This window comes from Gadus morhua, chromosome 16, assembly GCF_902167405.1.
Source record: "Gadus morhua chromosome 16, gadMor3.0, whole genome shotgun sequence".
Lineage (NCBI taxonomy): Eukaryota > Metazoa > Chordata > Actinopteri > Gadiformes > Gadidae > Gadus > Gadus morhua.
The window spans coordinates 28,089,480-28,233,658 of record NC_044063.1 but is presented as its reverse complement, the minus strand read 5'-3'; the positions used below and the strand labels follow the sequence as shown (position 1 = coordinate 28,233,658).

General features: G+C 42.6%; 3 protein-coding genes and 1 long non-coding RNA gene across 4 annotated transcripts; 2 read left to right on the top strand and 2 right to left on the bottom strand.

Annotated features, from left to right (window-relative positions):
• Window positions 1-5,375: 5,375 nt before the first annotated feature.
• Window positions 5,376-6,716, bottom strand: LOC115528917 (dihydrolipoyllysine-residue acetyltransferase component of pyruvate dehydrogenase complex, mitochondrial). The gene is made up of 5 exons (XM_030337330.1): window positions 6,484-6,716; window positions 6,253-6,315; window positions 5,933-6,106; window positions 5,757-5,831; window positions 5,376-5,534 (listed from the first exon to the last, which is right to left on the bottom strand). Exons 1-5 carry the CDS (start codon window positions 6,535-6,537, stop codon window positions 5,376-5,378), a joined length of 525 nt encoding a protein of 174 aa, XP_030193190.1. The 5' UTR covers window positions 6,538-6,716.
• Window positions 5,409-7,685, top strand: LOC115528918 (uncharacterized). Its single transcript, XR_003973401.1, has 5 exons — window positions 5,409-5,544; window positions 5,778-5,844; window positions 5,952-6,075; window positions 6,729-6,811; window positions 7,474-7,685. It is a non-coding gene; the product is annotated as an uncharacterized LOC115528918 (long non-coding RNA).
• Window positions 7,686-55,776: 48,091 nt separating this feature from the next.
• LOC115561598 (uncharacterized) lies at window positions 55,777-59,412 on the top strand. Its single transcript, XM_030381746.1, has 8 exons — window positions 55,777-55,785; window positions 55,898-56,053; window positions 56,610-56,711; window positions 56,889-56,981; window positions 57,492-57,541; window positions 57,965-58,073; window positions 58,358-58,383; window positions 58,556-59,412. The coding sequence occupies exons 1-8, from the start codon at window positions 55,777-55,779 to the stop codon at window positions 58,731-58,733; spliced, it is 723 nt and encodes a 240-aa protein (XP_030237606.1). The 3' UTR covers window positions 58,734-59,412.
• A 16,742-nt stretch (window positions 59,413-76,154) lies between these two features.
• Window positions 76,155-143,379, bottom strand: cwc22 (CWC22 spliceosome associated protein homolog). The gene is made up of 20 exons (XM_030380775.1): window positions 143,250-143,379; window positions 142,825-142,879; window positions 141,882-142,237; window positions 141,635-141,798; window positions 113,815-114,111; window positions 111,029-111,157; window positions 109,859-110,027; window positions 108,532-108,585; window positions 108,038-108,173; window positions 101,689-101,895; window positions 101,017-101,079; window positions 99,484-99,567; window positions 99,315-99,399; window positions 99,176-99,236; window positions 92,791-92,868; window positions 78,755-78,907; window positions 78,444-78,571; window positions 78,060-78,161; window positions 77,795-77,964; window positions 76,155-76,860 (listed from the first exon to the last, which is right to left on the bottom strand). Exons 2-20 carry the CDS (start codon window positions 142,877-142,879, stop codon window positions 76,238-76,240), a joined length of 3,114 nt encoding a protein of 1,037 aa, XP_030236635.1. The 5' UTR covers window positions 143,250-143,379; the 3' UTR covers window positions 76,155-76,237.
• Window positions 143,380-144,179: the final 800 nt, after the last annotated feature.

Genomic DNA, 144,179 nt, shown 5'->3' with positions numbered 1-144,179 from the left:
CAAAACTCTGTATTTTGAAACAAATGTGGCTATACAAATATCATTGAAAATTGCGCCCTGGGGGCGGTTTTTGTAGCGGTCCGTTATGCTCGTCATCCATATCGATTCTGTTGACGTGTCACCCTGTTCTGCTTTGCTTTGAATGACACTGAGAGGATAACTCATTCTGACGGTATTTTCACCAGTAGGGATAAATGTGACCAGTCTTGAGCATTCGTTGAGATGCATGTTTGTAACTCGATAAACACTTTCTTGAGCTGAGACCTCGCGATTGTGGAGAAAGACACTTCCCAACTTATTGAGTGTTTGTTTTGCATCTAAATTTCCATGTTTTTTCATTTCATTTTGAGTATGTTGTAACAATAAGCCCATGTCTTGTTCTGCTTTTGAGATGTAGGATATTATGTATACTACACAAGCAAAAGCATCGCAGACATATTGTATGTCCATGTTGGCATCCCAGCAACGCAAAAGGTCTTTGTTGTATTGATTAACGTAAACATCTGATGGGTTGCGTTTGTGTACAACCGCGTTTTTATTGGTTGTCAATCGGTAGGCATTTTCAAACATTTCCTGGGTGATGTTAACGGAAGCAAATAGCTGATCCACAGTGTCGAAGGTTAGGTCTGGACTTGAAAGAGCATGTTTGACCCTTGTCATGACACTTTTAGCCACCTCTTTTTCTTTTCGCATTTCTAATATAGAGACGTCTATCGGATCAGCGTCTGTTACCTCCTGGTTCTCGTCTGTTTTACTTCTACAAAGAAAGGTGTGGTTGCTTGGAGGACGTGGAAAGTTAAATCTGCATGTTGTGCCTTTTTTCCTACAACTCTTTGAGTGCTTGGAGCTGTGTTTTTGAACGCTGGAAACAACTTCATGCAATGCGTCGGTTGCTGGCGGGAGTTCACAACTGATGTATTTATCAATAAATTGTGTGACTTCTTGGTCTGTGTTTTTGCCTATTTTCGGTGCATTTTCTACCCAGAACAGACAATGAGTATGGGGTGAGCCGCGTTGTTGGAATTCAACTCTAAAAAATGTGTCGATAACTTTACCAATGGGGTTAGCTGGTGACTTGATGACGTCATTTAGGAAAGTCTGAAACCTGTGTTGGAACATTCTTGCCGCGGTAACCGGATTAGTTTTGAGTAAATTGCACCTCTGTGACCAGTCCAGGTCGTTGACATTTCCCTGTATTTTCTGTAGTCTCATGAAAACATCAATGAGTTCAGTCCAGCGTAAATCAGCACATGAAAATGAACAGAACCAAGTAGGGACACCAAGCTGACGAACCATAGCAAATAGATTTTTCTGTACACCTTGCCAAAAAACTGGAGTCCCTCGGATCGGTTGAAGGAACTTGTAACCGAGATCGGTTTTTAAGACATTTTGTACATAGTCTTTGTTTGAAAGCATGGCAGAAGTTATAGCCAATGATTCCCCTGCATGGTAACCTTTTCTCAGTGCTATGGACACCTTGGAAACAACCTGATTGACCTCAGATAAATATTGAGCATAGAAAATGTAGTCCAAGTTGCTGCTAAACCTCCCATCAGCATTTAGGATTCGTGTGTTGATGTATCTACTGAGAGTGAGCCTGTGGGGCCGTGCATCATGGAATGTACCTGTCCCTTTGGGGAAAAGAGTTGGAAAACATTTTGCTTCATTGCCCTTATCTGTCAGCAGCCTAACAGGACTGTTGCCCTCAGCTGGAGCTATTGATAAAACACTTTCGAAATGCTGATCAAATATTTCTTGTGCGATATCTATTGGTTGCAAACATGTGTCCAAGAGTAACCCGTGTGTTTGAGTTTCATATATGTGGTCAGCTTCTTCATCATCCGACACCTGGTCTGATTGAGTTGTAATGTCAATGCTTACAGGTGCAGATGGAGTGTCATTAACTGGGTTGCATTCTTTCAAAACAGAACATGCATCTTCTGGCAAGGGATTTTCCCATTCTGCGTTAAAGTCTATGTCCTTATACCATTTATTCATGTCCTTTAAACATGCAATCGCATTTTGGATTTTTTGAGTGTGCACATATTGATACTGATAATGCCCCTTATAAGTAAGTTTTCTTTTCAGTTTTATTCGGATCATTAAATCTTGATTTTCTAGCCTTGGGAGAACTGAAGTGACTACATCGCTGTTTGATGGAACGCAAGTCACCGGCCCATGGACAGAATTCTGAGAACCTCGTGGCAATGCCACAAGTCGCATAAAGGGAATATTCAATGCGCACAGGTGTTGTTCTAATGAGTTCAGTGTGCCTAATTCGTCCGGAATTGGATCTAATGCCATATTGTTCATAGCACTCTCCTGGGGAATCTTACCACTGAGTAACTTGGAGTTGCAACTGAAACATATCCACAATTTCCCAGCAACTGTCTGTTTTAGTGTGCATGGCGTTAAACATGCAATATCACATTGATGGAGATATGTTGTAGTAATGCATTGTATTGCAATTGCTGACACAGATGAAGCCTTGGATTCATATGAAGTTATGTCACATAATTTCACTTGCTTTCGGAACAATAATCTGTGACATACACAACAAACATGTTCTGGTCCATGTTTGACCTCTTCTTGGAAGAGCTCAATTACAAAGTCGATATTGTGTTTTAAGAGGGTTAGATTAAGTCTCTTTTGAGTGATTTTTTCAATTAAAGAGGGTTTATAAGCCGGATCTTCTCTGTATTTGATTACAATTCTTTGTTTCACCTGGTTACGATGGGCAGGATTATTAGCATATCTTTCGATACTACTGTTTTTTAATTTTGCTTGATACTGTTCATCACATTTATATCTTTGTTGAGTTTGTAGCTTTTTAACTTGCCTAAATTCTGTGTCCTCAGCATACGCTTTACTTTTTCTTTGATTTTTTACTTTATCAGTAAATTTTTTACTTGGTGAAACAAGGTCTGCATTGGACATTTTGTGCGACATTTCACAGAAGCTAGTTAAACTAAAGCATGTATGAGAGGTTTTACCTTTGACACATGCAATTGGTTCATAATGGCATTCGTTGCAGTGTTTCAGATATATAGCTTTTCTTAAAATCGGCTCAATGTTCGCCGTAAAAGTAATCCATTTCTGTTGACTGTATGTGTAAATATCAATACAGAGCAAATCTGCAGAAGCTTGTATTTCCAACTCTGTTGCCCAAGATCCAACATATTTCATTTTTGAGTCCCTGAGATATTGCTCCACAGAAGCAAATTGCCGTCTTAGACAAGTAATGTAATGAAGTGGATTATTTGAGACGTGATTCACTACAGCCTTTCGAAAGGCCTTGTGATGTGACTCGCAACCACTCAATACAGACGAAAGAGAACGAAAGAAACAATTACCGTCACCTTCAATGGATGTTGTTTGGCATGGCTCAGGCTGTGCCATATCGAAGGTTTGTACAACAATATTTTGATCTAAACTTGGTACGATATTCAGTTTGTTGCAGATCCTGTTTTTTTCCCTTAATGTCAATCCAGTAAATATTATATTGGGGCTATCTGTTACAGAAATTATACAGACATCTGATGCACCCTCTGTGTGAATTGGAGGATCACTGTCAATGTTTACAGTTGTGTCACATGTAGAAGTGTTTGCTACAGGCTGCACAGTTTCAAGGGAAAAAGACGCGTTTACTGCAAGGGAATTTCTATCTGTTACCGAAAGGACACAGAGATCAGAGTCACTGTCAGTGTCCAAAGTACCGTCATGTGCCGAAGTGCTGGCTTCAGGCTGTGCAGTTAAATCAGTAAATGGTGAGTTTACCTCAACAGCTTTCACACCAGTGACTTCAAACACCTTGTTTGGGATATCAAAATCATGTGGATGATTTTGGTATAAGGAATTGACAAGGTTCTTAATATGGTCATACAACTCATACACAGTAGCATAGTGCGCTACTATGCTGGTTCCATCCGGTGCAACCGAACCCCAAGTACTACGAGAATGAGGATCGAAAACTGCAAAAGCAGTTTCGACCTTGAAAACGGCACAGACACTTCCTTGGATGTTGAGCAAGCATGTGTCTGTCTGCAGCAGTGTCTTCTGAATAGCCTCTTCAAAAGACATGGCTATGTTTTGCATAGAAGCGTCATAATCATGCTTTTGATCAAGACTTCCAGTGAGTGTATCAAAATATTCCAAACTAAATAATTTATTGTTTAATTTGCAGTGTCTGGGTAACTCGGAAATGAAAATATGCCCACTGGTTTTGGCTGCACTGATTTCCTTATTTTCTAGCATAGATGTGTACAAGCCATTACCTTGTTTTAGAATATGATGAATGTTCTTTTTTTTCCATTTGAGAACGCTATGGGTGGTGTGGGTCATAATCGCCGCTATGCCATTTGTAGCACACTGCTTACCTGCATTTTCCCCGAATATGTGGCTGCTCTGGTCAAATGATCCTTGAATACACCCAGGGTTGTCATAAGTCACATGACTTGATGTAGCAGCTCTGGCAGTTGCAAAATCACAGGGTGCCTAAAAACACAAGAGTAGTTCAATCAAAAAGGAGTGTAACCAATAGTTTATATCGAAATTAACAAGGAATTCATAAAAAAAGGCTAGGAATCAATCAGCTGTAGTTCATGGCTGTGTATAATGGGAAAACGGAATTGTACATGATATTAACATTACTTTAACTAATTTCCAAGATCTAATAAATGGCAGGAAAACTCACAAGGAACAGGGAATAACATGTTAAAAATAAGTACCTTCTGATTGCCAAGTGTTACATGAGGATCTTCAAGCTGGCCATTGTCCTCAGGCGGGCTCTGCTGAAATGACGATTCAGTGTTTTTAAAAGCATGGTGGTTCCCAGTAAGTAATTTGAAAATGTACATAGTATAGGCAAATTAGTCAGAACTGTACACTTACACCATATCAATGTTTTAAAAGAATAAACACATCAAAACAAAATGGGTCTCTTACGCTGTGGCTTTTCCCGTTGGTATACAATTTTTCCACTAGTAATTACATACCTGCTGACTGCTCGCAGTGACCTCAGGTGCTGGTTCAAATGGCTCATGGTCCTCAATGTCTGTCATCTGCAATCACAAACATTACGAATGTTAAAAAAATTTAGGTTTACCCCTACATGCCATAGAAAAGGGGACATTTGGTGTATTGTGGTGAACAGAATTAAGGACAAAGAAAACTTTTCTTTCAGTTTAAATAATTAAAATGAGCACAACAAGTTCATCAGCCAACCTTCTTGACATTTCCAATTCATAGTGTGTAGATATTACCAAGAACATGTTAAAAACAGTTAAACTATGTTGATTGTAATTATGAAGTAAAAATGTAAATGTTTCTAGATACTGATCCTGGAACAGATTGATTGCTTATTTGCAAATCATTTTTTATATTGTTGTCATTACCTTGGTTGAACATCCCAAGAAGCTGGTCTCATTGGCTGTTGGTTTATCAGCCTGGGCCATCACAACTTTTGGCCCCCAAGGTGTTGGCTCCTCTTGTTTTCTCTGTCCAGAGACAACCCGAGCAGTTGGCTGGTTCACCTTCTACAATGAGGTAAGGGAGCAAAATTATCATGAGAGATACAATTGTATGAAAATAGAAAAGTGGGCAGTTCAAAGAACTTACTGCTAATGTAGTTTATTTAAAACAGTAACAAACATAGTGTTGTGCACGCCTGTATTTTGTGGCGCAACATACAAATTTAACAACAAAACCCAAATATTAAATTATTACAAGATGCTCTCTTTTTCCCCCCATTCCTTTACCTCACAAAACTCTGTTTGAAGAAACGGCCACTCATCAACACACAGAGTCTTGTCATCCCCCTCCGGTTGAGCAAACTGCAAAGACATAGTAAGAATTATATGTACATTACAATTGAGAAACGGAAACCCAAAATTACACTTTCTTAAAGGGAACTTAGAGAAAATATGCAAATTACCTTGCTCGAATGCACAAAGACGCTGCCCTCCAGAGTGGCTGGCACAGCAGCTTCTGGAACAGGTCGAGGAGGAGGTACGCCCTCCAGAGTAGCTGGTACAGCAGCTTCTGGAACAGGTCGAGGGGGAGGTACCAGCTTCGAAGGTTTGGCAATCCTTGCTGGAGTTTGAAGTGCCTGGAAAATAATTGTAAATCATTGGCAAAACAATACCTACACAGAGAATGTTGGACTATCTCTTGTGTTAAAGGCGAAATCAGAAAATAGTTGTTCCTGTGTTTCAACCAAAAAACAAGTACATATTTCACTGAGAAATTACCAACCTCAAGGCGGGCCTTCTTTCCTTTGGAGACCACAGCCGTGGTTCCATGTGCCACCTTCCGTTTCTATCATAATGGAAGAGAACGGAAATGATAACAGTTAATGAAATATAACACTTTTATTATCAATGCAACTATCTGTACCATACAATGTAAAGCTTGTCATATAGGATTACAGGCGCTATTAATATGTATGCACTCACAAACAGTTAATATTAAAATCACACAAATTACCTTTGAGCGATTCCCCATGGGGACGTCAAGGTTGGATGGAACAATGCGATCCATCGCAGCCAACTTGTCAGTGCTAAACCGGATAGGGTTTAGCACGACAAAGCACTCCCTCAGGACCAGAGGAGGCACACAAACCTAGAAATAAAAAACAGAATTGAGCCATTGACCATTTGCCTTGTCTTATAGGAATAGCATTTAAATGAAACAACAAATGTACGCATCATGACGGTTTAATTTACTTTCAGCTATCATACCAATGTACAAACCTCATGAGGAAGGATCCGCACGGAAGACTGATCCCAGTCCTCAGGCGCATCCCAGGACTCAGGTTGGCTGCGCTATAAACACATAGGGAGGATTATGCCGCTTTTCCACCGCACATGTAGCTCGACTCGACACGACACGACTCGACACGACTCGACACGGTAGCAGCGCGGGTCCTTTTCCACCGCAAATAGTACCTCCGGGACGTGGGCGGGGTCGGCTGCGCGAAAGGGCCGTGACGTATTTTTGTATGCGACGCAAACAACACCTACGTAACCCACACATGGACAGAACCCACATAACAACAATGGAGAACATCGATGCGATGGTATTCGTGTTCGTATTATTAGCTGGCATGTTGAAGAAGTGGAATATGTTGGCTGCGGCGCTGCTATGGCTGTTACCAGCATGGTTGCCATGTCGCTCTCGTGACTTCGTCACACTCTCTGGCCAATCAGTGGCCGGCCGTCTGCCGACGTCACCTTTTAGCATCGGCTCAGCCGCTTGGAACCTAGAGCGAGGCGGTACTAGAAAAAGCAGCCACTTCAGGTACCAGATACCATGTTTTCGCGGTGGAAACGCAAAAAAGGCGAGCTGAGTCGAGTCGTGTCGAGCTGGTACCATGCAGTGGAAAAGCGGCATAAGTATTCAATAAATGTGGCCTAACTAAAACTAAAGCTCTTCAAAATTGTATAACTTTTACCTTTCCGCGACGTCCGACGACAGTTTCCTTGAAGGGGTCAAGGGGACGTGGACGTGAAACTTCTCCCTTCACAACCACGGTGGTAGCAAAGGGTCTCACAGTCGGGGGTGACTTGGGAGGAGAGACAGGCGGTGGTGTAACAGGCAGAGGTGACTGTAGCTGCCGAAAGGAGAAGTGCCACAGAAGCTTGGCGAGAAGCGGCATCCCCAGATCGTCACTCAGGTGGATCTATTATAATGAGAAGCACGGGTTATTATTGAAATAAACTGCTTTCGCCATATAAAAATGACATTACATGAATTTCTCACGGGCCAAGTTATAACACGACTTACCCCATCACGACTCCACAAGGCACGCGAGTCCAGCGGAAAGCGGTCAGCTGTGACGCAGTACTTTACATCTGCAGAAGAAAACAAATATTAAACCATACACTACATACATATTTTACACGTGGTACCAAGAGGTGGTGTTGATACACTAAAAGCTTTCCTACAAAGATATTCTATACTGACATTATCTCTTAATCATTTTTACATACCGTTCTTTGCTGCAACGCGACGAAACTCCTCTCGAAGGAATTGTTGCGGTGCCAATTCACTCGCCAGCCGGGGAGGGAAATCGAGCACAAACACCTGATCCGCACAAAAGTTTTGGATTACACACTATACAATTCTGTTAAATAGTCTGCCTTAAATACACTTTATTTTGTAACACAAAAACTACCTTAGGCCATCGACTGCGGGCAGCTCTCAGAAGTCCATCGAAGGCAACTCCAGCCGCTTCGATGCCGGGCGTCGCCGTGAGGTTGTTGCTTGGAGCCAGCAAGCAAACGATGTCGGGGGTTCTGGGGATGTCTGCGTTCAGCAACTCAGTGCGGAGCTCAGCGGCAGACGCACCAGGCGTAGACAGGAACCCAAACGAAAGGCAACCGTCTGGCATCCTCACGTAACGGTCAACCAACGCACGCAGATGCGAGTCGCCCACAAACAGCACAAACTATAAATAAGGACAAATAAAAAGTTGTCATTCCACTCCAAACATATTCCACAGCTAAATTATATATTATTTTCTGAAAGGTCTTTGACAAGTTTACCTGCTTAACTGGAGACTCAGGAGGGAGATCCAATCGATGGAACTTCCCAGTGAGGGCAGAGACAGGCCAAGGCTTGACACGGTGACGAGCTCCCGTGCCACGCACTAATAAAGAGACAAATTCAACGCAAAACTAAAATGAATAACTTATCTCGAGCTGTTGATCTAAAAGTCAAACATCACACATTCATGCAATAGAATTCTGAGGAATATAAATGAGTTGAAAACATGCATCATTGTATCTTTACGACTACATACCAGGCACGAAGCCTCTGGCCGGAGTCGTCGCCATGGGAAGAATCCTCTTCCACTTCATCTTGGCTAGAGACGAAGCGCGCGAGGCACGAGGCATCTAAAGGTGCGGCCACACCAGACGCGTATCTCGCGTACTTCGCGTATGAAATCGCCATTTTCTCCATAGGGAACCATTGGTTTAGGCGCGTATTACGCGTATTACGCGTATTTCGCGTATTAAGCAACATTTTACGCGCGTATAGCGCGTATATTTACGCGCAATACGCGCTATACGCGCGTATATCGCGTACATTTCAAAAGAGTTCAAAAAATTGAACTTTTTACGCGAAGTACGCGAGATACGCGTCTGACGAGACACGCATTGCCCAATCAGCGTTGAGCTTGACCCGACGTCACTGGCAGAGAGTAGTGAGCTTGGACAGAAGCATACGGCCGACATCTTCCTTTTTTCTGTGTGGAAATAGTAACATAGTTACGCCATTAAATGCTTTTATGGAAACATTTCTAGCGAGAAATGTGCATTTTACTTTCATAATGTTCACTCGGTGAATGTGAAGGATGTTTGGTTTGATAGTTATGACGAAGAGGGAACGCTCCGTTCACTTGCATGGACAGAGTCTCTGGTTACTAAGCAACCTCAACGTCTTGGCGGACTATTTCTCTGCTGGGAAACACACCAGACACACCATGTGAAGTTATTTAACCCGATTATTGTTATTTATATCCGAGATTATTTAATCTAACCCGATCTAAACTCTATCACCCAAACACGGCGGCGTTGGGGTTTCCTACCTCGGACTCCAGCGCAGCCACGGCCGACAACTTTCTTTATTCTGGGTGGAAATAGTAACATAGTTACGCCATTAAATGCGTTTATGGAAACATTTTTAGCGAGAAATGTGCATTTTACTTTCGTAATGTTCGCTCGGTGAATGTGAAGGATGTTTGGTTTGATAGTTATGAGGAAGAGGGAACGCTCCGTTCACTTGCATGGACATGGACTCATCTAGGCGAGTGACGTAGGCGCGTATAGCGCGTATAGCGCGTATGCGACCATTTTTGACACAAAATGGTCAAGCAACATTTTACGCGCGTATCTCGCGTAAAAAGTACGCGAGATACGCGTCTGGTGTGGCCGCACCATAATGATTTCACAATAAGAAAAATAGAATGTTTCAAAATAGGTACAAGATTTCCCTTTACAAATATACATCAAGAAAGGCTGCATGTTGAAAACCCCACCCTGTACAGAGATGTATTTATGCAAGTCAAAACCCAGCATTAGCAATATAACCAGCACCTCACCTTGAGTTGAACGGCGGACGATCTTTCAACACATGACCAACAGCACAGCATTTAAAACACATTGCATATGGTGGAGTTTAGACTGTTGGGCGGATGTGTGCGTGTAAAAAGTGAATGTAACACGACTTTTCAGCATTTAAAAACACATTGCACAGATACAATCCAAATTTAAAGCCAAATATTTGCATAGACGTGATCCCTGTAGTATCGCGACATGCTAATTTAGCCGCTACCAAAACAACTACAACGAGGCAGAACTAAGAAACCAAACCGTTTGCAAATCCGTCAAGATTTCAGCGAGATACGAGTATTAGCGTTCCAGAAAGCTACCAAAACAACGAGGCAGAACTAAGAAACCAAACCGTTTGTAAATCCGTCAAGATTTCAGCGAGATAAGAGTATTAGCGTTCCAGAAAGCTTTTCTGTGGTAAGATGGCTGGCGGCCTAGACGCCGCCGTAGTCCACAAAGCGCCCCACACAAACTATTACAGGGGGCTTTAATATTTTCTCGTAAATCCTTTGCTTGCAATTACTGCATCAAAAGCAAACCTAATACTTTAAACATAATTATCCATTTCATAAGGATATATATCTATGGTCGTGGGTCCCATGCGCGACTTACAAGATGCATACAAAATGGCGGACAAGCATAATTATCCATTTCATCAGGACTTACCTTGACAACGAACTTCTTTGGTTGAACCGCAAAGTTGAAAGACAGAACGTACTCAAATGAATCCGCTCACAATATTAATCCGTGGAAGGGAGAGGAAAAGGGTCTATCTGAACAAAGATGTCTCAAGAAGAGAAAATCCGGTCAGAGTGAGCCGTGCGCCGTTGCTGACGCGCTAGTCATTCCCTGAGTGTATCGCGAAGCACCATGGGAGTACACCACGCCCACACCTGAACCACGCCTGAACAGATAACAAAATGGCGTTTTATCAACACGGGTTTAATATTTTGTCCCAGTCCCGGGGACGCATCTCATTTTCCCCATGAAAAACGATACATTGTGAACATTAAACAACTCGTGTCGCTGTTTCAACCCTCTGCGCATCTACTCGGCGCAGACGTGATCCCCTGTAGTATCGCGACATGCTAATCTAGCCGCTACCAAAACAACTACAACGAGGCAGAACTAAGAAACCAAACCGTTTGTAAATCCGTCAAGATTTCAGCGAGATAAGAGTATTAGCGTTCCAGAAAGCTACCAAAACAACTACTCCTACACAGGAGTTTGTGACAAGGACGTTGGCAAATGATACTTTAAATCATAAAAACAAATTCAAAGAAAAAACCAAACTAACGAAACAAAATAAACAAAATAAAACAAACTAACAAAAGAAATGAATAAATAAAAATACAAAATAAAAAAAATATATAATTAAGGTTAAATTCTCCTAATTAGGTTAGTATCTTTTAGCTAATTTATCAGCAATTTCATGGCCATATATTCCATGGTGGGCTGGAATCCAACAGAACTGAATAACTAAACCAAGGCTTATAATATTTAAAAGAAGATGCTTTACCTCTGTCACCAAATCTTCACGTATTGAATTATCTGTTATAAAACTGTATTGATCTGGAAACGTCATAAATATGTAAGATTGCTCCATATAATACCATAGTAACATAGTAAACGTATGTAGGCCTAAAAAATTCAGTTCAATGTTATTGCTTAAGAAACAGATTCCTTCCAACTAACTATTTACGAAAAATGCAATCAATAATTGCATTTCGAATTCCTGTTTTCAGCTATAAAATAGGCTATATAGGGACATTTTAAAAGTATAACAAAGATGGAGGCCTATTATGTACATACTATTTTAAAATGGAAGAGGGGTTTTGCTTTATATAATTAATAAAATAACACAGACCCTAACGCTACACTGAGCAAAAAATGCAGATTACCAACCAAAACAACTTAATTATATGAAGGCCTTCAGCCAACTCCCAACTACAGAACACTCAGACTAACAGACATATTTACATTATGCCTATGTGTATTAATTTGGTTGGAGATTTCAAGTCTTACAGACATATTTATATTATGCCTATGTGTTTTAATTTGGTTGGAGATTTCAAGTCTTACAGACATATTTATATTATGCCTATGTGTTTTAATTTGGTTGGAGATTTCAAGTCTTATGATTTTACCCATTAGACTAAGTCTTACAGACATATTTATATTATGCCTATGTGTTTTAATTTGGTTGGAGATTTCAAGTCTTATGATTTTACCCATTAGACTATACTCCTACTCATTTATTAACCTAGCTTACAAAATGTGCATCCCAATCCAAATGACTATTACAAACGGATTATTAACATTTCTTTCATGGATTATTAACATTTCTTTCATTCCTATCTAGCACTGAATGACCTCCAAATCCCTGAAATCTCAGGAAACAGAGGACAATGTAAATAGTGTGTAAATAGTGTGTGTTTTAAGCGTGAATAAAAATTGAAAAACATCTCATATTGTTTATTTATTACACTTAATTTACACAAATTGCCCATGCAAAAAGGAATTATACTTATATACTTATAAGGAATTATACTTATATACTTATATCTGTGGATAAAACGGTGTTAAAACGGTGTTATAGCCTAAAACGCCTTTTCAGAACATTCCATTGGCCAAATAGGAGATATACAAAGAAAAATTGAAAAACCTCTCATATTGTTTATTTATTACACTTCATTTACACAAATTGCCCATGCAAAAAGGAAGTGTACTTATATACTTATATCTGTGGATAAAAAGGTTTTGATTGTGGGAGCTTCGGTGTGGGAGTTATAGCCTAAAACGCGTTTTCAGAACATTCCATTGGCCAAATAGGAGTATAAAATGTTGTTGTTTTTTGGCGCCGCCCTGTTGGCGAAATTTTCCAAAGACAATTTTCCTTTGCCAAATAACTCCCTCCCACATTAATAATTCTCGGCCATATTTTCTATATAGACTCGGGTTTGCCCCTTGATGGTTTCCCTTGAGTTTGAAGAACATTCCTTTGGCCAATTAAAAGATATACAATTTCCTCGTTTATTGCGCCCCCTGAGGGTGTAATTTTCCGATTTTTTTATCGAACGCCGGTAAGGTTAACACCAACATGCGTGTAAAACTTGGACTCGATCCGATGTCTAATTTTGGATTTCTTTGGATTTTTGATATTCCACGTCTAATTTAGCTAATAAACCAATATTCAAAACGCTACCGTTTCGTCGTAAAAGGTCGCATCAAAAAAGTGTTTCATGCATTCTTTGCGTGTGCGTCTGAAGATGGCGTGTGCAAAGTTTGGTGTCGATTGGTCAAGAAATGTGGGAGGAGTAGGGAAAAAACAGTTTTGCGGTTTTTGCGATTTTGCGAAAAAAAATTGCAGACGCAAATGGGCGTGGCCTATGTCAAAAGATGCAGCAGACTCCAGTGAATATGTGGGTACAAGGGTTTGACTGTGGGAGGTTCGGTGTGGGAGTTATAGCCCCAAACGCGTTTTCCCTTGGTATAGCGCCACCTAGTGGCCGGCGTGTCTGGATTTGGTCGTCTGCTTAGAACTCAGGGACCTGGATCTAGTCATGCAATTGGCGTGTCGGCACCATTTACGGTTTGGGCTGTGGACCCACATCTAGGGGGGAATAATAATAAACACTACAAAAACAATAGGGATCCAACCTGTTGGCTTGGACCCCTAACTAGAACTGCAAGCAGTTATGCAGGGGTCCAAGAAGTGTGCATTTCGCCGGCACAACGCGACAAGAAATGTGCGTTTCGCCGGCACAACGCGAAGCAAGTATTCAAAACGCTACCGTGAACAACATGTGGATATAAAGGTTTTGACTGTGGGAGCTTCGGTGTGGGAGTTATAGCCTAAAACGCGTTTTCAGAACATTGGCCAAATAGGAGATAGACAATGTGGTGGTTTTTTGGCGCCGCCCTGTGGCGAAATTTTCCAAGGACAATTTTCCTTTGCCAAATAACTCCCGCCCACATTAATAATTCTTGGCCATATTTTCTATATAGACTCGGGTTTGCCCCTTGACGGTTTCCCTTGAGTTTTAAGAACATTCCTTTGGCCAATTAGAAGATATACAATTTCCTCGTTTATTGCGCCCCCTGAGGGCGTAATTTTCCGATTTTTTTATCGAACGCCGATAAGGTTAGCACCAACATGTGTGTAAAGTTTGGACTCAATCCGATGTCTAATTTTGGATTTCTTTGGATTTTTGATTTTCCACGTCTAATTTAGCTCATAAACCAATATTCAAAACGCTACCGTTTCGTCGTCGAAGGTCCGATCAAAAAACTGTCTCACGATTCCTCTGCGTGTGCGTCTGAAGATGTCGTGTGCAAAGTTTGGTGTCGATTGGTCAAGAAATGTGGGAGGAGTAGGGAAAAAAGAGTTTTGCGGTTTTCGCGATTTTGCGAAAAAAAATTCTAGACGCAAATGGGCGTGGCCTATGCCAAAAGATGCAGCAGACTCCAGTGAATATGTGCGTACAAGTTTTTGACTGTGGGAGGTTCGGTATGGGAGTTATAGCCCCAAACGCGTTTTCCCTTGGTATAGCGCCACCTAGTGGCCGGCGTGTCTGGATTTTGTCGTCTGCGTAGTCCGAAGAGATCTGGATCTAGTCATGCAATTGGCGTGTCGTCACTATTTACGGTTTGGGCTGTGGGCACACTTTTAGGGAGGTAAGAATAATAATAATAAATATAGCTGCGAGCAGCAATGTGGGTGTCAAGCATAATGGGACTCGGTAGGCTAATTCTGCCGGGTGGACGCAATTGGCCTGGGGGCTACATGACGACCGCCTCGGAAATCGGCAATACCGACAGCCGGTGGGATGAGTAAATGGGAAAAGGACCCCACCTAGAGGTAAGGGGGCAATGCAGTCTGCCTGACAGAACAAATGTCACAAATACATAGGGGTATTCGGAACAATATCAACAAAATAATTTACAAGATATATGGGGAGGTCTGACAGTATCATTAAACATTGATAATAAGTTTGAAATGTACTCATGTGAAGAGAGAGGAGTTAAAACACGTCTTCATTAATTATAGCGCCCCCTCGAGGTCAATGGTCACCAAATTCATTGAGTGTCCCCATAATGATGTTATGGGTCTAGGTATCAAGTTTGGTTATGATTTGTCCAAGGGATACTGAGATATTGGCGTTTTTCCAGTTTGGCGGCTTCGCGGTTGAATATCATTGGCTGTCGCGGATATTTGTGCAAGTTATAATATACTAGCTATACGGGGAGGTCTGATAGTATCACCAGACATTGAAAATAAGTTGTAAATGTACTCATGTGAAGGGAAAGAGGTCAAAACACATGGACATTAATAACAGCGCCCCCTACAGGTCAAAGGTCACCAAATTAAATCAGTGTCACCTTTATGAGGCCATGGGTCTATATACCAAGTCTGGTTATGATATGTCAAAGGGATGCTGAGAAATCGGCTCACTTCCTGTTTGGCGGCTTCGCCGCCAAATTTGATTGGCTTTAGCGGGCAAACGGTTTTGAATTTGACAAATCTATTCGATGTTTTTCATCAAGGATGGCCAGAAGATCATGTGTGCCAAGTTTCAAGATGATTGGACAAGATTTGTGATAGGAGTAGCATTTTGAAGGTTTTTGACATAAACCAAGATGGCGGACATATACGTCATGGCGCAATGACGTCATAGGGTTTGTTGAACTGGGCTTGGTTCAAGGAATCCAATGATACCTGGTTTGTGAAAATTGGTCGAATAGGTCAAAAGTTATGAACATGAATGCATGCCCAACTTTGACCTGTTGGTGGCGCTAGAGCTGTTGGGCTAGCGACCTTAGATTGGCTTAATGGGCTAATGGGGCAGTCCTGAACAAGTGTGCCAAATTTCACAACTTTTCGCCAAGCGGTTCTATGGGCTGCCATTGACTCCAATGGCAGCATAATAATAATAATAAATATAGCTGCGAGCAGCAATGTGGGTGTCAAGCATAATCGGACTCGGTAGGCTTATTCTGCCGGATGGACGCAATCGGCCAGGGGGCTACATGACGACCGCCTCGGAAATCGGCAATACCGACAGCCGGTGGGATGAGTAAATGGGAAAAGGACCCCACCTAGAGGTAAGGGGGCAATGCAGTCTGCCTGACAGAACAAATGTCACAAATACATAGGGGTATTCGGAACAATATCCCTAAAAGAGACACCATGTAAACAAGCATCCCTTCTGGAGGTGGTTCGTGAAGCATCTGATCCAGTGGGAATTGCAGTTTATATTTTAAGTGGGCGGAATGGTAAATATAGTCATTGTTGCATTATACATTAAGTACCGCTTATCGCCACACGAGTGCAGTGTCTACCCATTAATGAGCGCCGTCAAGTTTGATTGCCTGTCACGGCCAAACGGTTTTGAATTTGAGAAAGCTGTTTAACACATTAGTTCAGCTTGGTCTGAAGATCATATATGCAGAGTTTCATGAAGATTGGACATAATTTGTGGCCTGTGGGAATTTACAACTGATTTTGACAACTTTCAACATGGCGGCCAAGTTCTGATGTTGCAATGAGAAATAATTTATATGCTATATGAGTAGGTCTGACAGTATCATCAGTCATTGAAAATAAGTTTGAAATGTACTCATGTGAAGAGAGAGGAGTTAAAACACGTCTTCATTAATTATAGCGCCCCCTAGCGGTAAATGGTCACCAAATTCTTTGAGTGTCCCCATGATTATGGTATGGGTCAATGTATCTAGTTTGGTTATGATATGTCAAAGGGCTGCAGAGATATTGGCATGTTTCCGGTTTTCCGGCTTCGCGCTCGAATATCATTGGCTGTCGCGGATATTTCTGCAAGACGTAATATATGAGCTATATGGGGAGGTCTGATAGTATCACCAGACATTGAAAATAAGTTTTAAATGTACTCATGTGAAGAGAGAGGAGTCAAAACACATCGACATTAATAACAGCGCCACCTAGAGGTCAAGGGTCACCAAATTCATTCAGTGTCACCGTGATGCGGTCATGGGTCTCTCTACCAAGGTTGGTTATGATAGGTCAAAGGGCTTCTGAGATATGGGCTTACTTCCGGTTTGGCAACTTGGCGGTTAAATTTGATTGGCTTTAGCGGACAAACGGTTTTGAATTTGACAAATCTATTCGATGTTTTTTATCAAGCATGGCCAGAAGATCATGTGTGTCAAGATTCGAGATGATTGGACAAGATTTGTGATAGAAGTAGCATTTTGAAGGTTTTTGACATAAACCAAGATGGCGGAAATATACGTCATGGCACAATGACGTCATAGGGTGTGTTGAACTGGGCTTGGTTCAAGGAATCCAATGATACCTGGTTTGTGAAAATTGGTCGAATAGGTCAAAAGTTATGAACATGAATGCATGCCCAAATTTGACCTGTTGGTGGCGCTAGAGCTGTTGGGCTAGCGACCTTAGATTGGCTTAATGGGCTAATGGGGCAGTCCTGAACAAGTGTGCCAAATTTCACAACTTTTCGCCAAGCGGTTCTATGGGCTGCCATTGACTCCAATGGCAGCATAATAATAATAATAATAATAAGAATTCGTACAATAACAATAGGTTGTCTCGCAACATAGTTGCTTGACACCCAATAAGAATTCGTACAATAACAATAGGTTGTCTCGCAACATAGTTGCTTGACACCCAAATATAGCTGCGAGCAGCAATGTGGGTGTCAAGCATAATCGGACTCGGTAGGCTAATTCTGCCGGATGGACGCAATCGGCCAGGGGGCTACATGACGACCGCCTCGGAAATCGGCAATACCGACAGCCGGTGGGATGAGTAAATGGGAAAAGGACCCCACCTAGAGGTAAGGGCGCAATACAGTCTGCCTGACAGAACAAATGTCACAAATACATAGGGGTATTCGGAACAATATCTCTAAAAGAGACACAATGTAAACAAGCATCCGTTCTGGAGGTGGTTCGTGAAGCATCTAATCCAGAGGGAATTGCAGTTTATATAGTAGGTGGGCGGAATGGTAAATTTAGTCATTGTTGCATTATACATTAAGTACCGCTTGACGCCACACGAGTGCAGTGTCTGCCCATTAATGAGCGCCACACGAGTGCAGTGTCTACCCATTAATGAGCAACGTCAAGTTTGATTGGCTGTCACGGCCAAACGGTTTTGAATTTGAGAAAGCTGTTTAATACATTTGTTCAGCTTGGTCGGAAGATCATATATGCAAAGTTTCATGAAGATTGGACATAATTTGTGGCCTGTGGGAATTTACAACTAATTTTGACAACTTTCAACATGGCGGCCAAGTTCTGATGTTACAATGAGAAATAATTTATAAGCTATATAAGGAGGTCTGGCAGTATCCTCAGACATTAGAAATAAGTTTGAAATGTACTCATGTGAAGAGAGAGGAGTTAAAACACGTCTTCATTAATTATAGCGCCCCCTAGAGGTCAATGGTCACCAAATTCATTAAGCGTCCCCATGATGATGTTATGGGTCTATGTTTCAAGTTTGGTTATGATTTGTCAAAGGGATGCTGAGAAATTGCCGTGTTTCCGGTTTGGCGGCTTCGCGGTCGAATATCATTGGCTCTCGCGGATATTTCTGCGAGAAATAATATACTAGCTATACGGGGAGGTCTGATAGTATCACTAGACATTGAAAATAAGTTTTAAATGTACTCATGTGAAGAGAGAGGAGTCAAAACACATCGACATTAATAACAGCGCCCCCTAGAGGTCAAATCTCACCAAATTTATTCAGTGTCACCTTTCTGGGGTCATGGGTCTATGTACCAAGGTTGGTTATGATATGTCAAAGGGCTGCTGAGATATGGGCTTACATCCGGTTTGGCGGCTACGCCGCCAAATTTGATTTGCTGTAGCGGGCAAACGGTTTTGAATCAATCGATCAATTCGATGTTTTGTATCAAGCATGGCCAGAAGATCATGTGTGCCAAGTTTCGAGATGATTGGACAAGATTTGTGATAGAAGTAGTATTTTGAGGGTTTTTGACATAAACCAAGATGGCGGACATATACGTCATGGCGCAATGACGTCATAGGGTGTGTTGAACTGGGCTTGGTTCAAGGAATCCAATGATACCTGGTTTGTGAATATTGGTCGAATAAGTCGAAAGTTATGAACATGAATGCATGTCCAACTTTGACCTGTTGGTGGCGCTAGAGCTGTTGGGCTAGCGACCTGAGATTGGCTTAATGGGCTAATGGGGCTGTCCTGAACCATTGTGCCAAATTTCACAACTTTTCGCCAAGCGGTTCTATGGGCTGCCATTGACTCCAATGGCAGCATAATAATAATAATAAATATAGCTGCGAGCAGCAATGTGGGTGTCAAGCATAATGGGACTCGGTAAGCTAATTTTGCCGGGCGGACGTAATCGGCCAGGGGGCTACATGACGACCGTCTCGGAAATCGGCAATACCGACAGCCGGTGGGATGAGGAAATGGGAAAAGGACCCCACCTAGAGGTAAGGGCGCAATACAGTCTGCCTGACAGAACAAATGTCACAAATACATAGGGGTATTCGGAACAATATTCCTAAAAGAGACACAATGTAAACAAGCACCCGTTCTGGAGGTGGTTCGTGAAGCATCTAATCCATCGGGAATTGAAGTTTATATTGTAAATCGGCGTAATGGTAAATATAGTCATTGTTGTAGTATACATTAAGTACCGCTTGTCGCCACACGAGTGCAGTGTCTACCCATTAATGAGCGTCGTCAAGTTTGATTGGCTGTCACGGCCAAACGGTTTTGAATTTGAGAAAGCGGTTTGATACATTTGTTCAGCTTGGTCGGAAGATCATTTTTGCCAAGTTCTATGAAGATTGGACATTGTAGTGTTCTCGTGCAGTGTGTTGTAACCCTGACTTAACACAGAGTTAAACCGTAGCCAATGAAGACAGAGTCGTAGTAAGGTTGACCATTTACTGTCACAATTCCTCATGAACAGACGGTGAAAACTGCAAATAAAAGAATACAAAAATACTGAATGTACATTTGACTAAACAGCATGTTGTACATAGTTGTAAATAATAATATGAACTGTCTAACACTGCATGAAGACATTCTGATGCCAATTGCATTGATTTTAGTTTGTACACAATTGCTAACCAAAACGTTTTTAACAACACATCAAACATTATTTTTAAATAAATCCACTCTAATATATTATCTTAAACATGTCTTGCATTGATTAAACAAACTTACGGCATTGCCTCTTAGATGCTTTCATGTGGATGCTAGCGGATTACAATCAGAAGATGCACATGTCTGCCATTCCTTCTACAGAGGTAAGATTTTTAACAGGAAATTACGTCACAGGAAGTGACTAAACCGGAAGTGAAATAATAACAAACCTAAAACGGCAAAATAATATGAATTTATACATTGGCTTATTTTAACTGTAAAGTAATTATTCACATCCGTTTTTACATATACATATTTAAGAAATCAATGTAAGAATATTAAATGAGTGCCAGGAGAGACAACACAGACATAATTTGTGGCCTGTGGAAATTTTCAACTGATTTTGACAACTTGCAACATGGCGGCCAAGTTCTGATGCAATGAGAAATAATTCATAAGCTACATAAGGAGGTCTGGCAGTATCCTCAGACATTAAAAATAAGTTTGAAATGTACTCATGTGAAGAGAGAGGAGTTAAAACACGTCTTCATTAATTATAGCTTCCCCTATAGGTCAATGGTCACCAAATTCATTGAGTGTCCCCCTGATGATGTTATGGGTCTATGTATCAAGTTTGGTTATGATATGTCAAAGGGATGCTGAGATATTGGCGTGTTTCCGGTTTGGCGGGTTCGCGGTCGAATATCATTGGCTGTCGCGGATATTTCTGCAAGAAATAATATACTAGCTATACGGGGAGGTCTAATAGTATCACTAGACATTGAAAATAAGTTTTAAATGGACTCATGTGAAGAGAAAGGAGTCAAAACACATCGACATTAATAACAGCGCCACCTAGAGGTCAAAGGTCACCAAATTCATCCAGTGTAACCTTTATGGGGTCATGGGTCTATGTACCAAGGTTGGTTATGATATGTCAAAGAACTGCTGAGATATGGGCTTACTTCCGGTTTGGCCGCTGCGCTGCAAAATTTGATTGGCTTTAGCGGGCAAACGGTTTTGAATTTGACAAATCTATTCGATGTTTTTCATCAAGGATGGCCAGAAGATCATGTGTGCCAAGTTTCGAGATGATTGGACAAGATTTGTGATAGGAGTAGCATTTTGAAGGTTTTTGACATAAACCAAGATGGCGGACATATACGTCATGGCGCAATGACGTCATAGGATGTGTTGAACTGGGCTTGGTTCAAGGAATCCAATGATACCTGGTTTGTGAAAATTGGTCGAATAGGTCAAAAGTTATGAACATGAATGCATGCCCAACTTTGACCTGTTGGTGGCGCTAGAGCTGTTGGGCTAGCGACCTTAGATTGGCTTAATGGGCTAATGGGGCAGTCCTGAACAAGTGTGCCAAATTTCACAACTTTTCGCCAAGCGGTTCTATGGGCTGCCATTGACTCCAATGGCAGCATAATAATAATAAATATAGCTGCGAGCAGCAATGTGGGTGTCAAGCATAATGGGACTCGGTAAGCTAATTTTGCCGGGCGGACGTAATCGGCCAGGGGGCTACATGACGACCGTCTCGGAAATCGGCAATACCGACAGCCGGTGGGATGAGGAAATGGGAAAAGGACCCCACCTAGAGGTAAGGGCGCAATACAGTCTGCCTGACAGAACAAATGTCACAAATACATAGGGGTATTCGGAACAATATTCCTAAAAGAGACACAATGTAAACAAGCACCCGTTCTGGAGGTGGTTCGTGAAGCATCTAATCCATCGGGAATTGAAGTTTATATTGTAAATCGGCGTAATGGTAAATATAGTCATTGTTGTAGTATACATTAAGTACCGCTTGTCGCCACACGAGTGCAGTGTCTACCCATTAATGAGCGTCGTCAAGTTTGATTGGCTGTCACGGCCAAACGGTTTTGAATTTGAGAAAGCGGTTTGATACATTTGTTCAGCTTGGTCGGAAGATCATTTTTGCCAAGTTCTATGAAGATTGGACATTGTAGTGTTCTCGTGCAGTGTGTTGTAACCCTGACTTAACACAGAGTTAAACCGTAGCCAATGAAGACAGAGTCGTAGTAAGGTTGACCATTTACTGTCACAATTCCTCATGAACAGACGGTGAAAACTGCAAATAAAAGAATACAAAAATACTGAATGTACATTTGACTAAACAGCATGTTGTACATAGTTGTAAATAATAATATGAACTGTCTAACACTGCATGAAGACATTCTGATGCCAATTGCATTGATTTTAGTTTGTACACAATTGCTAACCAAAACGTTTTTAACAACACATCAAACATTATTTTTAAATAAATCCACTCTAATATATTATCTTAAACATGTCTTGCATTGATTAAACAAACTTACGGCATTGCCTCTTAGATGCTTTCATGTGGATGCTAGCGGATTACAATCAGAAGATGCACATGTCTGCCATTCCTTCTACAGAGGTAAGATTTTTAACAGGAAATTACGTCACAGGAAGTGACTAAACCGGAAGTGAAATAATAACAAACCTAAAACGGCAAAATAATATGAATTTATACATTGGCTTATTTTAACTGTAAAGTAATTATTCACATCCGTTTTTACATATACATATTTAAGAAATCAATGTAAGAATATTAAATGAGTGCCAGGAGAGACAACACAGACATAATTTGTGGCCTGTGGAAATTTTCAACTGATTTTGACAACTTGCAACATGGCGGCCAAGTTCTGATGCAATGAGAAATAATTCATAAGCTACATAAGGAGGTCTGGCAGTATCCTCAGACATTAAAAATAAGTTTGAAATGTACTCATGTGAAGAGAGAGGAGTTAAAACACGTCTTCATTAATTATAGCTTCCCCTATAGGTCAATGGTCACCAAATTCATTGAGTGTCCCCCTGATGATGTTATGGGTCTATGTATCAAGTTTGGTTATGATATGTCAAAGGGATGCTGAGATATTGGCGTGTTTCCGGTTTGGCGGGTTCGCGGTCGAATATCATTGGCTGTCGCGGATATTTCTGCAAGAAATAATATACTAGCTATACGGGGAGGTCTAATAGTATCACTAGACATTGAAAATAAGTTTTAAATGGACTCATGTGAAGAGAAAGGAGTCAAAACACATCGACATTAATAACAGCGCCACCTAGAGGTCAAAGGTCACCAAATTCATCCAGTGTAACCTTTATGGGGTCATGGGTCTATGTACCAAGGTTGGTTATGATATGTCAAAGAACTGCTGAGATATGGGCTTACTTCCGGTTTGGCCGCTGCGCTGCAAAATTTGATTGGCTGTCACGGCCAAACGGTTTTGAATTTGACAAAGCGGTTTGATACATTTGTTCAGCTTGGTCGGAAGATCATTTTTGCCAAGTTCTATGAAGATTGGACATTGTAGTGTTCTCGTGCAGTGTGTTGTAACCCTGACTTAACACAGAGTTAAACCGTAGCCAATGAAGACAGAGTCGTAGTAAGGTTGACCATTTACTGTCACAATTCCTCATGAACAGACGGTGAAAACTGCAAATAAAAGAATACAAAAATACTGAATGTACATTTGACTAAACAGCATGTTGTACATAGTTGTAAATAATAATATGAACTGTCTAACACTGCATGAAGACATTCTGATGCCAATTGCATTGATTTTAGTTTGTACACAATTGCTAACCAAAACGTTTTTAACAACACATCAAACATTATTTTTAAATAAATCCACTCTAATATATTATCTTAAACATGTCTTGCATTGATTAAACAAACTTACGGCATTGCCTCTTAGATGCTTTCATGTGGATGCTAGCGGATTACAATCAGAAGATGCACATGTCTGCCATTCCTTCTACAGAGGTAAGATTTTTAACAGGAAATTACGTCACAGGAAGTGACTAAACCGGAAGTGAAATAATAACAAACCTAAAACGGCAAAATAATATGAATTTATACATTGGCTTATTTTAACTGTAAAGTAATTATTCACATCCGTTTTTACATATACATATTTAAGAAATCAATGTAAGAATATTAAATGAGTGCCAGGAGAGACAACACAGACATAATTTGTGGCCTGTGGAAATTTTCAACTGATTTTGACAACTTGCAACATGGCGGCCAAGTTCTGATGCAATGAGAAATAATTCATAAGCTACATAAGGAGGTCTGGCAGTATCCTCAGACATTAAAAATAAGTTTGAAATGTACTCATGTGAAGAGAGAGGAGTTAAAACACGTCTTCATTAATTATAGCTTCCCCTATAGGTCAATGGTCACCAAATTCATTGAGTGTCCCCCTGATGATGTTATGGGTCTATGTATCAAGTTTGGTTATGATATGTCAAAGGGATGCTGAGATATTGGCGTGTTTCCGGTTTGGCGGGTTCGCGGTCGAATATCATTGGCTGTCGCGGATATTTCTGCAAGAAATAATATACTAGCTATACGGGGAGGTCTAATAGTATCACTAGACATTGAAAATAAGTTTTAAATGGACTCATGTGAAGAGAAAGGAGTCAAAACACATCGACATTAATAACAGCGCCACCTAGAGGTCAAAGGTCACCAAATTCATCCAGTGTAACCTTTATGGGGTCATGGGTCTATGTACCAAGGTTGGTTATGATATGTCAAAGAACTGCTGAGATATGGGCTTACTTCCGGTTTGGCCGCTGCGCTGCAAAATTTGATTGGCTTTAGCGGGCAAACGGTTTTGAATTTGACAAATCTATTCGATGTTTTTCATCAAGGATGGCCAGAAGATCATGTGTGCCAAGTTTCGAGATGATTGGACAAGATTTGTGATAGGAGTAGCATTTTGAAGGTTTTTGACATAAACCAAGATGGCGGACATATACGTCATGGCGCAATGACGTCATAGGATGTGTTGAACTGGGCTTGGTTCAAGGAATCCAATGATACCTGGTTTGTGAAAATTGGTCGAATAGGTCAAAAGTTATGAACATGAATGCATGCCCAACTTTGACCTGTTGGTGGCGCTAGAGCTGTTGGGCTAGCGACCTTAGATTGGCTTAATGGGCTAATGGGGCAGTCCTGAACAAGTGTGCCAAATTTCACAACTTTTCGCCAAGCGGTTCTATGGGCTGCCATTGACTCCAATGGCAGCATAATAATAATAATAAATATAGCTGCGAGCAGCAATGTGGGTGTCAAGCATAATGGGACTCGGTAAGCTAATTTTGCCGGGCGGACGTAATCGGCCAGGGGGCTACATGACGACCGTCTCGGAAATCGGCAATACCGACAGCCGGTGGGATGAGGAAATGGGAAAAGGACCCCACCTAGAGGTAAGGGCGCAATACAGTCTGCCTGACAGAACAAATGTCACAAATACATAGGGGTATTCGGAACAATATTCCTAAAAGAGACACAATGTAAACAAGCACCCGTTCTGGAGGTGGTTCGTGAAGCATCTAATCCATCGGGAATTGAAGTTTATATTGTAAATCGGCGTAATGGTAAATATAGTCATTGTTGTAGTATACATTAAGTACCGCTTGTCGCCACACGAGTGCAGTGTCTACCCATTAATGAGCGTCGTCAAGTTTGATTGGCTGTCACGGCCAAACGGTTTTGAATTTGAGAAAGCGGTTTGATACATTTGTTCAGCTTGGTCGGAAGATCATTTTTGCCAAGTTCTATGAAGATTGGACATTGTAGTGTTCTCGTGCAGTGTGTTGTAACCCTGACTTAACACAGAGTTAAACCGTAGCCAATGAAGACAGAGTCGTAGTAAGGTTGACCATTTACTGTCACAATTCCTCATGAACAGACGGTGAAAACTGCAAATAAAAGAATACAAAAATACTGAATGTACATTTGACTAAACAGCATGTTGTACATAGTTGTAAATAATAATATGAACTGTCTAACACTGCATGAAGACATTCTGATGCCAATTGCATTGATTTTAGTTTGTACACAATTGCTAACCAAAACGTTTTTAACAACACATCAAACATTATTTTTAAATAAATCCACTCTAATATATTATCTTAAACATGTCTTGCATTGATTAAACAAACTTACGGCATTGCCTCTTAGATGCTTTCATGTGGATGCTAGCGGATTACAATCAGAAGATGCACATGTCTGCCATTCCTTCTACAGAGGTAAGATTTTTAACAGGAAATTACGTCACAGGAAGTGACTAAACCGGAAGTGAAATAATAACAAACCTAAAACGGCAAAATAATATGAATTTATACATTGGCTTATTTTAACTGTAAAGTAATTATTCACATCCGTTTTTACATATACATATTTAAGAAATCAATGTAAGAATATTAAATGAGTGCCAGGAGAGACAACACAGACATAATTTGTGGCCTGTGGAAATTTTCAACTGATTTTGACAACTTGCAACATGGCGGCCAAGTTCTGATGCAATGAGAAATAATTCATAAGCTACATAAGGAGGTCTGGCAGTATCCTCAGACATTAAAAATAAGTTTGAAATGTACTCATGTGAAGAGAGAGGAGTTAAAACACGTCTTCATTAATTATAGCTTCCCCTATAGGTCAATGGTCACCAAATTCATTGAGTGTCCCCCTGATGATGTTATGGGTCTATGTATCAAGTTTGGTTATGATATGTCAAAGGGATGCTGAGATATTGGCGTGTTTCCGGTTTGGCGGGTTCGCGGTCGAATATCATTGGCTGTCGCGGATATTTCTGCAAGAAATAATATACTAGCTATACGGGGAGGTCTAATAGTATCACTAGACATTGAAAATAAGTTTTAAATGGACTCATGTGAAGAGAAAGGAGTCAAAACACATCGACATTAATAACAGCGCCACCTAGAGGTCAAAGGTCACCAAATTCATCCAGTGTAACCTTTATGGGGTCATGGGTCTATGTACCAAGGTTGGTTATGATATGTCAAAGAACTGCTGAGATATGGGCTTACTTCCGGTTTGGCCGCTGCGCTGCAAAATTTGATTGGCTTTAGCGGGCAAACGGTTTTGAATTTGACAAATCTATTCGATGTTTTTCATCAAGGATGGCCAGAAGATCATGTGTGCCAAGTTTCGAGATGATTGGACAAGATTTGTGATAGGAGTAGCATTTTGAAGGTTTTTGACATAAACCAAGATGGCGGACATATACGTCATGGCGCAATGACGTCATAGGATGTGTTGAACTGGGCTTGGTTCAAGGAATCCAATGATACCTGGTTTGTGAAAATTGGTCGAATAGGTCAAAAGTTATGAACATGAATGCATGCCCAACTTTGACCTGTTGGTGGCGCTAGAGCTGTTGGGCTAGCGACCTTAGATTGGCTTAATGGGCTAATGGGGCAGTCCTGAACAAGTGTGCCAAATTTCACAACTTTTCGCCAAGCGGTTCTATGGGCTGCCATTGACTCCAATGGCAGCATAATAATAATAATAATAATAAGAATTCGTACAATAACAATAGGTTGTCTCGCAACATAGTTGCTTGACACCCAAATATAGCTGCGAGCAGCAATGTGGGTGTCAAGCATAATCGGACTCGGTAGGCTAATTCTGCCGGATGGACGCAATCGGCCAGGGGGCTACATGACGACCGCCTCGGAAATCGGCAATACCGACAGCCGGTGGGATGAGCATTATGTGGGAAAATGACCCCACCTAGAGGTAAGGGCGCAATACAGTCTGCCTGACAGAACAAATGTCACAAATACATAGGGGTATTCGGAACAATATCCCTAAAAGAGACACAATGTAAACAAGCATCCGTTCTGGAGGCTGTTCGTGAAGCATCTAATCCAGTGGGAATTGCAGTTTATATAGTAGGTGGGCGGAAAGGTAAATATAGTCATTGTTGCATTATACATGAAGTACCGCTTGTCGCCACACGAGCGCAGTGTCTACCCATTAATGAGCGCCGTCAAGTTTGATATGCTGTCACGGCCAAACGGTTTTGAATTTGAGAAAGCGGTTTGATACATTTGTTCAGCTTGGTCGGAAGATCATATATGCCAAGTTCTATGAAGATTGGACATTGTAGTGTTCTCGTGCAGTGTGTTGTAACTCTGACTTAACACCGAGTTAAACCGTAGCCAATGAAGACAGAATCTAGTAAGGTTGATCATTTACTGTCACAATTCCTCATTAACAGACGGTGAAAACTGCAAATAAAAGAATACAAAAATACTGAATGTACATTTGACTAAACAGCATGTTGTACATAGTTGTAAATAATAATATAAACTGTCTAACACTGTATGAAGACATTCTGATGCCAATTGCATTGATTTTAGTTTGTACACAATTGCTAACCAAAACGTTTTTAACAACACATCAAACATTATTTTTAACTAAATCCACTCTAATATATTATCTTAAACATGTCTTGCATTGATTAAACAAACTTACGGCATTGCCTCTTAGATGCTTTCATGTGGATGCTAGTGGATTACAATCAGAAGATGCACATGTCTGCCATTCCTTCTACAGAGGTAAGATTTTTAACAGTAAATGACGTCACAGGAAGTGACTAAACCGGAAGTGACATAATCGCAAACCTAAAACGGCAAAATAATATGAATTTATACATTGGCTTATTTTAACTTTAAAGTAATTATTCACATCCTTTTTTACATATACATATTTAAGAAATCAATGTAAGAATATTAAATGAGTGCCAGGAGAGACAACACAGACATAATTTGTGGCCTGTGGGAATTTACAACTAATTTTGACAACTTTGAACATGGCGGCCAAGTTCTGATGTTACAATGAGGAATAATTTATAAGCTATATAAGGAGGTCTGGCAGTATCCTCAGACATTAGAAATAAGTTTGAAATGTACTCATGTGAAGAGAGAGGAGTTAAAACACGTCTTCATTAATTATAGCGCCCCCTAGAGGTCAATGGTCACCAAATTCATTAAGCGTCCCCATGATGATGTTATGGGTCTATGTTTCAAGTTTGGTTATGATTTGTCAAAGGGATGCTGAGAAATTGCCGTGTTTCCGGTTTGGCGGCTTCGCGGTCGAATATCATTGGCTGTCGCGGATATTTCTGCGAGAAATAATATACTAGCTATACGGGGAGGTCTGATAGTATCACTAGACATTGAAAATAAAACACAAAACACATCGACATTAATAACAGCGCCCCCTAGAGGTCAAATCTCACCAGATTCATTTAGTGTCACCTTTATGGGGGCATGGGTCTATGTACCAAGGTTGGTTATAATCTGTCAAAGGGCTGCTGTGATATGGGCTTACATCCGGTTTGGCGGCTTTGCCGCCAAATTTGATTGGCTCTAGCGGGCAAACGGTTTTGAATTTGAAAGGTCTATCAGATGTTTTGCATCAAGCAGGGCCAGAAGATCATGTGTGCCAAGTTTCGAGATGATTGGACAAGATTTGTGATAGAAGTAGCACTTTGAAGGTTTTTGACATAAACCAAGATGGCGGATATATACGTCATGGCGCAATGACGTCATAGGGTGTGTTGAACTGGGCTTGGTTCAAGGAATCCAATGATACCTGGTTTGTGAATATTGGTCGAATAGGTCGAAAGTTATGAACATGAATGCATGCCCAACTTTGACCTGTTGGTGGCGCTAGAGCTGTTGGGCTAGCGACCTGACATTGGCTAAATGGGCTAATGGGGCTGTCCTGAACCAGTGTGCCAAATTTCACAACTTTTCACCAAGCGGTTCTATGGGCTGCCATTGACTTCCACGTAGGTAAAATAATAATAATAAATATAGCTGCGAGCAGCAATGTGGGTGTCAGGCATAATGGGACTCGGTAAGCTAATTACGCCGGGCGGACGTAATCGGCTAGGTGGCTACATGACGAACGTCTCGGTAATCGGCAATACTGACAGCCGGTGGGATGAGCATTATGTGGGAAAATGACCCCACCTAGAGGTAAGGGCGCAATACAGTCTGCCTGACAGAACAAATGTCACAAATACATAGGGGTATTCGGAACAATATCCCTAAAAGAGACACAATGTAAACAAGCATCCGTTCTGGAGGCTGTCCGTGAAGCATCTAATCCAGTGGGAATTGCAGTTTATATAGTAGGTGGGCGGAAAGGTAAATATAGTCATTGTTGCATTATACATGAAGTACCGCTTGTCGCCACACGAGTGCAGTGTCTACCCATTAATGAGCGCCACACGAGTGCAGTGTCTACCCATTAATGAGCAACGTCAAGTTTGATTGGCTGTCACGGCCAAACGGTTTAGAATTTGAGAAAGCTGTTTAATACATTTGTTCATCTTGGTCTGAAGATCATATATGCCAAGTTCCATGAAGATTGGACATAATTTGTGGCCTGTGGAAATTTACAACTGATTTTGACAACTTTCAACATGGCGGCCAAGTTCTGATGTTGCAATGAGAAATAATTTTAAAGCTATATAAGGAGGTCTGGCAGTATCCTCAGACATTAAAAATAAGTTTGAAATGTACTCATGTGAAGAGAGAGGAGTTAAAACACGTCTTCATTAATTATAGCGCCCCCTAGAGGTCAATGGTCACCAAATTCAGTGAGTGTCCCCATGATGATGTTATGGGTCTATATATCAAGTTTGGTTATGATATGTCAAAGGGCTGCTGAGATATTGGCGTGTTTCCGGTTTGGCGGCTTCACGGTTGAATATCATTGGTTGTCGCGGATATTTCTGCAAGAAATAATATACTAGCTATACGAGGAGGTCGAATAGTATCACTAGACATTGAAAATAAGTTTTAAATGTACTCATGTGAAGAGAAAGGAGTCAAAACACATTGACATTAATAACAGCGCCACCTAGCGGTCAATGGTCACCAATTTCATCCAGTGTAACCTTTATGGGGTCATGGGTCTATGTACCAAGGTTGGTTATGATATGTCCAAGGGCTGCTGAGATATGGGCTTACATCCGGTTTGGCGGCTTGGCCGCCAAATTTGATTGGCTCTAGCGGGCAAACGGTTCTGAATTTGAAAGGTCCATCAAATGTTTTGCATCAAGCATTGCCAGATGATCATGTGTGCCAAGTTTCGAGATGATTGGACAAGATTTGTGATAGAAGTAGCACTTTGAAGGTTTTTGACATAAACCAAGATGGCGGAAATATACGTCATGGCACAATGACGTCATAGGGTGTGTTGAACTGGGCTTGGTTCAAGAAATCCAATGATACCTGGTTTGTGAATATTGGTCAAATAGGTCGAAAGTTATGAACATGAATGCATGTCCAACTTTGACCTGTTGGTGGCGCTAGAGCTGTTGGGCTAGCGACCTGAGATTGGCCTAATGGGGCTGTCCTGAACAAGTGTGCCAAATTTCACAACTTTTCGCCAAGCGGTTCTATGGGCTGCCATTGACTCCAATGGCAGCATAATAATAATAATAAGAAGAAGAAGAATTCGTAAGAAAACAATAGGTTGTCTCGCAACATAGTTGCTTGACACCCAATAATAGGAATTCATACAAAAACAATAGGTTGTCTCGCAACATAGTTGCTTGACACCCAATAATAATAGGAATTCGTACAATAACAATAGGTTGTCTCGCAACATAGTTGCTTGACACCCAATAATAAATATAGCTGCGAGCAGCAATGTGGGTGTCAAGCATAATCGGACTCGGTAGGCTAATGCTGCCGGGCGGACGTAATCGGCCAGGGGGCTACATGACGACTGCCTCGGAAATCGGCAATACCGACAGCCGGTGGGATGAGTAAATGGGAAAAGGACCCCACCTAGAGGTAAGGGCGCAATGCAGTCTGCCTGACAGAACAAATGTCACAAATACGTAGGGGTATTCGGAACAATATCCCTAAAAGAGACACAATGTAAAGAAGCATCCGTTCTGGAGGTTGTTCGTGAAGCATCTAATCCAGTGGGAATTGCAGTTTATATTGTAGGTGGGCGGAATGGTGAATATAGTCATTGTTGCATTATACATTAAGTACCGCTTGTCACCACACGAGTGCAGTGTCTACCCATTAATGAGCGCCGTCAAGTTTGATTGGCTGTCACGGCCAAACGGTTTTGAATTTGAGAAAGCTGTTTAATACACTTGTTCAGCTTGGTCGGAAGATCATATATGCCAAGTTTAATGAAGATTGGACATAATATGTGGCCTGTGGAAATTTACAACTGATTTTGACAACTTTCAACATGGCGGCCAAGTTCTGATGTTGCAATGAGAAATAATTTTAAAGCTATATAAGGAGGTCTGGCAGTATCCTCAGACATTAAAAATAAGTTTGAAATGTACTCATGTGAAGAGAGAGGAGTTAAAACACGTCTTCATTAATTATAGCGCCCCCTAGAGGTCAATGGTCACCAAATTCATTAAGTGTCCCCAAGATGATGTTATGGGTCTATGTAACAAGTTTGGTTATGATATGTCAAAGGGATGCTGAGATATTGGCGTGTTTCCGGTTTGGCGGATTCGCGGTTGAATATCATTGGCTGTCGCGGATATTTCTGCAAGAAATAATATACTAGCTATGCGGGGAGGTCTAATAGTATCACTAGACATTGAAAATAAGTTTTAAATGTACTAATGTGAAGAGAAAGGAGTCAAAACACATCGACATTAATAACAGCGCCACCTAGCGGTCAAAAGTCACCAAATTCATCCAGTGTAACCTTTATGGGGTCATGGGTCTATGTACCAAGGTTGGTTATGATATGTCTAAGGGCTGCTGAGATATGGGCTTACATCCGGTTTAGCGGCTTGGCCGCCAAATTTGATTGGCTCTAGCGGGCAAACGGTTTTGAAGTTGAAAGGTCTATCATATGTTTTGCATCAAGCATGGCCAGAAGATCATGTGTGCCAAGTTTCGAGATGATTGGACAAGATTTGTGATAGAAGTAGCACTTTGAAGGTTTTTGACATAAACCAAGATGGCGGACATATACGTCATGGCGCAATGACGTCATGGGGTGTGTTGAACTGGGCTTGGTTCAAGGAATCCAATGATACCTGGTATGTGAAAATTGGTCGAATAGGTCGAAAGTTATGAACATGAATGCATGCCAAACTTTGACTTGTTGGTGGCACTAGAGCTGTTGGGCTAGCGACCTGAGATTGGCTTAATGGGCTAATGGGGCTGTCCTGAACAAGTTTGCCAAATTTCACAACTTTTCGCCAAGCGGTTCTATGGGCTGCCATTGACTCCAATGGCAGCATAATAATAATAATAAATATAGCTGCGAGCAGCAATGTGGGTGTCAATCATAATCGGACTCGGTAGGCTAATTCTGCCGGATGGACGCAATCGGCCAGGGGGCTACATGACGACCGCCTCGGAAATCGGCAATACCGACAGCCGGTGGGATGAGTAAATGGGAAAAGGACCCCACCTAGAGGTAAGGGCGCAATACAGTCTGCCTGACAGAACAAATGTCACAAATACATAGGGGTATTCGGAACAATATCTCTAAAAGAGACACAATGTAAACAAGCATCCGTTCTGGAGGTGGTTCGTGAAGCATCTAATCCAGAGGGAATTGCAGTTTATATAGTAGGTGGGCGGAATGGTAAATTTAGTCATTGTTGCATTATACATTAAGTACCGCTTGACGCCACACGAGTGCAGTGTCTGCCCATTAATGAGCGCCACACGAGTGCAGTGTCTACCCATTAATGAGCAACGTCAAGTTTGATTGGCTGTCACGGCCAAACGGTTTTGAATTTGAGAAAGCTGTTTAATACATTTGTTCAGCTTGGTCGGAAGATCATATATGCAAAGTTTCATGAAGATTGGACATAATTTGTGGCCTGTGGGAATTTACAACTAATTTTGACAACTTTCAACATGGCGGCCAAGTTCTGATGTTACAATGAGAAATAATTTATAAGCTATATAAGGAGGTCTGGCAGTATCCTCAGACATTAGAAATAAGTTTGAAATGTACTCATGTGAAGAGAGAGGAGTTAAAACACGTCTTCATTAATTATAGCGCCCCCTAGAGGTCAATGGTCACCAAATTCATTAAAGGTCCCATGACATGCTATTTTATGTATTCTTTAATATAGGTATTAGTGGGCAACTAACACAGTATTCAAAGACGTTCCTGAAATTCAGCCGTGGTGCAGAGTTACAGCCACTCCGAGCCAGTCGCACATTGAGCTTCCCCCAAATGCGCTGTTTCGGTGGGCGTGTCAAGGAGGAGGGTGGGGGTGTGGCCCTGAGCAGCTTGCAGCCAGGGACGGTACCATGCGCTCTGTTTACAGTGGATGTATCGCAATGGCGAGGCGCACACAGCCTTTAGCCGTGTTCTGTAAATATTCTAGAACACACGGGAGTCCTGGAGCTCTATATCTAAATATTATCATATAGCCTACACAGATATCTATATCATATAATACATATTATCACGGCCAAAAGCTGTGTGAGCCGATATTCCGACGTTCCTGGTTCTTCAACGTCCACATCAACGTGAATACACACACTGTAACGCAAGTGTTTCTTGTCGGTTCTTTGACGTGTCTTGTATTTCCACAACGAGACTGTCGTGGGGGTTATCTGAGCCATGGTTGAGAAGGAATTGGGGGAAAGGAACTTTGGTTTGACTCGCTGAAGTAGGCTACATGAACTGCGACATGCCGCGAGGCACCATCGCCCGGCAGCGGGCAGCAGGCAGCGCGCAGTTCAGTCGACTTCAGGTTGATGTGAAAGTGGAAGAACCAGAGACGTCGCAGAACCCGTCAAAGTCGTTTGTGATACATAATATCGTCTGGAGGCGCACACAATATGTTATATGATATAGATATCTATGTATTATATGATATTATTTAGATATAGAGCTCCAGGACTGTAACGCAAGTGTTGTACACTTCCTTGTTATTTGGATAACCGTTTTGCTGTTGGTGTGATGGCGCATAACGCGTCGGACTCTCGTCTCTGGTATTTCTACAACGAGACTCGTATTGGGGGTTATCTCAGCCAAAGTTGAGAATGAATTGGGGGGAAGGAACGTTGGCTTTGACTCCCTCAAGAACATGAACCACGACATGGAGGAGAAAGGGATTGTTGGCGGCGAATGTCTCCCGCTTGAGCCCCGCTGAGGGACCACCGCCGGAGGCGGAGGTGCCTAAGCGCTGCCCGGCAAAGATCCCTTTCTCCTCCTTGTCGTGGTTCATGTTCTTGACTTGAGGGAGTCGAAGCCAAAGTTCTTTCCCCCCCAATTCCTTCTCAACCTTGGCTGAGATAACCCCCAATACGAGTCTCGTTGTAGAAATACCAGAGACGAGAGTCCGACGCGTTATGCGCCAAATAACAAGGAAGTGTACAACACTTGCGTTACAGTCCTGGAGCTCTATATCTAAATAATATCATATAATACATAGATATCTATATCATATAATATATTGTGTGCGCCTCCAGACGATATTATGAATCACAAACGACTTTGTCGGGTTCTGCGACGTCTCTGGTTCTTCCACTTTCACATCAACCTGAAGTCGACTGAACCGCGCGCTGCCTGCTGCCAGCTGCCCGCTGCCGGGCGATGGTGCCTCGCGGCAACCGGCGGCATGTCGCAGTTCATGTACTTCAGCGAGTCAAACCAAAGTTCCTTTCCCCCAATTCCTTCTCAAACATGGCTCAGATAACCCCCACGACAGTCTCGTTGTGGAAATACAAGACACGTCAAAGAACCGACAAGAAACACTTGCGTTACAGTGTGTATTCACACACACACATGTGGCGCTCGCACGGTCGAGTCTCATTGGCGGGCCAACGTCTCTGGGCGGGCCAGGCAGAGTAAGGGGAGGAGCCGAGATTCCTCATGACGTCATGAGCACAGACATTCCAAATCAGCGCGCTTGAGCCTCCGTTTTTTCAAAGGCGAGCAGAACAGCTAGTGCTCGTTTTACACCAAACGCAAGTTTTAGCCACTGGGGGACCATAGGCAGGCTAGGGGAACTCATATTTATGTTAGAAAACCTCACAAAGTGAGATTTTCATGTCATGGGACCTTTAAGCGTCCCCATGATGATGTTATGAGTCTATGTTTCAAGTTTGGTTATGATTTGTCAAAGGGATGCTGAGAAATTGCCGTGTTTCCGGTTTGGCGGCTTCGCGGTCGAATATCATTGGCTGTCGCGGATATTTCTGCGAGAAATAATATACTAGCTATACGGGGAGGTCTGATAGTATCACTAGACATGGAAAATAAGTTTTAAATGTACTCATGTGAAGAGAGAGGAGTCAAAACCCATCGACATTAATAACAGCGCCCCCTAGAGGTCAAATCTCACCAAATTTATTCAGTGTCACCTTTATGGGGTCATGGGTCTATGTACCAAGGTTGGTTATGATATGTCAAAGGGCTGCTGAGATATGGGCTTACATCCGGTTTGGCGGCTTCGCCGCCAAATTTGATTTGCTGTAGCGGGCAAACGGTTTTGAATTTGACAAATCTTTTCTATGTTTTGTATCAAGCATGGCCAGAAGATCATGTGTGCCAAGTTTCGAGATGATTGGACAAGATTTGTGATAGAAGTAGCATTTTGAGGGTTTTTGACATAAACCAAGATGGCGGACATAGACGTCATGGCGCAATGACGTCATAGGGTGTGTTGAACTGGGCTTGGTTCAAGGAATCCAATGATACCTGGTTTGTGAATATTGGTCGAATAAGTCGAAAGTTATGAACATGAATGCATGTCCAACTTTGACCTGTTGGTGGCGCTAGAGCTGTTGGGCTAGCGACCTGAGATTGGCTTAATGGGCTAATGGGGCTGTTCTGAACCATTGTGCCAAATTTTACAACTTTTCGCCAAGCGGTTCTATGGGCTGCCATTGACTCCAATGGCAGTATAATAATAATAAATATAGCTGCGAGCAGCAATGTGGGTGTCAAGCATAATCGGACTCGGTAGGCTAATTCTGCCGGATGGACGCAATCGGCCAGGGGGCTACATGACGACCGCCTCGGAAATCGGCAATACCAACAGCCGGTGGGATGAGTAAATGGGAAAAGGACCCCACCTAGAGGTAAGGGCGCAATACAGTCTGCCTGACAGTACAAATGTCACAAATACATAGGGGTATTCGGAACAATATCTCTAAAAGAGACACAATGTAAACAAGCATCCGTTCTGGAGGTGGTTCGTGAAGCATCTAATCCAGAGGGAATTGCAGTTTATATAGTAGGTGGGCGGAATGGTAAATTTAGTCATTGTTGCATTATACATTAAGTACCGCTTGACGCCACACGAGTGCAGTGTCTGCCCATTAATGAGCGCCACACGAGTGCAGTGTCTACCCATTAATGAGCAACGTCAAATTTGATTGGCTGTCACGGCCAAACGGTTTTGAATTTGAGAAAGCTGTTTAATACATTTGTTCAGCTTGGTCGGAAGATCATATATGCAAAGTTTCATGAAGATTGGACATAATTTGTGGCCTGTGGAAATTTACAACTAATTTTGACAACTTTCAACATGGCGGCCAAGTTCTGATGTTACAATGAGAAATAATTTATAAGCTATATAAGGAGGTCTGGCAGTATCCTCAGACATTAGCAATAAGTTTGAAATGTACTCATGTGAAGAGAGAGGAGTCAAAACACATCAACATTAATAACAGCGCCCCCTAGAGGTCAAAACTCACCAAATTTATTCAGTGTCACCTTTATGGGGTCATGGGTCTATGTACCAAGGTTGGTTATGATATGTCAAAGGGCTGCTGAGATATGGGCTTACATCCGGTTTGGCGGCTTTGCCGCCAAATTTGATTTGCTGTAGCGGGCAAACGGTTTTGAAGTTGAAAGGTCTATCAGATGTTTTGCATCAAGCATGGCCAGAAGATCATGTGTGCCAAGTTTCGAGATGATTGGACAAGATTTGTGATAGAAGTAGCATTTTGAGGGTTTTTGACATAAACCAAGATGGCGAACATAGACGTCATGGCGCAATGACGTCATAGGGTGTGTTGAACTGGGCTTGGTTCAAGGAATCCAATGATACCTGGTTTGTGAATATTGGTCGAATAAGTCGAAAGTTATGAACATGAATGCATGTCCAACTTTGACCTGTTGGTGGCGCTAGAGCTGTTGGGCTAGCGACCTGAGATTGGCTTAATGGGCTAATGGGGCTGTCCTGAACCATTGTGCCAAATTTTACAACTTTTCGCCAAGCGGTTCTATGGGCTGCCATTGACTCCAATGGCAGCATAATAATAATAAGAAATATAGCTGCGAGCAGCAATGTGGGTGTCAAGCATAATCGGACTCGGTAGGCTAATTCTGCCGGATGGACGCAATCGGCCAGGGGGCTACATGACGACCGCCTCGGAAATCGGCAATACCGACAGCCGGTGGGATGAGTAAATGGGAAAAGGACCCCACCTAGAGGTAAGGGCGCAATGCAGTCTGCCTGACAGAACAAATGTCACAAATACGTAGGGGTATTCGGAACAATACCCCTAAAAGAGACACAATGTAAAGAAGCATCCGTTCTGGAGGTTGTTCGTGAAGCATCTAATCCAGTGGGAATTGCAGTTTATATTGTAGGTGGGCGGAATGGTGAATATAGTCATTGTTGCATCATACATTAAGTACCGCTTGTCGCCACACGAGTGCAGTGTCTACCCATTAATGAGCGCCGTCAAGTTTGATTGGCTGTCACGGCCAAACGGTTTTGAATTTGAGAAAGCTGTTTAATAAACTTGTTCAGCTTGGTCGGAAGATCATATATGCCAAGTTTCATGAAGATTGGACATAATATGTGGCCTGTGGAAATTTTCAACTGATTTTGACAACTTTCAACATGGCGGCCAAGTTCTGATGTTGCAATGAGAAATAATTCATAAGCTACATAAGGAGGTCTGGCAGTATCCTCAGACATTAAAAATAAGTTTGAAATGTACTCATGTGAAGAGAGAGAAGTTAAAACACTTCTTCATTAATTATAGCGCCCCCTAGAGATCAATGGTCACCAAATTCATTGAGTGTCCCCCTGATGATGTTATGGGTCTATGTATCAAGTTTGGTTATGATATGTCAAAGGGCTGCCGAGATATTGGCGTGTTTCCGGTTTGCCGGCTTCGCGGTCGAATATCATTGGCTGTCAAGGATATTTCTGCAAGAAATAATGTGCTAACCATACGGGAAGGTCTGATAGTATCACCAGACGTTAATAATAAATTTGAAATGTACTCATGTGAAGAGAGAGGAGTCAAAACACATTGACCATAATAACAGCGCCCCCTAGAGGTCAAATGTCACCAAATTCATTCAGTGTAACCTTTATGGGGTCATGGGTCTAGGTACCAAGGTTGGTTATTATATGTCAAAGGGCTGCTGAGATATGGGCTTACATCCGGTTTGGCGGCTTGGCTGCCAAATTTGATTGGCTCTAGCGGGCAAACGGTTTTGAAGTTGAAAGGTCTATCAGATGTTTTGCATCAAGCATGGCCAGAAGATCATTTATGCCAAGTTTCGAGATGATTGGACAAGATTTGTGATAGAAGTAGCACTTTGAAGGTTTTTGACGTAAACCAAGATGGCGGAAATATACGTCATGGCGCAATGACGTCATAGGGTTCGTTGAACTGGGCTTGGTTCAAGGAATCCAATGATACCTGGTTTGTGAATATTGGTCGAATAGGTCGAAAGTTATGAACATGAATGCATGTCCAACTTTGACCTGTTGGTGGCGCTAGAGCTGTTGGGCTAGCGCCCTGAGATTGGCTTAATGGGCTAATGGGGCTGTCCTGAACCAGTGTGCCAAATTTCACAACTTTTCGCCAAGCGGTTCTATGGGCTGCCATTGACTCCCATGTCAGGTAAATAATAATAATAATAAGAATTCGTACGAAAACAATAGGTTGTCTCGCAACATAGTTGCTTGACACCCAAATATAGCTGCGAGCAGCAATGTGGGTGTCAAGCATAATCGGACTCGGTAGGCTAATTCTGCCGGATGGACGCAATCGGCCAGGGGGCTACATGACGACCGCCTCGGAAATCGGCAATACCGACAGCCGGTGGGATGAGTAAATGGGAAAAGGACCCCACCTAGAGGTAAGGGCGCAATGCAGTCTGCCTGACAGAACAAATGTCACAAATACATAGGGGTATTCGGAACAATATCAACAAAATAATTTACAAGGTATATGGGGAGGTCTGACAGTATCATTAAACATTGAAAATAAGTTTGAAATGTACTCATGTGAAGAGAGAGGAGTTAAAACACTTCTTCATTAATTATAGCGCCCCCTAGAGGTCAGAGGTCACCAAATTCATTGAGTGTCACCGGGATGGGGTCATGGGTCTATGTATCAAGTTTGGTTATGATATGTCAAAGGGCTGCCGAGATATTGGCGTGTTTCCGGTCTGGCGGCTTCGCGGTCGAATATCATTGGTTGTCGCGGATATTTCTGCAAGAAGTAATATACTAGCTATACGGGGAGGTCTGATAGTATCACCAGACATTGAAAATTTGTATGAAATATACTCATGTGAAGAGAGAGGAGTCAAAACACATCGACATTAATAACAGCGCCCCCTAGAGGTCAAAGGTCACCAAATTCATTAAGTGTCACCTTTATGGGGTCATGGGTCTATCTACCAAGGTTGGTTATGATATGTCAAAGGGCTGCTGAGATATGGGCTTACATCCGGTTTGGCGGCTTTGCCGCCAAATTTGATTGGCTTTAGCGGGCAAACGGTTTTGAATTTGACAAATCTATTCTATGTTTTTTATCAAGCATGGCCAGAAGATCATGTGTGCCAGGTTTCGAGATGATTGGACAAGATTTGTGATAGAAGTAGCATTTTGAAGGTTTTTGACAAAAACCAAGATGGCGGAAATATACGTCATGGCGCAATGACGTCATAGGGTGTGTTCAACTGGGCTTGGTTCAAGGAATCCAATGATACCTGGTTTGTGAATATTGGTCGAATGGGTCGAAAGTAATGAACATAAATGCATGCCCAACTTTGACCTGTTGGTGGCGCTAGAGCTGTTGGGCTATTTACCTGAGATTGGCTTAATGGGCTAATGGGGCTGTCCTGAACCAGTGTGCCAAATTTCACAACTTTTCACCAAGCGGTTCTATGGGCTGCCATTGACTTCCACGTAGGTAAAATAATAATAATAATAGGAATTCATACAAAAACAATAGGTTGTCTCGCAACATAGTTGCTTGACACCCAATAATAATAGGAATTCGTACAAAAACAATAGGTTGTCTCGCAACATAGTTGCTTGACACCCAAATATAGCTGCGAGCAGCAATGTTGGTGTCAAGCGTAATCGGACTCGGTAGGCTAATTCTGCCGGATGGACGCAATCGGCCAGGGGGCTACATGACGACCGGAAATCGGCAATACCGACAGCCGGTGGGATGAGTAAATGGGAAAAGGACCCCACCTAGAGGTAAGGGCGCAATGCAGTCTGCCTGACAGAACAAATGTCACAAATACATAGGGGTATTCGGAACAATATCCCTAAAAGAGACACAATGTAAAGAAGCATCCGTTCTGGAGGTTGTTCGTGAAGCATCTAATCCAGTGGGAATTGCAGTTTATAATGTAGGTGGGCGGAATGATGAATATAGTCATTGTTGCATTATACATAAGTACCGCTTGTCGTCACACGAGTGCAGTGTCTACCCATTAATGAGCGCCGTCAAGTTTGATTGGCTGTCACGGCCAAACGGTTTTGAATTTGAGAAAGCGGTTTGTTACATTTGTTCAGCTTGGTCGGAAGATCATATATGCCTAGTTCTATGAAGATTGGACATTGTAGTGTTCTCGTGCAGTGTGTTGTAACTGACTTAACACCGAGTTAAACCGTAGCCAATGAAGACAGAGTCGTAGTAAGGTTGACCATTTACTGTCACAATTCCTCATTAACAGACGGTGAAAACTGCAAATAAAAGAATACAAAAATACTGAATGTACATTTGACTAAACAGCATGTTGTACATAGTTGTAAATAATAATATAAACTGTCTAACACTGTATGAAGACATTCTGATGCCAATTGCATTGATTTTAGTTTGTACACAATTGCTAACCAAAACGTTTTTAACAACACATCAAACATTATTTTTAACTAAATCCACTCTAATATATTATCTTAAACATGTGTTGCATTGATTAAACAAACTTACGGCATTGCCTCTTAGATGCTTTCATGTGGATGCTAGCGGATTACAATCAGAAGATGCACATGTCAGCCATTCCTTCTACAGAGGTAAGATTTGTAACAGGAACTGACGTCACAGGAAGTGACTAAACCGGAAGTGACATAATCGCAAACCTAAAACGGCAAAATAATCTGAATTTATACATTGGCTTATTTTAACCGTAAAGTAATTATTCACATCCGTTTTTACATATACATATTTAAGAAATCAATGTAAGAATATTAAATGAGTGCCAGGAGAGACAACACAGACATAATTTGTGGCCTGTGGAAATTTTCAACTGATTTTGACAACTTTCAACATAGCGGCCAAGTTCTGATGTTGCAATGAGAAATAATTCATAAGCTACATAAGGAGGTCTGGCAGTATCCTCAGACATTAAAAATAAGTTTGAAATGTACTCATGTGAAGAGAGAGAAGTTAAAACACGTCTTCATTAATTATAGCGCCCCCTATAGGTCAATGGTCACCAAATTCATTGAGTGTCCCCCTGATGATGTTATGGGTCTATGTATCAAGTTTGGTTATGATATGTCAAAGGGCTGCTGAGATATTGGCGTGTTTCCGGTTTGGCGGCTTCGCGGTCGAATATCATTGGCTGTCGCGGATATTTCTGCAAGAAATAATATACTAGCTATACGGGGAGGTCTGATAGTATCACTAGACATTGAAAATAAGTTTTATATGTACTCATGTGAAGAGAGAGGAGTCAAAACACATCGACATTAATAACAGCGCCCCCTAGAGGTCAAATCTCACCAGATTCATTCAGTGTCACCTTTATGGGGTCATGGGTCTATGTACCAAGGTTGGTTATGATATGTCAAAGGGCTGCTGAGATATGGGCTTGCATCCGGTTTGGCGGCTATGCCGCCAAATTTGATTGGCTTTAGCGGGCAAACGGTTTGCGATAGAAGTAGCACTTTGAAGGTTTTTGACATAAACCAAGATGGCGGACATATACGTCATGGCGCAATGACGTCATAGGGTGTGTTGAACTGGGCTTGGTTCAAGGAATCCAATGATACCTGGTTTGTGAAAATTGGTCGAATGGGTCGAAAGTTATGAACATGAATGCATGTCCAACTTTGACCTGTTGGTGGCGCTAGAGCTTTTGGGCTAGCGACCTGAGATTGGCTTAATGGGCTAATGAGGCTGTCCTGAACAAGTGTGCCAAATTTCACAACTTTTCGCCAAGCGGTTCTATGGGCTGCCATTGACTCCAATGGCAGCATAATAATAATAAGAAATATAGCTGCGAGCAGCAATGTGGGTGTCAAGCATAATCGGACTCGTTAGGCTAATTCTGCCGGATGGACGCAATCGGCCAGGGGGCTACATGACGACCGCCTCGGAAATCGGCAATACCGACAGCCGGTGGGATGAGTAAATGGGAAAAGGACCCCACCTAGAGGTAAGGGCGCAATACAGTCTGCCTGACAGAACAAATGTCACAAATACATAGGGGTATTCGGAACAACAATCTCTAAAAGAGACACAATGTAAATGTTTTGAATTTGACAAATCTATTCCATGTTTTTTATCAAGCATGGCCAGAAGATCATGTGTGCCAAGTTTCGAGATGATTGGACAAGATTTGCGATAGAAGTAGCACTTTGAAGGTTTTTGACATAAACCAAGATGGCGGACATATACGTCATGGCGCAATGACGTCATAGGGTGTGTTGAAATGGGCTTGGTTCAAGGAATATAATGATACCTGGTTTGTGAAAATTGGTCAAATAGGTCGAAAGTTATGAACATGAATGCATGTGCAAATTTGACCTGTTGGTGGCGCTAGAGCTGTTGGGCTAGCAACCTGAGATTGGCTTAATGGGCTAATGGGGCTGTCTTGAACCAGTGTGCCAAATTTCACAACTTTTCGCCAAGCGGTTCTATGGGCTGCCATTGACTCCCATGGCAGCGTAATAATAATAAGAACTCATACAAAAACAATAGGTTGTCTCGCAACGTAGTTGCTTGACACCCAATTCGTACAATAACAATAGGTTGTCTCGCAACATAGTTGCTTGACACCCAATAATCCTTACAAAAACAATAGGGATCCAACCTGTTGGCTTGGACCCCTAATAATAAAAATCCTTACAAAAACAATAGGGATCCAACCTGTTGGCTTGGACCCCTAAAAATAATCCTTACAAAAACAATAGGGATCCAACCTGTTGGCTTGGACCCCTAACTACAAAAACAATAGGGATCCAACCTGTTGGCTTGGACCCCTAAAAATAATCCTTACAAAAACAATAGGGATCCAACCTGTTGGCTTGGACCCCTAAATATTCCCTAAAATATTATTACTTTCAAAACATTGGCCAAAGTGGAATATCTTTTTTATTTGGGGACATTTTGGGTGGATTTTGAATGGTATGTGGGCAAGACGTTTTTTGCTGGACCTGGCAACCCTGCGCTGTTTGCCCGAGGTGCTGAAATGCTCCGGAACAGGGGCCGTATTCACAAAGGATCTTAGGGCTAAAAGTAGGTCCTAACTGGCGAATTTAGGAGTAACTCCTAAAAATAATGGGCGTGTCACTCTTAAATTCAGGACTCCTAACTTTTTTCACTAAGAGCAATTCACAAGGTATTTTAGGCCTAAAAGTAGCACCTAAGTCTAGGAGAGTTTAAAAGTCCTCAAGAGGACTCCTAACTCAGTAAGACCTATTCACAAAGAATCGTAAAATGCCTGCGAGACGAAATGTTAGGGAATTAAACTTGTTGTGGAGTAGTGCGCGATGCATTAACCTCCCCGACTAACAGGAATAATCCGATTAGTCCCGAAATAAAATGTTTGGACACACTACGTTATTTAGCAACAGGGGAAATGCAACTTTGCAATGCCGACGATTTAAAAATATCGCAACCATCAGTCAGCCGTGCCATAAACTTTGGACATTCAACAATTACACAGGATCAAAGCCAACTTCATGGCACTTGCAGGTATGCCCGGTGTGGTCGCTGCTATTGACGGGACGCACATACAAATAATTGCGCCATCAAAAGACGTGGGGCACGTGCCCCAGTAAAAGTCTCCAGTGCCCCAGTAAAATTCCATTGATAAAATTCATCAAGTGCATCTCCTGCTGCCTCGGGAGTCTTCAGTCGAGCCTGCCAATCAAAAAACGAAAGGGGCTACATAAAAGCCAATCAGAAAATAGCCCTACTGTATCTGGGTAAGATTTAACGCAACAACCAATGAAAAAAATCAGTTATTTCCGGATTCGTCCACGTGACTCTTCTGAATGTTTCGTTGGAAACCACGGGAGCTGGAAACAGCACAGAGTAAGTCATCTCCTGTTTTAACGTTACAACAAATTCACAACTTATTTGACACAAACAATGACAACTTGATTGCTGTTAGAGAATGTTGCCCACATAATTAGCACCAGTTTTTCAATACTGAGCGTCTGTAGCCTGTAGTTTTATAGCACACACACACACACACACACACACACACACACACACACACACACACACACACACACACACACACACACACACACGCGGAAAATGAATAATGAATGAAAAATTGTCAAAACTTGAGGAAGTTTTAGTGGACAAAAACTTCCTTGACACAAAAAAGGAAATTATGGATATACAGGGTGTTTTTAACATACTGGATCCAACAATGTTCCCAACACTGACACAGATAATTCAGATTGCACTGACAATTCCTGTAAACAGTTGTAGTTGTGAGCGATCTTTCAGTGTGTCGAGAAGGCTCCACACCTGGCTTAGGTCAACCATGGGGCAAGGAAGGCTTCACCAACTTTCTCTTTTGTCCATTGAAAAGGAGAAACTATGCAAAGTGAGTCAAAGCCAAGTTATTGACCACTTTGCCACCATGAAGGCGCGGCGATACAGCTTAATAGTGAAAAAATAATCATTTAAAAAGGCTCTATGCAGTAGTGTATGGCTTTATTTACTGAGGGCCAATTTAGGAACCCAAAATTTGACTGAGGGCCGCCAAAGGAAAAATAAATTGGCGGGAAACGCCGCCAGCATCCCAGTGGTAAAAAAAAACATTGCACCGTGGACCTCTGGGAGTGAGGTCAAGTGAGGTCTAAATCACGAAACTGAGGTTCAGCCTTTCAAAGTAATGTACAGTCGGATTAAAACTAACAAATGTAAAAGGATTGAATTGAAAGCTAGAGAGTCGACTTTTCTCTTTATAATCATTTATTTTTGTTTAAATTAATATTGATATAATAATTTAAAAAATATATATTTTTATTATTATTTTATATAACTTACATAATTACGGACCGCTATGTCATTGCGGTCCGCCAGGAATGATTCCGCGGGCCGCCATTGGCCCGCGGGCCGCACTTTGAGAACCAATGTTCTATAACATTTTCCAGGTTGATTGGTGGCAATGAGCCACCTCACCTTAAATCAGAAATTATTTTACATGGTACACCTATGGTCTAGGACATCATCTCGGTGTGGCAAGAGGGCGAGCTTGATCTCATTGGACTCAGCTTAACGTGTAGATGCTAAATAACATGTAATTTGTCAAAAATCTCCATCGGGAAGCAAATCTATCGCTCACTCAAATGAATCGTGGTAGAGTTTATATTTATGCATATACATCTATTAGATTTTATTTAAGTTAAATATTTTTTAAATGTATGCATTGAAATTAATTATAATCTGTGTACTTCTGTCAATTCTAAAATATATTAAATGTAATTACTTAATACATATTAACATGGTTTAAATAATGAAAGCTGTGAAACAAACACGATTCTTTTACTTAAAATGTATGGGATTGGTGCGCATACAATTAAGGCTACCGGTAAGTGAACCGGAACAGGAAATGACATCCTCGTTTTCCACTGGACGCCATCTTCCCAGCTCAGGTGTAATGGTGAGTAATCCGAATCATCCTTTGTATTCTTACATCAATCTGTGTATTATTCGTGCAGTTTTTATCGTATTATATTAATATCAATTCACTGATGATCAAATCTGCGGAATTCGTGATGACTGTAAGCAGTTTTATCTTGAGGCCTACTAATTTACCTCATGTGCTGGCACTCGCTAGCTAACGTTAGCTAGCAATTCACTAAACTTCGTGCTGTATGCGGAGCATGGATGTATTATTCATCCACGATGTGGAGTAGGAAAAATGATCAATGATCGGCGAATTGAAATATATTTCATTCAAAACTTTTCGGGTATCTCAAATGGCAGGGACACACCGGACGTGGAAGCGAATAGCCGCGAAGCGCCGCCATTTTCCTTTCGGGGCACATATTAACCGATTATGTCGTTCACACCAGAAGCAATCCGGTCTGGTCTAGATCCTCTAAACCCCCGCCGCTACCGCCTCCCTCGCTCCCCCCCTTCACACAAAATTGTTTAAGATATCAAAGCTAAAGAAATTTGAGTCAAAAGGATAAATTCATTGATAACAGAAAATACAAATGGCCTAAAATTTCTGATCTTGTAGAAGGTTGGGTGTGTGGGTTTTTCAGTAGTGCTGTAGATTATACATGCACTTTGAAAACTGATGTTTTTGTAGCCATGTGGAACTTGTTTTTTGGTTGTTAATAACATGCTGTTACTGACTTATTGTTCTTTGTATTCATTCACAGGTGCTGTGTTATGTGGCCATGCAGATTGTGTGACAGTATATTATCTTCAAGGTATGAGTTAATAAAACACTTCAGACTAAGACATTTCCACCATGCCCGCACATGCAAATATCCCTGTATTTATGTAGAGTGTCCTTGCACATTCACAACCTGGAAGAAACTTTTGACTCACATATATCGAGAACACAGAAAGCTAGAAACAGCAGTTGCTCAGTCAACTACATTCAAATGTCAGACGTGTGGGTGTGAAGAACTTTCAACTGAGAAAGATTACTTTAGTCATACTTATCAACATCTTAGACAGTATGAAAATGTAACTTGTATGTTTGAGGGATGTGCATTTCAGACACATGTATATGGTACTTTTAAGTCACATAAAAATCGTAAACATAATCCCCACAGTCTATCAGATTTTAAGGCAGGTGTAGTTAAGGTCACTGTTCAGTCTGCTAGTCCTGAAAATAGGCCCAAATCTTCTGCAAACATAGATGATAGTCAGTCAGATGCAGATAGTGATATTGATTATTCAGAGGACCTTCCTGAAGTAGTAGAAAAAAAACTTGCCTCTGTTCTATTGAAATTAGAGAACATTTTTCATGTTCCATCTATAGCAGTAGATGACTTGGTTGAAGAGCTACACTACCTGCTGAGTACAGTGTCTGTGCCGATAACTAGTAGCAGGCTCTCAGATTTTTTCAAAAACAAAGACATTGAGGTTGATGGTGTTGTTGTTAATGAATTAGCTGATTTACTATGTAAATCTAATCCTTTGGTTAATGCACTGGGGAAAGGTGGTGCACTTTCTACAGCGTATAAGGGAAAAGAATACTTAAAAAAAGTGTTTAATGTTGTTGAGCCTGTAGAGTTTGTTCTAGATCAAAAAAATTGCAGGTCCTTTCAATATATCCCATTACTGCGATCGTTGCAGCAGATAGATACTTGATTCTACTGAAGTGTTGAATAGAGTTATTGATACCCACAGAACACAGAGCAGTAACACTGACCAGCCTGAAAACCAGCAGTATCGCTCCATAAGAGATGGTGTGTACTTCAAGGAAAACCTGTTCCTCTCGAGTGATGATTTAAAACTTTGTTTAACCTTATACATTCATGACTTTTGAACTGTGTAATCCTTTGGGCACGTCACGGAAGAAGCACAAGTTGTGTAGTGTATATTGGATTCTGAATAACTTGGCACCAGGCTCTCACTCAGCACTCACCTCAATTTATTTGGCAGTTTTGTGTAAGAGTGACGATGTAAAGGCATATGGATATGGAACATTTTTGGAGCCACTTTTACATGATCTTGTTACACTAAAAGAGCATGGTGTGTTCATTCCAAAGCTTGGAGCTTTTGTCAAAGGAACAGCGCATAGTGTAATTGCTGATAATTTGGGCGCCCACGGTTTGGCTGGTTTCATAGAGAGCTTTTCTGGGCAATATATTTGCAGATTTTGTACTGCTCAGAAAGTAGAAATACAGTCAAAGGATGTTCATTCAGGTGCTTTTTGTCTACAAACCAAAGAAATACATGAAGCACATCTGAAGATTGCACAGGATACTCAAACGAATTGCTTTGGAGTGAAGAGAGCTTGCCCTTTAACTAAACATCTTCAACATTTTCACGTCAGCACAGGCTACCCCCCAGATATAGTACACGATTTGTTTGAGGGCATTGTCCCATTTGAACTAGCACTGTGTTTGAGCATTCTGATCTCGAAGAAGTTCTTCAGTTTGGATTCTCTTAACACGCGTATACTCAAATTTCCTTATAAGTGGAGTGACAAAAAAAATCGGCCTCACATCATACCACTTGCCTATTCCAGTAGGAAAACGATAGGTGGCAACTCCCATGAAAATTGGTGCCTAATACGTTTCCTTCCATTTCTCATAGGGGACCTTATACCAGAGGGTGAGCTGGCTTGGCAAGTGATACTAGACCTGAAGGAAATCGTAGAGTTGGTTGTGGCACCTGTTCACACGCACGAGACCATTGCGTACCTTGATGTCAAAGTGTCTGAGCACAGACACAGGTTGCTTGAGCTTATCCCAGGTGTGACGCTGAAATCTAAACACCATTATATCGAGCATTACTCACACTTGATCAGGTGCTTTGGGCCTCTTGTGGGTGCATGGACTATAAGGTTTGAGGCCAAACGCAGTTTTTTTAAACAAGTAGCTCGACACACAAATAATTTCAGGAATATTGCACTTACTCTGGCAAGCAAACACCAGCAATTGATCAGTTATCACTTGCATTCATCCAGTCTCAGTGCATCAAATGTGGAAGTTACAAATGTCTCCATAGTCCCAGTTGATGTTTTGAATGAGGAGGTTGTATTGGCTCTCAGACTGAAGTATCCAGACATCAGTCAAGTGAATCTCACAAAGAATGTCACCACTAAAGGGATCAACTACAGAAATGGGATGTTTTTGGCATGGGGGTCAACGGCTGGAATGCCTGAATTTGCAGAGATCATACAAATATGTATAGTGAGAGATGAGTTGAGCTTCATAGTTCGTTTATACTTTGCTTGGTATCAGCACCATTTTGGGGCGTTCCAGTTGACATTGTCACCAGGAAGAGAGGTTGCCCTTGTTCAGCTTGAGGAGCTGACGGATTACTGTCCACTTGTGGCCTACACAGTCGGATCCAGACGTATGGTGACCCTGAAGAGACACATCGTCATTACAGGTTTGATTTTGATAAATTACAGTGCTGTGTAAAAATCTTCAGTAACAAATTTGGTTTTAGTCCACCACATAAACTTTGTGGGTACCTCTCTGTACTCATGTCTGCTCTCTACTGACCTTCTCACTCTCCTAGTCTCCACTCTCTACTGACCTTCTCACTCTCCTAGTCTCCACTCTCTACTGACCTTCTCACTCTCCTAGTCTCTCCTAGTCTCCTCTTTACTAACTTCCTTTGTTACCCTCCTCACTGTCCTAGCCTCATCACATCTAGGCAATGACTGTGTCCTGACCATGTATGTCTTCACCCTTGTTTACATTCATCCGCGGGCGAACGTCGCGTCAGCCAATCAGCTGATCGCGGAGGTGACCAACAGACTGGACGCTTTTTCCCCCCGACGCTCCAAAATTCATTTTAGGAGATTTTAATCATTGCCAGGTTCAGAAGACATTGAAAACATATGAACAGTATGTTACCTGTGCAACTACTAAGAAGAACTCCACTATTGACTTGTGCTATGGCTCAGTACCTGGCGCTTTCAGATCACTGCCTATGCCTCCTTTTGGAGCCTCCTATCACAATAGTATACTCCTTGTGCCGATTTACAAGCCCATCTGTAAGCGACAAGAGCAAACAGTTATATCAGTTAAATGCTGGACGGAAACCAGCATTGCCAGTCTACAAGCTTGCTTTGATTTTACAGATTGGGATGTATTCTATAGCTCATGCTCTGACTTAAATGATCTGGCTCAAACAGTTTCTTCTTACATATCCTTCTGTGTGGACACCAATATTCCCTGTAAAAATATTAGTCTTCCCTAATAACAAACCATGGGTTACTAAAGAACTAAAAAATGTCATAAACAAGAAGAAAAGCATTTTTTATACAGGGAATAGCCAGGAAAAGAAAGAAATTACCAGGGAAGTAAGGAATGAGATAAGAAAAACTAAAAGACTGTATAAGGATAAGGTGGAACATAAGTACAGTGGTGGTGATCTTCGGGCAGCTTGGAAGGGAATTAAATCCATGTCCTCAATCAATCAGGGAAACAGTGACAGTGATAGGAAACTTTCATTATTTTTCAAATACTTTTAACGACTTTTAACGATTTTTATTCCCGTCTTAACATCGAGGGAATAAATGATGCAGATCTCCCAAATACTTTTAACGATTTTTATTCCCGTTTTGAAAAACATGATTTTTCTAGCAATATCTATCTCCTTAGACAGTCCCTCTCTTCTGATTGTGATATTGTCATCAGTCAGGAATGTGTTAGAGATCTTCTAAAACGTGTAAACATCAGGAAGGCCCCTGGTCCAGATCACATCTGTGGGCGCACGCTGCATTACTGTGCTGACCAGCTTAGTAGTGTCCTTCACCATATCTTTCAGAGATCACTTGATTCTAATCAAATCCCCGCTATCTGGAAAACATCCACTGTGATACCTGTCCCAAAGATCACTAATCCAAGGCATCTTAATGATTTTAGACCAGTTGCGCTAACATCATTAATAATGAAAATCTTAGAGAAAATTTTAAAAAACCTTGTTTTATCTATTGTGGATGAAAAACTTGATCCACTTCAATTTGCTTACCAGTCAGGGAGAGGTGTTGAGGACGCAAAGCTTTTAATACTCAATAACTTGTACAAACATTTAGAAAAGCCTCAAGCCCATGTCAGGCTCTTGTTCGCAGACTTTTCATCGGCATTCAACACGATGCAGCCGCATCTTTTAATAGAAAGGTTGCTATATGATTTTAAATTACCTCATCAGATTGTGTTATGGATTTTGGACTTCTTGACTGACAGAGTGCAGAGAGTGTCTGTAAATGGCCGTTTCTCCGATTCTCTAATTATGTCCACAGGCTCGCCACAAGGGTGTGTCCTTTCGCCCTTACTTTTTATTATGTATACTGACGGATGCAGGAGCAGTCAGGAGGGCAGCAGCTATTTGGTCAAATTTTCTGACGATACCGCGTTATTGTCCCTTCTCCAAGGCTCAGAATCAGACCACGGGAATGCTCTCACTGATTTTATTTCTTGGTGTGATGATAACTTCTTGGACTTAAATGTTTCTAAAACCAAGGAACTGATCATTGATTTTAGACGGAACAGGAATACAGCCAAAGAGTGTATCATACATAAGCAAAGTGTGGAAATAGTAACATCTTATAAATATCTGGGAACTATTTTCGATGATCACCTTAAGTTTGATGTAAACACTGAGGCTATTGTGAAGCGAGGGCAACAGAGAATTCACCTTCTCCGCAAACTAAATTCCTTTTCTGTAAGTCCTGTCATCCTCTGTCGTTTTTATCAATCTTTTATTGAGAGTCTCCTGAGCTTTTCTTTTATTTGCTGGTTTCACAGCCTCACAGTAAAAGACAGAAACAGCCTGAACAGTATAGTTAACATCTGTTCTAAGATCACCGGAGTAAAACAAAGGGACTTGAATTCTTTTTGCAATCGGCAAATCATTAAGAAAGCAGCAGGTATTTTGGCTTCTTCTGGTCATACTCTTAAAAGTGAATTCTCTCTATTGCCATCAGGGCGTCGCTACGCTTTACCTGCTTGCAGAACAAACCGCCATTCCAAGTCGTTCATCCCCTCTGCAATTCGACTACTAAATGCTCCGTAGTTGTGTATGTGTATTTGTTGTTTGTATGTTACTGTGTCTGTATGCAAGCTGCTCAAACAAATTGCCCCTAGTGGGATAAATAAAGTTGTATTGTATTCTGCCTGAGTGATTGAATATTTGAATAACAAGACTAATACCTGTCTACTCTGTATTTCTGTATCCACCTTAGATTAGCAAAGCAGGATGGCAGCACGAGTAACCTTCAGAGTCCTCTTTGGAGGTGAAGAGGTTGCAAGAAAACTCTCCATTGAATCCGGAATACCAAGAACTGTGGAGGACTTGGCTCTTAAAATCAAGACTTTCTTTGAAGTGACTGAGAAGTTCAGACTTCAGTACAAAGACAAAGACATGGATAATCAGTTCATGAATCTCTTGTCAACATCAGAACTTGAAGATAAAGGGACTTTGAAAGTGGTGTACATGCTTTGTGAGACAACCAGGTCCGCTTCACTCACGGGAGATGCCTGCTGCACAATCCCAGGTACTCCTTCCAAAGCCAGCTCTTCATCACAAGAACCAAGTGATTCAGACTCCCACTCCAGCAATGATACCATCGTCTTGTCATCGCCTGAGACCCGGTCCTGCCCCTGGCCTAGACCCTTTGTCGTGCCCCGCTTCTCATCCTGTGCTGAGATTATGCTCCAGAAAGGAAATGATGAGTTCAAGGCACAGGGAACTGTTCTGTGTCCTACGGCAAAAGTACGCTCAGATATCCTTGAAGGCCTAGCTGAGGAAATAATAAAGTACACAGCTTACCCAAGGGATGAGCAATTAGAGGAAGTGGCAAAGGCTCTGATACAGTCACATCCATGTTTACTGGAAAAAGTAACACGAACTGGATACTGTGGCTGGAAGCATTACCTGAAGATAAAAATGATGAACTTCCGCACCAAGCTGAGGTTTGTGTTTTATTTAATGGGTCCTTTTTTTGTTGCTGTCCTAAGTACCAAGGCTTATGCTTTATATTTGTGCCAGCAGAGGGTGGAGCAAGATAGTAAATGCCAGTCCGACAGATTAGAAGTCTTGCATTTAAGGTCTTGTGCCACTTTGCACCAGCATAAATGTATGAAAGACATGGCGCTAAGGACAAAACTAAAATGGAGCCCATTGTGTTTAAATTGTGAAGCAATTTTTGATCGTCAGTGAAAGGTGCTGAAAAAATATCATTGTTCTTCTCCTCAGCCGAGCTGGACACCCCGAGGTTGCCATCAACTCTCTGAAAAACAAGCGAAGTGGCCAGCAGTCTCCAGCAGCCAACATCAAGAAGCCCAGGAAGGGAGATGTAAATTTCTGTCCGAACATCCCTAGTGGTGAAACAAAACACAGTTTGGAGATGGAAAGGGTGGCTCTACTGATGGAGGTATAATGTGCAATACATATCTTACCTATCCATGATTACACCATGTTCACGGCATGGCCAGTATAAGAGCTTTTCACCCGTCATGTTATTTGCACTATACTTCCTGTCCAGCTCAGCTCAAGCAGCCCAACAGTTCATTTTGCACAGCACTGGACACTTAAGCTGTTTTGTGGTTACTTTGCACAGTTCATTTTTCTTTATCTATTACGCTCAGTTTGGAAAATATTCTTACTCCCTAATCATATTGTTAATATTTCTGTTTCCAATTGTATTGTGTACCATTGCTGAGAGTTTCTCATCATATCTCGTTATACAAGTATCTTTACTGTATAATGACAATGACGTTTCATTCCATTTCAGGTAAAAAAGAAGAAAAGGGATGAGGCCCTCATCAAGGAAAAGATGCAGCATACATTCTCCCTCAGGAGACAGGAGGTTCTCCAGGAGCCAAAGATTCCAGAGTTTTTCAATAAATGGCCAGCACTCTTTGACGTCATTGAGGCAAGTGTGAATCTGAAGTTTAGTAACTTGTGTATTCAATGTCACACATTGTCACACATGTGGTAATTGGTCTGTACTTCAATAGCGCTTTTGTGCACCCAAACAGGGCTCGACAGTGCGACTGTTTTGCTCGCATTTGCGAGTTGATAATTTCCAGTGCGAATAGCAAATTACATTCAGTCGCATCGGTGCGACTCCAACAGAAACTGTAGTACATGCAGTCCTTCCGTGACATAAATATTCTATTTTCTCACACACATTTGCATTGTTTGTCTTTCCTGATTTTTGTTAAGGCAAAGAGCCAGTTATAACATTAAAAATTAGCAGGGTTAGGATTAGGCTAAAGTACTCTATTTGTTTCAAAATGACATCTTTACCAAAATTGCTGAATTTTCATTGTGCTGCTAAAAAATGTTGTGTGCTACTACATTTTTCAGCATGGTAGCACAAAGTGCTACTTGGAAAAAAGCTTAGCGTCGAGCCCAACCCAAACCTAAGTGCTTTACAATGGCTTTCTCTCATTCACCCAGTTAACAATTCAATGGCGGCAGCCAGCTGCTGTGCAGTGCTCTAGCCTTGCTCAAGGACACTTTGACATGTGGACAGTCAGAGCCGGGATTTGAACCACTGACCTTCGGTCTATGATTGACCCCTTTACCAACTGAGCAACAGCTGCCCCTGTTTAAGTCTTTGTCCTGTCTCTGTTGTCTTTTACAGATCAACTTGGAGTTTATGCGGCTGACAACTGTACCACTGACCTCAACATTTTTGAGGGAACTGGACCGCCTGACCGGCGACCTGATCAGGGTTTTCAACACTAAAGGGGGAGCTGCAGGGGAAAAAAACGGAGCCATGATGGCAAAGATGGAGAATGTAAGTATTTTTTTGGTCTAACCCAGGGGTGTCAACCTCATACGCCATGGGCCAAAATTAAAAAATGTGTACAAGTCAAGGGCCGGACTGGTTGTTTATTGAGAACTTATTGAAATTACATTTTGCTTTAATGGAGTGTAGTGAAACCAGTTGAGTTCAGGATGGTCAAGGAGGGAAATGTTAGTGGCTTGACATGCGTGTTAGTGTGTATCTGACACTGACCAGCATGGAATCATGCAATGTTTGTTTCAGAATCAAGACATCAACGTGAGGCGTGATTGCGTTTTGAGATGTCTCAGCATCTACCTCTGTGAAGACCTGGACACATTGGTCAAAGAATACGTGGTAGGTAAGTATGTCATCTTTCTGTCCTTTGTGCCAGATGTAATTAATTTCCCTCTAGGTGCGCCTGATAACATGTGGTGTTCATGAGAATGGGATGGGCATTAGGTCACATTGACCTTGACCACCAGTAGTTCGTCATTGGGTCCAATGGGTTGTTTGTTTTGAGTAAGAAATTCCCTCAAGGCAATGGTGGTAGTGCTGTCACTTGTAGGAAGTAAATCCAAATGGTCCGGAGGGGCCTGAGGTGAAGGGACGGGTCCTGGCACCTAAGCGTCTCCAATCTGCCAGCAACAATTCTGCCCCAAACAAGAAGGTGAGTACACAGAAACTTGATAGTTCTCATAAAGCAGCAGTTATGTAATTGACACTCGTTTTGGAAATGTTATTTTGTAAGAAATGCCTTTCAGATTATGTTAGTTCGGTTTTAATTCTTGATTCTGATCAGCTTGATTCTCGTGTGTGTGTGTGTGTGGGGGGGGGGGGTCAACAGGATGCATGTTGTGGACTCTCAGCTTATGAGCTCCAATGCCTGAAGAACATCGGGGAGAGGGAAGCCTTCTTGTCGTCCTTGATGTTATTGCAAGTAAGTGGACATGTTGACTGGAACTCTAACCAACACAAGATTGATCGACTTGTCTCTCTCCCCCCCCCCCCCCCCCCTCTCTTTATCCTACCACACTTTGTCTGTCTCCCCCTACTCTCTCTTTTCTGTCTCCCTCTCCCTTTCTGTGTCTGACTATCTCCCTCTGTCTCCCTCTTCTCTCTGTCTCTCCGTCCTTCCTTTTCTCTCTTCCCCTAGGTCTTCTCCCTCTCGGTCTGTCTGTCTCTCTCTCTGTCTCCCACACACTTCACACATATAGCTTTATTGTGTGTTACCTCCTATCACAGTGTAACTTCACACATACATAAAGCATGGGATTTTAAAAAGGTGTAAAAGTAGGGCGAAATTGTTACTTCTCAATTTTTTCTACAATGAGGTTTACAAAGATAATGCAATTCCTGTCTTCATCCTTTACCATACCTTGTATTGTATTTAGGGCTGATATCTGTGGAGAGAAATAATGGGATAATTATTGTTTTTTTCTGTCAAAAGGCAGCTGAGGATCTGAGGCAGACTATAAAGCCAAAGCCGGATGTGAAGAGGTAAGTCATAAAACAGTGTAGTAGTAAGGATACTTTGTTTTGTTTTGGCTGTTGGGGCTGATTCTATTTAGTAGAATGGGGCATTTGCAAGGGTTGATGGGTTAGGGAAGAGAAGGTCAGGATAGGAAGAGATTAGTTCCTTCTATTTGCTAACAGGAAACAGAAGGAGGTTAGGAGAGAGGGAGGACGGCATGAGAGAGGGTTGGATAGGAGGGAGGAGTAAACCTTACCCTATGAGAGGAGATTAGGAGAGATGGTGGAGGGTAGGAGTGAGGGAGCAGTAGGTTTGCCTCTTTCCTACTGTCCTTTCACCCTACTTTGGCTCTTTTAGGTATGGGTTACTTATGAGAATATTTTCATAAACCTCACAGATTTTTTACATTTTTAAGGGATGTTTTGTTGACTCCATTTTTATTGTGGCAGGTCAAAGGCTTCGTTGGATAAAGTGCAGTCTCTTCTGTCTTCCCGGAAATCCTTGCGTCTTAAGGAAGCACAAAACCTTAGCCTCAGAGTAGGACGAACCTATGAACATGTAAGTTAGTCTCTTATGTTTCATGTGCACCATTAAATATTCACTAAATTAAAGGATTACCGTAAGAGTATTAATTTTAAGCAATGAGACACGACATGCCATTCTTTACGGCACAGAGTTACCACAAACACGGTAAGGAATGGCATCTAGATTCTTTGAAACAACCCTCTTTGTGATCAACAATGCTCAAACACCACTTTTTTTTTTTTATATTTAAATAGTTGATGATCATTGAATGTACAACTCCATTTATACATAACGTGACTTTTTGTTTTGTTTTTCAGGCTTTTAGGGAGTCAAAGATCTTGAGGTCATTGTAACCTTGAACTCCATCACATTCTCATGAACGCTATATCTACAGTGCCTTAAGGGATTTTTTTCAAATTAACACGCACTTGGCCTCAATGATGAGCTGCTTAGAATTTGGTGGTCAAAGGTGAGGGTGACACAGCTCATTGTTCTCTGTTCCCTCCATCTTTCAGGACATCGAATGCAGTGAGGCCGAGGCAGATGTCGCAGGGACAACCATGGCAATCTACACCGTTCAAGCTGAGGGTGATGATCATGATGGTCCTGGTGGACTCTTTGCAGATGTCGGTATGGTCCTGGAAGGGGTCAAAGTTCTCAACAACCTCAAAAGTATCAACCATGCATGCGTAATGCTTTATGGGTTGATCTATGCTCTTAATTTAAGCTATCCAAAAAACTTGAAGTATACATTCGAAGCTTACCAGAAGATCCTGATGGACCTGGAATCGTCCAAGCCTTCCCCCAAAGTACGAGCACTGAAACTCAAATTGCTCAGGTGACTCTTTTTTTTGGGGTGGGGTGGTGATGGGAGGAGGAAGTACACGAAGAGACCGCCCATACATGCTGATAACCATGTGTTTTATAGTGTTCCAGTACGTTCACAACCTTGAAGATTCACACATCGAACACACAGAAAGATAGAAACGGAAGGTGCTCAGTTAACTATGTTCTACTACTATATGTTTAATGTTGTTGAGCCTGTAGAGTTTGTTCTGTCCTTTCAATATATCCCATTACTGCGATCGTTCCAGCAGATACAGATGTAAGGAATGTTGTTGAGCCTGTAGTTTGTTTGTTTGTTCTAGATCTAGAAAAAAGAGCAGGTCCTTTACTGCCATTGTTGGAGCAGATACTAACTTGCCTCTGTTCTATTGAAATTACAAAACATGTTTCATGAATCATAAAAATAATGCATTATGATTAAATTTAAGCTTAATTGTTATGTATTTCAAAAACATACACATTAATCATCTTGAATAGGTAACCTAATAGAAAAATATTAATGGATATTAATCATAAAAATACATAAATCTAATGCATTTTGATTGAATTTAAGCTTAATTGTTATGTATCTTAAACACATACACTTTATTCATCTTGAATAGGTAACCTAATTACTATGTAATTCAAACAAATATACTTAATGTATTCTAAATGTATAACCTGAATAATATGCATTTAAATTCAATAAATTATATTAATACTGAATACATAAACCTGAGGAATATGCATTTCAAATGAATAGGCTTTATTACACTGATGCATATGGATCATGTAAAGTTTATTAGGTAGGTTTATGTTCAAAATATTAAAAAAATCAAATGGAACTTTGTTATTAATTAAATTACATAAATCTTAAAAGTTAGGGTTAAATATTTCTGTGAGTGTAGCTGGTCATTTTTGATAAAGGCCTCCAAAATCGACAGCTAATTACTACCCCGAAACATATTCAAATATGATCATGTGTTGGCACTGTTGCAATCGCCTCGAAACGTAGATGTCAAAGGACACCTTGTTTGCCCCGTTACGCCACCGGTAAGATATTTTCATACTTCTAATGGATTGATTCATGTTTTAAGGTTCTCGGAGTGAGACTTTAAGCGGCTGCAGCAGAAGTGTTGAGACGAAAGATGATATCAAGACATCTATAGAATATTCCCATTCACATTATGATTCTTCGTCATAACTATCCGACCAAACATCCTTCACATTCACCGAGCGAAGATTATGAAAGTCCAGGCCCCCCCTTCCTGCACTCGGGGTCCGACTGGGCCAAGTTTCGGGCAGGAAGGGGCCCCCCTTCCTGCCCCCGGGGTCCGACCGGGCCAATTTCCAGGTTCCCAGATAGGCCCTATAATAAGGTATTCAAATTTCAGGGCGGTAGGACCTTCCCATCTCAAAAACTGTTTTTCCACCACATTCTGAACCATTAGGTCTTGCAGGCAACACTTCTTTGTCCAAATGACAGTCCATTTGGGAAAACTTTTTTTCTCCAAGGACTAGAACTCCAAATCTCGGATATGTCGTTCTCGGGGGCCCGGGAAATGCGTGTAAACATTTTAGTATCCCTAGCTATCTCGAAAAGGCCGGAAAAGGGGCGTGACCTCCAACAGTACAGTAAATGTACATAAGACAGAGGTTAGTTTCTAGTCCCCATTTTTTGTGGGATGGATGTGTACATTTGTGGCTTAAGGTGTGCAGACACAGCTGGCCTGTGGCCACGTTTTTGAAGTCTGGGGTCAAAAGGTCATAAGGAGCCGGCACCACGCCGCTTATGAGATAACAAAAAGTTAATGTGTATTTCTCTCATAACTTTTTGTCATTATTAAAGAGAGGCCTGATTCTCAGATATGCATGTTGGATGGCTAGGGTGTAGGTCTGGGAAGAACTTCAGTCCAAAATCTTGCAAGCGAGCCGCTGGGTGCAGGTGCAACGAGATGGAGCACTTGCTGAGTCATTTCCTGTAGGGCTGGAGGCACAGGTTGAAGCGTATGCGTCCTTTGAGACCCCCTTTGATATATAAGAGACCCCAAGGTACAGCTTACTTAAATATTGTCGACCCAGTCACCTATTGCATCATTTCCTTTAGGGCTTCGGCCTCCAAATTTATCATTATAGTATAATTGAATACCCTCTTTCATATATATGATACCCCCACCACTGGGCCGTGGCAACAATTCTCCAAATCCATATGGGGAGGGGGGGGGGATGCTTGTGGACAGTAGGGGTGTACACTCGACATAAATAGGAAGCAAACTCAGGAGAAGTAATGACATCTCACAAATATTTATTTAATAAATTGTTTCAAATAACCCTGCCTCGTTAAATCAATGAGCTTGGTGTTTTGCTTTCAAAAATAGGTTATAGAAGAAGTCTAAACTGCAGAAAATAAAAACATCCAAGCTGCCTTTTAAGGATACCTTGGAATATCTGTCTATTTTTTAACCATCGGACCCTAGTTTACGACAAAAACAACACAATTGACGGCAGCTCCTTTGCCGCGTGGTTTTTAGAGCCATGTAAGGATTAGAGGGGGCGTTCGATAGGAACCACCATAGGAACCATGACGGTCAAGTGACTGGATGCAGCCCCGTTGAAAATAATTGAATACCACCCTACACACTCAGGAGATTAATTATATTTAAATTATTATGACCATGAAGTCTTTATTTGCATGGGTTTACATTTGGTTCTGTGTAGCATGGAAAAATCAGAGAAACACTCCCATTCTGAATGCATTGGTTTACATTACGTTCTTTGGAGCACGGTTATTTTTATTTATGCATTTATTTTCAGTTTTTGAGGAGGTGCTTCAAAGATGCTAATTTTTCTGCAATAATCCAGAATCCAATGGAAAAACCCATTGGCTTTTTGTCAAGGGAACCCAGGGCGACGCTCACTTCCGGGTTGGCCAACATACGTCATCCCTCCACCACGCTATACTGTAAAAACACATGTTCAAGTTGAATAATAATGCATGAATTTATTCTTTATTCTGCCATTGTATTTATTTAAGGGGGGAGGGGGGGGCATACAAGTCTTTTGGCCATAGTGGATCCAGATCTGAGGGGTGTTCCACGAACGGAGGTTTGACAAACACTGAGTTAACGCTGAACTCTAGGTTGATTGACCCTGTGCCGACCAACCCAGAGTTTTCGGTTCCACAGCAGCGGTTATGCATTAGTTCAATCAACTCGGGGTTGGTTAACACAGGGTTGTGCGCGTCCACGCCAAACTTAAAAAGACGTGATGCATGGATCATGGAAACCCTGATCGATATGGCGAAACGGGCCGATTATTTCAATGAAATGGAACTCCAGGTTCTCCTGGAGAGCTATGACGAGGAGAAGGACATTATCACAAGAAAAGGGAACGCTAAAGCCTCTGGAACCCGGAGAACCAAAGCCTGGCAGCGGATCGCTGACCGCGTAAATGCGTTAGTTACACGTCAAAAGCATGATCCTTAATATTTGAGCCATATACATATCCCAGTTAAGCATTCTTAAAGATCCTACCACATAACCCCTTTCTTCTAAAACAGTATGTACTCCGATTGCTTCCAAGAGGATCAAGTATAAAAAATGAAGTATAAAAAAGTAAAAAAAACATACAAACTGGTAAGCTTTTCCCACCATCGTATTGGTATACATTTAAATAAGCCATTTTTTAAGCCAATCGTGAAAAGGCCGACAGTCGGCAGACTGGATCTGGCCCTCAAATTGTCTTGACCCCGGTGGAGGAGCTGTTAATAAACATAAATTCAGGGCGCCCTGGCATGGAGGGGGTACCTGGAGGTAGGACACCTACTACCTCAGAGAGTCATGGGCCATACCCCACACTGGTTGAATGTAGGTTTTTGTGTTTTCTTGTATTTTAGATTTTTTTTGCCTTTGAAGTAACACATGCAAACCGTGTGCTTGCCACAGCGCATACTATTCCAAATGTTTCTTTTTTTGGTAACTGGGTAGAAAACCTAAAAGTGACAATTCATCAACTTCACAGATCAAGATGGATCAGTGCTTGTAATGAAGCCGCCGGCTACGATCGAACATTCTCCAGTGGATGCAAGTCCGTTAGGACTATTTTATACTTTATGTTGTAAATGCCTCTCAGCATAGTACTCAGACAATATTGCTCTTTGTATGATAGGAGGCCGATACAAATCTTGGATGGGTCATCTGAAACGACTGTGATGTGCTCAGCATCTCCAGCATTATAGCCTAGATAAAACTAACATTTGAAAAAAATGGAGGGCTACGCAAATAGTCTGGAGTGAACTGAGGCCAGGTCCTCGATTGGTAGTGTTGGCTATGTAAGACTATTTAAATATATTAAAGATTTGCGCGAGAATCTATCTCTCCACTCCAGCAAAAAGTCATCCAATATGCCAAGATGTCGAGCCGTTGTCTTATCGATCGCTCCCGGTGGATTGCACGTATAATTTGCGCTCTGATATCAGCAGTTCTCTCATCAAAAGGGCATGCCATTGTGAACATATGAAATCTGCGGTGAACGCCGGTTGAAATACCCAAAACCGGGTTATGTTTCAAACTTAACCTGCGCAAAACCTGGTCCGACCAGGTTTGATTCAGAGCATATGTTGCTATAGCAACTAACATACCGTGATCCTTTTGGAACTGAAAACCTAGGGTTACAGCAAACCCTGGGTTAACTTACCCGGTTATGTGATAAAACCGGCTTTGTGGAACACCCCACTGTTCCGGAGCATTTCAGCACCTCGGGCAACAGCGCAGGGTTGCCAGGTCCAGCAAAAAACGTCCTGCCCACATACCGTTCAAAATCCACCCAAAATGTCCTAGAAGCAAGCAGCCCAAATAAAGAAGATATTCCACTTTGGCCAATGTTTTGAAAGCAATAATATTTGAGGGAATATTTTTTGTTGTTGTTTTAGCCGCGAAATGCATTGTGTGTGTGTGTGTGTGTGTGTGTGTGTGTCAGAGATGGAAATTAACTTTTTTGCCCACCAGCCACTGTGGCAGGTAGATTTAAAAATCTACCAGCCATTCATCTTTTTTACCAGCCACTTTTTATACGCTATATATTTTTTTAATATATGCGTACATTTTAAACAATATAATGGTAACAATAGATAAGATAAGTGTTTTTCATACACATCAGTTGGTGTTACAATGACAAGTTTGGGGATAATTCATCTATACAAAGTATTTTCATTAAAAAACAAATTGACATATTAACAATAAAACAACATGCATGGCTACACCATCATAAGTCGGAAGGATCATTTGTTTATTTATAATGTGACTGCATACAAATGTGTCCACAGACATGGTAACTAACGTATGATAGTAAGCATAATTGGCCCTTAACACTAATATTCAGAAAAAAACACTGCCTCAAAAGGTTATTGGCTTAAGCAATACAAGTAGAGGCATATACTTGAACTTTATACTCTGAACTTTTAAACGTTGCAAACGTGCAAACTATATTTATGTGGCATTCAGTCCAATGCTGAAAATATATCTGTGGAATTCAGTAGGCCAATGCTGTGGTAAAGTGTGTAAAGAATGACCAAGTGTTTCTTTCTGTTCAATAGATAGAACTTTATCAATCCCCTCAAGGAGAAATTTGTTAATGTTTGTCCCTATAAAACAATAATGGTAAAATAATAAATACAAAACACGACGGTAACTGTGTAAGTCAAACCCTCCAATCCGAAGGCTCTACCTAACCACTCCCCCTACTCACTTCCACCAATGCAAAGCGAACAGAACTGAGTAGGGGAGGGCGTAGCCTAACTAGTTTGTGAACGACCCAGAGAAACGCAACGCAAATTCAATTCAACATGTATGAGGCTTTAATAAAATCCCGGACGATTTTGAAATTCCGCAACACATTTTTTAAAAGTGTCTCAAAAAGAGGGCATGTCCGGGCAAAAGAGGACGTCTGGTTACCCTACGTATGGGAAACCGATTTGATCCCTACCTGTAACACTGTTAAATAGCGGCCCAAATTGGTAATTTCTCTGCTTGAGAAATGCGAAGTGTGGCGTGTGCATGGGTTGAATTTTGTGTGTCTCACGCCGAATGCGTGAGACTTGAGAGCCCTGTTACCGATACATTATCCCGGATTCTGACAGTCGCAATTCAGCAAAAGAGGCGTAGAAGAAGAAGGGGGCCGGGTGTTGACGGTAATGGTTGTGGAACTGTGCAGCGCCGTATAACGAATGTATTAAATATGCAAATTTGATCGGACCTGATTGGAAAGTCTACCCGACACAGTGGCGGGTGAAGTGACACAATTCACCCGCCACCATACAAATCCACCCGCAAATGGCGTGTGGCGGGTGTTAATTTCCATCCCTGGTGTGTGTGTGTGTGTGTGTGTATAACACGCTATTTTATGTTGAAATGCGACGTAATCCAGTGTTCACGAAAACGTACACTGTCAACGTATGCTTTTGGCGACAGGGTTGGCTCTCAGATATACGTGTTTCTAACAAGATGATATCATTAAAAGTTACATAAAGTAACGGTTTAAGAACACAAACGCAGGAAACACGTGAGCTGCTAGTTTAGCGAAAGCAGCGTCCCTAGCAACCAGACGTCGTTGAAACATGCGAGCGAGCCGATAAAATCTTCCTAATAACTATAAAACTAAAGATCAGATGTAATCACTGACTAAAGATTACGTAAAAAGTATATTTCTCGCTAGAAATGTTATTAGAAACACGTTTAACAGTGATTCGGTCCTAAAATAGGCCTATTGCATTTCCCATTCGATTAATTAAGAAAATCAAGCCCGAGCCCGTGCACGTTCTGTCCGAGCCCGGCCCGCCCCGACACATTAACTGTAATTATGAGCCTGATTTCAACCCAACATTTTTTTTTAATACATATGCAACTTTGTACACATTTGTTACTAGGTCTACTCTGCTAAATATATATGTAAGGGATAATGCATAGAACGCCGGTCATTATCGGGAAAATAAGCCCCACCAGGGCGACCAGTACACCGACGCGCAGCGAAGGTGTCTTGCTTCGCCCTGAAGGGTCTTATTTTCGTTAATGACCGGCAACGTTCTATACATTAGCCCGCTTATTACACGGCTACTTGCCAAAATGAAAAAATAACTTCACATGCTGTGTCTTTTTTACAATTTATTCGTTACCAGCATTCGTAGTGTTGATCAGCAGAGAAATAATTTGTCCGCAAAGACGGTTACGTCGCTTAGCAACGGAAGACGCTGGGGTTGACAAGTCACGGAGCGTTCCACGGCATAGAGAAGACCCGTGTAATAAAGACCTATAATATTTCTGTTTATGGCATAGATTTCTCCTCAGATTAGGCCAATAAACCAATGATAAAATAAAAATAAAAACGCTCGATCAAAGGCCCGGCCCGAGGATAGTGGTGGGAAATATCGGCCCGACCCGGCCCGTGGGTCGGGTCGGGTCGGGCTCGGGCTCGGGCAGAGAATCTAAACACTGACTGGAACTACTTAGCAGGTGTCTGTAGGCCTATATCAGGAGTTAATACACACCCTGCAGCCAATCAGAATACAAGTATTCCCCCAGACTGTGGTATAAACAATATTATTCACGAGTTATAATCAACCCCTACACATCAATATTAATGATAACCCATTAAATACGGTATGATTTCTAGATGTCATGGCAACGTCCGCTCGCGACACTGGACTTGCGAGGCATCGACGCGGACTTCCATTCACATAGCCAAAAACAAGACAATAGATCTATGGCTAGATCAAAACATCAATTCTAAAAAGAACAGATGAAGCAGCTACCCTTTTTCCCTTCGCGGTTTGCCTACAGAGCAGCGCACCTGCATTTAATATATCCGTGAATTGTCACAATTTCTCAGAATCAAAGGTGAAAGTAGAAACGGGTGGCCTAAAGCAGTCATATTGTTAGTTATTACAGACAAGTTTAAGTAGAAACGGGTGGCCAAAAGCTGTCAATTTTTAACAATAAATGTTCTGTACGGAGCTCCTTAAGGGACATTAGGGAGAACGCTCCCGGACAGAACCTTAGTTTGGAAGTCGTGCTTAGTGACACGACAAATACTTCCAGTTGAAATACATGAGTTGAAATTTGTGATTTTTAACATGAAAATTTAGAAAATACGTGTCCCCGATCACGTTTCAATAGATTAAATAACGTGACAGTGTCACGTATTTTCGTGAGGCCGGGTTGGTCTTATTTATTGCACCCACACATAATAGGTCCATGATACCATGTGGGGTCATTTCAGACTCCTTTGCTTCCTAACACCTTGTGAGTTCCCTGGGTACACCAGCTGATGGGTCTGTATATATATTGGCCATTTGATTCTCGTTTCAGAAACAGAAATATATAAAAAAACGAGTGGTAATTATTATTTCAGTTTTAACATTCAAAAAGGTATATACAAGGTGCTTTTCTTATAAATTCAAAAAGGGGCAAACTAATCTAAAATAATAATTGTTAAACCTTGTTAATTGTTAAAGGATCATCAGGGGATTACTTCTATGGTCGGTAAACAATGCGACTGCTATCGCTCAGACCTCTCGCTTATGAAGCTACAATGCTAAAAAACAAGAATATTTCTGCATCCGGTACGTCATGAAGTAGGGCGTGGCCATAGACCCACGATGCGGAAGCATATCTCTCCTTGATGTTGCCCTGCGCCATTGAGCAGTTTACATAGGAATGAATAGGCGCCATTTTTGAATCCGTTGTCCATTTTATAATATGTCCATGCTTCGAACACAGCTCAGATAAACAGTGGAATCGAAGAAGAGGACCGGTTTTCGTGTTTTTTGGCCCACAATAGATTAGCGCCGCCTGTTGTTTTGGAGTCATTACATCTCGCGCAAGCGCGGAATGTATGGCGTCGGCTGTAATCCTGTAGGTGTGTACAGCTCATGTCGGCCAGATTAAAATAGCCCGACTTCATTTACCGACACAATTCGGGCAGTTGGTCCAATAGTATCTGTCTGCGTCCTGCAAGACGGAGGCGTAACTTGTAGTAGGAGGCGTAACTTGTACTAGGAGGCGTAACTTGTTCTTTTCTAAATCGCGGTAAACAAAAAGCGTTGTAAATCACGGTTCACACGAGATCTTCATTGAAGTCGGGTCTTCCGATATTCATGACGGTAAGTAAATTTAAGGCCTAATATTTTAGGTCCGAGTTGCGGTCATTTATGTACCCGCGCACCACTGCTACATACAGATCACTTCCGCGATTTAGAAAAGTACTAGACACGCCTCCGACTACAAGTTACGCCTCCGACTACATGTTACGCCTCCTAGTGCAAGTTACGCCTCCTCCGACTACATGTTACGCCTCCTACTACAAGTTACGCCTCCGTCTTGCAGGACGCAGACAGACCCACCTCAGTTGGTCCGGTGTGTGGTTGCCTTAATATTGATGGTTTCTATAGCCGTGGAGTCATAATGATGGCATAAAGAGGTGGATTAGTTCATGTAGGACACCACTGAGGTGTGAAATGCACGGCCCGCCACTGCTCGTGATCAATACTAAATTGTACTAATAATATTGTTGGTATAATATTCAATGATCATAATGCCCAACATAGTCAATATACTTCAACATATTGACCTTATTGATATTTTATCAGCATTTCATTATCCTTATTTTTTAATCTGAGCATTGTTGTTCCTCATGAAATTTTAACATAGGACATAAAAAATAATTTAATAAGATTTGCTTACTGACGAGTAATTAGACATAATTTACAGGTAAATCATTTACGTTGAAGTCTTTTTCATCTGATGTCTATTTTCAGCACCTTCTTGTGTACTGTTCCATCCTGAGCATGGAAGTAATGTCCTTATCTCAGTGGTGTACACAAGAGGACAGGCTCACTTTCTTTATCCCAACCATCTTCATTATAGATATAAGTAGCAAGACACCAGGGGCCTCATGTACTAAGGTTGCGTACGCACAAAAACGTGGCGTATGTCCTTTTCCACGCTCACGTTCAGATGTACAAAACGTGAAATGACCGTAAAAATGTGCGGTCCCCACGCCAGCTCCAGAGCTGTCGTACGCACGTTTCTACAGCTATTGTTCCTTTGGCGACACTTAGAGGTGACGCTGGGAAACTGGGAAAAAAGGTGAAAACAATGACTCAGAGTGATTTGCACATCAGAGACACACTAATGAACAATTAACACACCCTGCAATTATATGGGTGGCTATAAAAGCATGCGCAATGGATGAAGAAAATTGTTTTAAAAATGGCTGCGTTAGCGTTGTTAGAGGACATCGCAAATGGTCAAATCCGAAGGGCGCTGGAGACGCCGGGGCCGACGGAGGAGACGCCGGGGCCGACGGAGGAGACGCCGGGGCCGACGGAGCAATCCGTGCCCTCTCCTTGCTTGTCTATTCAAAAATAAAAAAATGAAGTTAATAAACATGAGTCAAAGTCTTTAATATCCTGGCATCTTTACGCACGACTTATGTGTATTGCAAGCAGCCAATTGTATGACCAGTATAATTACAGCATTTATGACTTCAGCATATTTACCTTGGGGATGATCGGTGTCCCCTTCATGGGCTCCCACCACTCCGGTGAGAGCTGTGTCACCGATCAAAGCGGCCACTCTCAAATCGAAGGGGGAGAGTTCCCCCACTCCCGTCCCCCCTCCTGTTTCGGTCACGCTTCGGCGGTGGGCAGAAACCCTCTGCTTCACCTCCACCTTGAGGTCTGACCACTTTTTTTTAATTTCAGAGTTTGTGCGCTGCTGAAACCCCACTGCATTGACGGCCTCGCAAACACGCTCCCACTCATTTCTCTTTTGTTTAGCATTTATCCCTGTTGACAGGGTACCAAATAACATATGCTTGCGCATTTCTACCTCGTGGAGCAAAATCGCGAGCTCGGACTCCGTGAAGTTGCGTTTTTTAACTCTGTTCATGGTGCCAGGTGATCGGATTAAGAGGTGAATCTCAGGTCGAGGCCTATTTAAATGAAATTGCATATTTAAATGAGGGCGTGGACAGGGAGGAGTTTGGCACCTCGGCATATGCGCTCAATTCCACGTTGATTGAGATGTACAAAAGAAACGTGCTTGGATCCATGCGTTCGCACACTTTGATACATCTGAATTTATTTGTGCGTAAGACAGTTTCTGGGTTTTGGCGTACGCCAAGTTTCAGTATGAGATCCACGCAAGTCTTAGTACATGAGGCCCCAGGGGCCTCATGTACTAAGGTTGCGTACGCACAAAAACGTGGCGTACGTCCTTTTCCACGCTCACGTTCAGATGTACAAAACGTGAAATGACCGTAAAAATGTGCGGTCCCCACGCCAGCTCCAGGGGTCTCATTTATAAAACTGTGCGTGGGATCGTTACTAAAAATGTGCGTACGCCCAGAAGCCAAGTTTTGCGTGCGCCAAAAAATATTCGGATTTATAAAACACTGCGTACGCACACCTGTACGCAATCTTTGCTTTATAAATCACATACTGACTATAATTGTGCGCAGCTGAATCAGCTTCACGTTCCGCCCTCTACACGCCCCTTTTTAACCATAAATGGTCAATGCAAATGACCTCATGAATGCGATCTGCATATAAAACAGACTCAGATGCCGGTATTATGTCTTGTTGGAAACAATGGCAGATGTACTGAGAAAATCAAAAAAGCGAAATTTCACGGAGGTTGAAGTGGAGACACTTGTGGGTGAGATGGAGGCCCGAAAGGTAGTTTTGTTCGGCGGTCACGGGATTGGAATCGCCAACAACAAAAAGCAGAGTGAGTGGCAACATGTTGCTGCAGCAGTGAACTCTGTCAGTAGCACGGAGCGCACAGTCCCAGAATTAAAAAAGAAGTGGTCTGACATAGAGTTACATATTTTTATGTAGCCTACCAATAAATCGTTATGGTCCCTAAATACCCTCTCCCTCCGAATTCTGCATGGTCCGCCAGAAGTGCCATATGGTGCAGCATTACCACGGCGCTCACCTCTGTATTTATAGGGTTACGGTAATAAGACTGACGAGAACGCCTTGGATAATCAGTTTGTAATTACCCACGTAAAATGTTCTTGAACATAACCCCTTTTTAATGCCTGATTTGTCATGAAAAGCATCAAGAGTAACGGACAACGATTGTGATGAGGAGTGTGGCTTGGTTTTTCACACTTGGGATTTAATTGACATTTGATCATGTGTTTAGTGTCACATAAAAATATTATGTTATTGACACATGTTGGACAGATGCTTTATTCCATGCAGTCGCGCCGTCAGTGGACAGTATGGAGTGACGGGATTATTAAATATAGAGAATTTCTTTTTATTTCTATTCTAAGGAGATATTTCTGGAGTTATAACTGAGAAATAACGCAGTGGACTTAAATTATTCTGATTAGGATTTAACGCATGATACGGGTTGAAATTAAATTGATGAAGGGCGATGATAAAACATAATCGTTCTTCTCACTCTGCAATTCTTCCGTCTGACTTCAGTTCACCACCACACCGTCTGTGTCGCCAATTCTCCTTTTCCTCCAAACCATGCGTACGCATGGGTCAGAGTTTGCTTAGGGCTGCGCACATTTTCCCGTCAAGTTGTTTTTTTATAGATCACAACCTTGGCGTGAAAAGTCACGTACGCAACTTTCAGCCCCGTTTTGTGCGTACGCAACGGTTATAAATGAGACCCCAGGGGCCTCATGTACTAAGACCTGCGTGGATTTCATACTGAAACTTGGCGTACGCCAAAACCCAGAAACTGTCTTACGCACAAATAAATTCAGATGTATCAAAGTGTGCGAACGCATGGATCCAAGCACGTTTCTTTCGTACATCTCGATCAACGTGGAATTGAGCGCACATGCCGAGGTGCCTAACTCCTCCCTGTCCACGCCCTCATTTAAATATGCAATTTCATTTAAATAGGCCTCTGGACCTGAGATTCACCTCTTAATCCGATCACCTGGCACCATGAACAGAGGCAAAAAACGAAACTTCACGGAGTCTGAGCTCGAGATTTTGCTCCACGAGGTAGAAATGCGCAAGCATATGCTATTGGAACCCTGTCAACAGGGATAAGTGCAAAACAAAAGAAGTGAGTGGGAGTGTGTTTGCGAGGCCGTCAATGCAGTGGGGTCTCAGCAGCGCACACACTCTGAAATTAAAAAAAAGTGGTCAGACCTCAAGGTGGAGGTGAAGCGGAGGGTTTCTGCCCACCGCCGAAGCGTGACCGCAACAGGTGGGGGGACGGGAGTGGGGGAACTCTCCCCCTTCGATTTGAGAGTGGCTGCTTTGATCGGTGACACAGCTCTCACCGGAGTGGTGGGAGCCCATGACGGGGACGCCGATCATCCCCAAGGTAAATATGCTGAAGTCATAAATGCTGTAATCATACTGGTCATACAATTGGCTGCTTGCAATACACATAAGTCGCGCGTAAAGATGCCAGGATATTAAAGACTTTGACTCATGTTTATTAACTTAAATTTTTTATTTTTGAATAGACAAGCAAGGAGGGGGCACGGATTCGGATTTGACCATTTGCGATGTCCTCTAACAACGCTAACGCAGCCATTTTTAAAAAAAATTTCTTCATCCATTGCGCATGCTTTTATAGCCACCCATATAATTGCAAGGTGTGTTAATTGTTCATTAGTGTGTCTCTGATGTGCAAATCACTCTGAGTCATTGTTTTCACCTTTTTTCCCAGTTTCCCAGCGTCACCTCTAAGTGTCGCCAAAGGAACAATAGCTGTAGAAACGTGCGTACGACAGCTCTGGAGCTGGCGTGGGGACCGCACATTTTTACGGTCATTTCACTTTTTGTACATCTGAACGTGAGCGTGGAAAAGGACGTACGCCACGTTTTTGTGCGTACGCAACCTTAGTACATGAGGCCCCAGAGCTGTCGTACGCACGTTTCCTACAGCTATTGTTCCTTTGGCGACACTTGGAGGTGACGCTGGGAAACTGGGAAAAAAGGTGAAAACAATGACTCATCAGAGTGATTTGCACATCAGAGACACACTAATGAACAATTAACACACCTTGCAATTATATGGGTGGCTATAAAAGCATGCGCAATGGATGAAGAAAATTGTTTTAAAAATGGCTGTGTTAGCGTTGTTAGAGGACATCGCAAATGGTCAAATCTGAAGGGCGCTGGAGACGCCGGGGCCGACGGAGGAGACGCCGGGGCCGACGGAGGAGACGCCGGGGCCGACGGAGGAGACGCCGGGGCCGACGGAGGAAACGCCGGGGCCGACGGAGCAATCCGTGCCCTCTCCTTGCTTGTCTATTCAAAAATAAAAAATTTAAGTTAATAAACACGAGTCAAAGTCTTTGATATCCTGGCATCTTTACGCACGACTTATGTGCAAGCAGCCAATTGTATGACCAGTATAATTACAGCATTTATGACCAGCATATTTACCTTGGGGATGATCGGTGTCCCCTCATGGGCTCCCACCACTCCGGTGAGTGCTGTGTCACCGATCAAAGCGGCCACTCTCAAATCGAAGGGGGAGAGTTCCCCCACTCCCATCCCCCCACCTGTTGCGGTCACGCTTCGGCGGTCGGCAGAAACCCTCCGCTTCACCTCCACCTTGAGGTCTGACCACTTTTTTTAATTTCAGAGTGTGTGCGCTGCTGAGACCCCACTGCATTGACGGCCTCGCAAACACGCTCCCACTCTTTTGTTTTGCATTTATCCCTGTTGACAGGGTTCCAAATAGCAAGCGCATTTCTACCTCGTGGAGCAAAATCTCGAGCTCAGACTCCGTGAAGTTTCGTTTTTTGCCTCTGTTCATGGTGCCAGGTGATCGGATTAAGAGGTGAATCTCAGATCCAGAGGCCTATTTAAATGAAATTACATATTTAAATGAGGGCGTGGACAGGGAGGAGTTTGGCACCTCGGCATGTGCGCTCAATTCCACGTTGATCGAGATGTACAAAAGAAACGTGCTTGGATCCATGCGTTCGCACACTTTGATACATCTGAATTTATTTGTGCGTAAGACAGTTTCTGGGTTTTGGCGTACGCCAAGTTTCAGTATGAAATCCACGCAAGTCTTAGTACATGAGGCCCCTGGGGTCTCATTTATAACCGTTGCGTACGCACAAAACGGGGCTGAAATTGGCGTACGTGACTTTCCACGCCAAGGTTGTGATCTATAAAAAAAACAACTTGACGGGAGGATGTGCGCAGCCCTAAGCAAACTGACCCATGCGTACGCATGGTTTGGAGGAAAAGGAGAATTGGCGACACAGATGGTGTGGTGAACTGAAGTCAGACAGAAGAATTGTAGAGTGAGAAGAACAATTATGTTTTATCATCGCCCTTCATAAATTTAATTTCAACCCGTATCATGCGTCAAATCTATGTAATCAGAATAATTTAATTCAACTGCGTTATTTCTCAGTTATAACTCCAGAAACATCTCCTTAGAATAGAAATGAAAATAAATTCTCTATAAATAATCCCGTCACTCCATACTGTCCACTGACGGCGCGACTGCATGGAATAAAGCATCTGTCCAACAAGCCTCAATAACATATTTTTATGTGACACTGTAAACACATAATCAAATGTCAATTAAATCCCAAGTGTGGAAAACCAAGCCACACTCATCACAATCGTTGTCCTTTACTCTTGATGCTTTTCATGACAAATCGGGCATTAAAAAGGGGTTATGTTCAAGAACATTTTACGTGGGTGATTACAAACTGATTATCCAAGGTGTTCTCGGTCAGTCTTATTACCGTAACCCTATAAATACAGAGGTGAGCGCCGTGGTAATGCTGCACCATATGGCACTTCTGGCGGACCATGCAAATGGCAGGATTCGGAGGGAGAGGGTCTTTAGGGACCATAACGATTTATTGGTTCATAAAAATATGTACCTTTATGTCAGACACCTTATTTTTTAATTCTGGGACTGTGCGCTCCGTGCTACTGACAGAGTTCACTGCTGCAGCAACATGCTGCCACTCACTCTGCTTATTGCTGTTGGCGATCCCAATCCCGTGACCGCCGAACAAAACTACTTTTCAGGCCTCCACCTCACCCACAAGTGTCTCCACTTCAACCTCCGTGAAATTTCGCTTTTCTCAGTCCTTCTGCCATCGTTTCCGACAAGACATAACACACACCGTAATACGCATGTTTTATATGCAGATCGCATTCATGAGGTCATTTGCATTGACCATTTATGGTTAAAAAGCGGCGTGTACAGGGCGGAACGTGAAGCTGATTCAGCTGCGCACACTTGTAGGCACTCTGATTTATAAAGCAAAGATTGCGTACGGTGTGCGTACGCAGGGTTTTATAAGTCTGAATATTTTTTGGCGCACGCAAAACTTGGCTTTTGGGCGTACGTACACTTTTAGTAACGATCTAGATGGCAATATTTTCTATAAATCCTCCCGCTTGTCATCACTTTTTATCAAAATCACAATGGAAGTTGCACTAACTATTGAACACAAAACAGAAAACACAGCTGTCATTATCACTGTCACTGACAGCGATATATCGTTTAACTTCTTATGACAAATGTACTTATTGCATGTCGCTTTGGATAAAACTCATTTGTCAGCTGTCTATCCTCTTAAACTGCATTGAAGTGACACGTTTGTTCCGTGCATTATTCATTTGCATTATATTGCATTATTATGCGTGCATTATTCCTTTGCACAACGTATATATTTTCGATATTTCAAAAAGATATCGTCCCATTCAGAGCAAGGAAGATTAGTATGATAGGATCTCGGTTAGCAGGTATGTATCGCGCCTATTTTACAATAATCTCAAAAGTTTCATTAACTCACATACAGACCGCCCAGGCCAGCGCCTTTTTGTTGCGATCTCTGAAATAAAAAAGGCTCGGATCGTACAACACCTGGAGCCCATTTACAGCCGCGATTAATTTTTCCGTCGACATTTTGTACGGTCAGTAGGAACCAAAACAGTAGGTAGGAACCAAAGTGCCGGTGTTCGGTGTTCCCTGGGATCCACGCAAGCGAAGAGCGTCTACATTACGATTGGTTGTCAGTGTCTGGCCGCTGAAACGCGTCATAGTAATTTGCATAAAGTTGTCAACTTTTTTTGGTCGCTCTGGTCGCTCACCTTTTGCCGCTGGTAGCGTTGGACGCTTGTGTCGCTTTGGTCGCTCTTGCCCATAGAAAGTGAATGACTTCCGGTGATTTGCTAGCTCAATTCGCTTTTGGTGTCAACGCACAGTAAAAACGCCCCTGGTTGTGTAGCGTGTGTGTAAACAGGGCCGCAGTACAGACAGTGAGTTATCTTTAATAATAATACATGTGATCATAACGAATACAAAGGGATGGCAGTCTGGGGTCAAAGGTTAGGGTATTTACCTCCTGTCCTCTCTGTGGCGGTTTCTGTCTCTGTTCTCTTTATTCTTCTCCTGCTCGTCTCTCCCTCTCCTCTCCCCCTCCGCACTTCTCTCTCTCTCCTTCCTCCCTCTCCTCTCCCCCTCCACGCTCCTCTCTCTCTCCTTCCTCCTCTCACTGCCTCCCTCCATACTCCTCTCTCCCTCCTTCCTCCTCTCCCTCGCTCCCTCCACACTCCTCTCCCTCTCCTTCCTCCCTCTCCTCTCCCCCTCCACACCCCTCTCTCCCCCCTTGCTCCCCTCGGCTGCCCTCTCTCCATCATTCTCTCTCTGCCTCCATCTTTCTCCCTCTCCCGGTCCCTGTCGGCCTCGCCCAACCACTGGCATCGCCTCCCCTCTGTCACGTGCACGCTCCCGCTCCTCCAGCTCACGTGCACGCTGCTTCATGTGTGCGGGTGGTGAGACCCTGCGACGGCTCATCCCCCAAGCTGCCTCCTCCTCCTCCTCCTCGTCACTGCTGCTGGCGGCACTCGCTTTCTTATTGACCGCTTTCTTCTGTTTTGGTTCCTTATTGGACGCTTTTTTGGAGGCTTTTTTGCGGGAGGAGCTTGTCTTGTCTTTCTTCTTCTTCTTGGAGTCCGAGTCTAGAAACACAACGTCACCATAGTTACACCAGCAACTTGTCTAGAGTCACTTCAGTGAAACAGCAACCAGTCTGTCTAGAGACAGTGCATTACCATAGAAACGGGTCTAGAGACATATCCATAGTTACCATAACAACCATTCTAGAGACAAAATCAACATCGTAACCAAAAAAATCTGTATAGACAAACAGAGCAACATGTCTAGAGTCTAGCATAAACAGTAAAAAGTAGCTGAGACGATAAAGGGGTTAGAAACCAATAAATGAAAATAGGCTATTTATTTAATGTAGCCTATTTTTTCAAAAAACAATGAAAGTTTAAATCCCCCCCAAAAATTTGAATCACGTTCCCAGCGCCCCCCTAGGTTGTGCGAATGCCCCCCAGGGGGTGGTACCGCCCCCCCGTTGAGAAACCATGGTCTAGCAAAAGGACTTCACCATAGCAACCATTTTAGAGAGACTTCCATGCTTACAGTAGTTAATAATAATAATAATTCATTATATTTATATAGCGCTTTTCAATGACTCAAAGACGCTTAAAGTGAAGGGGGGGACCTAACTCACCACCACCAGTGTGTGGCACCCACTTGGGTGAAGCACGGCAGCCAACATGCTCCAGAACGCTCACCACACACCAGCTTGAGGTGGAGAGTGAGGGAATTAATGAGTCAACCATTGTACAGGAGGATTATTAGGGGGGCCAGATTGAATTAGCTTGGTTGGGCCAGGACACCGGGGTAACCCCTTCTCTTTGCGATTGTCCTGGGATCTTTTATGACCACAGCGAGTCAGGACTTTGGGTTTACGTCGCCTCCGAAGGACGGAGTCTCTAGTTACTGTTCTAGAGACAATATCACCATGGTTACCATAGCTATCGGTCCAGAGACAAATCCCCATAGTGTCCATTACAACCAGTCATTTATATAGATATTTACCTGAGCTAGAGCTGCTAGTGCTGCTGGATGAGTCGCTGGAGGAGTCTGATTGGCTGGAGTCGGAATCCGATTGGCTGGACGAGTCGTCCGAGGAGTCAGAAGATTCTACTTCCTGCTTCTGAGTCATGATAATCTTAGGAGCGTTCTTCAGATGGTCCCGCAACTCATCCCTATACACACACACATACAGACACACAATGAGTGTCCCATGCTAACGAGCTATTGCTAAAGGTGCTAGGTGTGTATGTAGAGTAGGGTGTATTACGTTAGGCCTCCCAGGCCTATGGAGGTGAAGAAGTTGATGGCAAAGCGTGTGTTGCGGGGGTTATCACGAGGAAACAGACCCTCAAAGAACACCTGCAGAGAACTATGCACACAAACATACACTTTAGACAATGCACATCCTGCACACATCTGAAGTACTTTAGATGCGGATGTGGTATTTAGCTCCTAAAAATCCCTCTATCTCTGGTAAATAACATACCCCAGGTTAATACGTATGGGCTGATTGTATTGATTTGCAGCGCATACATGATTCCAGCCTTATAAATTCAAATTTCAAACAAACTTTAATAACATTGATGCCGATACGTTTATCTGTTTGATTCTGGTTTTGTGTATTGATAACATAGGAGTATTGAGGTCGTACATGTCTTTGAGGCGCTGGTTTAGGCGGGGCAGGCCCATGTAGGCACACAGCTCCTGGAAGAGGATCTTCACGAAGATACGACTGGACGAGGTGGTGGTGTCCTCACTCACCTTGATACACTCCATCACCTGGGAAAGAGAGCATGTACCTATTATACTACAGACACAGATACACTCCAACCCCTGAGAGAGAGAGCATGTTCCTATTATACTAGAGACAATATATTATACTAGAGACACTATATTATACTAGAGAAACATACAATATTATAGCAGACAAATATGACTGACTCAGTGCGTTTGTGTACATACGCTCCAGGGAACAGAGTCTGTATAGAGCAGGTGAGCGAAGAGCCGTGCTACGTTGCGTAGCTTATTGGTTTCCAGACGGTGGATGGTCTCGTACTGCTCATTGAAGATCCCCTCAAATGCCTCCATGTAGTCCTTCTTCAACACACAGAACCTCTACACACACACACAAACGTTTAAGATTACGTAAACACGTTTAAAAGAGAAACAGATTTACTGCTCCCTCTAAAAGGGTCTTGACCCAGCCTGCAGAATCACCTTTTTGTCAACACTTGGTAATCATATTTAAACATAGAAAAGGCAGTACTACAATAGCAAATACTGGAATACGAGTACTATTGCTTGGAGTCCACTCATCGGTCCAAGTTTGACTGGTTTACGGCAGATCTTCACTGCAACCTGAAAGCTTCCATAGTATAGAGCAGGCCTATTTCCAGTTATCACAAAGTAAAAAAGGGGGTTGGAAATTTTGAATAAACCCGAGGAAGAAAAACACTGTTGAGTGTCCTATTGGTGTAAAAGAACCAACAAATAATTATTAGTAATAACTAGTGCTGTCAAGTGATTCAAATATTTAACCGCGATTAATGTCATAGTTAACTCACGATTAATCGCGAGCAATCGCGATGAATCGCAATTCTTTTTTCTATGCTAAATATCCCTTGATTTCTTTGTCCCATTAGTTTTTCTCATTTTAATGCTCTTATCAACATGGAGAAGTGCATCGGCTTGCCTTGTGCAAATGTTTTTTTTTTGATAACAACATTGGCACATACTGATCAAAACAGGACGATACAAAAAAAAAAGCCTATAGTGCAATTAAACGATGAACATACAAACATATTGCCTTGAACATAGCAGTCAGGCTACTGCTTTTTTGTTTTGAGCCAAAGAAAAAACATTTTTTTTTATTATTTTAAATAAAAGATTTGCGTTAATCGCGCGATAAATTTTTTTAACGCCGTTAAAATCGGTTTGCGTTAACGCCGTTAATAACGCGTTTAAAGGCCCACTATGCAACTTCGGGAATTTCTTCGCTGTTTTCTTGGTTTTGGCACGCACATTTCTCTACACAGCGCCCCCTACAGCTTCGTAGTAGATATTTTACAACACTGTCGTAACAACTCGTTGACGACCCTTCCCCATGCACTTCTACGCGAGCCATGTGCATTTGTTTTCAAAGAAGCCGGCGAATGCGTGGAGCCATGTCCGAAGTAAATGTTCATAAAGTGTAGGCAAGGTTATACATTTTTAAAATGGTGTATTTGTACTGCAATAAACATAAAGCCATCCTTTTTATAGTTGACGGGGAGAATTTATATCCTAGATTATAATTGTTTTATCTTAGGTTGAACAGAACAATCAGTGTGAGAGTGTTGGCCAACATAATAATCTAAATATTCAAGAACCTGGATTCGGGGATTCAGTCTGTATCTGGGGGACGAGACAGACGAACAGCAAAACACCAATGGAAACAAAGGTGTTTATATGGTTGCAACCAAGCAAGCTAGAAACATACAGGGCTCACAACAAAACGGTCGAGAAAACAATTTTTACAGGGCTCACAACAAAATGGTTGAGCAAACACATTTGTACAGAGACTATCAACATCAAGAATGCCACGAGGACAAAGTTCACCCAAGGGTACTTTCAATTTCAAAAGCAACACGGCCAAGTCGGAGTCTGATTTGAAGTCGTCTTTTTCTTTCAGTTCACGCTATTCCTGAAAAGCTTGCCCAACGTTTACTCGTGTCTGGCCTCTGTCGGTCAGTCTCCCTTTTCTCTTCTTCTGTTCCTCCGACATTGGGTTTCTCTGTCTCTTTTTAGTCGGCTGATCTATGATGAATGTGACAATCCCTTAGTTACTTGTGTTTATATCGAGCCGGTTCCGTGTTTGGGGGTCTGTGCCGCAAAGCAATTCGTTACTTCGCGAGACCCGAGACTCCCGCGAGAGTGGGCGGCGGGTCGCCGGCAGAAACATATTCATTTTCTCCGCCAAGATGCGCAAGGGGGAGTTGAAACAACGAACAATCGAACAAAAACGTATAATGGAACCCTCGCAATGACTCCTAGCCTGTTATATTAAGGTAAATCAAGCCAAAAAAGTTGCATAGTTCCCCTTTCACTCGTGTCTGATCTCTTTTCTGGTCCATTCTTCTTTTGTTCCACCGACAGTCGCCTCTTGGGTCCCTTATCAGTCGATTGATCCATGATGAATGCAACAATTGCCTCGCAACTGGCTGTTTATATCTAGCCGGTGCCATGTTTGGGTGTGTGTCTGTGCCGTAAAGCATTTTCGAAACTACAATCTGACTACATTTTCGAGGATACTTCCGCTGCGTCACATCCGGATTGGCTTGGTCCGAACAGATCAAGTTGCATATGCGCTTTTTCACTGGAGAGGCGACATGGGTAAATTACACACCCACCAATCGACCCAGAAATGGATGCAGAACCATCAGCATAACTCTCAACCTGCATACTTAATGTAATTTTGGCTAAAAAAGTTGCATAGTGGGCCTTTAACTGACAGCACTAGTAATAACCCTATCCCTTAAACAGTGGTTCCCAACCTTTATTTATTCCAAGGACCAGCATATTCATGAGAAAATGTGGCGGACCGGTAGTCAATTTGAATGCCTTAATTTTCTAATTTCTATTTTTTTTATAATTTTTAAACAACAGATGTGGCTGTATTTCATAATGGTCTATTAATCTTATTCACAACAATTAAAACAGTCTCAGGCTCCCTTAAACAATGCAATGATTTAAATTATACAACAGTTAGTTCCGACCCAAGTCATTTGATTGTTAAAAGTCCCAGCAGCAGTGGGACTTTTAACTGTACATGTATCACTCCGCTAGGCTTGTCGCGATATGCAATAAATTAATTAATTGCCTTGTAACAAGCGGGATAATGTATAGAACGTCGCCGGTCATTATCCCCTTCAGGGCGAAGCAAGACACCGCCGCTGCGCGTCGGTCGCCTGTTCGCCCTGTATGGGCTTATTTTCCCGATAATGACCGGCGTACTATGCATTATATATATATTATATATATTCAGCAGGGTAGGCCTAAGTGACAAATGTCGGGTTGAAATCGGGCTCAGGCTCATAATCAGAATCAGAAATACTTTATTGATCCCCGGGGGGGAATTGTTGGGGCATAATTACAGGGCACAACGAGTAAACCCCCTCGCCAAGTGTCAGTCACTTGTTGCATGGTCTGTGTGGGAGGCGGAGCCCTGGCGTTACACGTGTTCATTATTTTTTTGAAGCGCAATCGTGCTAACATCCTTTTTATTTAGTGTTTCAAGTTTATTTATTGTTTTTGGTGGTGTTTGGTTTTTATTCGAGAATTTTTTGTTAATAATAGATTGTTTTTGGTTGTTTTGTTAATTTATTCTGGATATTTTAAATGTCTTCCAGACGTCCAGTTCCAGTGTTCTTTAAAAATAAAAGTTTATTGATCTTCGAAAGGGTGTACTTTATCATTATATCAGTTGAAAAACGGCAACATTATCGCAATAATTTCTGGGGCAATTAATTGCCCAGAAAAATGTGTTATCGTGACAGGCCTACACTCCGCTTTACTGGTGTTCTCATAACCGTTAATGTTGTTTACTAGCTAGTGTGTTTGTGTTGCTTGGCAACAGTTCAGTCCAAGTCCAGTTGCGGATCTATTTGTGTTTGGGGAGCCAAATAAATCATTAAATAAACAAACAAATCATAATCTGTTGATAAATGGTGCTTGTAGAACTGTTGTATAAAAGCAATATCACACTCGAGGTCGTGCTGTTCTACTGTAGCTGCGTCTGTAACAGCCCAGAAAAAAGAATGCAGGAAGGTTGAAAAACAAAAATTCATATTCATCACGACATCTATAAAGAGAGCCTTCGTGCCAACAATTTAGACAAATAGTGCTAGAGAAACATTTTCTCCACTATCATTAAAACCAATACTAATAATTAGTGCTGTCAGTTAAACGCGTTATTAACGGCGTTAACGCAAACCAATTTTAACGGCATTCATTTTTTAATCGCGCTATTAACGCAATTTTCTTTTCTTTTTTTCTTTGGCTCAAAACAAAGAAGCAGTAGCCTGACTGCTATGTTCAAGGCAGTATATTCATCGTTTAATTGCACTATAGGCATTTTTTTTGTATCGTCCTGTTTTGATCAGTATATGCCAATGTTGTTATCAATAAAAAACCATTTGCACAAGGCAAGCCGATGCACTTCTCAGTGTTGATAAGAGCATTAAAATGAGAAAAATTAATGGGACAAAGAAATCAAGGGATATTTAGCATAGAAAAAACATTTGCGATTAATCGTGAGTTAACTACGGCATTAATGCGATTAAATATTTGATTCGCTTGACAGCATGACTAATAATGCAAAAACCCTATTTGCAACTGTTGACAGACTGACCAACCCTCCAACACAAATTCCACCTGATCTCCATTCTACGCAGAAATGCAATGAGTTTGCGTGGCAATGATGAATTGCTTTAATGTCATAGACCAGGAGTGCCCAACCAGTCGATCGCGGTCTACCAGTAGACCGCCGACAGATCCCAGGTCGAGGGGTGAAAAAAAAAGTATTTGAAAACAAAAGTATTTGCGCGGGACATATACGGGCGGTTAGGGCATGCGCTGAGGGGAAACAAGCTAAGAACTACCATTTTCACACTGAGTGGGAGGAAGATTATTTTTTGGTCTATTCTCATTCAAAGCCTGTTTGTTTGATCTGCAATGCAACGGTGGCGTTCGCAAAGAAAGGGAATCTGGAGCGGCATTTTAAAACAGTACACGGGAGGTACGAGAGGGATTTTCCTGCAGAAACGCCTTTACACGCCACAAAAGTGCGGGATTTGAAAGCACAGCTTGCAGCACGGCAGTCAATCTTCACCTAACCAAAGACCCAGGCTAATAAGGCCGCAACTGTTTCCTATCGCATCAGTCACGTCCTTGCTAAACACAAGAAGCCATTCATGGACGGCAATATTGTGAAGGAAGCCTTTCTTGAGGCAGCAGATAGCCTTTTTGACGACTTTAAAGATAAAGCAGAGATCGTGAAGTCCATTAAAGAAGTGCAACTCTCCCGCAATACTACCACAAGGCGATGTGAGGGAATGGCTGTGGATGTTGAGGAGCAGCTAAGGAAGGACATTAACTTGTGTGAGTGCTTTTTCCCTCCAATTTGACGAGTCGACTGATATGGTAGATGTGGCACAATTGTGTGTTTTCATCAGGATGGTTTTTGAAGACATGAGCACCAAGGAAGAGCTACTCACCATGTTGCCATTAAAAGGACACACCAGAGGTGAGGACATCTTTAATGCTTTCATGGGATTCGTTAACGAGAAAAAACTGACGCTCTTCAAGCTGATCTCCATCACAACTGATGGGGCGCCTGCTATGATGGGCCGCACCAGTGGGTTCATTGCACTATGCAACGAAAGTGAATATTTCCCAGATATCCTGAATTATCACTGTATAATTCACCAGCAAGCGTTGTGTGGAAAGATTTTAAATATGAAAGAAGTGATGGATATTGCAATGAAAATTGTGTGTTCAGTTCGGGCCAGGAGTCTGCAGAGAATGCTTTTCCGTGCTCACTTGGAGGAGAATGGTGCTGAGCACACAGACCTGCTGCTTCACACGGATGTTAGGTGGTTAAGTAGAGGTAAATTTTTGGCCAGATTCACGGAGCTGTTGCCTGAAATCAAGGACTTCCTGAAGCTTTCAACACATGTGGATTACCATACAAAGCTAGAGGACCACCATTGGCTTTTAGATTTATCTTTCCGCACTGAACTCACTTGCGAGCTCAATGAATTGAATTTAGAGCTGCAGGGTAAGGGTAAAGATGTAATCAACATGATGAGTTCAGTGAACACGTTTAAAAGCAAGCTACAGCTGATGTCAAGCAGGCTGCAGCATGGTAACCTGGTGCAACTTCCCTCACATGCAAGCAGAACTACAACGTCAGGGTAAAGGTGTGACACAGCTTGACAGTGCACGTTATAAGGAGAGTGTTCAGAGCATCTCATCAGAGTTTGAGAGGCGTTTTACTGACTTTGCATCCATCGAGCCTGTAGCCAGCTATTTGTGTTATCCATTCTCTGAAAGCATTGATGTGGGTGACATTGCCGCCAAAGTCAAATCACTTTTCGACTTTGAAAGCTCCGCTCTTGAGGATGAGATTCTGAGATTGCAAAATGACATTGAGATCAAAGCCAGATCAACATCCGCTCAACCTGGAGAGCATGCAGTGTTCTGGAAACTACTGGTGGAGGAGAAGTATCCCAATCTCAGAAGATGTGCCTTGAACCTGACAGCTCTTTTTGGATCAACTTATTTGTGCGAGTCTGCTTTCTCGCACATAAAAATCATCAAGTCCAAGAACAGATCAACAATGACAGATGACCATCTTGCAGCCTGCCTACGCCTTGCAACCAGCTCCTACACTCCTGACTACGAGAAGCTAGCCCCCTCCCAATGCCAGGTCTCCCATTAAGGTAGGAAGTGATTTCCTTTTTTCAAACTCAGATCTACCTGTTTTGTATCTGGTTATTTTTCCGTTTTGTTCATATTAAGGTCAGTTATGGCTATTGCTCATCATGCAGATTGGCGTGTGTGTGTGTGTGTCAGAGCGAGAGCGAGAGAGGGTTTGTGCCACAGCACACTATCCAAACTGGCAACTGTGTGTGAGGAATTTGTCTGTGTTTGAGAGAGGGAGGGTTTGTGATGTGATGTCTAGTGGTTGCGTGTCAACAAGAAAAAGTGTTATGAGGTTAGTTACTGCAAGCTGGGAACGATGTGTGTGGGTTTGCAATGTTGACACTAGACTAGTAGATCTCGGGAGGTTGGCTACTTGAAAAGTAGATCTTGAGTCAAAAAAGGTTGGGCACCCCTAGAACTCTTGTGGAAACAATGACACAACTAAAGCCATCAACCTGTTGCCTTGATACTTTACCTACCAACCTCTTTAAGAATGTTTTTGACTGCCTAGCAATAGACCTATGGCAAATAGTTAACAACTCTCAACAATCAGGCAATATCCCAAAAGCCTTGAAAACTCATCATCTCATCTTCGTCCGTTTATCCGGGGTCGGGACGCGGGGGGAGCAGCTCAAGCAGGGGGCCCCAGACTTCCCTTTCCCGGGCCACATTGACCAGCTCTGACGGGGGGATCCCGAGGCGTTCCCAGGCCAGTGTTGATATAATCTCTCCACCTAGTCCTGGGTCTACCCCGAGGTCTCCTCCCCACTAGACGTGCCTGAAAAACCTCCCAAGGGAGGCGCCCAGTGGGCATCCTTACCAGATGCCCGAACCACCTCAGCTGACTCCTTTCTAAGTAAAGGAGCAGCGGCTCTAATCCGAATACCTCACGGATGGCTGAGCTTCTCACCCTATCCCTAATGGAGACGCCCTTCTGAGAAAACTCATCTCGGCCGCTTGTACCCGTGATCTCGTCCTTTCGGTCATCACCCAACCCTCATGACCATAGGTGAGGATAGGAACGAAGATCGACCGGTAGATCGAGAGCTTTGCCTTGCGGCTCAGCTCTTTTTTTGTAACAACGGTGCGGTAAAGCGAACGCAATACCGCCCCCGTTGCTCCGATTCTCTGGCCAATCTCACGCTCCATAGTACCCTCACTCGCGAACAAGACCCAGAGGTACTTGAACTCCTTCACTTGGGCTAAGGACTCATTTTCTACGCGGAGTAAGCAATCCACCGGTTTCCTGCTAAGAGTCATGGCCTCAGATTTAGCGGTGCTGATCCTCATCCCAGCCGCTTCACACTCGACCGCCAGCCGATCCAGCGAGTGCTGAAGGTCACAGGCCGATGATCCAATGAGGACCACATCATCTGCAAAAAGCAGTGATGAGATCCTCAGACCACCGAACTGCAACCCCTCCCCACCACGACTACGCCTTGATATCCTGTCCATGTATATCACAAACGGGATTGGTGACAAGGCGCAGCCCTGGCGGAGACCAGCACCCACTGAGAACGAAACTGACTGGCTGCCGAGGATGGAAACACAGCTCTCGCTTTGGGAGTACAGAGATTGGATGGACCTGAGGAGAGACCCCCTTACCCAATACTCCCGCAGCACCTCCCACAGTTTCTCCTGGGGGACCCGGTCATACGCCTTCTCCAGATCCACAAAACACATGTAGACCGGATGGGCATACTCCCAGTCCCCCTCCAGGATCCTTGCGAGAGTGACGAGTTGGTCCGTAGTTCCACGTCCGGGGCGAAACCGCATTGTTCCTCTTCAATCTGAGGTTCGACGATCGGCCAAACCCTCCTTTCCAGCACCTTGGAGTAGACTTTACCAGGGAGGCTGAGAAGTGTGATACCCCGGTGATTGGCACACACTCTTTGGTCCCCCTTTTTGAACAGGGGAACCACCACCCCGGTTTGCCACTCCTTTGGCACTGTACCCGACTCCCACGCAAAGTTGAATAGGCGTGTCAACCATGACAGCCCCTCAAAACCCAGAGCCTTTAGCATTTCTGGCTGGATCTCATCAATCCCTGGGGCTTTGTCACTGCGGAGATGTTTGACTACCTCAGTGACCTCCACCAGGGAAATTGACGACGAAACACCATCAACCTCGAGCTCTGCCTCCAACATAGAGGGCGTGTTATTCGGATTCAGGAGTTCCTCAAAGTGTTCCTTCCAACGTCCGACGACCTCCTCAGTTGAGGTCAACTGAGTCCCATCCTTACTGTACACAGCTTGGATGGTTCCCTGTTTCCCCCTCCTGAGGTGCCGGATAGTCTTCCAGAAACACTTTGGTGCCGACCGAAATTCCTTCTCCATGGCCTCTCCGAACTTCTCCCACACCCGCTGCTTAGCCACCGACACGGCAGCAGCTGCAGCCCTTCGAGCCTGTCGGTACCCTGCAACCGAGTCAGGAGTCCTCCAGGATATCATATCCCGGAAGGCCTCCTTCAATCGGACGGCTTCCCTGACCACCGGTGTCCACCACGGTGTCCGAGGGTTACCGCCCCTTGAGGAGCCTAAGACCCTGAGGCCACAGCTAGCCACCGCAGCTTCAGCAATGGAGGCTTTGAACACCGCCCACTCCGGCTCAATGCCCCCAACCTCCACAGGAATGCCAGAAAAACTCCGCCGGAGGTGTGAGTTGAAGATACCTAGGACGGGGGCCTCCTCCAGACGTTCCCAATTCACCCGCACTACTCGTTTGGGCTTACCAGGTCTATCCGGAAATTTCCCCCATTCCCTGATCCAACTCACCACCAGATGGTGGTCGGTTGACAGTTCCGCCCTACTCTTAACCCGAGTGTCCAAAACATAAGGCCTCAGATCAGATGACACGATCACGAAATCGATCATCGATCTTCGTTCGAACATGGTGTTCGTTATGGATAATCCATGACTAGCACAGAAGTCCAATAACAAACGACCGCTCGGGTTTAGATCAGGGAGGCCGTTCCTCCCCACCACGCCTCTCCGGGTGTCTCCATCGTTGCCCACATGGGCGTTGAAGTCCCCCAGCAGAACTACGGAGTCCCCTACTGGAGCCCCATACAGGACTCCATTCAGGGCCTCCAAGAAGGCTGAGTACTCTGAACTGCTGTTTGGTGCATACGCACAAACAACAGTCAGAGTTTTCCCCCCTACAACCCTTAGTCGCAGGGAGGCGACCCTCTCGTCTACCGGGGTAAACTCCAACACCGCGGCGCTCAGCCAGGGAATTATGAGTATCCCCACACCCGCCCGGCGCCTCACGCCCTCGGCAACTCCGGAGAAGAATAGAGTCCAACCCCTATCCAGGAGTATGGTACCAGAGCTGAGACTGTACTGATCAACACCAAACCTTGCACACGACATCTTCGGACCCACACCAAAAAAGAAATACAAAAACTTTTTGGATCCCACCTTCGATGACGAAACGGTATCGTTTTGAATATTTGTAGCTTAGCTACGTATTAAGTCGAAAATCAAAAATCCAGAAAAATAAATAAATTGCACATCGGATCGAGTCCAAATTTTAGATACATGTTAATGCTACCCTTAACGTCGTTCGATAAAAAAAAAAATCGGAAAAATACGCCATAAGGGGGCGCAATAAACGACGAAATTGTATATCTTCTAATTGGCCAAAGGAACGTTCTTCAAACTCAAGTGAAACCATCAAGGGCCAAACCCGAGTCTATAAAAAAAATATGGCCAAGAATTATTATTGTGGGCGGGAGTTATTTGGCAAAGGAAAATTGTCCTTGGAAAATTTCACCAGAAGGGGTCGCCATAAATGAGGAAATAATATATCTCATAATTGGCCAAAGGAATGTTCTGAAAACGCGTTTGGGGATATAACTCCCACACCGAACATCCCACAGTAAAAACCTTTATATCCACAGGTTCACGGTAGCGTTTTGAATACTTGCTTCGCGTTGTGCCGGCGAAATGCACATATCTTGGACCCCTGCGTAACTGCTTGCAGTTCTAGTTTCTATTTATTTTACTTTTTCTTTTTGCATATGTTGTATTTTCTATTATTTAATTGTATTTAACTTTATTGTATGCCAATGTTTATATGTGAAGCACTTTGAGTCTGCCTTGTGGATGAAAAGTGCTACATAAATAAAGTTGCCTTGCCTTAAATATCAGCACGGCTGTAATTAACTTTGGCCGCGGCCTACGGCCTCGTACCTACGACTGAATCACAGCCGTGCTGATATAGAATAGAGTATACTTTAATGTCCCCATGGGGATATTTGTCTTGGACTCAAAGTGTTGCTCAGAAATATACATTCATTGACAAGAATACAGAATACATGGATAGATTCAGTATGGCAGATAAAAATGTAAATGCAAAAGTTAACGTAAATAATAAAAATCAGTCTACAATGAGGAACCCTGTATCGTCTACCTGATGGTACCAACTCATATTGTGAAAACAGGACATGGGTGGGGTCAAAGAGTATTCGGTCTATCTGTTTTGACACACACTGATCAAAGATGGATTGATTGTTTATGTATTGTTTCTGTCCGATTATTTTCATTGCTGTTTGTACCAAGTGCGCTAGCTTTGCTCTTAGAGCCACAGGGAGTAGGGCCCGACCGATATTGATTTTTGAGTGCCGATGCCGATTATTTTCAGAGAAAAATTACGATTACATCGGCCGATAAAAAACAAAACAAAAAAAAGCCTATAAAACATAGTTTTTGATACCTTAAATATACTTTAAACACTTTTGACGAATATGTGAATTGAATGCAGAACCTTTGAGTGTTTTAGAATACATTTACAGTCAAAAATTAGTGTAATGTAAAATGTAAAATAAATAACTAACTCCCAATGTGCTGCGCTCGTGAGCAGTGACTAACACGTGCGTGCTGAGCAGTATGGTCTCACCGTTAGAGTCTACAGTATAACAAATTAACATGGCCTGGGACCTAAAGAAAAACAGGCACAACATGCTCAAACAACGCGTCTTGTGTACATTGGTGAGGTGAGCGCGCAGCTGCCTGAGTGAGCGTGCTTTCATGTTGTACGGTAAAATTCAATCTCCTCTTTTTTACTCCAGCTAAAGTTGTTAGTTAGCAAGGCGAGTAGGAGCGCAATCTGCAGGATACTAAGCGCAATAACATTTCCAAAAAAAATAAAATAATCGGTTGTAATCGGCGTCTTTTTGGCAGATGATTATTTTCAAAAAAGCTATAATCGGCCGATTAAATCAGCAGGCCGATGAATCGGTCGGGCCCTAACAGGGAGATTGCCAAACCAGGCCGTATCTGAGGATTCTCTCTAGGGCAGCCTGGTAAAACATGAGCATAATCCTCTGCTCTACATCATATAGGCGCTGTCTGCGCAAAAAGCACATACGCTAGTCGGGAGCATATCCAATCGACCTGATTGTTCCATGTTAAAGTGCTGCCAAGGTATTTGTAGGACTGTACTTGTGATTGCCTGGTTATGTATGATGACTGGCGAACGACTACAGTCTTTTTTACATTTAAAATCAGATGATTGACATCACACCACTCAATAAACTGCTTCACTTCTGAGTGAAAGCTAATCAGGTCATCTGATCAATTAAGTAGGGTAAGAATTGCAGTCGTCTGAGTATTTAAAAATATAATTGTGTATATAGCCCCGGTGATAGATGAAAATCTTTTGGACCAGCGGACGAGTGCTTGGCTGATATGTTCGCGCATTTCAGAAGCACTCAATGAGACTCATTCAAGTTTACTTTCCGTCTGTTTATTGAACATAAAGTGATACTCCAGGGCTCCAGACTAACTTTTTCCTTGGGTGCACTGGTGCTCCTAAATTTTTAATTTGGGTGCACCAGCACGTATTCATGGTGCACCCAAGTTGTAAGTTGTTGAGAGGGGGGTGACAGCGTCTGGGCCCCCGGGCAGCTTTACAGACTTGGGAAAACCTGGCTCGACAGAGCCGCAACTCGCAATCACAGTTAAATGGTACCACGACGCTCACTTTAGATTCAATTAGTTGAACCAGGTTTTCCGCTTTAGGTTCAATGCGCGTTCAGATAAAAGGGGCGTTTCTCGCGTCATTTGACTCACCCTTATGCAAAATAAATCGCGCAAGAGCGGTGTATTTCATCCAAGGCGAGCAATGTATTATTATGAACTCCTACGAGGAATTCAAAGTTCAAATCACAGCCAAGGGGAACACGGTTGCCCATAATATGACTAGGGTGGCGTGCTGGCAAAAATAGCCGACCGTGTTAATTCGTAAGTGTAAAGATTCTGCATATTGTCTAAAAAATATTATGTATCATCATCCCTTTTACCCCCATATATGTGGGGCCCCATGAATTGCGAGCCCAAGTACCGGGAATGCACTCGATCTCCGACCCAATATCGGACGTGCACGTCAAGTTGCTTGCTTTTAGTGGCGTGGTTCAACGTCTCAAATATCAAAACAAAAGCCTTGTAGACGCTGCAGATTCGCTCGTTTCGGATGAAAGGCGCTGGTCCGAAGCGAGTTATATACGCCGTTTTGTCCCTTCCAGCAGTAAAGGTGCTCGCGATTTGAGAGTCAGGGAACATCAAACCGAAGAGATCTCCTATCCCCTCATTCGAGTTGTAGGACTGGCACCTCCGCTTTCAGTGTTGGTGTCGCACCAAATGCTACCCACAGGTCAGTGCTAGCAGCGCGGACCGTCTGCGGCGGTGGCGCCGGGGCAGAGATGCAAAACGTAGAAATGGCTGGGGTCTGTGTGTGGCTCCTGGCAGAGGTTTTATGTTTTTGGCTCTGCATATGGTTGACGACAGCCTTAATCCCCATGGTGCCGAGCTTGAATGTAGGCTACTTTTGCACGGAATGCATCTGGCCTGTTGTGGGTTGGCAACGGACGCTAGCCAACCTCGGAAACGGACGTCTTCCAGCCAACTGACGTTGAACTTGCATTTACCCATTGTTGCAGACTAGCTAGCAAGCGCGCAGACATCCGTTTATATATGCAGCTAGCAAGAAAGTAGCCCCTCGTACATCTCCTTCCCGAAAAGTCCCGCGAGAAAAATAAAAAATTAAATAACCCTGCCCCGACAAATTTAAGACCTCCGAGTTATAAATTTAAGACCAGCATATGACATTTTTGACGAATTTAAGACTTTTTAAGGCCTTAAATTTAGAAAAATGAATTTAAGACTTTTTAAGACCTCCGCGGACACCCTGATGTAAACGCGGCTATTGTCAGATAGCCATTTGTCTTGCTCCGCCGCCGGAGCTCCACCACCGAAAACAGCAACAATCATGCTGCGGTTCATTCTGACAGCTGACATGACATTTGTATGCAATGGGCAGCAGCTCATTTGCATTTAAAGCTACAGACACCAGAAATAACACATTCGGAAAGGGACTGAAACAGAGGGGAATAGCGGTAGGCGAGAACTTTTCCTAAAAGCTATTCCCAGCAAACAGCTCCAAAAACATGTTTTCTGGAACTCCTATACTGTTTACTTGTTGAAAAAAATTCATAATATGTCAGCTTTAACACACACACTCATATGAACACTCACCCCGGCCAGCAGACCAAAAAACTTCTCGTATGTTCTCTGCTGGGCGCAGCAGTCCAGGATCATGTTACACAACTCCTTCTGCAAGATACACAACATATATACACTCTTTTACAGACTGTAATAGTAATGTTTTTATTTTCCTTTACAGCAGCGACGGACACTCTACATCAGGGCTATTCAATTCGTTTTGAATGGGGGCCAGTTGGTGGAAATGATCCAAAATGAGGGGGCAGAGAAAAATGCCTAAAATTGATGAGCATCACATCAATAGCTACAGATACTGTAAAACACTACAACGACATAAGAGTGCATATATTTTCTTTATTTTATCAAAAAGAGTTCAACAGCCTATCAAAAAACAATCCCTATTTGATTTACGTCATAGGCTGCCTGTTAGTGTTTAACAATCGTATCAGTTCAATAGGGCTGCGGAGCCCGATCACGGGCTCCGCAGCCCGGCCGTCGACCGGGGTCGGGCAGCCCGCGGTCGGGCGGCTGCAAGGCTCATGTCGTATGATATCCAGATCTTCCATGTTCTAGTGACTCCAGGTTAAAAATAAGCTTTATACTAATATATTATATTATATTAGTAATATTCTATAAGTAATATTATATATACTAATATATTATATTAGTAATATTACATGGTTAATCAATGTATTTTTTGGCAGTACTATTGTACATAACATATGGCCATATCACCCAGTTCTGGCATATAATTCCTAATTCCTTCTTATTCATTTTCTTTCAGGACATCGTTGAGTCCACTGCCACCAGCCCTCCCACCTCTCCCTCATGCTCCTCCACCCCAGGCACCTCTTTCACCACCCCAGACACCCCTTCCAAGAGGAGAGTGCCAGGGAGCAGGCGAGGCATGAGGAGAGCGAGGCAAAGTTGGCGGAATGGTGGAGAAGATGTGATTCTCCACCATTCTCTCAAAAGCTGAGTGAGTGTGTGTGTGTGTGTGTGTGTGTGTGTGTGTGTTTTTTTAGGTGTGCGTGTGTGTGTGTATTTTTAGATGCGTGGTTCAGTGTTTCTTATTTAAATAAAGTGTTTCTTCTAAAGTGTTCTTGTTCTTAACCGATTATTATCTAACACCACCTTTAAAAAATCCTTTATTTAAACATGCCAATTACAAAATATAAATACCATTTCAGGTTAAACATCTTTACAATGGGTCTTTACAAAACAGTCTTTTCAAAGAAAATCCTTAACATAGGCTGACTTAGTGTTAACTGGCATGCAGTGAAATGGTGAAATGTGCCATCTAATGAGAGAAATGGCATTTGTTTCTACTAAAAGGGCCAGTAAATATTCCTTCACGGGCCGGGTCTGGCCCGGGGGCCGCCAATTGAATAGCCCTGCTCTACATGTACATGTCAGGTACATGTAGTACATGAAGTCTACCAGCTTGTGTGTCCGAGCATGTTACACACACACGTTTTTACATGAACAAAATATAAAAAAATGATAATGATAGTATGATATGAAAAATATTTTATGAGACAGATATTTTTCATATCATAACATAGGGCTGCACGATATGGGCAAAATATGATATCCCGATATTTTTGGGCTGAATGGCGATATACCATATATATCTCGATATTTTCTATAGAGTGGGTTAGATGTTTTTTTTTGTAAGTCAAAAGCCACATGTGAGATGTTGCAAGCACTTTTATTAAAACATAGGTCAGTATGACTGCAACATTGATTTTGTATCGTTATTTTCAACAGAATTGAATGAACATGTTAAAAAAAAAAAAGGGAAGTTTTTCACCTTCTTCACAAAATAATCACCTATGCAAAACAATATAAAGCTGTAGGTTACACACATTAGCTACCATTGCATTGGCTTCGTCGCATTGTCCTGCGTACTACGGTGAGGGTTTCAGTGCGCCGTAACTTTAATCCCCCGCCCCCTCCCTTCTCCGTTCCATTTGGGAACATGTTTGGTTTCATTTAGCTTGTTTCGTATATTTTAATTAATTAATGAAGAGCGTCACCAGAGGGCATCCCCAACACATTTGCCGAGCGTGGGCCCTGGTCTCGGGGCAGAAGAAACTGTCGCGGCCGGTGATGCAGCAGCACAGCCAGAGTTTTACGCATTCCTCATACTGCACTTTGTGCCGCTGCTGTAAATGGTGGAACAGATTTGTCGTGCTTCCACTTTTAGTCGCAACGGTTTTGCTACACTCTCTACAGATGACCTGCAGCAGCTGCTCATGTTTTTTTTTTTAAACCCGAACTATTTCCACATTATGGAGCCGTTGTTTCTCCTCTTTGAAACAATTTCGTCTCCCGCCGCCGTCTCGTTTTCTTTACGGGTATCATCCATGCTTGTTGTGTTGTGAGGGGGCGGCGGGGGCGGGAATGAGGCGTCTTTGCACACGGCACGTTCGGAAAGACAGAGTGGGAGGGGGAGGGGTCGCGCTCACAGTCTCCAAGACAAGCGCTGTAGACGCTTGAGGGGGAAACTGACCATTTTAACGCATATCAATATAAACGATATTGTCAAATCATGTACCCCCTTGGAAATTATATCGATATATCGTACATAGCCGATATATCCTGCAGCCCTATCATAACATAATCATTATCTTTTTTAGATCTATCTAGAATAGGATAACTCCTGCAATGTTTATATATATATATATATATATATATATATATATATATATATATATATATATATATATATATATATATATAACGTCTTTCTGACCCATCGCAGTTCAAGGCCGACCTGGCCTGTACAACTTGGGGAGGGGCCGCTCATTTAGTGTTGCGTGAGGAACTTTTTATGAACGCAATATTATTATCCCGCAGTAATCAGCCTGGCGGCCGATTGGCTCTGGGGCCTACTTCAGTGCTAAATATATGAACTGAAAATAAAGATACGATGTTACTGACAAGCGAAGTCGACACCACATCGCTGGCAATGTCAGTCCAGCTGTCAGCTCGGTCCACTTTGCCGGCTAGTGACATGAATGAACAAGTGCACTGCTTGACATCTTCAAGGACGTTCTCGAAAGATTTCAAACCGAATCTTACAATTTTGTTTTATCACGCTGTGGCATGGGCAAACAATGGAGACTATACACATCAGGGTATCTGCAGGTTTCAGCAAGTCAAATTTAAGACTTTTTAAGACCTTTTTAATACCACCTTGAATGAAATTTAAGACCTTAAACCCGCGATGGTGGGGGGGATCCCGCTGTATTACAACCCAAGCATAGCATGTGCGTCACTCAATGGGACTCATTCAAGTTTACTTTCTGTCTGTTTATTGAACATAAAGTGATACTCCAGGGCTCCAGACTAACTTTTTCCTTGGGTGCACTGGTGCGCCTAAATTTTTAATTTGGGTGCACCAGCACGTATTCATGGTGCACCCAAGTTGTAAGTTGTTGAGAGGGGGGTGACAGCGTCTGGGCCCCCGGGCAGCTGCACCGGTTGCACCGTCGATATTTACGCCACTGATTAATAATATTTTCACCATTAAATAAATGCCTTCAGTAAGACCTGGGGGGTATACCACGAACCTCGTTGAACATACCCAGGCTTTCTTGGGAAAACCTGGCTCGACAGAGCCGCAACTCGCAATCACAGTTAAATGGTACCACGACGCTCACTTTAGATTCAATTAGTTGAACCAGGTTTTCCGCTTTAGGTTCAATGCGCGTTCACATAAAAGGGGCGTTTCTCGCGTCATTTGACTCACCCTTATTCAAAATAAATCGCGCAAGAGCGGTGTATTTCATCCAAGGCGAGCAATGTATTATTATGAACTCCTACGAGGAATTCAAAGTTCAAATCACAGCCAAGGGGAACACGGTTGCCCATAATATGACTAGTGTGGCGTGCTGGCAAAAATAGCGGACCGTGTTAATTCGTAAGTGTAAAGATTCTGCATATTGTCTAAAAAATATTATGTATCATCATCCCTTTTACCCCCATATATGTGGGGCCCCATGAATTGCGAGCCCAAGTACCGGGAATGCACTCGATCTCCGACCCAATATCGGACGTGCACGTCAAGTTGCTTGCTTTTAGTGGCGTGGTTCAACGTCTCAAATATCAAAACAAAAGCCTTGTAGACGCTGCAGATTCGCTCGTTTCGGATGAAAGGCGCTGGTCCGAAGCGAGTTATATACGCCGTTTTGTCCCTTCCAGCAGTAAAGGTGCTCGCGATTTGAGAGTCAGGGAACATCAAACCGAAGAGATCTCCTATCCCCTCATTCGAGTTGTAGGACTGGCGCTTGACCACTGTGTTTAGAATCCACAACACCTCCGCTTTCAGTGTTGGTGTCGCACCAAATGCTACCCTCAGGTCAGTGCTAGCAGCGCGGACCGTCTGCGGCGGTGGCGCCGGGGCAGAGATGCAAAACGTAGAAATGGCTGGGGTCTGTGTGTGGCTCCTGGCAGAGGTTTTATGTTTTTGGCTCTGCATATGGTTGACGACAGCCTTAATCCCCATGGTGCCGAGCTTGAATGTAGGCTACTTTTGCACGGAATGCATCTGGCCTGTTGTGGGTTGGCAACGGACGCTAGCCAACCTCGGAAACGGACGTCTTCCAGCCAACTGACGTTGAACTTGAATTTACCCATTGTTGCAGACTAGCTAGCAAGCGCGCAGACATCCGTTTATATATGCAGCTAGCAAGAAAGTAGCCCCTCGTACATCTCCTTCCCGAAAAGTCCCGCGAGAAAAATAAAAAATTAAATAACCCTGCCCCGACAAATTTAAGACCTCCGAGTTATAAATTTAAGACCAGCATATGACATTTTTGAGGCCTTAAATTTAGAAAAATGAATTTAAGACTTTTTAAGACTTTTAAGACCTCCGCGGACACCCTGTTGCACTAGGAGGCGTAACATGTAGTCGGAGGCGTAACTTGTAGTCAGAGGAGGCGTAACTTGTACTAGGAGGCGTAACATGTAGTCGGAGGCGTAACTTGTAGTCGGAGGCGTGTCTAGTACTTTTCTAAATCGCGGAAGTGATCTGTATGTAGCAGTGGTGCGCGGGTACATAAATGACCGCAACTCGGACCTCAAATATTAGGCCTTAAATGTACTTACCGACATGAATATCGGAAGACCCGACTTCAATGAAGATCTCGTGTGAACCGTGATTTACAACGCTTTTTGTTTACCGCGAAAAGAGAAAGATCTCGCGTGGACCGCGATTTAGAAAAGAACACGTTACGCCTCCTACTACAAGTTACGCCTCCGTCTTGCAGGACGCAGACAGATACTATTGCTCCAACGCGTGGCGCTTAGCCGCGATAGCCAATCAGCGTGGAGCTTGACCCGACGTCACTGGCAGTGAGTAGTGAGCTTGGACAGAAGCATACGGCCGACATCTTTCTTTATTCTGGGTGGAAATGGTAACATAGTTACGCTATTAAATGCGTTTATGGAAACATTTTTTGCGAGAAATGTGCATTTTACTTTCATAATGTTCGCTCGGTGAATGTGAAGGATGTTTGGTTTGATAGTTATGACGAAGAGGGAACGCTCCGTTCACTTGCATGGACAGAGTCTCTGGATGCTAAGCAACCTCAATGTCTTGGCGGACTATTTCTCTGCTGATCAACACTACGAATGCTGGAAACACACCAGACACACCATGTGAAGTTATTTAACCCGATTATTGTTATTTATATCAGATATTATTTAATCTAACCCGATCTAAACTCTATCACCCAAACACGGCGGCGTTTGGGTTTCCTACCTCGGACTCCAGCGCAGCCACGGCCGACAACTATCTTTATTCTGGGTGGAAATAGTAACATAGTTACGCCATTAAATGCGTTTATGGAAACATTTTTAGCGAGAAATGTGCATTTTACTTTCATAATGTTCGCTCGGTGAATGAAAAGGATGTTTGGTTTGATAGTTATGACGAAGAGGGAACGCTCTGTTCACTTGCATGGACATGGACTCATCTAGCTGCGTTGGCGCGTTGACGCGTTGGAAGCGTTGAACCACCACACAATGATCAAGCGTCAGGTTAGGCGCGTTAGGCGCGTTATCCAACGCGGTTGGTGTGGCCGTACCTTAAGGATGTTGCCTGTTGGTGTGGAGACTAAAATAAATTAAGTGGCCCCAGCTTAAATAAACGACTGCCTACCAGGAATAACATCCACACTGAAAGGGAATTAACCAGCATCACTACTGCGTTGGCATTTTAAATAACCAAACATCTCAAGAGCACATGGTTTGAAAGTTATTTTAAGAACTTTGATATCCAACAGATATCTATTCTCTGGATTCCAGCGCTCTGAACATGGAACTGAAGACGGGATCCTCAAAGCGGCCATCACCAACGGGATAGGTGTCTCCCAGACTAAGAGACCCAACAGTGTGTGTGAGAGCTCACCGTCTGGCTGTCAGGGAACTCCATCCTGATGAGCTTGTGAGCACACTCCTCAAAGTCCAGACTGAAAACAAGCAGAACGCCGTGAGTGAGCCAGTGAGTGAGTGAGCGAGAGACGGACTGACTGAGTCTGTGTACACACCTGGACTGGATGGCCAGGTAGATTGTCCTTCTGAAACTGACCAGGTTGACCTCAGTCTCGTCAAAGATGGTCATCTTCTCCTGTCCTACACACACACACACACACACACGTTACTCAGAGCCCTGGGGTCAGCTGCCTGGTTCTGCTCCTCCTTCTTCTCTCATATTACCTTCCACCTCCGCCTCGTCCTCATCATCATCATCGCTGTCATCTCCCTCCCCCCCGGAGTCACTGCTTCCTTCATCCAGGATCTCTGCAACACAACAGCATGCATTCATTCAGACCATACTATAGTATTCACTAATGTATTGATCTCTGCAATATGACACATAGACCACACTATAGTATATCCCCTCGATATACACACGATAAATCAATATATACTTTAACTATTCATTATTGTTATTACTATGTGTGATACGCATGTGAAAGTGATAGATATTTATATATAGAGATAGCAAGTGTTGGGGAGTAATGGAATACCGGCGAATGTACTGGCGTTACGTATTCAGAATACAAATTATAGCTAACTGTATTCCGTTAGTTACAATTTATATAGTTGGTATTTAGAATACAGTTACATTGTTGAAATCACAATTATCGATTACATGACGATACTTCTGTTTCAGCAGTTTATTCGTGCTTTCACACCAACAGCATTTAGTGCGCACTAAACGAGTTAGGTCCCTTGGTTCAGTACGTTTGCGGGAATAGAATCACCTCACTTCGATGTGAACCAAAACAGCCAAACTAGACCTCCCTGAACAGCTGGTCTCGGTTCACTTCCAAACGAACCCTGGTACGGTTCGCTTGAGATGTGAAAGCCAACGCACATCGGTCCGATCCAGTTCTACAAAGCATATGCCACTTTGGACGTAACAGGCACCAGCTCAGCCGCGCGCATTATGGGAATTATTGTTTGATTAGCGGCAACTCCAAGACTAGCAGCAAATTGTATTGCAGATGCATTTAACACATTCAGCACCAGGATGAGGGAGAAGGAGTTCGACCGGTCCACTACTGTATCGAACAAATCACTATCACGAGTGCAGCCCGCTGGATATCCATGATTATTTAGACGCTTTTCCCAACTTTTTTATCTTTACCCCGCCCCAGACCTTCTCTCTCTGCGATTTTATAGGCAACACCTATGCACTTAGCTCAGTGAAAAAAATGTTAGATGTAATAGCAAATATCTTTCGCATGAACATACCCTTATAGTATTTTTTCCACTAGAGCAAATAATATAAAATAGTGCACTTTCAGGGAGACTTGGGCCTAACATTCAGCCAGGTTGAACAGAAGAACACACCAAAATAGGCCTGTTTAGTAAGCTGGATTTGATGCCGCATTCCTACACTTATAAAATACAAATCAATGTGGAAGTAATCCAAGTATTCAGAATACAATGCTCAGATTGAGTGATGTAACGGAATACGTTACATACTACATTTTTGGGCATGTATTCTGTAACTGGATACAATTTAAAAGTATCCTCCCAAAACTGGAGATAGCTATCTATATATAAATATCCATCTATACAAATCTATTTTATTACACTTTAGCTTCACTAGAACAGTGTGAAATAATGAGATTCTGGCTGTAAGGCGACCTGGAGGGTGAGAGTCTTTACCCCAATCAGCGCTATAACAGTCATTGGGTTCGTATAGTTCAGTGTATGGGCTGATTCATGGTAACACACCTTTCTTGATGGTTTTGTATTTTTCCTCATTTTCCAGGAAATCTGGATCCATCTTGAAGACGTCTGTATGGATAGAGGAGAGGTTCATCAACATGTCAGGGATACAGTCTACATCCTCTGATAGAGGCCCCTGGCAGGATGGGCGATGTGAGGCCCATGGCAGAATGGGCGATGTGAGCCTCCATCATGTTTGATGAAACGGGTGGGCTCAACCAACACAAAATATATATAAAACCAGGTCCAATAATGTGTTGTCTGAACCACATCTCAGAGTACAGTTCTCAACTCCTTTCATCATACATTTATGTTTATATAATTATAAAGCTTGTGTGGTCGACGTTTGGCAGTGTATAAAACTGAATACAGTAATTGTGTGTCTTCTTGTGTCTGCACATCGACCCACATCGCCATACATGGCCTGTTCTTTTTGAATCCCTCAAACAAAAAGCACCACAGCAGCGGTTGTGTATGTGATATGGGCGTGGGCCTAAATTTGACTAAACTTGGCAGGCACGATAACCATTATAAGATCACTTTATTTTGACACGTGTAATGTATGTTTTAATACAATCGATTCAGTCAGTATGTGTGGTGGATGGCTTGTGAAGCAGCCTCTCCTGGCACAGAGTCAGACCGGCCTCTGGGCCCTCAGGCATCAGCAGTAGGACTCACTGAGGAGGTCTTCGGTGTTGTACTCGTCCTCAAGGGGCATCATGTGGGTGAACTGGTCCTCCTCGTCCACCAGGTCCAGGCCGTCCGGAATCACTGGGTGATCTTTGAAGCCGTCCTTGCGGATGGCAAACATCACCTCTATCATGTACTGGACACGCTTGTCGATGGCAGACTCGTGAAGGATGTTCCGCAGACGCTCAAAGATGGCTGTGGGCGGAAATATTAGGAAATACGTTTCAGGGTTTGTTAAATATAAGGAACACGAGAACTTTGTGATGATCATTTATATCAAAAATAAAACACAAATAACTTCTCCTAAAGTGTAGGTGAGCTCGCTGTTCGGCTTAAATTCAAACAGATTAGAAAAAGTGTTTTGGGTTTAAGAGTTCTAAGCCCAAAACACTGCCATGGGTCGTTATCCCATGCCGACGACCCACGGCAACTTTGTAATACTTTTTCAGTACCGTCGTTGAGTATGATCGTTACAATATGCGAGTGGTACATAAATTGCTTCACACACACACCATAGTGTCGCACTATAAGTGTCCCAAGAAACCAAACCCTCACTCGGAGACATCTCAAACCTCGGCTCGGACGGCGCTTCACCCTCCACAAACACCGGAGCGTTAAACTGGACGGTCCGGGAAACCTGAACGTCTCTCGGGAGTGCACATCAAAAAATCAGAGCTGTTCAGATCTAGCTCCAGCAGCCACACTCAAATTGGCACTACACTACAAGTCTTCAAATGCTGAACCCTCTCGGGCGTCGCAGTCCACAGCTGTCCAGACGGACGTCGACACACACACACATGGCCGCTGGTCTCTATAAGAGTAGGGATTGACCGATTATCGGCGCCGATATTCTGCATTTTGACGCATATCGGCTTCTGCCTTTTTTTTGATCCGACGGCCGATAAGAGATCAATTTAAAACTGGGTTATTTTGGCTCTGATGCAGCCTCGCCTCTCTGTCTGCTGTCACTACGCCGTCTCCAGCATTGTCCCACCTACAGCACCATCTGATTGGTTACACGCTGTGGTTACACGCAGAGCCACGACGGGTAACAGCCAATCAGCAGTGAAACAAACACGGCGGAGAGGAGAAAAGTTTTTGTCTGGTTTGGTTTCAAGGTAAGTTAAGGCAGCAGACTCTCGCGAAATTGTAATAAACATCCCAGTCCTCTACAACTCACAACTACTAGTAACATTACTGTGAGCCCATTACCGTTATTGAAACATAAGCGGCAGCTCTGCTCGCTCGTAGTCCGTTAATCACTCGAAACAAGGTTGCTGATAATATTGATATGGAAATAGTCTGTGATAGAAGTCTGTGTGTGAGGGAGAGAGTAAAAACCTAATAACCTCAATTCAGTCCAGTTTTATTGCAGGGAAGCACGTTAAGCGGTGGTTATACTTCAACTGCGTAATGAGCTATCCAACTGCGTAACCACAGACCCCTCAAACCCTTAGGGTTTAAGGTGAAGGCTGATTAGCTTTTAGCGCAACGTTAGCCAAGCGGTCCGCTTTCTCCTTCTCTGGCTCTAGACGCTCAGCAGACTGTAGCAAAACTCTTCAACTCACGACTACTAACGTTACTGTGAGGCCCAATACGTTAGCAGCAGCGGTCCGTTCCTATGATAAACACTGATTATTAAAGTGAAGATGCTGTAGGCTATTAAGTGTTTCCAAACGGTTTAATCACTTGAAACAAGGTTGCTGATAATATTGATAGGGAAATAGTCAGTGATGAAAGTAAGAAGTGTGTGCGTGAGAGTAAAACTCAGTTCGTTATATTACAGGGAAGCACGATGAGGGGATGGCTAGAGCAGTGTGTGTGTGTGTGTGTGTGTGTGTGTGTGTGTGTGTGTGTGTGTGTGTGTGTGTCGCAGCAGGTGAATACCTGAGCGCTCCAGGTTTTAAAATCTAAACCGCACCCGTTGTAACTGCCGTCGTAAATGCAGAGAAGTGTTAAGATATGATAGCTACTGGACTACTGTTTGCAATGTGCCTCATTGCAGTGATAAAATCGGCTTTCAAAGCCGCTTTATTCACCGGTAGAATATATCAACAAAGGAGGTGGTGCGTGTTTGATCCCACGCCAGAACACCCAGCGGGGACAGAACGCTCCTGGACAAACTTTTCCAACTACACCCGACCACTGTCGGCAGACGAGTGGACCCTCTTCCAAAACGAGGAAAGGAATTACCGAAAAACACTGGACACTAAAAGATTTGAGGACAGACAGAGCTTCGCCTTTTCCGGAGAAAAGCCAGCGAAGTGGATTAAACTCATCTGCATTCTTAATGGATTATACTTCAAGAACGGGACATTCACTACTCACCACAAAGATGGAAAGCCATTTGGATTACCATTTTTGAAATATACTGTGTGAGTATTGAAAAAGTTCCCTCGGCATAGTCCAACCCCCGAAATCCACCGAGCTCACTCGGAGAGTGGATTCAAGCGCAACTGCGCTTTGTGAGAGACGTCATCCAGCCTGCACTCCGTGCGCTCCGACCGTGCAACGGGGGAGAAAACCAAAGAATGGAGGGACAGGAGGGCAGAAATAAACTTGCTTATTTGTGGCAATATAGGAAATCGAAAGCAATAGAGATAATCCTAAATAACAGCACATACCCAGCCCCCCCACCAGCTGTCAATAATGTGGAACTTGTGCAGAATTATTATGCTGCCAAATGTAAAGAATTAAATCATGCCCCATTAGACAGAGCACCTTGTCACCAGTCACTTATTCTAGACCCACCTGTGCACTATCCGGAGACCACTATCTTTACCGAAAGTGAGGTGGAAAAAGTGATCACCAATCTGCCAAATGATAAAGCCAGTGGTTCTGATGGAGTCACTTATGAGACTATAAAAGCCACCAGGCAAGTCTCATGCCAAATCCTGACGCACATATTTAACACCTGCCTGTTAAATGGTAAAGTGCCGGATTCATGGAAAGGTGCCTTAATACACAGAATCCCCAAAAAAGGCAATATCCCGGATTACCCCTCCACATGGAGAGACATTTCACTTTTGCCAACAATCTATAAAGTTTTCATGAAATGTGTGCTAGCCCGCATCCTGCCTTGGCTTGAAACCGGAATACTTTCACCTGATCAAAAAGCCTACATTAGCCGCCAAGGCATGAATGAGCACGTCTTCTGCCTGAAAACGGCTATTGATGACTTTAAACACGACTCCGCAAAGTTATTCACTGTTTTCCTGGACTTTCGTGATGCCTTCGGGTCATTGCCACACAGCGTCATGATTTATGCACTTAGGGAAATACAGCTTCCACAAGTGTATATTGTTTCGTGATGGATGTCTATGAAGGATCTTACATCCAAGTCATTTGTGGTGACACCCTAACTGATCCCATTCAGCTGGATGTTGGTATTAAAACAGGATGCCCCTGGAGTGCGGTGAATTTCATCCTAGCAATCAATCACTGGATCAGGTGGATGCACCAGTACGCACCTGAAGGAGTCAGGTCACCAAATCCAGTGCAGGAATATGCTGATGATGTAGAGATCTCATCACGGGACGAGAGCGTAATCCACTCAATGCTCCACCGCACTGAGGAATTCATACAGTGGTCTAGATTGGAGGTAAAACACACCAAATGTGCTGCGTTCTATGAGAGGAGGAGCAGTGGAAATCGGTGGTATCAAGCCAAATCCGACAGACCCCCATCCTTCACAATAATGCAGAACCCAATCCGCGTCTACTCAAGGCATGAAACATACCCATATCTAGGCCATAAATTCAATGTCGCTGGCGACTGGGAAGAACAGGTCAAAGAGCTGACTAATGACTACACTGTCAGACTCGACCTCATCGATTCATCCCCCCTCCCGATTCTAATGAAATTCCAGGCAATCAGAGAAGTCGCTCTTTCAAAAATCCAACACCTGTTTGCAAACATCCATATACCTCAGAACATCCTCACAGAGATGACAAACAAGACGGTGAGCCTGGTGAGGAAATGGCTTGGCTTAAACACCCACTCGACCCGTGACATCATCTTCCAAGCCCGCGGTGATGGAGGTCTCGGAGTCCCAAACATTGAGTGGGTCTACACCGCCACCAGAACCAACCACCTCCTCAAGATGCTCAACTGCGACGACGTGACAGTCCGGGAAATGGCCCGTGAATCACTCCTCCTGCATATGCAGCGACGCAAAATCCCACCTGCGAAGGAGAATGAGCGGCAATTCCTCGGATTCAAAATAAAAGATAATGGAAAACTGGACATCAAAACTGCAGGCTTCGGTGTGCGGTCAGACTGGATGGATCTCAATGACCTGTGCCACCGCTCAAGAATAAATCTGAAGTGGGCGGGGCCCGATGGTACACCTGTTGCACTTAACTCTGTTGTCATGGACCCGCTCATCAATGTATGCGCGACCTTTGAACAGGAAGATGGGCAACACGAGCTGTCAATCAAAACAGCGAGAGCCACAATGCTAAAATGAAAGTAGAAGAGAGTGCACAGCATTGGACTAGCTTAAGCCTGCAGGGCAAACTGGCACTGCTACCCTTTGCAAACCACTCTGTGTCCCACTCAATCCTCTCAAACACGACCATTGGAGAGGACGTCCTTATCTTTTGCATTAAGGCCCGCTTACAGGTATTGCCAACAAAATACAACCTGGCAATCTGGTATCCGTCACAACACAACCCACACTGCATCCTACATCCCACCCCAGACAATAAAGAGACAATGGCTCATATTCTAAACGGCTGTAGCTTTTACAAAGGACTGTACATCGCCAGACATGACCGTCTGGTGGGCTTGGTCTCACAAGAACTCAGACAAGTACAGGACAGAACAACACACATGTATAAGCACAGCACTGTGAAATTGAACTGGTTTGATCATAATTGTACTGATAACAACATACTGTGTAACATCCCAAACACCCCAGACATTGTTTTCATTAACCAAGCCAGAAAATCAGTTACCATCTTTGAAATAGGCTGTGCGTTTGATCTGTATATGGACACTTGCTTCACATCCAAATTCATGAAATACCAGCCATTGGTAGAATGTATCACAGCTCTAGGACATAACTGCCAATTAATCATACTTGTGTTCGGAAGTCTGGGGCATGTACACAAAGTTGTGCTCCGAGGTTTGCAGATGGGTGGACTGCAAAAGGCTGATGCAAAAAGAGTTCTAAAATTCTGCTCAGTCTCAGCGACCATAGGCAGCCTCCACATCTGGAAGAGACGTTGTGTTGTCTATCCCTGAATGCCATATTGTCATATGCAATGCTTTAACCTCAGCTAAACCATCATCATTTCATCTCTACTCCTCTGCGTGCTTAAGCATTTTGCCCATTCAGTGTCTGGTTGGTTTTCAGATTGAAACCTTCTAATTAATGTTTGGATCAAAAAAAAGAAAACTTTGTTTTGCTTGTAGATCCAAATAAAAGAATTTAAACCTGTGCGCGCGCGTGTGTATGTGTGTGTGTGTGTCATGAGAAACTGACAGCAAAGCACCGTCTGTCTGAGAGAAAACTGTCTGGCAATAATGTCTGTTTAACTACGGAACTATTTATTTATTTAAATTTTCAGTTGTAAAAGATTAACATTTCAGTTCAGGAAAATTCTAGGGAGCCATTTATTTGTTTAAATTGTGTTATGTTGCAATTCTGATAAGCTGTTGTGTTTATTAAACATACGCTTAAAGGCATTTAAATGAAGTTAAGTGTTGGAGTTTGTACTATTCAAAATTTTGACGCCAATATTTTCCCTTTTTCTGTAAATTAATATCGGCTCCAAATATCGGTTATCGGCCCCCTTGACTACAAATAATCGGTATCGGCCCTGAAAAAACCATATTGGTCTATCTCTATATAAGAGTATACTAAAAGGCACTTTTACATCACCAAAATAAAGGATTGTTAGTTTGGCGAGGTTTGTGACAGATAGATACGTTTTGGAATCAGTGGAGTCTCAGCTTTTAAGATTTGATATAGTTTGTGTACTTCACATAACGTGAAAAACATCGCTACTGCTGTGCATGTAACAGCAGTATTGTTTAGCTACAATGGTTATGATAGATTAATCATTAAGAGCTTTAGGGGTGTGTCGCATGACTGCTACCTCATGTCTAGCCCGAACACGGGCACTCTTTGGAAGAAGAGGTTGCCAAAGCGACTCGCAATGATTATTGGTTTCTGTTAAAATATATCATTAAGGAGCAGGTAGGGGCTAGACATCCTGCTCAAGGATGCCTACTGATAGACAGTGGACATTGGGGATTGGACCAAGAACCCTTGGGCTGGAAGTCCAACATCTGTAACGACAACTACGACCACAAGTAATGGGTCCAGTACCGTTGATCCCCCGCGGCGACACCTCTGTGAGCTTGAGACCGCACTCCTTCAGGAAGGCGATGGACACCTCTACGCTGTCGTCTGTCGGTCTCTCCAACAGAAGAGTCAACATCTCCAGGCTCAGGACCTCGTGAGCCTGTGGACAACAGATACGATTGAGGAGGTAGAGGAGATAGAAGACCATGGGTATGATGTAGAGGATAGAGCAGACATGGTCAATGAGATAGTGGACACCAGACAGACCAGATCAGATGCAGGAGGTAGAGGATACCAGATCAGATGTAGGAGGTAAAGGTGAAAGAGGACAACAGACAAGATGTAGATACAGTACACCTTGCGAGATGTAGAAGGTAGAGGAGACCAGATGAAGGACATAAGAGCTTTCAGATAGGCAGCAGGAAGTAGAGAGGACAAGACCAGAGGATGGAGATGAAGCCAGTCATGTATGGTCAGGTCATGTGACTGGAGCGGTCGCGTCAGTCATGAGTTCTTACCACATTCTGGTTGATGAGGTGAGCCACAAACTTGGAGGCGGTCAGACACTGTTGCTGTAAAATAATCAAAGTATTTATCCAACATGAACAAACTCTTTCTGGAGCACTGCATTATCAAACACTACATTAAAAGGTGCGGTGTGTAGGATTGAGGGGCATCTAGCATTGACTATCCTGCCACATATACATTCGACATTGCACATTTTGTTATTTCCGTTAAGGTACTTTACTTTAACAGCAAGATTATTCCACGCAATTATTTACCATGTCAATAAAATAATAACAGAACATTGCAACATCATATATGCTGTTCATGAGAATATTTTGGCTTTAAGACAAACGTATTTTAAAGTCACCAAGTTTGATATTTGACAGCACTAGCCTGCGAATATCCATTTAACCAATCACAGTCGGGTATCTTTGTCATAGTGACAATGGCCACCTCCCAAGTTGTAAGACATGGTGGCGGTAACAGCCTAACCTCTTTAAACAGTGTTTTTAGTGCATCCATAGTGGTAAACTACCATAATAGACCTATAATCATCACTATCCGTTATATGCATCGATCATACATAGTGTTAAACTACCGAGAAAGACCTATAATTATAGCTATCTGTTAGATGTATTGATCATTCATCTCGATAGCAGCCTGGGCTAAAAGCAAGGTTTACCATCACTGCGGTACGTGAATATCGGTTGCTTTCGAAACATGAAGTTGTGCACTTGTAAGGCAACAGTTTAGTGTTTCTAAGAAAGAACGATAATCTACTTTTAATTATCGAACAGGGAAACCACATCCAAAATTAAAGTCTCCAAACTAATTTACATGGGAACGCCTCCAAAGTGACTTTTTATGAAGGAGGCGCCGACACGCCTCCATCATCACCCTCTTGTATTAAAAGTGAAACTCCAGTATAAATGGATTCTCTGAATACATAGTATACTTTGTTGAAAGAAAGGAGCAAGGCTGGTTTAGGCTACATGAGGCTGAGGGGTGTCTCTTCACCAGAACTATTCTTAATGAAAATGCAGCATATTTGTGTAGTAATGTCAATAGTTGACACGATTCAGTTTTTCGGTTTGTCTTGCTTTTCTGTGTTTATTCATTTAGTGACTGGTTTGATAGGAATTGAAGAATGAATAACACAGACATGTGAGCCAGTGGTACTACCTCTATCCTCTGTATTATTTCTGTCGCCCATTAGGCCTACCAGGTTGAGTAATTATTACGCCCCAGACAGAACTGCCGCCATATTTGGTCGTTTGAGGGGTTGCACAAGGACTAGGCCAAGAGCCTGACCCGTCCTAAAGGCAGCCAGCCAAGTACCTTGTCGTTTCTCCGGTAGCCCTTCCTGAAGCTGAGGACCAGGCGTTTGAGCATTAGTTCTCCGATCTGAGGGAACTTTGAGTTGATAATGGCGACCACGGCCGAGTACACGTGGGTGAAGATTGGGGATGCGCTCTGGGCCTGGAGCACGGAGCGGGACAGGAGACCCCTGAACAGAACATACACGTCACGCTTTACTATATCAGGATTAAATACAAATCTATCCACAATACAGTTAATACAGACCACCAGTAAACTCGTCAAATATAAATTGAAAAATTCTAGAAACAAGACAAGATTTATCAAAGTACAGTCTAGGGCCAAACAATATTGTATTATAAGAACCATTTGAAATGCTAATGTCATGTTTTCATAACAAAAGCCTTTTATATGAGGCATAAAAGTGTGACATTTTTCAGCATGAATTATTGCAGTGAGCTTCAATTAGCCAATTGGTCCAGTTAAACCCTTGGGTACGGGGCGGAGCCCGCAGCAGCTGTGGAGCTGTTGAGGTCAAATCTAAAGAACCATCCAAAATGTAAGTTTTGTATGTGAAGAGACCTAACTCTGGCCATGCTCAAACTCAGTAGAGAAAGTCAAGGATATCTCAATATTATCCGGGGGACCCCCTAGCGCACGGTGCTTTTCACCTAAGCAGCGCTTTTGGGTTCCTCTTGGGATGAACCACGCAGGTCCGGGCGGTTGTCATGCAAACATTGCAAGTCGTTCAAGCTTCCTTGCTATTCCTCATTTGCGTTGTGGTAAATCCTCTCATTCTATGGAGGCCGTGTGTCTTCTGAACCTGGAAGCCCTAAGGAACCCAGTCAGCCTTGGAATGTGAATTGATCCATGAAGCTACCCTCCATGAAGTTGTAATTGCACTTTTTGCGTTATTAAAATCCGAGCCGAAGCAGCAGTGGTCTCTGCCGGCTTCTGGTCCAGGCAGGGACAGATACGCACTGGGAGGTGACTTTTGTCAACGTTCCCTACGCTCGGCTGTCAATTATCTTTGCATAATTGACCGTTGCTAAGCATAATTGACCGCAGTCAAGGAAAGTGGATTTATTGCCTCAGATTCATGTATGCATGTATGATACGGTCTGTTTGATAATGCATATATGATAATGTGTGTATGATAATGTATCAGGCCTAGTAAGCACAGAGCCTTACCGTCCCCTGACGATGTTCTCCTGAAGCAGCTCCTGGATGATCATGGCAATGTTGGACACGTTGACCTTGTTGATCAGACCATTGATGGACTTCTTCAAAGCCTCCCAGCTCATCCTCTGATAGGCCAGGCTATAGCCAGGGGTCGGGAAATAATAAGTTAGTCACACTTAAATGTCAATTGGCATGAAAATGTCACTTTATGAGGTTTTCTATGAGTTCCACATGCCTGTTTATTGTCCCCCAGTGGCTAGAAATGGCGTTAGGTGTAAAATGAGCACTAGGTATCTGGCTCCTCCTTTGAAAAATTGAAAGCCCAGACGGGCAGATTTGGAATTTGCCCCATATGTCGTCATAAGGGGCAAGGTTACCTCCCCTTTCTCTGCTTTGCACACCCAGAGAATTTGGGCAGCCAATGAGAGACATTTAACGCTACAGACACAGAAAGGAAAGCTCATTGAGGGTAGAGCTTAGATCGGGCCCAGAAAATCAAGCCCGACCCAAGCCTGTGCATGTTCTGTCCGAGCCCGGCCCGACCCATTAACTGTAATTATGAGCCCGAGCCGGATTTCAACGCATTTTGTTTAACCCATTCAGACCGGATGTGTGCGCATGTGTGCGCGTTTACCTTTAAGACCGGATCACGCATCATTGCGTATTTACCATTAATGCCGGCAAACGCGTCTGTGTCATTTGGAGCGGTGTCGTCTTTTCTGAGGCACGTGGCCAATTGATTGGCTGAAATACTCTTGCGGTGAGTGACAGAGATGATTAGGGATTTTTGACTGACTAATAAAATGCTCTGTGATTGGTCGAAATAATAACACATGGAGAATGTTTTGGTTCGAAATTGTAAACACTGTGCGAGCGATCCGTCATGGCTGACTCAAGTGAAGGACGTGATATTGACGAAGTAATTAATTAGGATTTTAATGAAATTACGCAGGATGACACAGGACCAGATTTAAATGATATCCTAAATGATATATCGGTAATGCTTTGGAAAGCATTACCGCAGCACTCAACAGTAAATTATGAGTCGTGTTTAGACTTGAAACTGTACTGTTCTGTTAATCTGTACACTCACCACCAAGTTATGATTATATGGTTTCTCAAGACGCTTTAATCCATCAAAATAATACAAAGAAAATGAACAAAATAATACAAAGAAAATTACGTCTCCGTCCTTTGGAGGAGACGTAAAACCGAGGTCCTGACTCACTGAGGTCATAAAAGATCCCAGGGCACTTATCGCAAAGAGTAGGGGTTCCCCCGGTGTCCTGGCCCAACCAGGCTCATTCAATCTGGCCCCCTAATCATCCCCCTGTATAATTGTATAATTGGCTGACTCATTAATTCCCTCACCCTCCACCTCGAGCTGGTGTGTGGTGAGCGTTCTGGCGCAGATTGGCTGCCGTGCATCACCCCTAGTGGGTGCTACACACTGGTGGTGGTGAGTGAGGTCCCCCCCTTCAATGTAAAGCGTCTTTGAGTGTCTAGGAAAAAGCGCCATATAAATTCAATGCATTATTAATTAAAATTGAAATTATTAGGTAAAGAAGAAGTAACCCTTTGGTTTGTTTTGGTTTTGTTCTATATGTCTTTCAGTGTCTATCACTTGTCACTTTGGTACCTCAAAAGTATGAAATAAAAGCAGATCTGTATTGATTTTCAAAATGTTCTTGATGTTTTTGATGTTTATTGATTTTTTAAAAATATGCAGTTGAAGTTTATGGCCAAGCAAGTCAGTCAAGTTGTCAGCCAAAGAATTAATCTCTCAAATGCCTTTTACCTCATGTTTTCATCCGCTATAGAGCCTGAGAAATTAAGGTTTTAGTAGGCGTTGACAAATTTTGAATATTGTTCTGAAAACCCTCAGGTTTTGAGAGGGGGTTTGCAGAAAAGTTCTTAGGCATAAAAAGGCCTTTTTTAGCAGGCCTTTTAGGCCTAAATGGGTTAATACATGGGATGCGTGCGAGTGGAGGTGACACGCAAGCTGCAACATGGGTGGCGTTTTATTTTTTTTTACTTTGTGTAACTTTGTACACATTTGTTACCCTAGGCCTACTAAATATACATAGGCCTTTAATATTTATGTGGCATGGTGGCATAGATTTCTCCTCAGATAAGGCCAATAAAGCAATGATAAAAAACAAACAAAAAAAAACAAACACAAACGCTCGATCAAAGGCCCGGCCCGACCCGGCCGAGGATGGTGGTGGGAAATATCGGCCTGACCCGGCCCGCGGTACGGGGCGTACAATCTAAACTCTAATTGAGGGACTGGCTCGTAGTGGCTGTAATTCTGCACCAAGGCTGAATTTCGGGAAAGAGTCTTCAAATACTGTATAAGGGGCCACTAACACCTTGGGACCGTTAAAGCTATCCAAAGCTGGTTACAACATAAATAACAGTGAGACAATTAGACCAAGAAAACGACTGACTGGTCTAGCCATAAGGTCTCTCTAGCCCACCTGGAGTAGTTTCTAACCCACCTGGCTCTAGTCTCTCTAAGTAACCTGGTCTAGTCAGTGATCAGGTTGAACCTGGTCTATTCAGTGAACATGTCTAACCTGGTCCAGTCAGTGATCAGGTTTAATCTGCCTAGTCAGTGGTCTGGGTCTAACCCGGTCTAGTGAGTGGTCTGGGTCTTACCCGGTCTAGTGAGTGGTCTGGGTCTTACCCGGTCTAGTCAGTTGTCTGGGTCTAACCTGGTCTAGTCAGTTGTCTGGGTCTAACCTGGTCTAGTCAGTTGTCTGGGTCTAACCTGGTCTAGTCAGTTGTCTTACCTGGTCTTGTCCGTGATCTGGGCCTGCATCATGCGCAGCTTGGCGGGTGGGATGTAAGCTCCTCCCGTCCGGCTCAGGATGGGATCTAGCTCCTCCTTCTTCTTCTTCACTGGAGGCTCCTCTCCCGCTGCTGGGTCCTGATTGGCTGGGCTAGAGGATCGACCCCTCCTCCTGTGGTCTGTCTCTGCGTTTCTATTGGACCACCGATCAGACTGCCCACCTCTGTCGCCATCATTGTAGTGGTCCTCATATCGACGTCTGTAGAGAGCAGCAGGGCGTGGTGTGTAAGGGACAACACTGTTAAGTGGAGTTGCACAAAAAAGGAAGATATTTTGTCTGTACTGTACATATCCTAGGGCTGGGTATCACTAGGTACCCCACGATACGATACTATCACGATATTTTACCCGCGATAACGATAATATCACGATACAGCGATTCTGCGATTATCGATATATTGCAAGAAATTTCACCCACGATACATCACGATATCTGTGTCACTGAAGAAATTCAGAATTTGTTACAAAAACATTTTATGCAAAGTAACAGAAAATTAGAAAACAAAATAAATGCAGAAAACATTTCATTGCTTAGTTTCATTCACTCTGTTTACAGTGGATGTATCGCAATGGCGAGGCGCACACAGCCTTTAGCCGTGTTCTGTAAATATTCTAGAACACACGGGAGTCCTGGAGCTCTATATCAAAATATTATCATATAGCCTACATAGATATCTATATAATATATATTATAACCGCTAAAAGATGTGTGATCCGATATTATGAATCTCAAACGACCGCGTTGGGTTCTCCGACGTTCCTGGTTCTTCAACGTCCTCATCAATGTGAAGTAGACTGAACCACGACAAGGAGGAGAAAGGGATTGTTCCCGGGCAGCGCTTAGGCACCTCCGCCTCCGGCGGTGGTCCCTCTCAGCGGGTCTCAAGCTGGAGACATTCGCCGCCAACAATCCCTTTCTCCTCCATGTTGTGGTTCATGTTCTTGAGGGAGTCAAAGCCAAAGTTCCTTCCCCCCAATTCATTCTCAACCTTGGCTGAGATAACCCCCAATACGAGTCTCGTTGTAGAAATACCAGAGACGAGAGTCCGACAGAACGGTTATCCAAATAACAAGGAAGTGTACAACACTTGCGATACAGTCCTGGAGCTCTATATCTAAATAATATATAATACATAGAAATCTATATCATTTGATACATATTATCACGGCCAAAAGCGGTGTGCGCCTCCAGACGATATAATGAATCACAAACGACTTTGTCGGGTTCTGCGACGTCTCTGGTTCTTCCACTTTCACATCAACCTGAAGTCGACTGAACCGCGCGCTGCCGGCTGCCCGCTGCCGGGCGATGGTGCCTCGCGGCAACCGGCGGCATGACGCAGTTCATGTACTTCAGCCAGTCAAAGCCAAAGTTCCTTTCTCCCAATTCCTTCTCAACCATGGCTGAGATAACCCCCACGACAGTCTCGTTGTGGAAATACAAGACACGTCAAAGAACCGACAAGAAACACTTGCGTTACAGTGTGTGTATTCACACAAACACACACACATGTGGCGCTCGCACGGTCGAGTCTCATTGGCGGGCCAACGTCTCTGGGCGGGCCAGGCAGAGTAAGGGGAGGAGCTGAGATTCCTGATGACGTCAAGAATACAGACATTCCAAATCAGCGCACTTGAACCTCCGTTTTTTCAAAGGCGAGCAGAACAGCTAGTGCTCGTTTTACACCAAACGCAAGTTTTAGCAATTGGGGGACCATAGGCAGGCTAGGGGAACTCATATTTATGTTAGAAAACCTCATAAAGTGAGATTTTCATCATTTTCATGGACCTTTAAATGTCGATATTTGGCGTCAGCATATCGATAAAGTCCCGCAAGACGAAATATCGCGATATGTCGCAGTATCGATATTTTGGCACACCCCTAACATATCCTGCTGTATGTAATGTACACTATTGCATGTACTTTTTGTACCCTAATGTAAGGAGCCGATTAGTCACGTGCATGTCATTGCTTTAGCGGTTTGGATGTTTTCTTAACCAAGTGAAAAATAAATGCATCGCAGCGGTTAGGCAATTATCGCCAAAAAACAATCAAAAGCTTGTAGCTTGACTTTGAACGCGGGCTTCTAAACTGTATGGAGTGAAATGCCCAGAGAACCAGCCTGGGGTTCTGCATTAGCGCCACCTTAACCCCGCTTTACCTATGGCTACAGCTTGATTCGTTGGCATTATATAGTTTGTTTCTATTACTATAGAACTAACAAGGTTAAAATGGAAGCACACCACTGTGATAAGTTTTACAGTATTCCCTTGCAAAAGTAAACGGGTTGTTGACAAAAGGACATGTTATGTGTGCAAGTAAAAAAAATATTCTTTCCAAAGCGAGTAAATGATTTGAAATAGAGTACATAATGTGATCACTTGATCTATGAAATCATTCAAACTCACCGTCCCTAGTGTGTACTCAGACCTGCAAACTCCTCAGAGTAAAAAAGGTGAGCGTCGGGGGGGGGGGGGGGGGGGCGGGGGGAGCAAAATGTAGCCCTTTATTATACAGAAATTTGCTGTTGGTGTATTAGCCTAGGACAACACCCTTGCCAGATTATTCATCTAAATAGCCCTATGTTGTTAGAATTTACTAACTTTATGCAAGGTCTACGTTCGTGCAGTACTCGGTCCTAAAAATACAATATTATTGTAAATGATATCACAGCAAAAAAGCGGTAGCTAACGTTAGTTGAATCAAGCAAACAAATAGCTGTAGTCTTGACTTACCTCAAATTTAACATACGATAGTTCCTTCAAATTAGGGCTGTACGGTATGGACTAAAACGTGTATCACGATATGATTTGAGGCAAAGACGGTAACGGTATTATATCACGGTATAATAATTGTACCTTCTAATTTCGATATACCGTATTTTCCGCACTATAAGGCGCACCGGAGTATAAGCCGCAGCAGCTAAATTTAATGATGTGTTTGTGTACATATATAAGCCGCACTGGAGCCCGCCGCTTAAAGATGGGGGGGCGCGGACCGGTCATAGAGCCCATAGAGTTAAAGTTGGTGGACTGTAACCTGTAAAATCATTAGATTTAGGAGGTCCCCTAGTGGCCGTTAGCTGTAAAAATCCATAGATTAGCCGCACCGTTATATAAGCCGCAGAACCGAAAAATGGGAAAAAAAAGCGCGGCTTATAGTCAGAAAATTACGGTAAATGCTTCTGAAGGGGTAAAATACTGGTAAGACAGCAAAACTGCATAATTTTTTTTTTCAATCTTCTCAAGTTACTTCCATCTCTGAAAAACACCAATGTTTAATAGTATGGATTTGTTTCTCCACTTGCTTGCAGACCATGCCGTATAGTTTTAGTACCTCAATTTGGCTGAAGTGAGTGCGGGCAGGTAACGAATACCTGGGATCAAGTGTTTTGACCATCTCTTTAAAGCCCTTTCTATCGACATTTTGAAAGGGAAGCATGTCCTTACACAGGTAAACAGTGACGGCGTTTGTTATCTCGTTCCACCGCTGGCATTTTGTTCTAAGGACTGGCTGGAAAAGGCCTGCGAAAGCAATGTCTGATATGCATAGACAGCTTCACGCTACGAGCGTCGGTCTCGTACAGTGGGGAATGAGAGCTTGTGATGGGACTATTGCGCAAGCACGCAGGCGCACTTGCTGCACGCCTGGGTGCTTGCGCAATAGCATACTACCTGAGAAGGCAGTATCGCTGCCAAATCTGTCCCTGGGAAAAGTAACGTTGCGCTGAATTGAAGAAGGACCTATGTTTTCGTTACCAGATTTTCAGTGGTTGCGCGCAACTTTAGTTTTTACATGAAAAAGTAGTTAGGTTACTGTAGTAACGGGTCAAAGACGTGACAAGCCTTTTTTGGGATCCGGATACATTAAATTAATATAAAAGAGAATTAAATACATGAATTGTATATAAAGTGAATCTTCAATATCTACTTTATTATTTCAGTGAGATTTAATGAAAATAAATTGTAAATATATATATTAACCCATTGGCGCCGGATGCTGCGTAGCGCAGCATAGCCCCTCCAGCCGGTTGCTGCATAGCGCAACATAGGCTTTCCTGCCGGTTGCTGCGTAGCGCAGCATTTTGTACACGTGCTGTTTTCATGACGAATGCAGCATATAACTCACTCTGGTTGGTTAAAAATACACATGAGGTGGGTCTTAAGGCTTTGGTAAAGATCAGGAGACTACCAAAACGAACTTTGGTTGGCTGAAAATCACGTCAATCAATCATATAGCCACGCGAAATTCTGTGTTCGTTTTCAGTGATTCCATGCTGGTTAGCGAGAAGTAGTAGTGAAGAAGGAGCAGTGAAGATGGAGTGTTTTGATAGCGATGGCAGTGATTTCGAGCTAGATACGGCACAGGAGTGGGACACGTTTGTGGACACGGAAGGAGAGGAGGAGGAGGAATTTCAGGGATTCCAAGCAGTGTTGTTTTCGTCAGGCAAGACGAAAACGAAAATGACGTTGTCAGACCCCTTTTTTCCATGACGAAAATGAGACTAAGACGAACGTCACCAAAGCCATATAAAGACTAAAATGTGACGAAAAATTTAGACATTTTCGTCAGACGAGAACTAGACGAGACTAAATTGTTAGTGAGTGGACGAACAAAGTTTCAAAACATGCTTTTTTCCCGCCAACTATAATATGCGTGCAATGTCAACCAAGAGCTCAGACATCAGAAATGGAGCCAGCTGCTTGTCCTAACAGTCACACCCCCATCACACACTAAAAGCCTCGCTCGCGCGCAGCTGCGCCTGCACGCACACGGCACACACACACTCATACACTACATGGGCTCCGTACTGAGGGAGACGCAGGAATGTCGCAGGAAAATGGGGTCAAAATATCTCCCCATCAAGGCCAACAGCAGAGTAGCCAATGAAAATAATAGACTGCAATAATTTGAATGCTAAAGATATTAAAACACAATTGATTAGGCCTAAGCCGACATATGTATCGGTCGTAATGCTGAATGCACTGTGCGTACATTTTTTCACGGCATTTCCCCCCCATCCATATTACAAAAATCAAAAATAGCTTGTGTGACAACTAGGTGCTGATTTCTGAAACATGCTTTGCGCAGCAAAGACTTTATCTGATTCTGCATAAGGTTTCATTGATTGGCGCGCACTCTAGTCTAGAATATTTGTAGACATTAAAAATGCATTCATTATCATTCAAACGCAGAGGCTAGGCATTGACACACGGCTATTGTTGACTCGATTAGGGGAGCGTGGTCTAGATCCTGCCCATATTGTTGGGCAGGATGATGTAGGCTATAGGTCTTTATTCGCTGCCACGCCGATTCGGTCGCAGCTTGGCATGCCCGGTGATTTCACCTTTTTCTCTCAAGTTTCCTGTATAAAACCGAGGGGGTCAACCCGGCGCGGGCTTTCTTGGTTCACTTGGGAAGGCGGGGCTGCGCACGGAGTCTAGACCTCTTTAGAATAATTTGTATTATTGCATACTCCCGAATGTTTTAATTTTTTTTTGAATGAAGACACCCGCATGCAATAATGAGTTCACGTCTGAGTGTAGACTACAAACGCGATTAACTATGGTCACGGATGTTCGTTACTGTCTAGACACGGTCCAATGAATAGTGAACTTCATCACAGCCTCACCGAAGCGCCAACAGTGCTTGATGCAAACAATCGCAACAAAAAAAGCCTGCAGAAATTATCCGACACCCGCTGGTCTCAGCATGATTCATGTCTACAGAATCATGCTGTCGAGGGAAAAGAAAACAAAAAAAACTCACCTTTTGAAAGTTAGATCAGTCTCAGTGTGCTTCATTATGATAAATGTATTGGCCTATTAAATAAATACACCTATCTTATGTATATTTGATTTTTGATTAAAACCTTTTGAGTTTTCGTCGGACTAAAACTAGACTAAAACCTTTGGAGTTTTCGTCAGACTAAAACTAGACTAAAACCTTTGGAGTTTTCGTCAGACTAAAACTAGACTAAAACTTTCAAAGATAGAAATGACTAAAATGGGACTAAAACTAAGAAGCATTTCTTCAAAAAGACTAAGACTAAAACTAAATCTAAAATGCCTGCCAAAAACAACACTGATTCCAAGTGGACTGGACAACCGGCAATTACCAGCCTCGGACAACGAAGGCATTTAAAAGAACACCGGGGATAAAGCAACCGATCGCCGTGGATGCTAGCCCCCTCTAAGTCTTTTCCCTGATATTTACAGATGAGCTGTGGGACTTGTTGGTAACAGAGACAAATCTGTATGCTGAACAATTACGCACACAGATCCCCCACGACCTCAAAGTGGACACCGGTCTCCAAAACGGAGATGAAAACTTTCCTCGGGCTGTGTCTCACGTTCGGGATTTTAAAGCTGCCAGCACGCCGGGACTACTGGAGGCAAGCTAAGTGGCTTTTCCAGACACACGTTCCCAAGGCAATGTCCAGGGACCGTTTCGACATGATCTGGAGGTAATTATTTATGTTTTGTTTTCTTGTGCGCTCTTCCGAGTTCTCTTCTCTTAGAAAACGGAATGGGCAGTAATGATAGTGGTGCTATAGCGATTACTAATGTTGATGATGCAGAACTGTATAGCATAATACAGCATAATGAATAATACAATTATGAATAAATATAAATACTATAAATAACATTGATGGAACTGGAAATACTGCTTTTCTGTTAGTGTAGCTTTATTGTGCATCCAACTTCAATGTGTACTCCCTGTCTGCGCCTCAATGAGACCTGAACAATTAGCATTTGAACACCTTCCCTACCCCCTTCCTGCTATTCACCTTTGTCATCTTTTGTCACCCCTCCCCCAAAATGAACCCCTATACCCTATAGACACTCTAGTAGGCCATTGTCTTAGCACCAGCTGAGAGGGTGGGTCTCATAATAATACAATGATTGAATGCTTTGTCATATGTATTTTCAGATATCTCCATCTCCAAGATAATGTTGACCCCGCCATGGATAATGTAAACCGCGAGGCCAGCTCCACCCCAGGACGTTCTCCATTCCTCTCCTCTCCATCCCTCTCCTCCCTCCCCATCCCTCTCCGCTCCTCCCTCCCCATTTCTCTTCCCCCCTCCCTCCCCCTCTTCCCCTCCCCATTTCTCTTCCCCTCCCTCATAATGTTTGCATACAAAATTTTATTTATTGTACTATTGTATTTATTGTACATCATTGATTTAGATTGTTTTTGAGAGTTTTTTTATAAATGTTATTGTTTTTTGTGTGCTCAGGGAGCAGGTTTAAATAAACCTGCAGTTCTTACCTTCACAATGCTTCTTATTTCATGTTTCTAGGTGCTCCAGAGGCTTAGATATTAAGGTTTATGTAGACGTTGACAATTCTTACTATTTTTTCAGAAAACCCTCAGGAAATGAGGTTATTTTTCCTGGAATAGCCTAGGATTTTAGCAGGCGTTTTCGCAGGCGTTTTAGGCATAAATGGGTTAAATAATGTCATGAAGTGCAAAATTGTCATTCAGTTTAATGGTCCGGACATCAATTTGACTAATACATCTTTAAATAATATATAAAATACCAAACAAAATTATATTTAAACTTTCTTGGCACATTTTTATGAGTGAGATATTAAAAGGACATTGAGTTATTGTTATGTTTTGATATTGAAATCGTTAGGGGACTTTTGTCCCAAATAGTCAGTTCATTAGAGGTCATTCAGTGTAATGAGATCAAGAAGCTAGGTCAGAAACTGATGTCATGTGACAATCTGTGACATCATCAAGAGGACCCCTGGAGACCCCTGAGGTGACACAGCAAGGTAAGTTTACTCCATTTAACTAACTTGATGTAGAAATCCACATGTCATTCAGTGTAATGCCAGCAAACACTTTTATTGTTAGATATTCCTCTAAACAAGTGTATTTAGTAAATAACTGTTATAAACTTTGTAGGTCAAGGTCATTGTTTGATATAGGTGGCTAACTGTTTGGCTGTAAAACATGTTTACTTATTAAAATGTCATTCAGTGTAATAATTAGGATTCATATAATGAGTAATACTAATGTAGTAATACCCGATGCCCCGATCAGCATTTCTGGGCCCGATCACTGATTACTGATCACCAAAATCATGATCTGCCAATCACTGCCTATGAAAAATATGGAATATATAAATAAAAAACATATATCTAAAAAAATATATATATTTTTTTTTTTCGTTTTTTTTCATATATAATGTGGTAAAATGCTGCTTGCAGCTTTAATTATTATTGTTACACATATTTATTAAGTTAATGAAAAATATTAACCTTATAGTATCTTTAATTTACATTTTTGTAAACAATGTATTTAAAGTTAATAAAATGTTTTATTGATTTTCTAGATGCCTTCCAACAAATCAGCAGTCGCAAAGCACAGAGAGAAAATTAACAAAGATCCAATAGCACGTGCACAGCTACTAGCAAGGAGAAGAGAAAGGTATTTATGATTTCAATATTAACTTGATTATAAATTAAATTATGTGAATTAAGAATGTTGTTATAATGTGTTCACATCAGTAATTGCATCAAATCTGCATTCCAGCTATCAGAGAAGAAAGCAAGCCAACCTCGGTGCAAATCCTAATCATCCTCCAATTAGGAGTTTATCAGCTGCTGAAGTGAAGAAGAAGAGAGAACAGTGGCGGGAAACTCAAACACAGCACAGGGCTGCAGAAAAACGTCTGAGGGCAGTCCTGGATATTACACCGGAGTCCTCTGAGGAGCCTTCTGAAGAAATGCTTGCAAGACCCCATCCAGCAGTGCCCATTCCATGGTCTGATTCTCCACCAGCAGTCATTCCACGCTGTCAGTCTCCACCAGCAGTCATTCCACCGACTCAGTCTCCACCAGCAGTCATTCCACCGACTGGGTGTGCACGAGCCAGTGAGCCACTGGCCTCCTCCACCCCAAAACAAGAAAGGAAAACACAAAGACTCAAAAACAAAAATGTTGCGCTGAAGAGAGAACTTTTCCAACTTAAAAACAATTGGCTCAAGCACAAAGGAGTGAAAACCTAAGGAAGGGTTTGCAAAGGGAGAAGAAAAAGCTCCAACCAAAAAAGAAGAATATGAAGAAAGTGAATCTGAAAAAAAAGGTTACTCGGCGAGAGAAGGTCTCGGTTTTTCTAAGCAGAGACGAGAACAGCAGACAGCTCGCAGGTAAGAAGGATACCATCACGAGAAACAAGGTCAAACTTCAGGGACGCATTCTCTGCAGAACACTGAAGGAACTCCATGGTGTCTACAACACAGAGGTGGCCAAAGAGGACACCATATCCTACAGGCAGTTCTTACGCCTAAGACCGTTCCATATAACCGAGCCGAAAGCAAGTGATCGGAACACATGCGCTTGCATACACCACGAGAACATGGGCCTCCTGGTGGAAAGACTCAGGCAAAAGGGATTGCTCAAAACCTCAAGCATCTCTCAACTTCTAGCAGCTATAGTGTGTGATCCCAAAGAAAAAAAATGCATGTACCGCCTGTGCCCCAAGTGCTGCTACGAGGAGCTTGAAGTTCAGCTGCCAGAAGAACCTCAGGAAATTGTATGGGAACAGTGGGAGAGGGAGAAAACAAATGATCTGGGTAAGATTTCAACAAAATTTGCCAAAAAGAGGAAATCTGGGACTTGGAGTGATCTTGTCAAAGTCTTTAACAGCAAGCCTGACAACCTAGCAAGACACCAGTATAACTGGATCCATCAAACCGAAAAGTGTAGACACCTAAAGGAGACTGTCTGAGGAGGAGGTTGTTGTCCACATGGACTTTCAGAAAATTATGCATGCAAGTTGGCCACGGAAATCCAGGCATTTCATTTTGGGTCCAGCCGGAAGCAAGCCACGATTCAGTTGTGTATACACAACGATACCATCGTTGTGTATACTTCTGGCAGCCATCAGTCGTATGCTACCATATCGGATTCCTTACGCCACGATGAGCGTGCAGTCTGGGCTCATCTCAAGCCAGTTCTGGATGACCTGAAGAAGGAGAATCCCTTAATCACCACACTGCACTGCATGAGCGATGGTCCAGTGACTCAATACAGAAATAAACAGAATTTTTATTTGATGAGCACCATTCCATTTATGCTCGGGTTCAAGAAAATGACATGGAACTTCTCAGAGGCATCTCATGGTAAAGGGGCACCAGATGGCGTTGGGGGTGCTGTCAAGAGGCTCGCAGATGAGCATGTAAAGAAGGGAGGCGACATTCAGAAGCCAGAGGACCTCTGCCAACTCCTCCAAAGCACAGCATCAAACATCCGGTACTTTTGGGTCAGTGATAAGAGTGATGTGAGCCGGTATGATGAGAGTGTGCCAGACAACTTGCCACCTGTTAAGGGCACATTCCAAATCCATCAAATTGAATCAACTGAACCAGGGAAGATCCAACATCGGAAAGTTTCCTGCTTCTGCAGTAGGAATGAAACAGCATGTGAATGTGGACCATCGGTGGACATCCAATTTGGAGAGTCAGCTGAGATGTTTAAGAATGCTCAGGATGACGACCTAACAGGGAAATTGGTTGTTGTCATGTATGACAGCAAGCCCTTTGTTGGGCAAGTTGAGAAGGTAGTTGCAGGGGAGGTAGAAGTCAACTGCATGCATCAGAGTGCACCTGGTAAAAATGTATTTGTCTGGCCAGACATGGCAGACAAAGTCTTCTATTTCGAAGAGGACATCAAGGCTGTTGTGTCTGAGCCAGAACCCCTTACAACGAGGCAGTCCAAGCTTAGCCATGGAGACTGGGAGAGGTTTTCAAAATAATCTGACAATGCTTATCTAATGTTCATCTAATTTTAAATGGTCCTTTGGCTTTGTCCATTCCCATAGGCACTGTTCAGCTCTCTCTCCTATTGGACTTGTTCAAACCGAACAACAGACATGAAAAACATTATCTAATATATTATCACATAGTTAATTATTCCTGTTTAATCTTAGAGACAATTATTAGTAAAAACTGTTAATTAGATGCAAGAATCATATACAATAATCACATCATTCAAACTTTATATCGTATTTAGTTTCCACAAATTGAACAATCCTGTAGTTATATTGCTGTTTGTGAAATAGAGAATAAAATATATATATATAGATGCAGTATATAATTGAACTGGTTTAGGTATGTTCAGGTACTTAAAAATGCAATGTTTACACATTTTCTTTCATGCACTGCTGAAATACTTTGCACATTACTTTTGCAGGAAAGCCACTTCTCTGCGTTGAATGTTCATCTAATGTTAAATGTTCCTTTGTTAAGTTTAAGCGTTCAATAAAAAATGCTTATTCTTTGGCAATATCTGCTGCTGCATCATTTACTCAGGATTGTGACTAGTTTGGTCTAATGATAAGTAACAATAGTAGTGCTAATAGTGGCATTGCATGACACCTTTTTGACAAAACGTCTTTCAGAGTAATCAATTGGTCATTCAGTGTAATGCATATAATGTATAAAAAGAAAAAAAAATGCTAATGACTTTTGTTTCATAAAATATACATACAATTATACAACTAAACTAAATATTATTGTATTTTAAACAGAAATCACCTTGCTCTAAAAACGTATTCCTGGTGAACTTTTAAAACTTGCTGGTTGAAATAATATTTGCAGAGTGTATAGATTTCAAATTACAATTAATTAGTATTTTGGAATGGCAAGGCAGTCCTTGCATATAGTGTTTTAATATATCATACACCTCTTAATCTTCTTATGCCTGCCAAGATTTTTTTGTATTTTAAATTTGATTACACTGAATGACGTTTTAAGGTATGTTTTCTAGAAATCAGAGTAAAAAGGTATGTTGTCTACTATTTTACATAATTATATATTACATATTATTACATAATATACACTATGATGTCCAGAAAGAACAACAAGTTTTGCGTTCTTTGAATACTTTTCTCTTTTGGAGGCTTGAAAACCCAGTTTTGTCTTTGACCCTAACGCGTTACTTTGTTACGCGTTACACACAACACTGTCTACCGGTCACACCGGTCTCACGGTAACGTCAAAATCCATACCGTACCGCAAATTCACACTGGGGTACTTTCTATACCGTACACCCCTACTTCAAATCGACGCTAAGAGTTTCCATCAGACTCGCGCGGTAGCCAGGCGTCTCATCCAAAGGCGAGCTCAGTTGGCGTTGTGTGCTTTAAGATACTGAAGCAAGTGCTGAGATTCCGGGTGGCCCAGAGAAATGTCAATTATAAGAATTATCTAATAATGTTTCGCAATTCTAGCCTGCATGGCATGCATATGAAGGACAGCCTCTCCCCCCCCCCCCAAAAGGTAAGTGGGAGTTTCCATAGTTGAGGGTTTAGGATTGGCGGGAGAGGCCAAGTTAACTGCAATACACTATGGGAGAAGTGGATATGTCTCCAAGTCTGCAAGCAAGGCTGCAAGAAGGTTAAAGGAATCTACATAACAAAGGAGTCAGTCGATTGGCCTGGCCTTAATATCAGACAGTGGCTTCAGGCCCCGTCCACACGAAGCCGATTTCATGGCGAAACCGCAAAGGTCTTGTACGGTTCGGCCTTCCGTCCACACGAAGCCGGCGAATCCGCTGACCGAAACCGCAAACTTCTGAAACCACCCTCGGAGGTGGTTTCAAATCTATCCGGTTTCGTTTTGGTTTCGTGTGGACGCCTGAAACCGACTGAAACCGCAAACCATGACGTCATCGCCCCACCCCTCGACCTCCTAGCCAATGGCTCTTAAGCCCGCGGAGTCTCAGAAATCAACAAAAAAGATGATGGCGGACTACAAGCTTGTAATCGTTCTGCAGCATATCATGTCCCTTGTTGGGTTGCTAAGCCATTATTTATTGAGAATCTAGTTCGCCATCGTAGAAGAGCTGTTTGTGTGTGTTGTTAGTGGTTCGGGGGGCAGCCTTTATGCGCATGCTCGCCTCTTCTTCTTCTGGATTTGTGTACCAGAAGCAGCGCCCCTTATGGGCCTGGAATGTTTACTACAGCGTTTCTACAGATCTATCCGGTTTCGCTTGGCTTCGTCTTTACGGAGATACTTCGAAACCGGATAGATCAAAACCGTAACGGTTTCACCCGTTTCGGCTTCGTGTGGACGGGGCCTCAGTGTGAACTATCTTAACCTCTCTCAGTTAAACAGAGGAAGGGATGTATCTTAAGACACAGGGAGAATGTATACAGTTCCTTTTAATGTGAATAGTAATTATATAAACAAGGTGAACATAATTTGTATGCAATTGTATAATATAGTCATGATTGATATTTCCACGACAATCACGGTACGTTAATTTTATCTTCTAATTTCGACATAAATGCTTATGAAGGGGTAAAATACTGGCAAGGCAGAAAAACTGCATAGAAAAAATGCACAATCTTTTCTCAAGTTACTTACACCTCTGAAAAAACAAATATTTAATAGTATGGATTTCTTTCTCGACTTGCTCGCGGACCTTGACGTATAATTTTTGCATCTTGACTGAAGTGTGAGCGGGCAGGTAACGCGTACCTGGGATTGAGTGTTTTGACCATCTCTTTAAAGCCCTTCTATCGACATTTTGAAAGGGAACCATGTCCTTACACAGGTAAACTGTGACAGCGTTTGTTGTCTCGTTCTACAAGCGCTGTCTGAGATGCAGAGACAGCGTCACGCTACCAGCGTCTGTCTCATACGTTGTGGAATGAGAGCTTGTGAAGGGATCATTGTGAAAGCACGCAGGCACACGCGCCTGCGCAATAACATACTGCCTGAGAAGGCAGTATCGTTTTCGCTACCATATTTTCAGTAGTTGAACGTAACTTTACTTTTTACATGAAAAAGTAGTTATGTTACTGTATTAACGCGTTACTTACTTTATAACGCGTTACACTAAACACTGTCTACCAGTCAAACCGGTAACGTCAAAATCCATACCGTGGTGCCAATTCACACCCGTGTACGGTCTATACCGTACACCCCTAACTGTATGTACCCTACTGTATGCAGTGCCTTTACTGTATACAGCCTACTGCATGTACCATACTGTATGTAGCGTCTGTACTGTATACAGCCTACTGTATGCAGTGTCTGTACTGTATACAGCTTCCTGTATGTACCGTCTGTACTGTATGCACCGTCTTTACTAGAGCTGTGTTGAAAAAATCGATTTTCCGATTTTTAATCGATTCGCATATTAATGACCGATTATTGATTCGTACGTCCAAAGATCGATTTTGGACGATCTTTTAAAAAAAAAAAAATACAATTTCGAATTTTATAAGTTAAAAATTTATATTTTATATATTCATAGAAAATATTCATGGGATTCCCCTGAACACTTAGGGTGCTGCATATTCTTGAAAACAAATCTTGAGTGTGGTTTTAGAACAGATTTGAACATGCTCATATAGACGCCATTCAGTGCTTTTACAGTTTAAAATGTTCTGTTCTTATGTTCGCACTTTAAAGAAAAGTGCTCAACGTTTACATTTTATACTTCCAGTTTCAGTACTTTTCAGTTTATTAAGTGTGAGCAGTTTTAAAATAAAAATGCTTTTGGTAGCAACCGCTTTTGGGTGAATTCTTAATTATTTTCAAGCATAATAATAATGCACTGGTTAGTGTCCCAGTAGGAATCCACTGTTGCAGATATAGTCACCTCAATGATGTCCTCCATTTATTGTCCTGAATTATCTTTCTTGAAGGTAGATTGACCCTTAACCTTTTCATCAGTCTTCCAGCCATCAGTAACTACCAATACTTGTAAGATTTGCTGTTTAATATTGATATAATACTAGTTTTAATATGTTGCTTCTCTACACAGTCATGAAGTGAAGGAAACGGTTCAAATACATTTTTCATTTTTAATAACATTAACCCCCGGATCGAATCGAAATCGAATCGAAAATCAGATCAAAATCGGATCGGATGGAATCTGAGAAAATCGGAAAAAATCGATTCTGAAACTTAAAAATCGGAATCGAATCGATTCTTGAAATTTGAATCGAAACCCAGCTCTAGTCTTTACTGTATATAGCCTACTGTATGGACTAGGGATGCATGATATATATATAATATATACACATCGGTATCGGCCGATGTTCGTAATTTTTTAACATATCGGCATCAATTGAGTAAAATTGGGCCAATATCCACAACCGATATCCTCTAGTTGCCGTTTGTTATCAGGAGGGGGATTTGGCCATGTGTATAGGGGGATTTTCTATATTAAGGTGCACCAGCACAAAATGTAGGTGCACCAAATTTTTCATTGCGTCGCCTTTAACGCCATAAGGTCACCTTTTATCGCTCTCCATAACTTTCATATAATGTGAATGATTTTTGAACAAGAATAATGGTGCGTTTCAGGCAACCCCTAACCCGTGTTTTCACAACCTACTACCCGTGAAAATGCCCTGGATCGGCAGACAAACCCGCAACTCTCTACCTGTGAACTCGTACCAGACCGATTCACTCCCAGTTCCAGCTCGTAACTTACGGGCTAAAAAGTGTCCCTGGAATGCATCATGAGGTTTAGAGAAATGCTTGTCTTTATTTGAAGCACAATTATATATAAAAATAAAAATAAAGTGTTCAGAGAAATGCTTGTCTTTATTTTAAGCACAATTATATATAAAAATAAAAATAAAGTGTTTCAGAAATGGAACATTTCAAACTAAATAATTAAGCAAAATAAAACAGTAGGGATGGGGATCATTAATATTTATTGATATCGATACCCTTTTCGATACTCCTTAACGATCCGAGTCTTTATCGATACCACTATCGATACTTTTCTATTAATTGGAGGAAATACAAAGCGTTTTTAGTGATAAGGAAAATATTTAGGAAATAAATAATCGCATTTTAAATTAAATATGTAAATCTTAATAAATATTGACATCAGTAATTTTAGATATATAAACTAAAATGATTAGAGCCCTATACAACTGTATTAGTAATACAGAAACATGAGTAATACAGTATTACTCATTTTTCTCACAAGAAATTCAATTTACCGTTTCTTTATGTTACATTTGAACGTATCATGATAACCTAACAGTCGTTTTACTGAGCCAACCTCAACACATCATCATGCAGCACATCTTAAACTGCATTTACTTTTTAAGATAACTAGCTTGTATGCTGCTGATTAATACACAGATTTCACAATTGGATTACTATTTTTAACTGACGGGACTAGCGCAATGTGTGTGTGTGCGATTACTGCTCGTAGTTTGAGTGGATGATTAAGACAGGCCCGTCTGTGGTGCGACAGGAGAAGGAGGACACAGAGTCTTTTCCACTCAGTTGACTGTACTGCATTTGGTCTTTATTTTATGCACAATGCTAATGTACTTGGCCATTGGGGTTGTTTTCCCCCCTTTACTATAAAGGATTTTTGCCCCATCAGCCATCCTCGTGAGCAAAGTTAACTGTCAGACTTCACTTGTTAGGGGTCCAAGCCAACAGGTTGGAACCCTATTGTTTTTGTAAGGATTTTTATTATACTACCCCCCCTAAAAGTGGTACCACAGCCCAAACCGTAAATGGTGCACACACGCCAATGGCATGACTAGATCCAGGACCGGCACCGCTACTCAGATAACAAAATCCAGACACGCCGGTCCCTAGGTGGCGCTATACCAAGGAATACGCGTTTGGGGCTATAACTCCCACACCGAACCTCCCACAGTCCAAAACGTTATACACACACATGCACTGGAGTCTGCTGCAACTTTTGGCATAGGCCACGCCCATTTGCGTCTATAATTTTTTTCGGCAAAATCGCGAAAACCGCTAAACTGTTTTTTCCCTACTCCTCCCACATTTCTGGACCAATCGACACCAAACTTTGCACACGACATCTTCAGACGCACACGCAAAGAAATCGTCGGACAGTTTTTTGATCCGACCTTCGACGACGAAACTGTAGCGTTTTGAATATTGGTTTATTAGCTAAATTAGACGTGGAAAATCAAAAATCCAAAGAAATCCAAAATTAGACATCGGAACGAGTCCAAATTTCGCCATTAGGGGGCGCCATAAACGAGGAAATTGTATATCTTCTACAAAATTTCGCCGCGAAAACGCTACACTGACTTCTCGCTACTCCAAGGTCCTACTCCTACCACAGTCAACTCCTTTGTATCCACAGGTTCAGGGTAGCGTTTTGAACACATGCTTCGCGTTGTGCCGGTGAAATGCACATTTCTTGTCGCGTTGTGCCGGAGAAATGCACATCGCTTGGACCCCTGCATAACTGCTTGCAGTTCTAGTTTTACTTGTAATACCTGTATGCTTACAATTCCATTCAAAAACATTGGTGGACACGCTGCAGTGATTGGATTGATTCCATTTAAATGTCGCACCCATTTATTAGTCGCACCCTTAAATAATTGGAGCGCAGGTGTGACCAAATTGGTCGCACTCTGGAGCGTTGAGATGTGTGAGAAACATAAAATCATTATATCGTAAGTATCGAGTATTTTACGTTTTTTTCAAGCGGCAGCTAAGACTTGCCTTGGTTTCGTGTTTGAAACATTCTCCGGGGGCTTTCTCCCTCTAAAAATAACACTTGCGTCACACACTCACCAACCAATCCCACGCGACACCCATGTGCGGAAGGGGGGGAACTAATTTTCAAGTTTCTTACGGTTTGCAGCGCCGGCCGGCTCAGTGTGGCATACAGTTCAATCAACAAATGAAATATGGAAGCGGACGAACTGCCGGCTCCTAAAATAAATAATAAGGGATCAGTGATCTGGCAGTTTTTTGGATATCGAGAGGACATGGAGCAAAACACGCCAATGCTTGTAACGTCTTGTCTGATCTGATGTCGTCATGGTTACCAGCTGCACGCTCCGTAACAGTTACACACAATCGGAATACGAGGTGCTCACTCGTCTTATGCTACTTCTCTGGCTATAAGTTAGCCTCGGAAAACATCGTTGTTTTACCCTACTTCAAGCAACCATGAAGAGTTAACTGGGACGTGTCTGCGTGGTTTGTTGGGGAGAGGAGTTATCTATCTGTCGACCCCGGCAAGGTGCTGGGGGTAGAGGGCAGCACACCTACAATTCCTAAATAGATCAACTCAATGGGCTCAAAAATATCGAACACATTGTATCAAAATGAGTTTATAATATTTTAGTTGAATTCATTGCAATGGTCTACATATAAAGAAAATGCTGCCTAAATTGGTTATTTGTGTAAAATATTTTTAGATGATTCAGCCTTAATGTTTATAAGCCTATTAATCTCCATCTCTCTCTCATTGCCCCTCTTTTGTAATTTTGAAGATTATTATTGCAGTTTGTGCTTTGTTTGAATAATTTTCTTATTTCAACTAAATTGTGATGAATCACTAACATGAAATATAAATTGTTTTGATGGACACCACCTGGGAAGTTAAACAAGAATGGTATATAGTCTGCAGGGATTGTAGTGAAACAGCAAAGGGTAAAAGTGCGATTTCATGGGGTCCTTTAAAGGAGATTTCAAAATATCGATATATATCGTATATTGTGAAATGGAGAAATTGTATCGGGATCAGTGTTGTTTTTGGCAGGCATTTTAGATTTAGTTTTAGTCTTAGTCTTTTTGACGAAATGCTTCTTAGTTTTAGTCCCATTTTAGTCATTTCTATCTTTGAAAGTTTTAGTCTAGTTTTAGTCTGACGAAAACTCCAAAGGTTTTAGTCTAGTTTTAGTCCGACAAAAACTCCAAAGGTTTTAGTCTAGTTTTATTCCGCTGCTAGCACCTCTCTCTGTAGTGTATGAGTGTGTGTGTGCCTCGTCCACCAGCCTCTCTCTGTAGTGTATGGGTGTGTTCGAAACCGCGTACTTGCTTACTACTCCTACTAACTATGACGTCAAATTGAGTATGCAGAACGTAGTAAGCGAGTTTTAGGTAAGCGAGTAGTATCCGAATGTCTTCTACTTCCGGAAAGATTTTGAGTAAGCATCGCCAGCTTACTAGACGTACTCAACTGCCCCAGAATGCACTGCGTCTATTCAAAAGAACAGTGGAAGCAATGGCGCTAAACGGGGAGCCGCAGCAGCAGTGCTTTTAATAATTGTTTAATAATTGTTTTTAAGACTTCCGGCTTGGCGAAACGAGATGTAGGTCGCGTCGTCTTGAGCTCCTGCAGTTTATTTATTTTTTCAATTTCAAGGCACTTTTCTCACCCCCACTACGGTCCAGCAGCTTAAGTGAACTTTTATTTACACATTTGGTTTATTTTCTACTACTTTCATGTCGCCTAAGGCGAAAAAAGGGAAGAACAGTATTACGCCTCACCTGCGGCCTGTTGCGCGCCCTCGGTCCCCGACCCCTCCTGAATCTCCTCCCCCGCGGAGTCTACCGCCGGAAACTATGGACGTGACCTCGATCAGAAATGAGCTTTTGTCTGCTCTTCGTCTCGATGTCGCGGCAATGTTTAAAGCTGAGCTCCGGGAAGCCTTGGCTGAGACCCTCAGTTCAATTAAAACCGAGCTGCTAGCCTTTAACACTGAGCTTTCCTCCAGTCTGTCCGCTGTCCGGCAGGACGTTGCTAGCTTGAAGAGCACCGTATCTGATGTCGAGCTGTCCCTCTCTACATGCACTGATGACATCGTGGCCCTCAGGGCTAAAGTGGAGCACTTGACACAGGAGGCGGCTAAGATGGAGGATAAGTGTGATGACTTAGAGTCCCGATCGCGCCGCCAGAACATCCGTATCATCGGTATCCCGGAGGACGACCCTAACTCGGCATCAGCGGCTAACGTTTCCAAGCTATTGATGGAGGCTTTCTCACTCGTGAAGGAGCCGCTGATCGACAGATCACATCGCGCTCTGGCGCCAAAGCCCGCACCGGGCAACCGCCCCCGCGCCATTGTCGCAAGGCTGCACTACTATAATGACTGCAACGAGATCCTCAGACAGGCGAGAGAGTTACAACGGATTACTCTGCGCAACATGTCCATCTCCGTGTTCCCGGACTATACCCCCAAGACGGCCCGGGCTCGCGCAGCCTTCACCGAGGTTCGGCACCTCCTACGAGGCATCGATGGAGTCAGGTTTGGCATCCTCTTTCCTGCACGACTTCGCATCACCTATGCAGGTGTACAGCGCGACTTCACTTCCCCAGAGGAGGCTAAGACATTTATTAAAACACTGAATAAATAGAGTCCCGTATCGTGCTGTCCTTTGCTCCGGTCCTCCTTTTCCAGTTCTGGTGAGTTGTAAAATTACTTTTTCCCTGTAACTATTTTAAGCCTCCAGCTGTCACCTAATATTTTTGTTTATATTAGACGACTTTGATATTTGTCGAACTCCACTTATGGACAATTAAGTACGTTTGGTGACTTTTCTAGCTGTACTGTTTATATTACATTTTTATTTTTTTTATATTTTTGTATCTGTTTGAAGTTGATAACAATAGCCTACTTAGGTTTGTGTCCCAATATGTTCTCCCTAAAAAGGAAATGTCTATAATCCACATGCCACTACCCTTATTATTTTTATTGTATTCTTTTCAGTCACAGAGACTGGTGGGTGGGTGTAAATGCATGTATAAACGTTTCCTAGATGTATAGTCTGTGGGAACATGCATATTTTTATTTATTATTATTTTTTATTTTTTTTGTACAATCTAATTTTAAGTTCTGCTGTGCCAATACACCATAGTTATTTCAAGTGCCTTATGTTTAATATTCAATGTTTAGAGTTAATGCTCTGCAGAGTTCTATCTGTTAGTTCTAGCTTATAAGTCGAAAGCTTCATTTTGAAGATGGCTCCTGTCGGAGTCTGCACTGCTGCTCCCATCGTTTGGGGATGGGTTCAATTGATGTGCGTGGGGGGGGGGGGGGGGGGGGGGGGGTTGTGGTTGTTTTTGGTGTTTTGTCTCTGTATCATTACTTGTGTTTTTTTTTTGTTTTGTTTTTTGCCCTGGGGGATCTCCTCTTTTCATCTACCTTCTCCATTCCTGATAAAATGCAACCTTTAGATGATTAATACAACTTGCCCAAACTCAGACAATGGATCCACTACTAGATTTTTAAGCTGGAATGTGAGAGGTCTGAATAGCCCCATCAAACGATCGAAAGTACTTTCTCATTTGAAGAGATTGAATGCCGACAGAGTATTCTTACAAGAAACGCATTTACGTGATAGGGATCAAGTTAGACTTAAGAGTCCATGGGTCAGTGATGTCTTTCACTCAACTTTTGATTCGAAAGCTAGAGGGGTAGCTATTTTGGTTAATAAAAGGGTACATTTTACCGCTTCTAAGATCATAGCTGATAAAAATGGGAGATATATGATTGTTGCAGGCCTTATATACCAGAATCCGGTTTTATTAGTAAACATTTATGCTCCAAATTTTGATAACCCAGATTTTACAAATAGATTATTTGCCACCCTGCCTTTCCTAGACACCCATCTTTTAATTCTTGCTGGGGACCTGAACTGCGTTATGAATCCAACACTGGACCGCTCTAATCCACGTACTCTAAACCAATCTTCCATGTCTAAATCAATTTCTGATTTTATGCTCCAAAATGGGTTTGTAGACGCTTGGAGATTTCATAATCCCCAAACCAAAGCATATTCTTTTTTCTCCCAAGTCCATCAATCCTATTCCCGCATTGATTATTTTTTTGTTGATGGTTCCCTGCTCTCCAAAGTGACCTCCTCCGAGTATCATTCAATTGTTATATCTGATCATGCTCCCCTTAGTCTCAATATACAGCTTTCGGGCCAACCCCGTTTCTCCTCACCCTGGAGATTTAACACTCTGCTTCTGTCTGATGATGCATTCAACACCTTTATATTGTCCTCAATTGATGACTTTATAACTATTAACAAAGATGACTCTGTCTCTTACTCATTATTATGGGAGTCACTCAAAGCCTATTTGCGTGGTCAAATTATTTCTTTCTCAGCTCATTGCAATAAAACCCGTAAGGCTAGACTAAATGAACTCCTAATTAAAATCCGGGATATTGATGGACAAAATGCTATTAACCCATCCCAGAGTTTATTAAAACAGAGATATGATCTACAGACAGAGTTGGACCTCCTTACAACAAGCGACGCTGAGCGACTTTTAGTACGTTCTCGTGCTACTTATTATGAGCATGGTGATAAGCCGAGTAGGCTCCTGTCTCATCAATTGAAACGTCAAACTACTTCCCGATTAATTCCACAAATTAAAGATTCCTCTGGCGCACTTGTCTCTGATCCCACTTCTATAAATGACATATTTAGGGATTTCTATTTCTCCCTTTATGAATCAGAATCATCATCAGACACGACAGAAATGACTTTTTTCCTCCAGAATCTTGATATCCCCAAAGTTGATCCCATTACTGCTAATGAGCTTGATGTACCTTTAAATGTGGAAGAAATTAAATCCTCTATCAAAGCCATGCAAAACAATAAATCACCCGGCCCCGATGGATTCCCAGTTGAATTTTTTAAGAAATTTATTAATAAGCTGGCTCCTCTCCTCAACTCTGTTTTTAACGAGTCCCTAGAACGTGGTTCATTGCCCCCCACTTTAACCCAAGCGTCCATATCCCTTCTTTTGAAGAAAGGAAAAGACCCTGTTTCTTGTGCCTCCTACAGGCCTCTGTCACTTCTTGATGTTGATGTTAAGATTTTAGCTAAAACCTTAGCAACTCGTCTTGAAAAGATTCTTCCTGTCATCATTTCGGAGGAACAGAATGGCTTCATCAAAGGGCGCCAGCTGTTTTTCAATGTCCGAACACTTTTAAATGTAATTTTCTCTGGTCATTCCACCTCAACGCCCGAAGTTGTTATTTCGCTCGATGCTGAGAAAGCATTTGATCGGGTAGAATGGCGATATCTTTTTGAAGTTCTACAACAGTTTGGCCTGGGGAACAGGTTTATTTATTGGATTCGACTTCTGTATACCAACCCTCAAGCAAGTGTCCACACAAATAATTCCCGTTATTTATTACATATTTATATTTTTGTTACATATTTCACATTGTCACGTGGTACTAGACAGGGCTGTCCCCTCTCCCCATTACTTTTCGCTTTGGCCATAGAGCCCCTCTCCATTGCTTTAAGATCTCTCCCCCACTTTCACGGCATTCCTCGTTCTGGCATTGACTTAAAATTGTCTCTCTATGCTGATGACCTTCTTTTGTATATATCGGACCCCCTGACTACTATTCCGCCAATTTTATCACTACTGGAGAGATTTGGCTCTTTCTCAGGTTATAAAGTTAATCTACTTAAAAGTGAATGCTATCCTATAAACACCCTAGCTTTACAACTCCAACAGTCCGATATTCCTTTTAAGCTCAGCCCCCCTGGGTTTAAATATTTAGGGATTAATGTGACCCGCACCTTGCCTTCTCTCTATTCTGCCAATTATGTCCCTTTGGTTACCCAGCTTGGACTAGATTTGAAGCGGTGGAATTCTCTTCCTCTGTCATTGATAGGTAGGATTAATGTGGTAAAAATGAATGTCTTGCCAAGATTTCTTTTTCTTTTTCAGTGCACTCCTTTATTTTTGCCTAAAAAGTTTTTTAAGTCATTGGATGAGACTATTACTTCCTTCTTGTGGGGAGGTAAGACTCCCAGGGTAAAAAAGTCTCTACTGCAAAAATTCACATCTGACGGTGGTCTTGCCTTACCAAATTTTCTTCTATATTATTGGTCAGCGCAAATACATAAATTAACTTATTGGCTTCATTCTCCCGATCTATTATGGTGTAAGCTTGAGACCCAGTCGTGTTTCTCCTCTACACTACCGGCTTTACTCACATCTGCATTGCCCATTAACCCTTCTAGTTTCACTAAGAATCCTATTGTGCTATCTACACTGAGGATTTGGTTCCAATTTAGGCGCCATTTTAAGTTTTCTTCTGCATCCACTCTGATGCCCATAGTGAACAATCATCTATTTCCCCCATCTGTTGGGAATATCTCATACATTTTATGGCAAAACCGAGGCATTCAAGTTTTTAGAGACCTTTATAAAGACGGCACTTTTGCTACTTTCTCAGACCTGTCTAAAGATTTTAATTTACCTACATCCCATTTATTTATGTACTTTCAAATAAGGCATTGTGCCTCTTCTCTTTTTTCATGTTATCCTCTGCTCTCTATTAACCAGCCATGGGAAGACCTTTTGACCTTAAAACCCCAACAGAAATCACTAATATCTAAGATTTATGACAAACTCATGGCTCTGGAAAATGATTCAGCTGTCAAAAGCAAAAGTGCTTGGGAGAGTGAACTTGGGATAAATCTGACAGATCAATGGTGGGATAAAGCTGTGCATAGTATACGCTCATCTACTCCTTGTGCCAGGCTGCAGTTTATTCAGTTTAAAGTGTTACATAGAGTCCATTACACCAAAGCTAGACTGTCTAAAATATATCCAAATGTTTTGGACCAATGTGACCGTTGTCATGCCTCCTCATGTAACTTTAGTCATATGTTTTTTTACTGTCCCAGATTACTTACATTTTGGACTGACTTTTTTGTGATTTTGTCGGGGATTCTTGGGGTTCAAATAAGGCCAGACCCCTTGATTGCTATATTTGGGACCCCAACAGAACGGCTCCGTGTTGGCTCTTTGCAATCGGAGGTGCTAGCCTTCACTTCCCTTCTGGCACGACGCCGAATCTTGCAAACGTGGAAGTCTCCCAATCCCCCATCCATATCGGTCTGGCTCAAGGACGTTATGTTCTTTATTAGATTAGAAAAAATAACCTTGTCGGTTAAAGGCTGCTCCACTAAATTTACAAAAAAATGGAATTCTTTTATAACTTACTTTGACTCATTATCAGCCCTGCCCCAAGACTAATCCCCCTGCCCCCCTCTTTTTTTTTTTTTTCTTCTTTTTTTTTATTATTATTATTATTATTTTTTTTTTATTATTATTATTATTATTATTATTATTTTTTTTTTTTCTCTCTCTCTCTCTCATTAATTTCTTTGAACTATTCATTTTGTGTTATAAGTTTGATATTTTGATATTTGTATAATCTATGCTTATTTTCATTGTTAAAATTTGCAATGTATACTCATGACGAGACAACTGTTCCTTGTGGGTGTTTTTGTTGTGTCTATAAAAAGAAAAAACCCAATAAAAATATGAAACAAAAAAAAATAAATAATTGTTTTTAACATATCACCGCAAATCCTTAGGTTGAAGATGTACTGTGACGTTAAATGTGATGTTTAAATATTTATTTATAATATTTATTAACGGCGCCCGGCCGGTAGGTTATTGACACGTCATTTGATTCACGTCATCTGAGGTGGTTAAGTAAGGACGGTCTTCTGAACGTCGATTACTCAAATGGATTACTCAATCATTATTTAAGGATTCGAGAAGTAAGCCAAATATTTAGTAGGTAGTAAGCAGTAAGCAGGTACGCGGTTTCGAACACACCCTATGAGTGTGTGTGTGCCGTGTGCGTGCAGGCGCAGCTGCGCGCGAGCGAGGCTTTTAGTGTGTGATGGGGGCGTGACTGTTAGGACAAGCAGCTGGCTCCATTTCTGATGTCTGAGCTCTTGATTGACATTGCACGCATATTATACTTGGCGGGAAAAAAGCATGTTTTGAAACTTTGTTCGTCCACTCACTAACAATTTAGTCTCGTCTAGTTCTCGTCTGACGAAAATGTCTACATTTTTCGTCACATTTTAGTCTTTATATGGCTTTGGTGCATTCGTCTCAGTCTCATTTTCGTCATGGAAAAAAGGGGTCTGACGACGTCATTTTCGTTTTCGTCTTGCCTGACGAAAACAACACTGATCGGGATATTCATTTTTTCCCATATCGCACAGCCCTAGTGCGGTGATTATTCTTCAAAACGAGAGCTGGTAAATTGTGAAAAATGTTATTAAACTAATCGGACAACGCGGTTATATGCTATAGATATTTGGCGGCCCCTCTTAATTTTTTTCTGGCCCGCAAGAGGTTGCATGCAAAAAATAAATAAAATAAAGGAGAAACATGGTTGCATGCAAATCAGGTTTCTGTGTGTAGCCGGTGATACTAGCCAGTATCAGTACCCCACAATCAGGAACTGGCATCACTTATTCTGACAATGTTTGGCTCAACCGATACGTGTGAGTCTAGCTTTTCTCATATGAATGCCATCAGAACAAGGGCACGTTGCTCCATGACCTATAAGAAGCTGCACGAGTGTCTCAGGATGAGCCAAACAAGGCAGTGCAATCTTTCTCACTGACTCAAATTGGCTCATATGTACAGTAGTTCTGTTTTGTGATGATTCAAACAACATTGTTGATTTCTAAATACGTGTCCAAAATACGTGAGAACAAAATCTTTTGTAATGATACGATTAAAAGTGAAGAAGGAAGGAATGCGTCTGACAAGTTTATTCCATGTAGTAGTACTATATGTGTGGCCCATGAACCCCCAGTGGTTTTCCTTTTCGGCCCACTTGTTAAGGAGGTTGAATAGCCCTGCCCTATAGTATCTGATGTATAAAGGCGGGGACAAATTTCGAATTATAAATATAGACACTTTATGTTGAAAGTATAGACCGTCGCGATTCCCATTGAAACGAATGGCGCAGTGATTATTCTTCAAAACGAGAGCTGGTAAATTGTGAAAAATTAAACTGTAATCAGACAACGCGGTCTTATGCTAGACCCTAGAGTATAGGTTGGTTGGTAAAGGTTGGTTACTTATGTTTCATGGTAGCCCTGTAACCTTTTTATTTTGAAGTTAAATACGTTCTGAAAATAAAGGAAGACATTCAAAAATTCAGTTTGCATGATTTTCAGTCTGTACAAAATTGTTTCACCTCAGAAACTTTTTAAAAAAAACACACATATCGATATCAGTAAATATCGGTTATCGGCCATAACAGCAAAATTAATATCGGAATCAACCAAAATTTTCATATCGGTGCATCCCTAGTATGGAATCTACTGTAATTAGCGTCTTTACTGTATGGACCCTACTTTATGAAGAGTTAGTACTGTATGGACCCTACCGTATGGACCCTTATGCATCAGTGCCTGTACTGTATTTAACCTACTGTATATAGTGTTTGTACTGTATACAGCATACTGTACGTACCCTACTGTATGCATCGTCTGTACTGTATGGACCCTACTGTATGCAACGTCTACTGTATAGTGTTGCCGCGTTTAGTCGACTTATTTGACGTAACCGACCATGAAGTTTAGTAATGGCAATTTCTTTAGATAAAGAGTCGTTTTACTATTGACCGCCTATTTATTTTTGTTCTTCTGTCTCAAACGGCTCACGGTAATTCACATCTGTGCGCTGCGCACCTACGTTAGATGACTTAATGACTTTGGCAGCAATGTTTTAAACCCCATGCATGCAAGTGTAAACACGAGCAGCATAGCTGCCGCCTGCCTGCTTTCAGCACGTAATTATTTTTATTTTTTTATTAGTTTAGTCGACTAATCGAGACATTAGTCGAAAGATTAGTCGTTAGAAAATGAGTCGTTAGTGGCAGCATTACTACTGTATAGACCCTACTGTCTGCAGCGTCTGTACTGTATGCAGCCTCCTATATGGACCCTACTTTATGCAGCGTCTGTACTGTATACAGCATACTGTATGGACCCTACTGTATGCAACGTCTGTACTGTCTGCAACCTACTGTATGTAGCGCGAGTACTGTAAATGGACCCTACTGCATGCAGTGCCTGTACTGTATGGACCCCACTGTATGTAGCGTCTGTACTGTATGGAGCCTACTGTATGCAGCGTCTATACTGTATGGACCCTACTGTATGCAGTGTCTGCACCTTATGTGGCGTCCTCGGTCTCTTCTCCGGTCTCTTTCTCTGGACCTGGACCTAGACTGGTCTCTCTCTCGGGACCTAGAGCGGCCTCTCTCTTGGGACCGAGAGTGGCCTCTCTCTTGGGACCGAGAGCGGTTGCCGGGAAGGAAGGTCTTATGCTCTGCTCTCTGGAAGAACAAGTGTACAGTTGTCAGCTTGGAGGAGACATTAAAAGGTTGTAGGTTAGCTATTATCACCTTGTAGTTTCTACCTTGATCTGAGCAACACAGCTCCTAATCTTCCTCTTGATGCCCAGTTCTTCTTCTTCATCACTGCTACTGTCTGAGGAGCTGTCTGTAATAAGTCCCCCCTCCTTGGGGCTGGAACCACCAGTAGACCCCCCCTTCTTGGGGCTGGATCCACCAGTAGACTCCCCCTTCTTGGGGCTGGATCCCGGAGTAGACCTCCCCTCCTTGGGGCTGGATCCCCCCATAGGGGCCATCTCTTTGGGGCTGGATCCCCCAGTAGACCCCCTAGAGCCGGAGACCGGGATCTGGGCCTCCTCTGTGGGGCTGTTGGCTGGTGACGCCTGGCGATATTGAGGACTACACTGATCGTCCACCAAGGCTGCAGAGGTAAGAGGTTTGACACTATCAGTACACGACATTGTGGTTACAGTTTAGAGCTGCAAATTAATATGAACACACAAGGCCTAACACAATCCCTTTAAACGTTATTGAAGTTTGAAATCCTGCTGCTTGCTGGTGGATGGCCGACACGTCAGCGAAGGCATCCCCCCAGAGCTCTCAATCTCGTCCCTTTTCTCTGCGGGGGTTTCAAGTCAACTGATTGGTTGAGCAGTTGTAGGGTTTGGATTGGAGTAGTGTAGTGTTTGTCAGAAACAAGTATAGACATAATTCAGCTTAACACATGTCTACAACATTAATACGAGTATGAACACAATGTGTGAGGAATGATGACATGATTGCCAAAACTTTAACATGAACACATGTTCAGGTCTCTACAGCAGTGCTCAACAGGCCAAACCTGAAAACGTAAAAATTCTAGAACATGTTACTTCAACATGAACACATGAGGACCAGCACATGAACACATGAGCACCAGCAAATGAAAACATGAGACCAGCACATGAACACAATGAGGACCAACAACATGAACACATCAAGGACCAACACTTCAACATGAGGACTGACCGTTGGAATCTTTCTCCTCAGACACGGACGGCGGACCTTTCTCCGATGACGCCATCTGGGCAAGATTTAGACATTCATATTATAGATACATATTATTCAACATTGACAGAATTGTTTAAACACACATATCACAACCACCATGGGTATATTATTATAAATGCTACATCATAGGGCAACCACGAGATGTTTATTATTGTGGTTATAATTCTATGACTAATGTAAAGTGAACTTTAATCAGGTCGTTCCCCCTGCGCCGCGCGGCTCCTTCCTACGTTAGCTCTCCAATGCTAACTAAAGTTAGCTCTCTGATTCTGACCCACCTTAAATAAGTAATTTCAGCTCGTCGCTGTAACCAACACCACCATCCTGCTCGTTTGACCTGTTATTCAAGGGATTTATATGTTAGTCTTGCCTCTTACCCTTACTTTATTGATGCTTAGCTACGGCGCCAAAACAATGCTGGCTCCTGAGAAGGAAACTCCTGGAAGGAAAGTGTTGAAGTACTTCCGGGTTCACTGTGACCCGAGCGGGTCCGAAGCATCCAAGCCCCCAGGAACAGCGCATACTTCCGCAATCCACCAGTGCTCAGCGGCCAAGCCTGGTATTGCAGCTGTTTAAGCGGGCTATGGACCCTCGATTCAAGTGGCCCAGAGGGGTTGTCCACAAGGGACTCTCTAAATCGACGCCACTTCGACCTGGGCGGGACTTTACGTCCTACGTCACTCGCGATGGGTGTGCATGTGAGAAAGGTTTTGGCTTTAGTGTTTATGGGTTGGTAATAACGGTTCTGATGATTTCTCTGATGGAAAAGTGGTCTTTTATTTCCATAATCTTTGTTCAGTGAACGCATAAACCCGTTTGTTAGTTAGCAGTTAAACAAAATGCGATCTCTTTGTTTACAGTTACCAACGACCAACTGATGATTGATTCCTTAGTGATGCAAGGTTTTTTCTTTCATTTTGGACTGCACACACATCGCGAGTGATGGATACTCGCACAATGTACACACATCACTGTCTTTACAATTTCTAGGCAACCGAAGTTTAAAGATTGTCCAGTGGTTAACTCTTGAATCGCATGTACTAAGACCTGATGGGTTAGTGGTCAGAGAACAACTCATTAACGCGGGGATAAGGGGTTCGATTCCTTAATGAAGCTAGCTTTTTTCTTTCATATTGGACTGGATGTTTGTATGCCATTTTGCGTAACTTGTAGTTTATGATGAAGAAATGTTACTGGGGTTAAGGTTAGGGTAACGGTACCCTTATTAGACACAAAGTGTTTTTGCAACACAATATTTCTTACACTAACAAAGTCCAAAGTTTTGATAATAATAATAATAATACATTTAATTT

Bases quoted from the DNA above. Each gene is read 5' to 3' on its own strand.
- LOC115528917 (XM_030337330.1), bottom strand. From the start codon at position 6,537: ATGGATCGCATTGTTCCATCCAACCTTGACGTCCCCATGGGGAATCGC. The intron at 6,316-6,483 runs GTAATTTGTGTG...CCATTATGATAG, and splicing joins CCATGGGGAATCGCTCAAAG to AAACGGAAGGTGGCACATGG. The intron at 5,535-5,756 runs GTAAAGGAATGG...ACCTCATTGTAG, and splicing joins TTCAAACAGAGTTTTGTGAG to AAGGTGAACCAGCCAACTGC.
- LOC115561598 (XM_030381746.1), top strand. The intron at 56,982-57,491 runs GTAAGTGGACAT...TTCTGTCAAAAG, and splicing joins CGTCCTTGATGTTATTGCAA to GCAGCTGAGGATCTGAGGCA. The intron at 58,384-58,555 runs GTCATTGTAACC...TCCATCTTTCAG, and splicing joins AGGGAGTCAAAGATCTTGAG to GACATCGAATGCAGTGAGGC.
- cwc22 (XM_030380775.1), bottom strand. From the start codon at position 142,879: ATGGCGTCATCGGAGAAAGGTCCGCCGTCCGTGTCTGAGGAGAAAGAT. The intron at 111,158-113,814 runs GTAAGACAACTG...CCCTGGCTATAG, and splicing joins CAGATCACGGACAAGACCAG to CCTGGCCTATCAGAGGATGA. The intron at 108,586-109,858 runs GTACTTGGCTGG...ATTATTTTACAG, and splicing joins GCTACCGGAGAAACGACAAG to CAACAGTGTCTGACCGCCTC.